At 43.3% G+C, this 103,977-nt stretch overlaps 1 protein-coding gene across 2 annotated transcripts; it reads left to right on the plus strand.

Moving 5' to 3' along the window:
* Nucleotides 1-5,555: 5,555 nt before the first annotated feature.
* CD276 (CD276 molecule) lies at nucleotides 5,556-52,976 on the plus strand. 2 transcript variants are annotated; one of them, XM_056798461.1, is made up of 8 exons: nucleotides 5,556-5,676; nucleotides 31,376-31,497; nucleotides 33,817-34,167; nucleotides 34,796-35,092; nucleotides 37,931-38,065; nucleotides 43,312-43,353; nucleotides 48,744-48,779; nucleotides 50,750-52,976. In XM_056798461.1, exons 2-8 carry the CDS (start codon nucleotides 31,437-31,439, stop codon nucleotides 50,770-50,772), a joined length of 945 nt encoding a protein of 314 aa, XP_056654439.1. In that variant the 5' UTR covers nucleotides 5,556-5,676; nucleotides 31,376-31,436; the 3' UTR covers nucleotides 50,773-52,976. The 2 variants fall into 2 exon arrangements, with proteins under 2 accessions (XP_056654439.1, XP_056654437.1); XM_056798459.1 differs by lacking the exon at nucleotides 5,556-5,676 and adding an exon at nucleotides 6,135-6,611.
* The last annotated feature ends 51,001 nt before the right edge of the window (nucleotides 52,977-103,977 follow it).

Consider the following 103,977-nt stretch of genomic DNA (forward strand, 5'->3'; position numbering starts at 1 on the left):
AAGAGGCAACAACTTCTGACAGGGCAGGGATCAATCAGGTAAGAGTCAGGGTTTGAGCTGGGCTTTGAAGGAAAAGAGACTCTAAAAGCTGGAGTCAAGGATAATATGGAAAAAGGAAAAGACGGCTTTTGTCCTATAATTTGCTGATGATTTTCTATAGTCTTTCACATCTTCGTGGTCACACAGATGACTAAAAGAACAGAAGAATAATATGGAGAGGGGCAGTAGTAGATAGAGAGCCAGGCTTAGAGATAAGAGGTCTTGGATTCAGATCTAATCTCTGATACTTCCTTTGTGACTTTGAATAAGTCACTTCCCTTCCATTTGGGACCATTTCCTTATCTTTAAAATGAGCGCTGTTGGACCAGATGGCCTTTGAGAACCCTTCCATCTCTAGATCTGTAGAAGGACTAAGTTCTCCTGACATGTTAATGACTTATCTGGTCTAAGGGGGAGGGTCAGTGTGGCTGGTGGTTAGACCGCTGGCCTTGGAGTCCTAATGGAGTGAGAAGATGTGGATTCTTATTGTGGCTTAGACATTTACTTGCTTTGTGATCAAATCACAAACATAAAATATAGATAAATAATGAGATAATACTCCTTGAGGTGTGGTGAGCAAAGTGATACATACTTGGGGTTATTATTTGAGCGTTGTCTTTTGCAGTAGGGGTTGCATTTTGAAAATTTTATTTAATTAGTCAGTTTAGAACATTTTTCCTTGGTTACAAGAATCATATTCTTTCCCTCCCCTCCCACCACCCCTCCCCATAGTCAATGCACAATTCCACTGGGTTTTACATGTATCCTTGATCAGAACCTATTTCCATTTTGTTGGTGTTTGCACTAGGATGTTCATTTAGAGTCTACATCCCCAGCCATATCTCTATCAACCCATGTAATCAAGCAGTTGTTGTTCTTCTGTGTTTCTACTCCCACAGTTTTTCCTCTGAATGTGGATACTGTTCTTTCTCATGAATCCCTCCCAGTTGTTCTGGACCATTGCATTGCTACTCATGGAGAAGTCTGTTACATTCGATTGTACCACAGTGTATCCATCTCTGTGTACATTGTTCTCCTGGTTCTGCTCCTTTCATTCTACATCAGTTTCTAGAGGTTGTTCCAGTCTCCATGGAATTCCTCCACTTAATTATTCCTTTGAGCACAATAGTATTCCATCACCAACATATACCACAATTTGTTCAGCCATTCCCCAATTGAAGGGCATCCCCTCATTTTCCAGTTTTTTGCCACCACAAAGAGCACAGCTATGAATATTCATGTACAAGTCTTTTTCCGCATTATCTCTTTGGGGTATAAACCCAGCAATGGTATAGCTGGGACAAAGGGGCAGGCATTTTTTTAAAGCCCTCTAGGCATATTTTGTCCTCCAAATTTGTCCAAATTGTCCTTCAGAATTGTCGGACCAATTCACAACTCCACCAGGAGTATATTAGTGTTCCAATTTTGCCACATCCCCTCCAATATTCATCACTTTCCTTTGCTGTCATATTGGCCACTCTGTTGGGTGTAAGGTGGTAACTCAGGGTTGTTTTAATTTGCATTTCTCTAATCAGAAGGGATTTATAACAATTTTTCATGTGATTATTAATAGTTCTGACTTCATCATGTGAAAACTGCCTATTCATGCCCTTAAATGAGTTGTTGATTGGGGAATGGCTTGAATTTTTGTAAATATAACTTAGTTCCTTATATATTTGGGAAATTAAAGCTTTGTCAGAGAGTTTTGTAATAAAAATGTTCTCCCAATTTGTTGCTTTCCTTCTAATTTTGTTTGCATTGGTTTTGTTTGTACAAACCCTTTTTAATTTGATATGTCATTCATTTTACATTTTGCAATGCCATTCCATCTCTCTTGAGACTGACTGTCTTCATATGTAAGATGGGTTTAACAATATCCAAGCCACATACTGGACAGGGTTGTTGTGAGGAAAGCCAAGCTTTTGCTATCAAAATGGCAGTGTTATTAAAATATCTGTAACCCTGTGGCCTGATACCTAAGAGGAATTATGCTGAAGGGAATCAGAGGGTTTAGTGAACTTAACAGTTCACCTATAATGTAAGCTCTCTTTTTATAGATGAGTTATTGGCTCTGGCCTGGCCTCTTTCCTTTTCTTTCTCTATAACAGGAGTTCTTAAGTTGGGGTCAGTGACCTTTGTTTTTTAAAAAATAGATCAATAAATATATTGAAATATAATTGGTTTTCTTTGTAATCATATGTTTTATACATTTAAAAATGTTATTTTGACAAAGGGCCTATAGATTTCACTAGACACTGATAAAGGGATCTTTGACACAAACAACATAAGAACCTTTGCTCTATACCAACTTTCTTATTGTTTTTATCAGCTTCCATGGTTTCAACTATCCTCTCTCTACTGGTGAATCCCAGACCTGTTTTTCTAGTTCCAGACTCTCTCCTGAACTACTTTCTGCATTACCAACTGATTAATGGACATATGCAACTGGATGTCTTTCCAGTATATCAAACTCAATATGGCCCAAATAGAACTTATTATCTTCCCAACTAAACCCTTTCTTCTTCCTAACTCTTTTTTTTTTTAAACCCTTACCTTCCATCTTGGAGTCAATACTGCATATTGGCTCCAAGGCAGAAGAGTGGTAAGGGCTAGGCAACAGGGGTGAAGTGACTTGCGTAGGGTCACACAGCTAGGAAGTGTCTGAGGTCAGATTTGAACCTACAACCTCCAGTCTCTAGGCCTGGCTCTCAATCCACTGAGTCACCTTTTCTTAAATTTCTGATGTCTATTAAAGACACCAGATATTCTTCTACTCATCCAGGTTTACCACCTTAGAGTCATCCCAATTCTTTCCTCTCCTTCATCTTTCATATTTAATCAGTTGTTAAATCTTATCAAACTTATCTCCATAATATCTCCAATACCTACCACTTCTCCATTCATACAACTACCACCTTGGTTCAGTCCCTCCTCATCTTTCATTTGGACTTTTACTTAGCCTCCCTGAATTAAAGTGCTCTCTACATAGGTACCAATTAATATTCCTAAAGCAGAGGGGTCACTCTCCTGCCTGAGAAGTTCTAATAACTCCCTTTTTTATTTAGGAACAAAATTCAAATTCTTCTGAGTTTAAAAGGTCTATACCAACTAACAACATGGCAATGGGTTCGAATCAAGAACACATGTGATACCCAGTGGAATCACGTGTCAGCTATGGGGGGTGGGGGGAGGAAAAGAAAATGATCTTTGTCTTTAATGAATAATGCTTGGAAATGATCAAATAAAATATTATTTAAAGAAAAGAAAAGAAAAGAAAAAATATTTAAAAAAATCTCTCTGATCCTCAGTTTCTCTAAAATGAGAAAGTTGAATTGGGGAATGGCTGAATGAATTGTGGTATATGATGGTGATGGAATACTATTATAGTATAAGCAATGATAAGCAGGATGACTTCAGAAAAAGCTGGAAAGACCTATGAACTGATGCAGAGTGAAATAAGCAGAACCAGGAGAACATTGTATACAGGAACATACAATGATCAACTGTGATAGACTCAGTTACTCTCAGCAATAAAATGATCCAGGACAATTCAGAGGACTTATGGTAGAGAATGCTATCCACCTCCAGAGAAAGAACTGTTGGAGTGGAATGCAAATCAAAGCATACAATTTTTCACTTTAGTTTATGTTGGTTTTTTGGGGGGTGGGGGTGGTTTTATGTGAGTATTCTCTTACAATAAAGAACAATATGGAAATAAGTTTTGTATGATACTACATGTATAACCCAGATCAAATTGCTACCATCTCTGGGAAGGGGGAGGGAAGGGAGGGAGACATTTTGGATCTTATAACTTCAGAAAACATGTAGAAAATTTTTATTACATGTAACTGGTAAAATAAAATATCTTAAAAAAAAAGGTCTATACCACCTGGCATCAACATTCCTATCCAGACTCAGTACCCATTATTCTCCTTCAAGTATATCTGGACAGTGTCTACCAGTGTTATGTCAGGAAACCAATTTGCTTCCATTTGAATTGTCTAAGAAAGATTCTGAAGATCACCTGGCAAGATAAGATATTGGACACTGAGGTCCATTTCTGTTCTTTATCTGAACTGTCAAGCATTCAGACTCTATTGCAGAGAACACAACTCCCAGTGGACTTGCCACATTGTTCAAAGGCCAAACACACATTTGCCTAAAAGACCATTTTATGGAGAACTCCAACAAGGCAAGTACTCATGCCGAGGTCCAAATTAGTGGTACAAAAGACACTTCAGGGTCTCTGAAGAACTTTGATATTGATTTTGAGACATGAAAGACCCTGTCACAGAACCATCCAGCAGGGCATGCCCAAATCAAAGAAGGTGCAGAATTGTAGTAGCTCAAAAAACCAAAACCAAAACCATGAGATGGAGTCTGGAGGACCTGGGTTTAAATCTGACCTCAGACATTTCCTAGCTGTGCGACTCTGAGTAAGTGACTTAACTCATTTGCCTAGCCTTGCCCTTTTGACTTAGAGGTAAGGATTTTTTAAAAATGAAAAAACAAAGAAAGTGAAATGTTCAAATTCAGATATCTCCAGCCTAAGTGTTCACATGAGCTATTTGTGTCCCAACTATGGTAGAACTTTCCAAGTTTGTATTGGTCTGATCATCCCTAGATGGACACATTGTACATTGACCCCAACATAGTGATGTGATTTTGGTCCTCTTTGAGTATGAAGAACACCAACCAGTCAACCTTCAAGTATGCACTTTGCTTCCTAGCCAAAATGGTCTACTTTGCCACACAGACACTTTACCCTATCTCTGTGTTTTTGGATAGCATTCCCTATTCCCCTTCCACTCTCTCCCATCCTTCAAGGCTCAGTTCAGCACCATCTTCTGTAAGCCAATACTGATATCACCCAGAAGTTATTTCATATCTATGTGTTTCTATCCATCCATCCATCCATCCATCCATCCATCCATCCATCCATCCATCCATCCATCCATCCATCTATCTATCTATCTATCTATCTATCTATCTATCTATCTATCTATCTATCTATCTATCTATCTATCTATCTATCTATCTATCTATCTATCTATCTATCTTCTTGTGTTTTTCCCTAATAGAATTCAAACTCCTTGAAGGAAGTCTGCTTCCTTTTTTGTCTTATGGGGTGCCTGGTGCAATGCCTGGTGCTTAATAAATGGTTATTGAATGAATGAGGAAACTGAGGACCAGGGCAAGGAAATGACTTTCCAAGTCACACAGGTTGTACTTGTCAGGGGTTGGGGTTCAAACCCAGGTTCTTTGCCTCCAAACCCTTAGTTCTTTCCATGGTGCCACTCCTAAATTATCTGGTACAAACTTTCATTTCACAGATGACAAAATTGAGACCTAGAGGGAGTAAAATTGCTCTGAATATAGACTGTCTCCTTCCCCTCACCCCCTCGAGATACTGAATGGGGGAAAATAGATTCGTGCTTAAAAATAACCTTGATTATAGGCTGGCCAGTCAGGTTTGATACAAACCAGATGGGGAAGGTGGGGTGGGGACGGGGTGTGTCAGATCTATTTCTGCTCCCCGGGAGGAGTACAAGAGTGGAGGGCTCTCCATGGGTAGGGGGAGGAAGATCAGCTGAGGTCGTGCCTGCTGGTGGGTTGAGATGAGCCCCATCCCTTCAGGTAGGCACTGTCTAATCTGGGGAAGGGGCTGAGGCTGAGACGGAGGGTGCCAGCCTTCACACTCCCATTCCAAGCACAGCGGAGATGCCTGTTTCAGGAGTCTGACTAGACCCTAAGGTTGGGGCGGCTGTGGTCAGGTTTTCAGGCTTTTCCCAAGGGACATCGCTCTTAGCCCATCTCCTCCCCCAGCCAGGGAGTGTCCAGGCGTGGGAGCTCCAGTCCGGGGCGAGAATCCAGCCTCCAAGGCACTAGGATTCTGGGCCTCCGGGGCCTGACGATGACATCATTCCCAGCTGGCTTTCCGAGTTGTGGATACAGTATTGATCCTACTAGAGGCCCCTCTGAAAAATAGGATTTCTTTGAAAGGAAAAAAAACCCACAACACCCCACATGATTTTATAATGAAAACCACGCCTGTTAGAGAAAGTGTTCAACTTTATACCAGGCGGCTTTGGGGGGGCCAGTGAAGTGAGGGCGAGGATGGGGGGAGAGAAAAGAGGGCCCCATACTCTGACTAATATGGTACTTCCCCCCTAGCCGAGGCTGCAGCCCCGGCCCCCCACCCCTTCCAGTCCCCCAGCTCTCCCCGCCCTCCCAGGGAGAGCCTGCCGGAGAGCTCCAGGCGCCCAGCTTCCTGGGTCAGCACTAGTCTGGCCCGGCCCAGCACTCTCCGCCTCGCTCCTTCCATTCATGTCCTGACCGCGGCTGGCCGGCAGCGGCCCTCCACTTCCAGGACTCGGCTGGGCAGCCGAAGATGCCGGCGGCTTTCCTAGCCCCAGCTCCCTTTTCCGACTCCCCATAGAGGAGGGAGTCGGCCCCAGTGGGGGCTGAGCGGAGCTGAGCTGGGCTGAGCCTGGCCCCCCTCGGGGATCTTTCGGGAAGCAGCTTGGGGCTGCTGCTGAGGAGCAGGGAGGAGGAGGAGGAAGAGAGGCTGGGTAAGTGCTCTCCGAGTTTTTGTTGGCTCTGGCCAGCTCTGAAGGGGAGGAGGCGGGAGCCCGGAGCGGGTCTAGTTCTGGGGGAAGGGGATGGCCCCGAAGGGAGCAGGTTCCGTGGAGGTGGGTGGGAGACGGCGGCTTTGTTCCCAGATGTGCCCTGGCTTGGGAGCCCGCCCTCTTGCCTGGCAAGGTACGGGAGTTGACCCCAGGCGAGAAGCTGGCAGCCGTCGCTTTTGTTCTAGGCTAGGAGAAGGGTGGAGAGTTGGCCTGGGGCTCCCATCTTACTCTACATTCCCACTTCCTTTCCCGACCCACATGCACTCAGACTGGCGGGGACCGAGGAACACAGATGGCCAGACAGATGGACACTGGCACACATAGGCACACACACACACACACACACACACACACACACACACACACACACACACACACACACACACGTCTACATGCTCACAGGTCCACGGTATACTGGCCCGAGTTTAAAGTCATGCACACTCCGTAAATACAGGTTCTTACTTCCAGTTAGAGGACTGTTGATTACATGGTAGGCAGATTATAAGGACATTCTGACTGAGTCATCGCTACTTTGCGACTTTCCCCTAATGAATGTGTCTCCGCAGTCAAATTCGGGCTCTGTTTAGCTCCCTCGCCTCTCGTTTCCATTCCCACTTTCTACCCCAACCCAAAGGGCCCTCAGCCCCCGGAGCCTAAATCTTAGCTTTTCTCCTAGACCCCTAAGCTCAGGAATTCCGTTTCAGATGTGTTGAGTAAATAGTTTATACGGTTCCGATTCTGGGTGCGCCAGGAGTTGGGAGGCAGGAGAAGTGATCCGTATGAACTCTGGGGACTGGAGCTCCCTTCGAAAGGATGGAAGGCATTTGACTAGGGGCCCCTTTCTGAGTCATTCTGGGCAACTGGATGTGTGGGCATGCCAGGCAACTTGAGCTGAGGCATAGAAAACGGAAATCAGCATCGTATGTCCAAGGAAACAATGAGAAGAATGGCCGTGGAGAAGGACTTGTATGGGGAGAAGCAGATAATTGTGGATGGAGAGGAAACAAAGACTATAGTCAGAAGCTAAATGCAGGGGGGAGGGGAAAGGGACAGAGATGGGCACAAACAATTGGCAGTTCTGGGTTTGAAAGTTGTAATGACTTTGAGTTTAGATGAGGAAGTAAGTGATGAGTTGGCTGGTGTTGGGGACAGGAGACACAATGGAAATGACCACAGTTTCCTGAATCACTCTAACTGGAACTTTAAACCACACTTAAATTTAAAGTTTATTAATTATTTGTTATTAAATCCTTACTTTATGTTGTAGTAACAACTCTAAGACCAAGGGGCAGGGTTTAGGCAAATGGAGTCAAGTGACTTGCCCAGGGTCAAACAGCTAGGAAGTATCTGAGCCCTCCTGACTCGAGCAGAGTTAATGAAAAAAAAAATCACTGCCTTCTGTCTTAGAATCAATGGATTCTAAGGTGAAAGAGCAGTAAGGAGTTGTGAGGCAATTGGAGTTAGAATTTAGAGCTGGGACAAGTCTTAGAAGTCATCTAGAGGGGGCAGCTGGGTAGTTCAGTGGATGAGAGCCAGGCTTAGAGATGGGAGATCCTAGGTTCAAATCTGGCCTCAGAGGCTTCCCAGCTGTGTGACCCTGGGCAAGTCACTTGACCCCCATTGCCCAGCCCTTACTGCTCTTCTGCCTTGGAGCCAATACACAGTATTGACCCCAAGATGGAAGGTAAGGGTTTAAAAAAAAAAGAAAAGAAGTCATCTAGACCAAATTCCCTTATATTCCAGGTATACAAATAGAAATTCAGGAAGATTTTAAGTCCAAGATCACACCAGAAATAAATGATAGATGGAGGACTTCACCTCTGGTCCTGTGACTCTCAAGTTCAGCACTCTTTACACCCCACTCCAGGGGCTCCTGGAAGCTCTGAGGGTTGGAAGAGATGTAAGTTGTCATCTAGAAAATCTAGACAGACTAGGTGACAGGCCAAAGTCACACAGGCAATAAGGTAAAGAACTGAGATTTGAATTGAAATCCTAGAACTTCCCAATCTGTCTTCAAGAGAGTAAGCTGTTCCAGGGTGAAAAGTCTAAACTCTTTCAGCTACCATTTGAGCTCTATTGGTACAGTGGATAGAATGCTAGGTTTGGAATCAGGAAGACCTGAGTTCAAATGTGGGCTCAGACACTTTACTAGCTGAGTGACCTTGGGAAAGTCATTTAACTGTTTGCCTTAGATTCCTCATATGTCAAATGAGCCAGAGAAAGAAATGACAAAACTACTCTGGTATCTTTGCCAAGAAAACCCTAAAAGGAGTCACATAGAATCAGACACAACTGCAAAATGACTAAACAACAACAGCTTTAGATACTTGGATAAAAGACCTTTCTTTCCCTCTCCTGTCAAGATTGCTGAGGAATTCACTTGATTTACCTGAATAGTTGAAAGACAGATGATTTAGTCAGTGTAAGTCTTCCCTCCAATTCAGGTTGTGAGCTTTTAAACACAATATAAAAGATTGAGGGGCAGCTAGGTAGTACAGTGGATAGAGTCAGGTCTGGAGACTTGCTGCACATTTTGACCTTTTTTATTGTGGTTTATACTCCTAGCTATCTGGTATTTTTTGGTACAATGATATCACCAGTATTGGCCTTCTTTAGAACTTTTAAAAAGTGACTTTGCTCTAAAACTCTATAGGGGATGCCTTTTACCAGACCCTCACCAGAAGTTTCTCTGTCCCCTTTACCCTAATGATCTTTGTTTGTTTTGTGAACAATAAAATTGCATTTGGTAATTCTTAAAAAATAAAAAAAGGTCCTGGGTTCAAATTTGGTCTCAGACACTTCCTAGCTGTGTGACCTTGGGCAAGTCACCTAATCCCAATTGCCTAGCCCTGACACACTATCCATTCTAAAACAAAAGATAAGAGTTTAAAAAAAAAAAAAGATTAGACTTGTTTCTGATGTTGGGAGGGAAAAAAAAAAGTCATCTTATTGCAGTCATTCTAATGCTAAACTTCCCTGAATTTAGCTAGGCTGGTTCTTGGATGAGAGAGGCCCTCACTGCTCTCCGGGGACCTGGCCCAGGCATGCACACCCCACACCCCATGAGAGTATTTATGATATGGGAAGCTAGCAGAGAAGGACTTGAATGGAGGTTGAAAAACCTACTTTTTGGAGACCTGGCTTATTAACTGGTTGAATTCAGACAGGTGCTGGTGAACGCCAATGAATTCCCTATTCTCATTCTATCAGGGTCCTGGGACTTCTTCTTGAACCCCTTCTTTAGCAGTTAGCTACTTCAAAGTAGTAAAACTGCATTTCTGTAAAGCAAGGCTTTACTTACATAATAAAGGCTTGTCAGTACTTCCTCATGCCATGGTCTGGCTCACTCTGGGAGGAGGTCTGTTGCCTGTGCCCAGGGATATGTAAAAAGATGATTCAATGGCTGTATGATTAATGTTGGCATTTAAACTTCCCTCTGGACTGGGCTAGGTTGATTTCTGAGTGATGGCCTGAGAAAAATGTCTATTTTCTGTAAAAATACATCCTTATATGAAATGCCTGCTTATTAATTTAAATACATATTTATGAATGTGTTTATATATATATTTAACTATCTTTATTCTCCCCACAAATACTTATATCTAACTAAAGAAGTGCTTCGCTTTCATCAAGGTCCAACTCTAATGTCAGGAAGTCTTTTTTGACTTTCTTGTAGAATTCTTTACCTTCAACTCCCTCTCCCCACCCCTCCCCAGTAAAAATGACCTCTTTTCCCTCCAATTTCTCATCACTCTGCCTGGACTTTTTCTTTGCTTATGCTATATCTGCTTTGTATTTTACTGATGTGTGTATGTGTCTTATCTCCCAGTTCGATTGTAAACTCCTTGAGAGAAACATTTATGTCACAGGATCATAGATTTAGAGCTAGAAGTGACTAGTCCATCAGTTCTATTTCCCTCATTTTGTAGGTGAGAACACTACAGTACAGAGAGGTTAAGCTATATAGTTATTGTCATTTAACTAAGAAGTATCTGAGGTGAGATTTGAACCCATCTTTCTGATCTGAGTCCAGTGTTCTACCCACTGAGGCTAGATTTGAACTCAGTATGACTCATCTTCCTGAGTGGATGGAGTGCTGGGCCTCGGGCAGGAAGACCCAGTACTCTATCCACTGAGCTACTTAGCTGTCCTAACAAGAATAGCAGAGAGGCCAAGTAGGGTAACTATTTGTATCATGCCAAGTTTCTCCTCAAAATAAAGTCCCACTTTTAAAACATTTTCTTCTTGTGTTGTTGAATGGCCTGAGACATAGCAGACCAAGAGTTGCTGAAAGATTGATATCAAGAGTCACCCAAAGGGCAATGGAGAAGAGCATGGTGGGCTGGAGTGGCCCAGAACACAATGTACATGAGGAGTTAGTCAGGAGAAGTGAAGTAAAGGATGTCATCAGAGAAATATATGATTAGAAAAAACATGGACCAGTTCATTGCTGGGATGTGGGATAACTGATGGAGAACACCCAATTTCTATTGGTCCACCAATATCAAGAGATCTAGAGGAAAACTTTTCTCTTGGTTTTCCCCCAAGGATCAATAAGATGTTAGAGATGGAAGGGTCCCTAGATATCATCTAGCTCAACCACCTCATTTTATATTGGAGGAACTAGAGGTTCCTCAAAAGTCAAGAGATGGGTCACATATGTACTGAGGGTTCTAGCTGGGATTTGAACCCAAGTTTTCTGATTTTAGCCTCCATGCCCATTCCACCACTCCAGTTGCCTCTTGGAGTAAAAGTTGCTGCAACTTCCCCTTCCCATTCCACACAACACCCCTTCCACTTCCATTTTCATCAATTGGTCTATTCTCTCTCCATCTCTTCCAGGTCCTTGTGGTTTAGGCTCTTGGCTAGTTCCCAGGTTGGTGCACAGAGGCCTTATTCATCATCCTTTTCTCAGGTGCTAATAACTTTTGCCTTTGGGGTCCCTTTAGCAAAGGGAAATAGCATGAAGAGGGAAAACTACTCATTTTCCTTTTGGAAGAGGCAATATGGAGTCATGCAAAAGCCCTTGCATTTTGGGTCAGAGCCCTTGCTTCAGATTCCATTTCTGCTATTTATTAGTTGTCTGACTTTGGGCAAATTCTACTCTCTGGGCATCACTTCCTACATCTGTAAAATAGAAATTGGATTAGGTGATCTCTAAAGTGTCTCCTTTCAGCTCCAAGTTCAGTGATCCTGGAACATCAAACTGTGGAGGGGAAGGGAAAGGGAGATATCACCTCACAAGGAAACTAGTATCTGGAATCGATCAGAATCCATTGAATGAGTTCATAATTTCTTGAGTTTGTCTATGTTTGGGAATAGGCATGGTACTCCCACTAGTTCCTTTGATGGGGAAGTGAGTGGCTGGGGCCCCTTGAGTTCTTGGACTTAGCCTAAAAGTCCAAGGGACAGATGGCCTGAGGATGTATCTGATTGCATTTGAGCACTGCCTTCAGGGTGGGGTGGGAAGGGAGGGACAAACAGGGAATTCTGGCCTGTGTCCAGTGGGGATTAGTCAGATCATATGATGGGAATGAAGTTTTCTCCAGTCAGACCATGTGATGGCCCTATGTCTTCCCCCAAGTTTGGGTTCATATCCAGGGAGAGCTACATCGCATCAGCTTTGGGTTCAGACCAGCCTAATGCTTCAGGTCTTTTACCTTACCTGCCTGAATTTTTTGCTATAGGGAGGTGAAGAGCCCATCTGGGGCTCTTTATTGGGAGTGGGGCACTTGGTATACACATGGCATGTCAATGGAGGACTTCTCTTAACCTTTAACAACAGGCACCCATCATGAAGATTTTAGGTACCTTCAGCTCCTTTTTCTGGGAAAAGGTCTCATGAGGGTAAAATCCCCTTAAGAAACATAACCAAAATTCCTTTTGGTGAGCATTTTAGGATAAAATTGACCAATATACCCTCTTCTGAAATGTAGTATGGTACAATGCAAAAGAACAATTGATTTGGAGCCAGAGAACCTGGGTTCAAATTCTGCCTTTTTAATTTACTACTTGTTTATCCTTGGGCAAATTCCTTAACTGTTCTGGGTATTGGTTTCCTCATCTGGAAAACAAGGTTGGATGAAATAGTCCTGGGCTTACATTCTGCCTCTTTTACTTACTACTTATATATCCTTGGATAACCCCTCCAGGTTTTGGTTTCCAGATGATCTGGAAAATAAGAAGGCGGTCCCTTTCAGATAGAAATCTATGTATCTATGATTGTCCTTCCTCTACTTTCCAGTATGACCCTACTCCATGCCATCTTACCTGCTGGGCACAGCATTTATTTGTGAAAGATCCACATCTATCCAACATAAACAATTCTTTCTCTGGAGGTGGGTGAGGCTCCAAATTCAAATCTAGGTTTTATTACTCTTTGATCTTGGGAGAGTTTCTTCTCCTCAATTTCCTCCTTTTAAAAAGTTGAGCAAAGGGCAGCTAGGTGGTACAGTGGGTACAGTATCTGATCTGAAGTGAGGAAAGACTGATTCATTTCATAAGTTCAAATCTGGTCTCGGACACTTCCTAGCTGTGTGACCCTGGGCAAGTCACTTAACCCTCATTGCCCAGCCCTTAGCACTTCTCTGCTTTGGAACTGTTGTTTATTATCAGTTATAAGATGAAAGGTAAGAAATTTAAAAAAAAAGTCTGGTGGGTAAGTAATTTCCAAGGTCCCTTTCAACTCTCATTTTCTGTGCATCATAGCTTATGCTCATAGCTTTAGAGCTGGGGAAGACTTTAGAGTCCATCTAATCCAATATTCTGATTTTTATAGATAAAGAACCCAGAGTTAGGACAAATGAACTGACATGATCACCCAGGTAGTAAGGGGGCAGAGGCAGGATTTGAATTCAAGTCTTTCAGAGATGTGACATGATGGATAGGTCTTCAGGAAGACCTGGGTTCAAATCCAGCCTCAAAGATTTACTATCTTTGAATCTCAGATAAACCATAACTTTTCTTTGCCTCAGTTTCCTTCTCTATAAAATGTGAGTTGGATTAGATACTCTGTAAGCTTCCTTTAAGCTTTAAGCCTATGATTCTATGGTCCTATGATCCCACAGGCAGCAAAGCCATAAAGGCAAGCCTGGTTAGCGTGTGTGTGTGTGTGTGTGTGTGTGTGTGTGTGTGTGTGTGTGTGTGTGTGTGTGTGTGTTCCCAAGTGTGTACGTGGAGGGGGATAAGAGCAACAGATCAGGTCTTTCTCTGTCTCCAGAGGGTGTTGTCATGTAGTCAAGATAACAATGGATGGACTAAAGAAGAACGTTAGCCCAAAATGGATCAAGGAAGTGCTAACCAATGGTTGGAAAGGATTCAGTGGCTTGTGTACTTAATTGGGCAGATGTGGTTAAGGAAAGTTATCATAGATTTTCTTTTAAAAACAAAAACTCCTACCTTGTATCTTAGAACCAATACTGTGCATTGGTTCCAAGGCAGAAAAGCAGTAAGGGCTAGGCAATGGGAGTGAAGAGACTTGTCCAGGGTCACGGATTTAGGAAGTATCTCAGGTCAAGTTTGAACCCCCAAACCGCTCATCTCTAGCCCTGGGACTCTATCCATTCAGCCATCTGGGCCGCCCCTATCATAGATTTTCAAGATTCTTTAGGCTTCAGAAGTCATCTGGTCAGCTCACTCATGAACAGGAATCCCTTTGACAACAAATGGCCAGCCAGCAAGACCTAAATGAGGTGGAACCTGTTACCTCTAAAGATATCTTCCTCTTTTTACAAATTAAATTTTATTTTTCAGCTAACAAAAATCTGTTGCACTCTCTTCTGCCATCCCGCCTCTGTTGGGAAAAACAAAGCCCTTCTGACAAATATATATATTCAAGCAAAGTAGATTCCCACATGGGCATGTATAAAAATACATGTCTCAGTTTGCACATTGCCTATCACCTTTATCTGGAGGGAGGGAGCATGTTTCATCATGTGTACCTTTGGAATTTTAGATGGGTCATTATGCTGATCAGAATTCTGAAATCTTTCCAAGTTGTTTGTCTTTATAGTGTTGCTGTTGTATAAATTGTTATTTTGGTTCTGTTCACTTTCTTCTTCATCATTTCTTATAGTAAAAAAATATTCCATGACATTTTTATATCCTATTTTGTTCCTTTTCCAATTGACAGACATCTTTTAGTTAGCTACTTGTACATGTGGGTCCCTTTCCTTTTAAAAAAAAATCTTTGGGGCACAGACTTTATAGTGATCTTGCTGGATCAAAGGGTTTACTAACTCTTAGTTTAATAACTCTTTGGGTATAGTTCCAAATTACTTTCCAGAATGGTTGGACCAATTGACATCTCTACTGACAATGCTTTCATGTACCTCTTTTCCCATGGCCCCTTCAGCATTTACTATTTTTGTTTTTTAGACAAAACAGGAACCTCAGGGCTTCTTTATTTGCATTATCTAATTATTAGTTTCTGAGCATCTTTCATATATATATATATATAATTTGAATATCTTCTTCTGAAAATTGTTTACATCCTTAGCCCATGTTACTTTTGCACTTTTATTTTAAACCCTTACCTTCTGACTTAGAATTGATACAGACCTGGTATTCTATCTACTGATCCATGTAGCTGTCCTACTGCCCTAATTATTAGAGAGATTTTCCTTCTATTGAATTGAAATCTCCCTTTCTAGAAGTTCTCCCATTGCCCCTAGATCTGCCTCATAGAGCCAAACAGAATGAATCAATTCCCTCTTTCATAGGATGCTTTTCACATACTTATAGACAGCTGTCATCTTTAAGTCATTTTCAGGCTAATGATCTCTAATTCTTCAGCTGACCCTTATATGGCATGAACTCTATTCTCTTCACCATCTTCTGGATATTTTCCTGTTTACCAATACCCTTCTAGCATTCTGTACAGGACACAACTCCAGACGTGATGGGAATATCTATCGAGCCTAGTAGAAGTCTAATCAGAAGTCTAAGCTTCAAAAAAGAACCCAATCCACCTCCAGAGAAAGAATTGTTGGAGTAGGAACGTAGATGAAAACATATGATTTATGACTGTTTATTTGGGTATATTTTAGGGGTTTCAGTTTTATAAGATTAATCACTTACAAAAAAATGAATAATATAGGAATATGTTATGTGTAAAATTACATGTATAACATGTATCAATAACAGATTGAATTGCCTGTCAGCTCTGGGAGACAATATGGATCATATAACTTTGGAAAGTTTATGGGTAAATTTGTTATTAAAGTAAAAATCCAATAAGTAAAGAGGAAAGATGACCAAAAAAAAGAAGTCTATTTCAGATACTGACTCACTGTGTGACCCTGGTGAAGTCACATACCCCAATATAAGTTTCCTCATCAGTAAAATGGGGGCAATAATAAGACCTACTTCCCAGGGTTATTGTGAGGATCAACATATGATATCATCATTGTAAAGCACATAGCACAGTGCTGGGCACAGAGTAAGTACTATATAAATTTAATGATATATTATATGTGTAATTATAAATTATAGAGCTAGCTATTACAATTATTTTTAATCCCTTTCATGTGGTTGAGCATATGGTAGTATAGTGGCCAGACCTGGAGTCAGGGAGATTTGAGTTCAAATGTGACCTCAGATACTTCCTAGTTCTGTGATCCTGGGTAAGTTACTTAACCCCATCTGTCTCAGTTTCCTCATCTGTAAAATGAGTTGGAGAGGAAAAATGGCAAACCACTCTAGTATCTTTGCCAAGAAAACTACAAATGAAGACTTGGCCACAAATGAAATGACTCAACAACAAAACTTACCACATCCCAGTAAGTCTTCCCTTCTCCCGGTTAAGCATCCTCAAGTCCTTCAATTGATTCTTGAATGGTACCATTTTGATTTCTCCCACCATCCTGATTGCCCTCATCTTGACTATTTCCCATTTTTCAATATTCTTCCTACAAAGTGTCAACCAACATTGGTCACAGTACCCAAGGGGTATTCTTATTAGGGAGAAGTACAACAGGTCTATCTTGGATTCTTCCAGACACGTTTTCTATGATGGCAGCCAAGGATCTCATTTGCTCCTGGGTCATTCTGTGGACTTGTTTTGGACTTAAAGTTCAGTAACATTATTTCTGCCACATCTGTCCCATTCAGTACTTGGGCAGTTGATTTTTGAAATACAAATACAGGACTTTTCATTTATCCCTATTAAATTTCAACTGACTAGTTTGGCCCTTGGTTCCAACCCACTGATTCTAGTAGATTCTATTATTCACTGTGTTAGCAATCCTCCACACCATCACTTAAGATTCTATAAACTTAATAAGTATGCAATCTAATCTTGCTAGTAGTTAATAAAAACGTTCAACAGAAAATGGCCTTGTTTTACTCTACCAGAGACATCCCTGCAGGTGGATATCCATCTATTAATCACCACTGTTTGGACATTGCTGCTCAACACATTTTAAATTCACCAAACTATACTCTTATCCAAGCCATAAAGATCTAGTGAAAAAGACTCATCAGATGAATTGCGGAAACCAGGCCCACAGTGTCGATGAAATTACCCTGATCAATTTAACAACCCTGTCAAGAAAGGAAATGAGATTAGTGTGGCATGGCTTGTTCTTGATGGATCCATGCTGGGTTCTATTGATCCCTGGCTCCCCTTCTAACCACTTACAAACCATCACTTGAAGAATGGCTCCTAGAGTTCTGCCAAGAATCAAGATTAAGTCCACTAGCCTATAGTTTGGAGAATTAACCTTCTGATTTTTGAAAATCAGGGCAAGATTTGCCTTTCTGTTGTCCTACGATCACTTGCCCATTCTCCCTGATTCTTCAAGGATCAAAGACATTGGCTCAGCAATTCCATATTCTAGTTGTTTCCTTCCCAATATCTGGATTCCATTCAAGTTGCCCTCAAGAAATTTAAAGTTTAATAATAACTTACAGTTATTATATATATATGTACATATGTGTGTGTATATATATATTTGTAACTTAATGTTTATTGGGAGCAAATATTCAGATGAGAAATAGCATATATAATGGAAAACATGCTGGACAAGGAGTCAGCTATGGGATCATAGCTAAGTTATTTCAACTTTCTGATCATCAGTTCCCTCATCTGTAAAATGGGAATGATGTTAGTCACCCCAAAGATTACTGTTAGACTATGCTAGATAAGGATCAGATGGGATTGTAACTTGTGGCTCAGTGCCCCCAATCTCTGGGGGCCCATTCTTGGAGGCCATCCCCAAATGAATATATTTTTGACTTGTTATGCCCTGTCCTATGGTTTAGTCTAGGATGGTTCAGTATATAGTTTGTTCTTAGATTTCTACAGATGTAGGAACCAGGGTCGCCAGTTCCTACAAAGGCAGCAAGATAATTTCATCTAATAATAGATGACACAAAGAGGACAAGAGTATAAACAACTACTGACAGCACATAAAAGGACTCAGGATGTCACCTAACAGTGACATGGCTCTTCTTCCTTGCTGATTAGTCTTCCTAATGTGCCCTAGACTCCACGCTACCCTTGGTCCTGGACTACCTAGAAAAGAAATGCACTTGGGGCTGCTAGATGGGCAACGCCCCAACATTCAAGTGAGTTCCTCTTTCAGCCAACACGTGTGCTTTCCCCTGGAGAATTCCATTGGGTCCACTTCCAGAGCCCTTCAGAGGCTAACAGACATTCAGTTTTTTGATACTGCTGAAGGCTTTCCTCCTTACCATTGGAGTCACAACCAACAATTCACTATAATAGAGTTCAAAGTCCAGACTCCTTGCTCTTCCACATGGATGATATATGTTAACATATTTGCCTTTGCTGAAAGGATCTTAGGGGTGGGGACCCTGGCCTTTTCTGCTTCCCACTGGCTGTACTCTTAGGGTATTTCCAGATGAAAGAGGAAAAGGGGGGAAAACCCAACTGGTTCCTCCCACGGTCATTCAAGCTTACTAGTATATCTTGAGGGCAGCTCCTATCAGAGAAACTATCCCCCAGGAGATACCAAGGGAGATTATCCATATTCTCTCTAGGAATATACAATGAGAAAGCACACATAAAACTCAGCAGGTAAGCTTATCAAATTAGTTTGGGAACTACTGATTAGTTCTCCAGAATGATACATAAATGTTACATAATGTCATAATAAAAATGATAAAATATTTTACATCAAAATAATAAAAGATTATTATTTTATTTCATAAAAGCTGTATAAATGTCAGCTATTTCATTTTGCCTCCAGTATAGTCAAATCCCCATTATCTGAGTATGAATTAGATCCCTTGTAGAATTCTCCATCCTGTCCAACATGCCAGTTATTATTATGTTTTCACAAATTACAAACTTGTTTCTCAGTCTTTCATTGAAACATAATTGGAGAGAAAGATCAGCTTCTGCAGCAAAAATGAGCTAATCCATCCCAGAGCCAGCTAGCTATGACCTTGACATTTTCCACTGTTTTGTTACATCTATCACGCTGGGCTGCATCACTTGGGTGTGGGTAATTGAGGATTGCTTATAGATGGATGTGAGGAGGTGGGTGGAGTGAGTGAGCCACCATCTTTCCCTCCTCTCCACCCAGCTTGGCTTTTCCAAGGATTAAGGAGGGAAGCCTGCCCTAGATGCCGGGAAAATCTTGGCTTCACTCTGGCCTTTTTAGAGTCTTAGGGGAAGATAATGCTCTCAGCCTGACTCATCCGGAAAGCATTTGGGGAAGAGAGAATGGGCTTCTTTTATGAGGTGGGACCCCAGAGCTTGAAATCACATTTGGGAATATGGCCCTGGAAACCCAAGGGTCAAAGCTGATTCATCCTTGGAGAAGACAGGCAACAAGAGTGGTTCCCCCAGGAGATCCCAGTGGGCCTACAGCCAGAATTTCTAGAATGGAATTCCCCTAAGAAATGGAAACTTGGAATTTGATCCTGACTTGGCAACCAAAAGACCATTTCATTTTATTATTATTTTTATTAGTGATAATAATACCTAGATTTTTACATAGTGCTGTAAGATTTGTAAGGCAAGTTATAGTCATCTCTTTTGATCCTTACAACAAGCCTGTGAGATTGATGCTATCATTATCTCTTTTATGCAGTTGAGAAAATTGAGGCAAACAAGTTGCGACTTTCCCAGGGTCAAATAGCTAGTGTCTGAGGAAGAATTTAAACTTAGATCTTCCTAACTTCAGGTCTAGAACACTATCCAAAAAACATTCTTCCCCTCTGCCTTGGAATTAATACTCGGGGCCACACAGGTAGGAAGGAAAAATCCATTTTCTTTGGAAGTATGTCTCCCCCCTGTTGCACAAAACTCTTGATCCCCTGAGACCTTGGAGGAGACAGCGATCCCCAAGAAGTCTCCCCAGCTTGTGCCAATGGATCACAGAACTTCCCAGTTGGAAGAGAGCTCAGAGGCCATCTCCTTCAACATGTAGCTAAACAAGAACACTCTCTTCATCATACCCAGTGAATGATCATTCAGACTTACTGTGGAGACCTCCAGGGACGCAGAACCTATTATTTCCCATTTCATTTTAGTCTGGCTGTACCCAGAAATATGTTGGTAAATGTTTAACAACCGGCTCTCCAGGAAACATTGTACTCATGACACACTTTTAAGTTCAATCTGAATGAATATTTTCTTCATCTCTTTATTAAATCTAGATAATCAACAAAGCAACTAAGCCCTGATTTGTGGCATTTAATGATTTCTGGGGTGGAAATACAATGAAAATTGAACAGTTGGTTCTGAGCTAGTGAGAGCTGCCTATTATTATCAGGCAGCTTTGTGTCATTCAGTCATGTCTGATTCTATAGGATGGGTCTATGGAATTTTCTTGGCAAAACTGGAGTGATTTGCCATTCCTTTTTCCATTTTGTCCCCATTTTACAGATGAGAAACTGAGGAAAATAGGGGCTAAATGACTTCCCCAGGATTACACAGCCAGTAAGTGTCCGAGGCTGGATTTTAACTCAGACAAGCCCAATGCTTTAACCACTGCACACACACCTAGCTGCCCTTATACCAGGCTTAAATCTTCCTTTGTGCAAGCCTCCTAGCACCAAAGACAGCAACCACAATCCCTCTCTACATGATGGCTTTACCACCTTTCTAGCTTCCTGGGAGTTCCCTAGTACCTATGTAAGAGTCACATCATTGACACCAGCCTACAGTGGCCAGGGATGTGGGGCTGGGATATGGAGAGGGGATACTGGTGAGTGAAAATGGAAGGAAAATGCCCAGGGGAGAGAATTTCCTCTAGTTCCCAGATTGCAGCAGCTGTGGGAAGCCTGGCTCTGTGGGAGACAGACACAGCTCCCTTCTCAGAAGCCCTAGTTTGATAGAGGAGGCTAAGTCCTTGATCTCAGATACATTTAAATGGAAGAGAAAGGACATATATAGGTACATGGAGAGCATAGCCAGTAAGTGTAATTTGTATTCTTTTTGCCCAAGCTTGGGGCACCCCAGGATATATGCTGCACCTCTAAAATGAGATTCTTTTGAAAGAAAAAAAATACATGCAAGCACACACTGAAAGATAATTCCAAAAATAGGCTGCACTTGGGTTTTATATAAGCCATATTTGGGGAGAAAAAGCATGGCCTATTTTCAGACCATTAGAGAACTAATTTCAGCTCTGTGGAACGAGCTACATTCTAGCAGAGAGGGAATAGAAGTGGAGATGCTGAAAGGACCAGAGTGGCCAGAGCTAGGTGGGATTAAGCTGGGAAGCCTTCCTGTCCGGTGTTTGGGGTCAGGGGCTTTGAGGATTTTATTTTCATTATCTCTGACTTGATTTTGCTAATCATCAGGCAATTCTAGGTCCAGATGGTCTCTGAACCCTTGGAGGAAGTTAACTAATGGGGAGAGCACTGCTGGTCAGCAAGGTCTGTTGCCTCTGACAAAGGCCCAAGTCAGATGAGAGGGGATTTCCAAGAGAATGGATGCCCCCTTCCTCTATCCATTATGTGTAAAGCACTTTGCACAGTGCCCGGACCCCTCTGGAGATTGCGTGCTCCATGTTGCTCTTGGTAGCCTAATTGGCATTTGGGGGCTACCTGGGGCCCATTCCGGCTGTTGATTTAGGATCCCTCTCTTCTCCACGATTGAATCTTTCCCTTCTCTATGTCTATATCTTTCTCTAGTGATCCATGGCCTCTGCCAAAACTTTTACACTCCTGGTTTACATGCCATTGGCAGAAGTATGCTATAATTTAATTATGCCAACCAGGCTTCTTTCTAGGGACCTTGAGGTCAACTGGGCAATGGATTGCAATGGTCAGTTATTCTGAGACTCTGCTGCCCTGGGATTCAGAGCTATATGACCTCACCAGGAGAATATGAGTAATTTTTTTTAAACACATGGTTTTGTATTAAAGAGCGCCTTGGAATTTCTGCAAGTTCTGCTCAGTTTTCTAAATGCAATGCTGTTCTCTTTCTGCTTAATTCTGGATCTAGCTCACTTACCATCTGCCTGTCTGTCCAATATGTATCCTGATGGCCGAATTCAATGGGCTTCCTGTCTAATTACAAGTCATATTTCTAAACAACGTACATTCTTCATCTATTTGTCTTTTTTTCCCCCCAATATGAAATGGCAGGCCAGATCTCTTCTGAGTAACTGTAGATGTCAATGATGAGGCTCTGTAGTGTCCTGAGGCTTGATGGGGAAAGCAAAATGCCATCTGAAAACAGGGGCACTTAGAGAACAGAACTGTATGTTATTAGGAAGATTAATGTGACAGCATGTGTAGGATGACTCAGAGTTAGGGAGAATCTGGAGGCAGTAAGCCAGGCTGACATGATGCAGGAGGGCTTCTAGTAGGGGGATAACTGGGAATGGATGGATGGATGGATGAATGGAGAGATGGATGGGTGGATGGATGGATGATGATGATGATAATAATAATAATGATGATGATAATATTAATACAGAGGCACCATAGTATAGTGGATAGAGAACCAGTTTCAAAGTAAAAAAACCTGAGTTCAAGACCTGCCTCTGCCACGTGCTGTTTTTATTGATCAATTGCTTAATTTCTCAGTTCCCTCAGCAACCCGAAGGTTATAGGTGGCAGAGAAGGTCCTTTACTGTATTGAGAAAAGGAGCTTCTTCAATTGAGTCCTCCAGACCAATGAAATCACAGGTCTAGTGTCTATTCCTTAATAATAACAATAATAGAACTTGACATTTAGATAGCACTTTAAGATTTGAAAATTGCTTTGCTGACCAATATGAAAGTGTGTTATGCATGATAACACATGTGTGGCTCAGATCAAATTACTTACCATCTTGGAGTGGGGGGGAGGGAAGGAAAGGAAGGAGATGGTTTGGGTGTTATAATTTGGAAAATGTATGTTAAAAATTATCATTACATATAAATGGGGAAATGAAATATCTTTGAACTAAAAAAAATAATAAAATAGAAAATTGCTTTGCTGAATTATATATATTAGGGATTCTTAACTTTTTTGTGTTAAGAGCCTCTTTGATTGTTTGGTGAAACCATGGATCCTTTTTCAGAATAATGTTTTTAAATGAATAAAATAACATATAGGATTACAAAGGAAATATATTTTGTCAAAATAATGCTAATCAAAATATAAAAAGAAAAAGATTAAGTTCACAGACCACAAGTTAAGGACTCCCAATTTGTATGCATGTCTGGTACCTAGTAAATGTTTAATACATTATCCAATAAATCTGTCTATATTTCTCTCTGTTTCTATTTATAACCGATATCTGTCTGTGTCTATATCTCTGAATCTATATATCTTATCTATCTGTATCTATCTTTCTATTTGTTTCTATCTGTATCTGTCTATATCCATCTATTTTTCTGTTTCTATTTGTCTATCTGTCTCTTTTTTGCTTGTCTATCTCTCAGATCTTTCTCTTTCTTTCTTTCTTCCTTTCTTTCTTTCTTTCTTTCTTTCTTTCTTTCTTTCTTTCTTTCTTTCTTTCTTTCTTTCTTTCTTTCTTTCTTTCTTTCTTTCTTTCTTTCTTTCTTTCTTTCTTTCTTTCTTTCTTTCTTTCTTTCTTTCTTTCTTTCTTTCTTCCTTTCTTCCTTTCTTCCTTTCTTCCTTCCTTCCTTTCCTTCCTTCCTTCCTTCCTTCCTTCCTTCCTTCCTTCCTTCCTTCCTTCCTTCCTTCCTTCCTTCCTTCCTTCCTTCCTTCCTTCCTTCCTTCCTTCCTTCCTTCCTTCCTTCCTTCCTTCCTTCCTTCCTTCCTTCCTTCCTTCCTTCCTTCCTTCCTTCCTCTCTGTCTATCTCTCTATACATCTATCCATTTGTCTCTCTGTATCTCTGTCTATCTATCTATTTCTATTTGCCTGTCTGTATCTGTCCTTATTACTATCTGTCTCTGTCTGTCTATATCTGTGTGTCTGTGTGTCTGTATATCTTTCTGTCTCTGTATGTCTACATCTATCTGTATCTATCAGTCTGCCTGTCCTCTCAATCTTTACAACAATCGTGATGGGTGAAGGACAGTAAACATTATCTTTTCCATCTTATATCTGAGAAATGTGAGGCTGGGAAAGGTTGTGCCTGATCACACAGCCAATAAGTTATGGGGACCAGATTTCACTTGTGTCCCTCCTCGCCCCCAGCCTCCCCCACACTGCCCCTCTGGATCTGGGTGATGGGTGTGAAAGAAATTCTAGAGCAAGATGGGGCTAGGATTGGTGACTGGATGGAAGGCAGGAAGAAGTAGGAGAAGGTGGAAGGGAGAGAAGAACCAGAGAGATGTCTGAGACTCTTAATGTTGGTTGATCTGATAGAAACTAGGTTGTTCCCATGTCTAATCCTCAGGGCGGATCTAGGGAAGCCTGAGGGGAATCCTAGAGGAAACAGCATCTTTTCCTCTCCTCTGTGGTCCCTTGTGAGGCAGGATGTGGTGTCAGCCAGGGAAATATCCATGAATGGAGAGGGAGAAACTGCTGAGTTGAATGGTTCTGCAGCATCCGGCTTTTGAACAGGAGGTGTCTGGGGAGGAAGTGGGCTAGTGATTAGACCTTTCCTGCCTTGGACAGGGCAGAAAACCGGGCCCTCAAACCCCCAAGTTGATCACAGCTGACTCAGCCACTTGGGCTACCCTCCTGACTGCTGGGGCCTCGGGGTCCTTCCCTCTGTGATTCCTCTTGATGGGTATTGATCAGGATTGATCTCTGTTGGATTTGTACCATTCCCTAGTGGTTTGGTTTAATCAGCAAAGGGATATCTTCACCTAGCAGGAGAGCCCCTCCTGTCTGTTGTCATTTCATCTCTGATCTGGGGAATTGAGCGGTCCTCAGATCCAGGACATCTCTAGCTAGGAGGCAGCTAGACGGGTGCAGTGGCTTAAGAGCTGGACCAGGAGTTAGGCTCGATCAGAGTTCAAATCCAGCTTCTGACCCATATTAGCATGTATGACCCTAGGCAAGTTGCTTAACCTTGCCTCCGTTTTTTTATCTGTAAAATGAAGGTAGAACCTACCTCCCAAGGTTGTTGAGAAAATAAAACTAGGATAGTATTTGTAAAATGCTTCAAAAACCTTAAAGTGCTATATAAATGGTCCTTATTATTATTAATCATCTAAACACACAGGAAACAGAAATGAAGGGCTCAGAGCTAGGATGCTGTGTTCCTTTCCCAACTATATCCTTGCCATGAACAAATATACTTACTCAGACACTTTTTAGCCCGGTGACCCTGGGCAAGTCACTTAATCCCAATTGCCTCGCCTTTTCCACTCTTCTGCCTTGGAACCAGTACTTCGTGTTGATTTCAAGATAAGAAAGTAAGGATTAAAAAAAAAAAGATCTTTACTCCCTCCCTATCTCTATGCTCCTTGGGGCGGTGGGATGTGAAGGTAGTAGAAGAGAGGGTATAGTTTCCATCTTCAGCCCCTGGGCTGGAAGTTCAGGTCACAGCAGCTAGAGCCCAGAGCCTTCTGGAGGCAAATTCCATTGAGTCTTAGAATGGTTGGTCCCTGATCCCATTCATTCATCACAACTGATTCTGGACCAGGTTTCAGGGAAGTAGCCTTTGATATTCTTCTATTATTTCCCTTCTGGAGGGAGGGCCGGATGTCATTAAAGCAGGGGAAGTCCGTAGCTTCTTTTCCATCCTGCTCCATTGGATGGCTTTGGGGCTAAGGGATCCAGGCATTGGTCAGCTGGAATAGGAATCTTTTCCTTCCTCCTTCTTCCTCCACCCCTAAGGCTCTCCTCAAAGCTGCTCTGTGTGTGTCTGTATTTTATTTGCTTCTGTTTGAGACTTGTTTGGGGAGGGGGTGCTCTTGTCTTTTCCTTGTTAAATCATGCACAGTTCACTCTGAATATTTTAAATCTCAGGCTTATAAACCAGATTAAAAGCCCCACTTTGGGGTTTCTTCCAAGTCTACTAAGCTAACTGGAAAGATGCTAAACCCTGGAGCTCACAGGACCTTCTTCTCCTGCCCTGTGACTCAGATCCTCTAGAGGCTGCTTGGGAAGAAGCTACACCAAACTGGTTCAGCAAACCTTTGTTAAGCACTATCCTAGGGCAACTAAATAGTCCAGTGGAGAAATCACTGGGCCTGGAGTCAGGAAGACCTGAGTTCAAATCTGACCTCAGATACTTCTTAGCTGTGTTGGCCAGGGCAAGCCACTTAACCTGTTTGCTTCAGTTCCTTACCTGTAAAATGAACTGGAAAAGGAAATGTCGAACCATTCCAGGATCTTTTCCAAGAAAACTCCAAGTGGGGTCTGAAGAGTTGGACACGGACACAGCTCACCACCACCAACATGAAATGTGGTAGGGCTTAGCACAGAGTTAGAATTGGCTTTGGAGTTAAGAAGATTTGGGTGCCTATTGGCTATATGACCTTGGATTAGTCATTTAACTTCTCAGTGTTCTAGGCATCTCTAAGATGATATCATCGCAGATGGAGGACTGTAAGAGACCTCACAGATCAGTGAGTCTAATCTTGCAGTCGAGGAACCTGAGCCCAGGGAAATTGTTTAGTAAGGTCACTTGGTTAGAAGGAATCAGAGGCAGGAGCAGTTGCTGATCTGCACTAGAAGAAGGAATTTTCTTACTGGGAATTCCTTTGGATCAATAAAATCTCAAGTCAACTTCCCCCCCAAAATGTGCAAGTCACTATCTTGGCCCTGCGGATACAAAGATCAGAATGACCCAATCCTTGCCCTTTTGGAGTGCTATCTTCTACTCTGGGATGGGTTTGTGGAATTTACAGAGGGAAGATTAATTTTCCACAAGGATACAGGATAGGTTATGAGGGGGAAAGAGGAGAAATGCAGGCTTCTCTCTCTCTCTCTCTCCCTCCTCTCTCTCTCTCTCTCTCTCTCTCTCTCTCTCTCTCTCTCTCTCTCTCTCTCTCTCTCTCACACACACACACACACCTTTTCTCTCTCTCTGTCTCTCTCTCTTTCTCTGTCTCTCTCCCTTTCTCTCTCCCTCTCTCTGTCTCTGTCTCTCTCCCTCTCCCCTCTTTCCCTCCCTCCCTCCTTCTGTCTCTGTCTGTCTGTCTGTCTCTTCCTCCCTCCACCCCTCCCTATATCTTCCATGTTAGAATCAATAGCGTATTGATTCCAAGGCAGAAGAGTTAGAGTAAGGGCTAGGCAATTGGGGTGAAGTGACTTGCTTAAGATCATACAGCTAGGAAGTGTCCGAGGTCAGATTTGACCACAGGACTTCCTTTCTCCAGATCTGGCTCGATATCCACTTTGCTACCTAGCTGCCCCTGGAAAGGTTGAGTGATCTGTCTAAGGTCATGCAGCCTGAAAGCTCTGAGATTGAAATTGAACTCAGGGGCTTTTCTGACTCTGGTGCTCTGTCATCTCTACCATCTACCTGCCTCAGATAAGGTAGATCCCATAGCCAACCTTGGCAGGCAAGGCAACAATGTGCTAAGGATGCTGATGTTTCTAATTTCATAATATTTACACCCATTTCTGTAGCAATTTAAGGTTTGTGTCAGTACAAATATCATTATTATTCCCATTTTACAGATGAGAGATTTGAGGTAAAGTGATTTGCCTAAGATTACATAGCTAGGAAGTTTTAGTAGTGGGATTAGAAGCCAGGTCTACCAGCTCCGAGTTCCGCCATCTTGCTACTCTAGTGTCCTCTATCCAATCAGGGTGCTTGGAGACCCTTAGGGCAGAGATCACCAAGAAGGGAGATTGGACCCTTTCTGGGAAGGGGGAAGACATCCCCTAGATTCTGGCCCATCCAAGTGATGCTCCCTTGTTGTAGGATACACCTGTACTTTCCCTGCTATGGTTACCCCTCTGCAGAGGGCTAAATTCTGGTCAGGCAGCTCTGAGCAGGCTCCTCCATAGATGGGTCTAACCATCTCCTCTCTACTGCTGGGGTTGGGGATGAGGTGGCAAACCACTGATGAAGCAGGAAAAGAAAACTGGGGGCTTTCATGGGGAATGAGGGGGCAGGAGTGACATGACTTCATGGATGAAATAAAGCATGACTCGTCATCCAGGATGACATTGTTGAGCCTGCAATCATGGCTCCATCCTGGTAGATGGATGAATGAGTAACCCGGAGAAGGGAAGAGTCAAGGGAGATGTGAAAGCCGTATTTGAGTGACTAATGGACTGATGTGGACAGCAGTTAGATTTGCGTGGCCCCAGAGGGCAGCCTAGGAACCGGGGTGAGGAGTGGGAAGTAGAAGTTGCTAAGATACCAGTTTCAGACTCAAGGTTAGGCACAAGTTCCTAACGATCTCACCTTGTCCAAGGACAGAATGGGCTGCTCTGAGACTCCTCTTTTACTCACGCAGAGGCTGGATGACGACTTGATTTATTGTGGATGGTAGGGTGGCATGAGGGATTCCTTTTCCTAGTTGGCTTGGTCCAGATGACCTCATTTAGAATTGAAAGTGATTTGAGAAATGATCTAGTCCCATCCCCTCATCTAAACAATACTTTATAAATTTTTGAAGTAAAAAAAACACATTTTCTATTCACGAGCTTTTATTTTCTTCTTCATATGGAGTCTGTCATCTCTCTGACAGGAGGTATAAGTTATTCATTTTACAGATGAGGAAACTTTGGCCCTAGTTGAGCAGTGTCTTCCCTAAAGTGACACATTTAGTAAGTGGTAGATTTGGAGGCACTCTAACCCCAAACCTCTCCTCCTGTCCCCACATATTTGAAGCGTAATCCCTATAGTAGTTATTTTTTTTAACCCTTACTTTCCATCCTAGAATCAATACTGAGTATCAGTTCCAAGGCAGAAGAGTGGTAAATGACTTGCCTAGGGTCATACAACTAGGAAGGGTTTTAAGGTCTGATTTGAACCCAAGACCTTCTATCTCTAGGCTTGACTCTCAATCCACTGAGCTCTTATAGGCACTTGAACTATTTCTGCCTCTGTCTCTCTCTCCACCCTCTCACTGACTGTTTCTGTCTCTTTTTCTTTTTTTTGTCTCTGCCTTTCTCTTTCCTTCTCTTCTGCCTCTATTTCCCTGTATTCCTCTTTCCTCTTCTTCCTCCCTTCCCTCTCTATCTCTCCTCATCTCCCTTACTCTCTTTCTCCCCCTCCTCCTCTGTCTCTCCTCCTCCTCTCTCCTTCTCTCTGTTTCTCTGTCTCCGTCCCTCCCTTCCTCTTTTTCCTCCCTTCCCTCTCTATCTCTCCCCATCTCCCCTCCTCTCTTTCTCCCCCTCCTCCTCTGTCTCTCCTCCTCTCTCCTCCTCTCTGTTTCTCTGTCTCCGTCCCTCCCTTCCCCTTTTTCCTCCCTTCCCTCTCTATCTCTCCCCATCTCCCCTCCTCTCTTTCTCCCCCTCCTCCTCTGTCTCTCCTCCTCTCTCCTCCTCTCTGTTTCTCTGTCTCCGTCCCTCCCTTCCTCTTTTTCCTCCCTTTCCTCTCTATATCTCTCCCCATCTCCCCTCCTCTCTTTCTCCCCCTCCTCCTCTGTCTCTCCTCCTCTCTCCTTCTCTCTGTTTCTCTGTCTCCATCCCTCCCTTCCTCTTTTTCCTCCCTTCCCTTTCTATCTCTCCCCATCTCCCCTCCTCTCTTTCTCCCCCTCCTCCTCTGTCTCTCCTCCTCTCTCCTTCTCTCTGTTTCTCTTGTCTCCGTCCCTCCCTTCCTCTTTTTCCTCCCTTCCCTCTCTATCTCTCCCCATCTCCCCTCCTCTCTTTCTCCCCCTCCTCCTCTGTCTCTCCTCCTCCTCTCTGTTTCTCTGCCTCTGTCCCTCCCTTCCTCTTCTTCCTCACTTCCCTTTTTCCTTTCTATCTCTCTCTCTTCCCTCCCTCTTTCCCTCGAGCTCTCTCTCTTTCTTTCCTTCCTCCCTCCCCTCTTCCTGTGATTCTAAACGTTGCTTCTGGTCTGGGGGCCCTGGAGGGCTGGATGGAGAGCGAAGTTGGGGCAGCGGTAGAGGGGGCAGATCTTTGCCCTCACTCCAGACCCCCTTCCTGGGTTTGCTCAGATTAGTGCCCGTAAGGAAGCTTTCTTCCCTGTGGTGCCCCTGCCCTCGCACTGTCCTTAGGGTGGCCCATTGAAAGTGGGTCTCCATCCAAGTCAGACTGCTCCAAATGAGGCTTGCGTTACCTGGGTCCTTCTGTGTCACTCGAGCCGGCAACAGGAGGAGGTGGAGAGTGATGGCTCCTGGGGAGTGTGCCAGCAACATTCAGGCTGCCTGCCTCCCCAGCAGAAGGTGCCAAGGCCTGCATCCTCCTCCTCCTCCCTCCCTCCCTCCCACCCCTCTCTCCCAGGAGGAGAGATGCCTCCCTGTCAGAATTCTGCATCTGCTCTGGCTCCTGGACCTGGGGGATGGGCTTCTGACAGGCCCCACTTGGCATCTCTCCCAGGCTCAGGGCCAGGGCATCTAGGGACTCAGCACGCCTTGTTCCCAGGGGTGGCATGGCTTCGGGGAGGGAGCTACCTGCCTGCAAACGGAGAGGTTTCCCCCAGAGTTCAGCCGGGGATCCTTGCGTGTTTTAGACTCATGATTCCATTAATGTATGAAATACCCGGCGACGAAGCCCTTCTGCGGGGCAGAGTGGCACCCCCTTGGCAAGGCAGAGCCCTAAGATAATAGGAGCAGAGATTCGGCGCTGGGAGGGACTTCGAGCCCTCTCTTAGGATTTTACAGATGAGAAAAAGGAGGCCCAAAGCCATTGGCAGTTGCCTGGGGAACGGAGAGGTTAATACTAATAATAGCCAGCATTTTTACAGCACTTTCAACCTTGTAAAATGCTTTACATAGAGGATCTCATTTGATCCCCAAACGGGGAGGCAGGTGCTATTCTTGTCCCCCTTTCTGTGGATGAGCAAACTGATGCAGAGTCCCTTGTCTGGTTAGCCAATGAGCCGTCAGGACCCCATCCAACCCCAGACCCTGGGCAAGTGCCTTCACTCCTGTCAGCCTCAGTCTCCTCCTCTATCAAATGGGGATAATAGATCTTCAGTGCCTCCTACAGACTATCCTCGAGGACCAGCGGATCCCGGAGCACATTTCTGTCCCTTTAACCTGATGTCTGTTTCTTGGGTGCCGGAGGGGCCCCCCTAGATCTTGATCCATGACTTTGCGTAGCATCTTCTGGGGCTTCCCAGGTAGCGCGCCTGGAGGGGCCAGTGAAGCTGTGGGCCGGTCCTGGGAGGAACATTTGGGTCCTTGGCTCTGGGGAAGGTGGGAGTGTGGACAGTGACGGGGTGCCGGCGTGTGCTGGGGAGAGGGACTTCCATGGGGAAGTTCCAAGTCCCCCGAAGCCTCTCATTGCTCTTTTTCTTCTTCTCAGTCCCGGGTAGCCTGTAGGGCTGTGGATCCTGGCCCAGCCCAAGCCGCGCCTGGCCCAGAAGATGCTGTGGCCATCTGTGCCGGGCCCCGGATTTGGAGTCTTGCTGCTCCTTGGCATCACAGGTACGGCCCACGTGGGGAGTGAAGAGGGAGAGGAGCGCCCTGGAGCGTCGGAGGGACAGGGCGAGAGCAAGAGAGAATTCCTCTTGGGCCGGGGGCGGCGGCTTAGGTCCCCTCCAATCCCCAGATACTAATCTTGAACACAGCAGGTGAAGTGCTGACTTAGCGTGGTGGGAGTGTTGGACTTGGAGTCCAGGAGACCCGAGTTCAAATCCTTCCCTACTTATTAGGTGCATGGCATTTCGCTTCCCTTCTCTGTAGCTAAGACAGAGATAATTAAACCCAATAATCACCGACTAAGGTTTTTCTGAGGATTAAACAAGATGATACTTATAAAGGATTGTTGCAAATTTCATTGTTCTTATTGTAAATTGTCTTAGTGGTGTGAAGCTAGGTGGCAGAGTAGATAGAGCATCAAGCCTGGAGACAGGAAGACCTGAGTTCAAATCCAACCTAAGATACTCTCTGTGTGACCCTGGGCAAGCCACTTATCCCGGTTAGCCTCAGTTTCCTCACCTGTAAAATGAACTAGAGGAGGAAATGCCAAACCACTCCAGGATCTGGCTGTGTGACCTTGGGCAAGTCACTTCACCCTATTTGCCTCTGTTTCCTCATCTGTAAGAAGGAAATGGCAAACCCCTCCAGCATCTTTACCAAGAGAACCTCCAGTGGGGTCACGAAAAGGGAAGATTTGGACACAACTAAACAACAAAAGGGATAGAGAGAGGCCAGGGAGAGCTGCTCCGAGGCTCGTGGGGGATTGGGACCAGGCTCTGGCATCTCTCCCAGTACGAGACACAGTCCTGAACGGCGCTGGTAGAAGGCGTGTCCTCCCTGGGAAGATCCCTGCCCCTGACACCCATCATCAGTGCCCCCAGGGCGTGCACGGCTCCCCCAGCCCCTTCCCCAGCTCGGATGGCTTCATCGCACAGCTAGGCTCATGGGCTTCCCTAAGCCTTTGTCGCCCCCTGGCGGCCCGAGACAGAAATGGTCCCACGGTTTTCCCAGGCAAGGTCTAATGATGCTGCTGAGAGGTGGCAGGAGCTGCTGGGGAGCCTGTCTGCTTCCACACAGGACAGTCCTGAAGAGTGTTGGTTCAGTGTTCCTCTGTGTTGGGGGGAGGCTCTGCCACTCTTTCCCCCTGAAAAGGGCAAGTGCAGAAGAGCAGGGCATGGAGATGTGGGACACGGGAAAACCTTGAGCTGCCCACACTTCTTTCCCTATCTTCTGCTACCCTTCCTTCTCCCTCGATTCTCACCAGCCAGGCCCCAGGTAATAGAGCTCTTTCTCCATTTGTGGAACAGCAGAGAGGGCACCAAAGTGGTGGATCTGAGCTTCTTTCCCTTCCCTCCCTCCCTCCCTCCCTCCCTCCCTCCCTCCCTCCCTCCCTCCCTCCCTCCCCCCCCCCCTCCTCCTTCCTTCCTTCCTTCCTTCCTTCCTTCCTTCCTTCCTTCCTTCCTTCCTTCCTTCCTTCCTTCCTTCCTTCCTTCCTTCCTTCCTTCCTTCCTTCCTTCCTTCCTTCCTTCCTTCCTTCCTTCCTTCCTTCCTTCCTTCCTTCCTTCCTTCCTTCCTTCCTTCCTTCCTTCCTTCCTTCCTTCCTTCCTTCCTTCCTTCCTTCCTTCCTTCCTTCCTTCCTTCCTTCCTTCCTTCCTTCCTTCCTTCCTTCCTTCCTTCCTTCCTTCCTTCCTTCCTTCCTTCCTTCCTTCCTTCCTTCCTTCCTTCCTTCCTTCCTTCCTTCCTTCCTTCCTTCCTTCCTTCCTTCCTTCCTTCCTTCCTTCCTTCCTTCCTTCCTTCCTTCCTTCCTTCCTTCCTTCCTTCCTTCCTTCCTTCCTTCCTTCCGTTCTAGGGACAGGGCCTGGGCTAATGAGGTTCAGCTTCAGACTTAGGTAAGGATAGATCCCAAATATTGGAGATAAGATCATACAATTATAGATTTAAAGCTGGAAAAAACTTTAAAGATCATTTCACAGTTAAGGAAACTGAGTCTCAAAGAGGTCATGTGATTTCCCCAACTCATCAGTGACAATTTTCAGGCCATCTTTGAGTCTGTCTTCAAATCTGTTGCTTTTTCTATCACACTGTTGCCCATTAGGGAAATTCTAAGGAACTTGTGTCTGCTTTTAGAACAGCATGGAAAGGACAGAGGGAGGCAAGGAGTGACGAGCTAGCAGGAGAAGGGAGCAGTAGGAAAGGGCCATATGCAGGAAGAGACCACGTGTGGGTCCTTCCTCAGGCTCAGACGCTGGAGGAGTCCTGGGAAGGGTCTCTAGAGAGAGCTCCGGCTTCGCGGCCAGCCCTCCCACTTGCCCCTTTGCCTTGTAGGGGCGGTGGAGGTCGTGGTCCCTGATGAGCCTGTGGTGGCCCTGGTGGGCTTGGATGCCACCTTGCCTTGCTCCTTCCTTCCTGGCCCCAACTTCACCCTGGCCCAGCTCAGCCTCATCTGGCAGCTGACCGACACCAAGCGCTTGGTGCATAGCTTCACTCAGGGTCAGGACCAGCTGGCTGACCAGGGCAGCGCCTACGCCAACCGGACCACCCTCTTCTATGACCAGCTGGCTCGTGGCAACGTCTCCCTCTGGCTCCGCCGGGTGAACATCGCCGACGAGGGAAGCTTCACGTGCTTTGTGCAAATCCAGCAGTACGGCAGTGCGGCCGTCAGCCTGCAGGTGGCTGGTGAGACCAGGGGAAACACAGTAGGGGGTGGGCTCTGGGGGGGAATGGGGGGGTCCCAGTGGAAGGGACCCTCCCCCTCCCTCATCCTCGCTTCTCCACTGGGGATCTGGGAGAACCTGTAATGTTCTGACAACTCTTAATCCAATCGATGTCCTTCATAAGCACTTCAATGGATGTCCACCAGCGTTGTTAGACTGTGCAAGGAGGGTTCGGGATAAAGCATGCCGAGACTTCTCGTGTTAAAGGTTCTCCTCCCAGGCTGCACTGGGCCTTCTCGTGTTAAAGGTTCTCCTCCCAGGCTGCGCTGGGCCTTCTCGTGTTAAAGGTTCTCCTCCCAGGCTGCACTGGGCCTTCTCGTGTTAAAGGTTCTCCTCCCAGGCTGCACTGGGCCTTCTCGTGTTAAAGGTTCTCCTCCCAGGCTGCACTGGGCCTTCTCGTGTTAAAGGTTCTCCTCCCAGGCTGCACTGGGCCTTCTCGTGTTAAAGGTTCTCCTCCCAGGCTGCACTGGGCCTTCTCGTGTTAAAGGTTCTCCTCCCAGGCTGCACTGGGCTCTCCCAAGCTCCTGGCCGCGCAGCGTCAGTGTGGCCCCTTCTCTGACGCCTTCCCCATGTCCTCTGCCCTCCTCCAGCTCCCTACTCCAAGCCCAGCATGACCCTGGAGCCCAACAAAGACCTGAAGCCGGGGGATATGGTGACCATCACCTGCTCCAGTTATGGCGGCTACCCGGAGGCTGAAGTGATCTGGAAGGACGGTCTGGGGGGCGTCCTGACTGGCAACGCGACGACCTCCCATCTGGCCAACGCCGAGGGCCTTTTCGATGTGCTCAGCGTGCTGAGGGTCACGCTGGGGGCCAATGGCACTTATAACTGCCTGGTGAGGAACACGGTCCTGCAAGAAGAGGCCTCTGGCTTTGTCATCATCACAGGTCAGCGCACGGACCTTCAGGGCTTGGCCTGGGAGAGAAGGGGGGTGGGGACAGGCTCCCTCGTGCCCCTTCTGACTAGCTATCTCTAATCCTGACTCCGTGGGATGGGGGGAGAGCTAGTTTGAAGTAGTAACCCTTAAATGGGGTGGAATAGACAGAGTTCCAGTCTTGGAATCAGGAAGAATAGAGTTCAAGTCCTGCCTCAGGCCCTTAGCTGTGTGACCCTGGCTAATAATTCCCAGCCTTAGTTTCCTTTTCTTCAAAATGAGGAGAATGGACATGATGACTCCTAAAGTCAGCTCAAAATCTATGACACATTAAAAAAAAAAGACTTAAAAATAAAAAAAAATTAAATTAAAACTAAAAATATCAACAAAATGTCATTACTTCTATATGCCCAGAGCTTTGAACAGAGGCAGCCAAAGCCTGATCAGATAGAGGGATTTTTGAGGAAGACTTTAATGAGCCGATAAGATTATCTGTCCTAATAGGGCCAGGGATAGGGCGGGGGCCTGTCATTTCATTGGTAGAGGGAATTCCCAGGTGAGAAACTCCCTTTACCAATGTAGGTCACCATAGTCTCTGAACTTCCAGTCTTCTCTGAGACAAGGCAGCTCTCCTGGCATCCCTCAGCTAGAATGTGTCAGAGGCGGTCCTTGAGCTCAGATCTTCCTGGCATCGAGGTCAGTCCTGTAACCCTTAAAGTATAAAGGAATTCTAGTGGCTTTCAGGCTTGAGTCTGGGCTGGTATAGAATGTCTGCCTGCCTTTTTCGGACATTGGCAGGGCGCAGATTTGGTGAGGTGCATCGTCAGAGGGGTGATGGGAAATTCTGACTCCATCGACTAACCAAGTCATATCTGTATTCCCAGGTTCCTTTTGCATAATGCTCTTACTTTCCTGGCACTCTCACATCCATGATCTCATTTACAAATAGAACATGAAGTGCATTTAGAAATAGGTGCTTTAAAATAGGTACTTAAAAATGAATTGACCTGCAGAGTAGGTTAAACATTCCCCTGCCCCACCCTCAAAACAAATTTCATTGGCATTGTTTATTGACTGAGTGAACCCTTTTTTCTCAGAGAAAAAAAAAAAGGTAAATTTCAGCCTACTTTTCAGGTTAAAATTGTCTCAAATCCCAGACCAGTCATTTGGAACTCTAACCCTGCTTTTGTTTTCTGTTATCCCATTGTGATGAAACATTACATTCATGAGGACCTTTTTTGTTGTCATTTAAACATTTTTATAAGATAAATCTATTCCTCTACCACTTATCTGGGGTGGGGGTGGGGAGAGAGAGAAAGAGAGACAGAGACAGAGACAGAGAGAGACAGAGAGACAGAGAGAGAGACAGAGAGAGACAGAGAGACAGAGAGAGAGAGACAGAGAGAGACAGAGAGAGACAGAGAGACAGAGAGAGACAGAGACAGAGAGAGAGACTGAGAGAGAGAGAGATGAACAGAGACAAAGAGGGAGAGAGGAGGGAGAGAAAGGAGAGACAGAAAAAGAGAAAGAAAGACACACAGAGAGACAAAAAGACAGACTGAGAGAAGGAGAGCAGAGTGAAAGAAAGAACACAGAGAGAAAAAGACACACAGAAATAGTCACAAAGAGAGAAAGAGAGAAATGAGGCAGAAAAAAAGGGAAAAAGACAGACAGAGAGAGAGACTGAGAGAGACACAGAGAGACAGAGAGAGAGAGAGAGACAGAGACAGAGAGAGAGACTGAGAGAGAGAGAGATGAACAGAGACAAAGAGGGAGAGAGGAGGGAGAGAAAGGAGAGACAGAAAAAGAGAAAGAAAGACACACAGAGAGAAAAAGACACAGAAATAGTCACAAAGAGAGAAAGAGAGAAATGAGGCAGAAAAAAAGAGAAAAAGACAGACAGAGAGAGACTGAGAGAGAGAGAGAGAGAGAGAGAGAGAGAGAGAGAGACAGAGACAGAGACAGAGAGAGACAGAGTTTCCTTCGAGTTTTCTTCCTTTCTTCCATCAGCCCAGGTCAAAGATTCCCTTAAGCTCTTCTGGCCCCCAAGGAAGTGGGTGTAGGGGCCGGGTTTGTCTGTCTGGTGCTTAGCTTCCTGGCTGCCGAAGCCTGGCTTAGCCTGTCTCAGACTCTAAGCTCCAGTTTTATACTTGTCTCTTGACTTGTGCAGAAGTCTTAATGATGCTCTGATTTACTTGTGTCTTCTCCTTTTCTTTGTCGTTTTCATCTCTCTCCCATCTCGAGTGCCTGGATCCTACTTGGCCCCTCATCTCTTCTTCAGCTTGAATTAAGTGCCTTTCCTGCTCACCAGTTCAATGGTTCTCTTATGTGGAGTGGGTAGTGCCTCCTCCTTCCTCTTTGGGGCTATTCTGGTTTTAGTGCTCAGACTGATTTTTGTCTCCTTCCTGGAGGACAAGGTCTGGGAAAGGAGGGATGGTTTGAGACCCTCATCTGCAGTAGTTCTCTCTCCCTGCTCTGCCTTGAAATGCCAGCCTCAGCCAGTGCCCTGGGCTTTGCTGGTTGGGACACCCTGTACAATTAGCCCTGCACCCTTCATTTAAGCAATAGAGGGAGCCACCGAAGGCTCTTTGGTTCTTTTTAGCACATCAGATCTCCTATGTACCAGCTGTCCTCTGCAGGACCGTGCTTGGGTTTGAGGGTGGGAAGAGTCATTGTGGTGGGGATTGGACCTGGCTACTGTGAATTCCCTGCCCCAGAAGCGGCTTCAGTTCCCCTTCATCCCCTCGTGGAAGTGGGTGCTGTCTGCTCTTAAACAACCTCTGTGGGTGTGTGGGAGGGCTTGACTTCTGAAAGGTTCCCTTCTCTGTTCCATCCTTCAATTTCCCCACAGGCCAGGTGATGACGTTCCCGCCGGAGGCTCTTTGGGTGACCGTGGGGCTTTCGGTCTGTCTCCTGGGGCTGCTGGTGGCCCTTGCCTATGTGTGCCGGAAGAAAATCAAGCAGAGCTGTGAGGAGGAGAAAGCTGGTGAGAGTTTGGGGGTGAGGGAAAAGGAGAGTGGGGCTGAGTGGGAACCTGCAAGTGTGGGGAATGTAAGTGGGAATGAGCAGATGGCTGTGTTTGAGGGTGCAAGTGGAGGCCTGGGGGTCTCGGAAGAGGGGCAGGTAGGGAGAGAGGCAGGACATCAGAGTGATTGAGGGAGGGCTTGTCTTGGAGGTGACAAGATCTCTCGAATTCTCCGAGCCACCTTCCCTTACCTGTGAAATGAGGGAAATCGAGGGCTGGATGAGATAACTCCCAAGCTCTCTTGTGCCTCCAAAGATGCTTTCTGAAATCCTTGGTCCAGTTCAACAAGCAACACACACACACACACACACACACACACACACACACACACGATTGTGTATCACTTGAAGACTTTAAGTTACAGGTAAATTGTCTGCCTTCTTCAGTGGAAGGAGTTTCCACACCAGGAATTCCCATCCATGAGGTCACAACCTTAGATCAATCATGCTGGGCTGGGAGTGGGGAAACAGAGGATAAGCTCGGGGCTCTTGGGGGTCAGAGAGTTGGGGGTGGGGAGCAAGGTTAAAGCTCGTGCCAGAAGAATGATTCCCTCTGTATGGCTGCCCTTCACTTTCAGCATCTGTTTCCATTCGCAGAAATTGGACATATGTGCAGTTTGCGGGGAGTTTCATGTACATTGACAAGTACATACGAATGGTAGGGCTCCCTAACCCAGCCATATCTCTTCATCTTAGTGGGCAACCTTCAAAAATACACACCAATGGGGCAGCTAGTTTGTTCAGTGGATGAGAGCTAGGTTCAGTGACTGGAGGTCCTGGGTTCCAATGTGACCTCAGATACGTCCCAGCTGGGTGACCCTGGGCAAGTCACTTCCCCCCATTGCCTAGTCCTTACCACTCTTCTGTCTTGGGACCAATACTTCGTATTCATTCTAAGATGGAAGGTAAGGGTTTACTTAAAAATACACACCAATCATTTGACTGGCCTTTCTTGAGGGCCCCACTTCTAGGGTGCCCAGATCTCTGCTTGCCCCCCAAAAAAGGCAAATTGGGGAAGGTAAACACATGGCTTTTGCCATCAGAAACTTAGAGTGTCTAGTGAAATGGTGTAGGCACAAAGCAGAACCGTATAGTTCAATGGTAAATCCTTTAAAGAGTGGTGCAGGCAGCAAGGTCCAGTGCCCTGGGGAGCCCCTTGTCTGGTCCAGCAGATGAGTCACACAGGGATCAATTAGCAAACAATTAAGGGCTGTAGGGTGAGACTCAAGCTCTATGTTCTGTAGGAGGATTTCAGAGTGAGGACAGGTCAATGTAGGGAGTCATCAGGGAAGCCTTCCTAGAGGAGGGGGCCCTTGAGATGAGCCCCCAAAGGACAGAGAGGATTTGATCAGGAGGAGAGCAGGAAGCACAATATTCCAGGAGAGGGGAACAGGATGAATAAAGTTCTTAAGTTTAAAGAGGGAAGAGCCCTTGGACGTCACGTAGTTTACCCTCCTTGTTTTATAGAAGAGGAATTTTAGGTCCTGAGAGAATAAACAACTTATCTAAGGTCACGTAGGTCCTAAGTAGAAGAGGAAGGAATTGAACTCTGGTCCTCTGACTCTGAAAGCTGTACTCTTTCCCAATGGATAGCGCTAATGTGGAAGCCATAATGAACATGTTTGCTCAGGAACGGTGAGAGGGCCCAAGTGCTCATCATCAGTCCTGCTCCTTCCCCATCTATTGGGTGTTTTTGCCAGGGCTGGCTGGCCTCATAATCAGAAGAGGAGCCCTTAGGTGCATCCTGAATGGCATTAAATTGGAAGGTTGTTGGTCAACAGAGTCAGAATCTAGAAAGACCTCAGAATGCTGGCTAAAAACCAGTGAGATGAATTCTAACATGAATCAAAGGATCCCTGCCCTTGGGTTCAAAAGATCAATCATCCAAATACCCAATATGGGAAAGGCACGATTCGCCCATCATCCATGGAAAAGAGATCTGCTGGTTTTAATGGATCTTAAGCTCAACATGAGACAATAGTGTCATGAGCCTTTGGTGCTTCCTGAAGGCAAGGACTATTTCTTGTTAGTAGGCAGCTAGGTGGAAGACTTGAGTTCTGTTCCTGCCTCATTTTTAGTTTTGTGACCCTCAGCAAGTCATTTTAATTTGGCCTCAGTTTTCTCATCTGTCAAATGAGGATAATACTAGTGTCTCTACCTAACAGGGATCCAAAGAGCTAATATATATAAAGCTCTTTGTAAAACTTAAAAGGATTATTATAATAAGTGCTTGTTTACTGAACGTAAAATGAAATTTAACCCTCCCTGGTTCTCTGTGTTATTTACAAGTATCCAGACTTAGTGACAGCCTCTAAGTTAGATCTTGTAGCTACTCCTTTCTTTCTGCCTCTCTGGGAAGTGTCCTCTGCATTGTTTTTCAATTTGGCTTGTAGTTCTTGCCTCCTTAGGACTCCACAAGTGAGTATGGCTATTTTCAGTCTGTTCAGCAAGATGGCAGTCAGTGGGGTGGGAGGAATATTGGTCCTGCTCAACTTTGTCCTGTTTAGACGGAAATCTGGAGTGTCATGTCAAATTCCAGGCGCCACATGTTAGGAAAGATGTTGGCAGACTAGAGCATGGGCAGACAGTTGGGATGAGCGAGGGCAGTGAGGGAACTTGAAACCATGTCAGAGGAGGATTGGCCAAAGAAAAGGGGTGTTTAATCTGGAGAAGTGAAGACTTGGGTGGGAGGGGGAGTTGTGATGACTGTCCTCAAATATAAAGGTTTGTTCTGTGGAAGAGGGATCAGGCTTATTCTGCTTGGCCCCAGAAGGGAGAAGTAGAACCCACAAAAGATGTTGTTCTGCCCGTCTCCCTCCAACCTTCTGCTAAGGTGATGGAGGTTTGTTTTCTTTTCAGTTCTTGGAGACCAACCATTACGAGAATGGGGCTCCCTTTTGATCATAGTTTCGTTGCTCTTTTTATAGTCATATATGCTATTCTTTTGTTCTACTTTATTCAGTTCATTACCCGTGGATCCAAATTTTCCCATGCTTCTTGGAATTCTTCATACATGTCATTTCCTGCTGCACAGTTTTATTACATGACACACATACCACAGTGTCTTTTAGATACTCTTCAGGGTACAGACTGTTTCCTGTTTCTTTTGCTTCTATGTATGTTTTGGTATATGTTGGACCTTTATTTATGCCTTTGACCTTCTTGAGATCTTTGCCAATAGTGAGAACAAAATGGTTTCCTTTTGTTTTAAGATTAAAGCAAGCCCAGGACACAGAGGGTGAGATTAAATGTGGACAGGGTGAAGCCCAGCCTTAAAAAAAGTCCCAAGAAGTATGGTGTATGGTTCAGAATGAATCACACCTTGTGTCCCACTCTCATCCCCCTGATGTTTGTCTAATTATAATTATAACATGATTATAACATACTTATAATGAACATATCTGGTGAACAAGCCTTGAAGGTACAAAAGAATCACAGAGGGAGAGCCTTGGCTAAGTGTATATGTTTTGGGTGGGACGATGAGACAAATGGTGACAGTATGGTTAGACCAACACATTTGCTTGGTGTAAAGATCAAAATTAATATCCAATACTCTAAGTATTATATTTAATAATATTTATCAAATATTTAACTTGAAGCAAAAGGAAGAGTAAAGCTAGGAAAAACCAAGAGAGCTTCCCCCTGCCTCCATGTGGATCCAGAGAAAGCCTGGGCGACCCCAATGGAAACTAACAACCCCAACCACATCATCATGGCACGAAAGGGAAAAGGGAATTGTGGGAAATGTAGTCTGAGGCACACATTCTAATTAATACATTGGGTTGTTGGCAGGTGATGATAGAAGGTGGCTTATGGGCTCCTTGCATCCTCATCAACCAGCTGGTAGGATGAACCTTCATCTACTAGTCAGTCAATCCATAGATCACTCAGCAAGCCTTTACTAAATATTCACCCCATGCCAGACCTCGGCTGAAGTGCTGGGATTCTGGGAAAGGCAAAACCAGCCCCTGCCCTTGAGGAGTTCACATTCTAGTGGAGGAGACAAGGTGGAGGGACATAAGTATGCATGCACCACGTCCATTGAGAGTGGATGAAAGGCATGTTAGAATGGAAGGCTCTAGCAGCTGGGAGGAGGGGCAAGCCTAGGAGATGCCTCCTGTAGAAGCTGGGGTTTGAGCTGAGTCTTGAAGGAAGCCAAGGAGTCTAAGGCAGAGGTGAGATAGGTGGGAGAACCTTTTAGGCATGGGCACAGACAGTGCAAAAGCATGGAGATGGGAAATGCCTTTCAGTCACTGTCCAGGGCCAGTATCAGAGATTCTCAGTCTTAGGTCAGTTTGTTTTGACTTAAGTGTGGCTTAAAGACACTTTGGAACCCATCTAGTGCCCTCCGGTGCCTCGTTATATTCTGGCTTATAGCTCAGCCATCAGATTAGGAGCTCCCTGAGGGCAAGGAATGTGCTTTCCCAGCAGAATATGAGAGAAAGGGGACACACACACACACACACACACTCACTCCCGTGTGCATGTGTAATATGTATGTATATATTTCAGGAAATTTTACTTTTTCTTTAATAAATTTATTGTTTATTTTTTCTTCCCTCAATCAATTTTCCCCTCTAATAAATTTGTTACTTACCTACTGTTAACATTCATCTTTCTAAAACTTTGAGTTCCAAATTCTCATCGTCCCTCTGGCCCCTTCCCCACTCACTGAGAAGGCAAGCAATGTGATATCTATCCGTTATACATGTGAAATCGTGCAAAGCATATTCTTCTGTTAGAGGCTAAATATATATCGAAGGAATGAGTAATGGATGAATAAATGAAGGCTGGGTGGATAGATGAGCAGGCAAGTGAATTAATGAATGATAGAAAGGAAAGAGAAAAGAGTGGGTAGGGTAGCTGGGTAGATGGATAATTAAATAAGAGTTTCATGGGTGGGTGAATGAATGCATGAGTGGAGTTTGAATGGCTAGATGAATAAATGAAAAGGGTGGGTAGAGAGATGACTGGGCCCATCCATGGGTCTCTGGACACTGGTGCAAGGGATAGTAGAATCATTCAAAACTCCAGTCTCTGCCTTCAAAGCTGGTGAGATGACAGACTGAAAACATATAGACCAACTCTCATGACCCTCAGCTTCCCCCTTGCCCTCATAATCGGTTTCCTGCAAACCCTGGTGGGGAAGTTCAGTGGTCAGAGAGGAGCTGAGGATGAGGAAGATCTCTGACCATTTCTGTTTTTCAGGGGCCGAGGACCAGGATGGGGATGGAGAAGGATCCAAGACAGGTAGGTCTATCCAGGCACTGTCCTTCCTGAGATTCAGAGGGGAGGGACAATGGGTGAAACAAGAATTGAGGAAAAGGAAACTTTCCAGTGTTGGATCAAAGTAGAAACCCCAGTGTTCAGGAGGAAGTCTGATTGACCCAATACCCATTTCTATCCCCCTGTCAGATGTCTGATAAGCAGTAACTTCCAGACGTTATGTCTACTGGACCATTAGGTATATATATGCTTTGGGATGGCAAATTTGTCCTGAGTTGTTGTTGGCCCAAGTCTAACCATATTTGAACAGGAATGAAGCCATGGAGAGTAGCTTGATAGACAGAGCATTGGGTGGGACAGCTAGGTGTCTCTGGATAGTGCCAGGCCTGAAGATGGGAGGTTCTGGGTTAAAATATGGCCTCACATACTTCCTAAGTGTGTGACCCTGGGCAAGTCAATTAACCTCAGTTGTCTAGCCCTTATTGTTCTTTTGTCTTATAATTGGTACTGAGATAGAAGGTAAGGTTTTAGAAAGAAAGAGAGAAATAAGGAAGGAAGGAAGAGATAGAGAAAGAAAAAAGAAAGGAAGGAAAGAAAAGGAGGAAGAGAGAGAAAAAGAGGAGTGAGAGAGGAAGAAAGAAGGAAGAGGTAGCTATTTTGCTCAGTGGATAGAGTGCCAGACCTGGAGACAGGAGGTCCTGGGTTCAAATTTGATGAGAGAGAGAGAGACAGACAGACAGACAGAGAGAGAGACAGACAGAGAGACAGACAGAGAGAGAGAGAGAGGCAGAGAGAGAGAGAGAGAGAGAGAGAGAGAGAGAGAGAGAGAGAGGGAGAGAGGAAGAAGAAAGAGGAAGAGGAGGAGGAGGAGGAAGAAGTAAAAAAGAAAAAAGGAAGGAAGGAAGAAAAAAGGAAAGAAAGAAGAGACAGCTATATAGCTCAGTGAATAGAGAGCCAGACCTGGGGTCCAAATCTGACTAGACACTCCTAGCTTGTATCCCTGGGCAAGTCAGTTAACCTCCATTGCCTAGCTCTTACTACTCTTCTGCCTTAGAACCAGGACTTAGTGTTGATTCTAAGATGGAAGGTAAGGGTTTAAAAAAGACAGACAGAAAAAGCATTGGGTTTTGGAGATAAAAGACCTGGGTGTGAATCTTGCCTTTATAGCTATTACTTGTGTGATCTTGTCCCAGTCAGATGGACCTTAGTTTGCTTATATGTAAAACGAAGGGGTTGGACTTGATGGTCTCAAGGGATCTTTTTACCTCCCTATGAGCCACTTAATCTAGATTGAACTAGCAGCACAGTTGATAGAGTGCTAAGCCCGAAGTCAGGAAGAACTGAGTTCAAATCCAGCTCTAACACTTATTAGCTGCATGACCCTATCAGCTTCATTACTTCAACTGTAAAATAACAGGTTAGATAGGATAAGCCTCTGAGAAGGTCCCTTGTACCGCAGTGTAGTGCCTGCCTTAGCTAGCCTAATAAGTAGAAAACCAGCCTTTTGTCCTGTCTTCAGTGAATATTCTGAAAGACCTTGGGAAGGTCATTTGATGCTGATGCCCCAGTTTTTCCATTGTTTAAAAGGGACCTAAAATACTTCCCTGCATGCCTCCCAGAGCTACCTTGAGGATCAAATGAGACCTCTTCTTCTAAAAGGAACAAAATATGTGGTCATACGATGAAAATAGTCATCAGGATGAAAATTTCCCGACATTTATGTGATATTTTCAAGTTTGTTGGGCACATTACATACATGTGATATTTGATCCTCCCAGTTTCCTTGGGGGAGGGCAGTAGATTATTCTCATCCCCTTTTTGCAGAGAGATGAACGAAGGAGTCACAGAGGTGGGCTTTGCACGAACGTGAATCCCCTTGAGTCCAAGAATTACTTCTCTGAAGTTTTATACAAGCCAGGCTTGGGGAGTGGGAGGCAAAGGAGGATTAACATGGCACCAATTTTAGTTTTAGGAGAGTGAAGGGAAGGGTATCAAAGGTTAAAGAAATGGCTTGATGGGAGCCGAATGGGGTTAATTTGTTTTGGTTCCTGTGGAATGGGAAAGAATTGTGGGCCATTGACCCACCTGACACCTGAACCCCACCTAGCAAAAAATGCAAACTTTTCTTTTAAAAATAAAAATAAAAAATTTATTTTTCTTAATTACATATAAAAACAGTTTTTAACATTCATTAAATATTTTTTGAATCAAAATTCTCTTCTTCGCTTCTTCCCTACTCCCTTCCCCTCCCTGAGATGTTAAACAATCTACATATGTGATCATGCCACACAAAAAATGCAAACTTTTCAATCTGGCATTTAAAGTCTTCCTCAGGGTGGCTCCAGCCAGCCCAGTTTATGTTGCTTTCCATCCTGACCTCTGCATTCCAGCCAGACTCTCCTACTCTCTGCTCCCCAGACCACCTGCCCTCTCTGGGATTGGTGCATTTGCACAAACCATCTGTGCACCATTTTCTCCTTCCTAAATTCCAGTTCTCAGGGGAGACTGTGGGGTGTAATGGAGCAGGGGCTAGATCTAAAGACAGGAAAACCTGAGTTTACATCCTGCCCATGGCATTCACTAGCTGTATAACTCTGGACAAGTGACCTAACTGCATTGTTCCTCAGTTTCCCCATCTGCAAAGTGAGAGATCAGCCTCCTTGGTTCCTTCCAATTCTAAATCTATGGCCCTATGGTCCTTCTTCTTCAGGGCTCATCGCAGGGGCTGCCTTCTAGGGCAGCTGTGGCGTGGTATAAAGAACACTGGCCTGGCAGTCTGGGGACCAATGGTCAGAGCCTATCTTTGCTGCTTACTCCCTGTATGACCTTGGTCAAGCCCCTTTGCCTCTGTGGACCTCACGTGTCAAATAAAGAGAGTTAGACTGGATTTTGTGTTAGTTACTGTCCCTCTGTGATTCTTTCAATTGGTGCTCTCTCCCCAATTTTGTTTTTGTTCAGTTTTAATTGTGTCTAGCTCTTCGTTACCCTAGTTGGAGTTTTCTTGGCAGAAACACTGGAATCATGTGCCATTTCCTTCCCCAGACCATTTGACAGATGAGGAAACTGAGGCTGCAGTGACTTACCCAGCATCACACAGCTAGTTTACCTCCTTCCTTCTCCAGATCATTTCACAGATGAGAAAACTGAGGCAAACAGTATGAAGTGACTTGCCCAGGGTCATACAGGTAGGGAGTATCTGAGGCCAGATTTGAACTTAGAAAGATGAGTCTTCCTGATTCCAAGGCCAGTGCTCTATCCACTTCACCACCTCACTGCCCCTAATTTTTCTGAGTTCATGTTACATTTGAATTGTAGATTGCAAGCTCCTTGAGGCCGAGGACTGCCCTATTTTTGTCTCTGTCCCTAATAATATTAGCTAAAATTTATAGAGCGCCTCTTATATGTCAGGCACTGTGCTAAGCACTTTATAATTATCTCATTTGATCCTTGTAACAACCCTAGGAGTTGGTGCTATTTTCCCCCCTTTTTACAGATGAGAAACCAAAGGCAAAGAGATGCCAATTGACTTTCCCAGGCTGTATGATGTCATATTTGAACTCAGGTCTTCCTGATTCCAAGCCTGGTGCTCTCTGTACTGTACCATTTAGTCCACAGTGCAGGGCCTGGCACATAGGGTGAAGGACTGGACCTGTGATTTTATTGGTTTAGAGAACTTCCAGGGAAGAAACTCCCTTTCCTATGTTGGCACATCCTTTGCAGCTCTGTCTTAGACAGTTGCCTGGCTCCCCGAGAGGCTCTTACATAGTTGGCAGCCCCCTTTCTGGCTCCAAGGCCACTTCTTAATGCTTCATGCCCTGCCTTGGAACACAGTAGGTACTTTTTGTTGGATCGAATTGAATGAATGTGAAAATCCTTTAGAAAAAACAACTCTCATTCGCAGTGCAGAGATGGGTCATTCCTGGGCAAAAATTCCTTTTCTGACAGGTCGCCCTTCGTGGCTCCCCAGGTATCTCCTGCAATCTTGCCCTTGTCTCCTGCAAAAGGGTCTCTGGCTGGTATTTTTTGACTTATTTGAGGCAGGGGAACGGCAGCAGCCTTTGGATGGCGAATGTTCCCTCCCTCATCATTCCAAAGACAGGATGGGGGAAGATTGATTTCCCAGTTCTGCTGCAAATGAGACCCATTAATTTTCTCAGGCCCTTGGCACCGGGGTGTGGCAGCTGCCAAGACAGCCCCGTTCACGGGGGAGTAGTCCTCATTTTTCATGTTGTTCAGGCAGATGTCGTGGGAGGCTCCGAAGGGCGGGAGAGAGAAGGGATGCTGAAAAGAGGGGAGAGAAGGGGTTGGGGCAAGCCCAGCTTATCTTACAGAGCTAGCCAGTTCTCAGTCATCCGTGGTCCAGAGGGAGAGATCAGATCGTCGAAATCCATCGGTGACTCCAAACTCATTCATTTGACTCTTATGCTGTATCTGAACAACACCGTGTACTTTCCATGCCCCAGAAGGTACATCTTCCGAGATAGAGAGGACAGAGGTTATTATTCGGATCCTGTGGATGGTGAAACAGTCCCAGAGCAGTGAAGTACTGCATCCAAACTTATGCAGGCAGCTAGGGACAGAGGCAGGATGGAACTCCATCTCATGGTCCTATGGATGGTGAAACAGTCCCAGAGCAGTGAAGTACTGCATCCAAACTTATGCAGGCAGCTAGGGACAGAGGCAGGATGGAACTCCATCTCATGGTCCTATGGATGGTGAAACAGTCCCAGAGCAGTGAAGTACTGCATCCAAACTTATGCAGGCAGCTAGGGACAGAGGCAGGATGGAACTCCATCTCCTGGCTGTCTTCAGAAGACCTGAGATCAAATCTATGGACTTCCCCTGGCATACTTATTTGGTCTCAGTTTCCTTGCCTGTAAAATGAAGGGTTTAGCCTATATGACCTCTATTCTTTGATTCTCAATCAAGAGTTCTGCCAACTGTCCCAGGGCACTTATATATTCTCCCAATACCTCCTTGTTCCTTCTTGCTCCATTTCCCCCTACCCAATTTCTTTTCCTTATCCCAGCCCTTTAATCACATTCTCCCTTTCTCTTCAAGTCTTCTCCTCCAGGTCCCTCTCCTGAACCCCAGCTTCCCCATCTGCAAATAGTGTGATATTGGAGAGGCAGAATGTTACCGTGGTCAGGAGATCTTGTTTTAAACCCCGACTCATACCGATCGGCTCTATAGCTATGGGCAAAATCAGAGAGAGCCTCAGTGTCTTCATCTCTAAAATTGGGATAAAAACACTTGTGCTACCACCCTTCCAAGGTGGATGTGAAAAAAGGCCCTGGAGAATCCTCAAATGCTATAGAAATATGATTGTTATTAATAAAATGAGGAAATTAGGCTAGCTAATCTCTAAGGTCTCTTCCTGCTCTGACTTCCCATTTTGTGATTCTTTTTTGCAGCTCTCCAGCCTCTGAAAAATGTTGACAATCCAGAAGGTAAAGTCATCAGGGTATTGGGACTGGGGGAAGATTTCTTTCTGGCTCACACCATTTCCAATTTCTGGGGTGCCCCTGCAATGGCAACAATGTGGCTGACCGTTGGGCACTTTTGAAGAGTGTGAGTGGGTCTGGGCAGGGGTGGGGGGAGATATGACATGAACAGGAAGCATTGAACAGATTGTTCTTTCTAGGAGTTTGACAGGAGGGAAAATATAGAAAGAGCTTGAAGGGATAGCAGGGTTGAGTATGGTCTACTGGAAAGAATGGTAGGACCCAAGTTTGCATCTTGACGGCCACTCACTTCTTGTGTGACATTGGGCAAGTAAGGTCATCTCCTAAATACATGATCCTACGATCCTGCAAACTCTGTCTTGCCCTGGTCCATTGTTCTCTATTGCTGCCTCATTCTCAAATCCTGTTTACATCTCCTTCTTTCTTTTTTACATCTTCTTCTTTTTGGGTCTGAGGCAGCCTTGCAGTGTCAGAAAAATCCATGGTTGCTCTACCCCGACTTGTCACTCATGCATCCAAGTGCCGTTTCAACTGGCCTCTTGTATAGTGATTCCCAGTCAGCTAATTTGGGCTAGAGCAAGAAGCATGTGAGCTCTCGTGATAGCTCAGTAATTAGGCCAAGCTCTGGGGCAGCTAAGTGAAACAGGGGATAGAGAACAGGACTGGAGTCAGGAAGACCCAGGCAAGTCACTTTACTCTATTTGCCTCAGTTTCCTTATCTATAAAATGAACTAGAGAAGGAAATGGTCAACCACTCTGATATTTTTGCCAAGAAAACCCCAAATAGGGTCACAAAGAGTTGGACAGGATTGAAAAATCAAAAGGCTAAGCTCTGTTGGTGAGGGGGGTAGCTGGTGGTCCAGCTCTGAGCCCTTGGGGTCCCTTCTCCAATTTGGTCCTCTTCGGCCCTTTTATTTTGCTTCTTCTTTGCTGAGAGCAAACTGGCCCTTGATGGCATTCCTCTTGGTGTGATGGGGTGATGGTGTGATGGGGTTGCTATATGGGAAATATGATGCTTTCCCCATGGTGAGCTGGGAGCCCAGAAGCTTGTGGTATTCAGCCTGTGCCCAGGCTCGTTATACTGGTCTGTTACTTTGCTGGCTCTTTGGGCAAACATTTTCTCTAGTCCTTGGCTCAGAGTATCCCTCCTCCCATCTCTCTGTCATTTCCTGATGGGCTGCTTTGCCCTGAATATCAGACTATAGACCCCTCTTTTCTGTACTAGACCTGCCACTTTGAAGTTTTAAGGAGGAGAGAGTGCAAAGGGAAGAGAGTACCTTTACTTACAAAAAAAAAAAATCAAGTTTATAATGTCCACAAGGAAGAAGAAAACCAGAGCGTGGGAAAATTACCCCATGGCTGACTTTTGTGGAGCATTATATTTGACCTTGACCCTGATTGGAACTCTGTGAGACAGGTAGTGTAGGCATTATCGTCCCCATTTTACAGAAGAAAAAACTGAGGCCCCAAGAGGCTTAGTGACTTGTCCAAAATCACAGCCAGGATTTGAAGCCAGGGCTGGTGATTCCCAGTCCAGCATCTTTTCTGGCTAACCGCGAATCTGAATCAGTGGCTGGCTATAAACATTGTGGCATTAAATGGATTTCCAGGCTATCTTGCTCTGAAAGATATTTAGATGTTTCCTGGTACGTTTGCTTAAGGCATGGCCAGCGGCAGTGTAGATCTTTGTGTTGGCTGGCATGCAAGCAGCCTTCACCACTTACTGTCTCAGAATGAGATCCTTGTTCCGGCAGGTCTCCCTCTGGGTTTCGCCCCAAACAGGCTGGTCTCTAAAACTCTTCCTTCAATGCGTCAGGGGATCCTGAAACTCTTTCAAGGATGGCAAGACACAGACCCTAAAGAGTCCACACCATTTTCACCCCTAAAGTTCACCATGAAACCCTTTTTATGAATAATAAATCACCGTTTTGTTTGTTGTTCTCTTTCCTGAGCAGATGATGGGCAAGAAATAGCCTGACGGCAAAGGATGGAGTGGATGCAGGGGAGGCACGTTGGAAGCCAGTCCTGGGCTCCTCTGGAGACTTCCTCCTGTGGACACATGCGCCACCTCTTACACTGCAGGAAGCTGGAGGTGGGACCCAGAATTATCCTCTGCCTGTGGGCTTATCTACTTCAAATCCACTCGCTGCCTTATTTATCCAACGGGTACAATACATGGTCAACCCCACTGCCTCATTTCTCCAGTGGATACAATACACAATCAACCCCGCTGCCTTATCTTTGGTAGACCGGATAAACAGACCATCTTACTACCTTATTTCTTCAGCGGAAATAATCCATAGACCATCCTGCTGCCTTATTTCTCTGGTGGACATGATAATAATATCTCCTCCTCCTTGAAATGCTTTATGGTTTACAAAGTGCTTTCCTCCCCACAAGCCTAGGAGGTTGTGCAAACATCACCCCCATTTTAAGAGATGAGTAAACTGAGGTCCAGAGATGTCATGCTCTATATTCATGTCCAGGCTCACACGATTTGCAGACCGCCTGACTGTTATTTCTCCAAGGGATCGGATACACCGTCTACCCCGTTGCCTTGATTCTGTCACTTCAAGCCTTGTTTTTTACCTCACCCACCTTCCGGATGTGGACAGAGCTTTGACAGTTGCCCTGACACATGCATGTACATACTACACACATGCATGTAGTACCCACATGCAAACATGTAGTACCCACATGCAAATATGTAACATGTGAACCCCATATACAGGCATCACACATGCATGTTGCATAAAGCACAGGAGCTATAGCACATGTGTATACATGCCAAACAGGGCACACATGTGTGTACATGTATATAGTGTGGGGAACATACACATAGAGTATACACATGTGTGTGCAGGAAAATATGAGCACACACCACACATACACACTACATGTGCTTATCCCACCATCCATCCATGTGACTGGTGTGTGTAATGTAATACACCATGCAGATATACTCATCCCACAATATACACAGTACCCATGCACATACAACACAACACAAGGCTGCACATACATAAAACACATCAGACTACAAAAAAGAACTCCCCTTCCTCCTGGATGCATGTTTTGCACCCTCCCTAATCGAGAGCTCGCACCTGGATCTCCTCTGTCTGTTCTCATAATCCTTCCCCATCTAGGGAGCTGCGTGCTGGTCATGTGGTTTCTCTAGAAGTACTAGGGGCTGGACAGTGACCCTTAGAATGGGTACAGCCCATTGGGGTGGGGGTGGGGAGTACCTCTAATGAATCAGCACCTCCATCCTTCCAGCTTGGAATAGTTGTTTACCTCCCCAAGATGGCAACCTTGGGACTTCCTTACTCCTACCCTGAGTCCTACCTATAGCTTCCCAGACCGATCTTGTACATGCCACACTTCTGGGCCCAATGGGATGACATTTTCCTAGACTCTACACTCATTCATTCTACCTGCCCCCCATCCTTGCCCTCTTTCTGCCAGGGAGGGGACCCCCCGTTTTGGGGGCCACATTTAGGGGTGGATGGGGTATGGTATCAACCCAAACTCTCCCCAGTGCCTTGGGGAACCAACTGGTCAGGATCCAAAGCCTCTACCCAAGGTGGCAGTGCCAATCTTGGGCAGCAGATGTCAGTCATGGACCCTGCATAGGCTTAGAGCAGCAACTAGAAGCCATGATTTTGGTACAGATCTGTCAGAGATATCAGCTGTAGCTGATTCTAGCTTTCCTTGAAGCTGAAGGTTAGTCCCTTATGGCCCTTGCCAGTCAGGGGAGCCCAGGAAAGTCCATTTACAGAGACCCAAACCCTTGCAGCTCTGGCATCGAGAGAGTGTGGCGGGTCTGACTCTTCACTGTTTGCCTTATGTACAATGGGGATAGGGTGGGGGTAGACACTGTCTGCAATGGTGCTGGAGGTAGGCTGGCATGGGGCATTGGGGCATTTCCTGGAGAAAGAGCCATGAATAGAAGACATGCCCTCCAGCCTCAGCCTCCCATTCTTCCTCCAAGGTTTTCCCTCTCCTGCCCATGGGTGACTAGAGACAATGGTCTGATCTCCAGCTGGGCAGGATGAACCCCTGCTTAGGCCCACCCCAGACTAGGGGAGGCAGGAGTTTTTTTCTAATTTAAATGCTGGAATCTGGGACATTTTGTACCTTGGTCATTGTTTCAGGAAAAATAAATGCTTCATGTTTTGTTGACTCTGTCTAATGAGTGTTTGGGGCAGGGTTTGGCAGTGGGGAGTCAGATTTGCAGAGGGTTTCCTTATAATATGAGTTCTTAACCTTTTTTGTGCCAAGGATACCTGTGGCAGTCTGGTGAAGTTTATGGATCCCTTCTCAGAATCAGGGTTTTAAATGATTGAAGGAAATCCTCGATTTCAGTTAGAGGTGAGTGAAAATAAAGATGGAGGTTTTTTCCATCCAAAGTCACGGACCCTCTGAAGTCTGCCCATGGTGTGTGGGTCCCAGGTTAAGAATCCCTGCCTCATATTGAGACTTTGCTCTGGAAATCAAGATCTCTGAATCCCATTCCTGACCATGGATCAGGAGAGCAGGCTCAGGCATGGAAGTGATGGTGGTGATAGTTGTCTTGAAGGGACTCACTCCAGAGGTGTAAACTTCAAAGATATCTTTAATTATGAACTGTTTCCAGGCAAACTCGACCCATCCAATCTAATTGTTCAAGGTGGCATAGTAGGCACTGGGGATCCAAAGACAAAATAAAAAAAAGTTCCTGCTCTCGAGGAACTTACATTCTATTGGGAGTTATAATATGTACATGGATAAGTGTAGACATGATTATTTAAATAGGGAGAGGGCAGCAGTAATACTGAGAAGGATCTTCTTGTAGAAGATGGCCAGGCTGATTTTTGAAGGGAACTCAGAATTCTAAGAGGTTGGGAGTGAGAAGGAAGAATATTTTGGGTAAGAGAACTTTGAAGATGCCAAGGTGAGATGGAATACCGATTTGAGGGAACCCAAATTGGCCAAATTGGCCAGAACACCAAGTATAAGAAGGGAAATTGTGAGAAATAAGCCTGGAAAGCTGAACTTGAAGCCCGAAGCTGGACTGAAAATGACTTTAAATGTTAGTTGAAGGGACATCTAGATGGCTCAGTAGATAGAGAGCCAGGGCTCGAGTCAGGAAGACCTAGATTCAAATCTGGCCTCAGACACTTTCTTGCTGTGTGACCTTGGGCAAATTACTTAACCCCATTCCCCTAGCCTTTGCCCTTATGTCTTAGAGTCATAACTAGGACAAAGTAAGGGTTATTAGAAGAAGAAAAAAGGCCTCGCTGAGATCTTTGTATTTTTGCCTGAAGAGAATGGGAAGCCACTGAAGATTCTTGAGCTGAGTGAAATGATTAGGCTTGAACTTTAGGAAGAGAATTTTCAGTTTTTTGGAGGATGGAATGGGGAGAGGAGAGACTGAAAGCCAGGAGTTCAATGCATAGGTTTGTAATTGTATTGACACTGTATTTTTTGGCTCCTATTGTTCTCATTGCTGCCCCTCTCCCTACCACTCCACCCCCATTTCTGGAATTCCTTCTCTTCCCATCTCTCTCTTCCGAATTCCCAAACCTCATTCCAGTCCCAGCTAAAATCCCACTTTCTGCAAGGAGCTTTCCCTAATCCCTTGTATTTGTTAGTCCCTTCCATCTATTAATCATCTCCAATTTGTCCAATGTATTTCTTGTTTGGGCACAATTGTTTACATGCCTTTTCCTAATTAAACTGCGAGCTCCTTGAGTTAAGGAATTGTCCTTTGATTTGCTTGGGCTTAGCACAATGCCTGGAACATAGTAGGTGACTAGTAAATGTTTATTGACTTGACATTCCAGGAGAGAGGAGATGAGGGCTTGAAGAAGAGTGGTGGCCATGTGAATAAAGAGAAGGGGACAGATTCAGGGGAAGATGAAGTAGGAAGATGAAGCTGATTAGATAGAAAGGCAAAGGAAGAGGGAAGAGTCAAGGATGACTTCCATGTTATGAATCTGAGTGACTAGGAGGCAGCTAGGTGACTCAGTGACTAGAAAGCCAAGACTTGAGTCAGGAGGACTTGGGCTCAAAATCTGGCCATAGACACTTTGGACAAATCACTTAACCCCCATTTGTCTAGCCCTTGTCCTTCTGTCTTAGAGTTACTAAGATGAAAGATAAGGGTTTAAAGGAAAAAAATCTGGAAGGAAAATGGGATGGAGGAAGAGTGGGGTAAGGAGAGAGAATGAATTCTAACCTTCCATTGATGTCATTCTTCCCACTGGAAGATGAGTAATGTTGGGCATCAGGGGAACAGAGTTCAAGGGCAAGTTCAACAGAGTGATCTTGGGCAAATCAACTCTGTGGCCTCCATTTTGAATTTTTATTTGTTTATATGCATACTTGTTTCCTCCAACAGATTGTAAGGTCCTCTGAGAGCAGTGGCTGTTTAATTTTTGTCTTAATCCTCAGTGTGTAGCATAGCATTTGACAATAAGGGATTCATAAATGCTTGTGGTAGCTAGGTAGCACAGTGTATAAAGCTTTGTGACCCTGGGCAAGTCACTTAACCCCCATTGCCTAGCCCTTATTGCTCTTCTGCCTTGGAACTCATGCTTAGTATCAATTCTAAGACAGAAGATAAAATTTCATTTAAAAAATGCTCATTAAGTTAATCAAGAGAAGAAGAAGAAGTAATATTGTGGTTGGACATGAATGAGAGGATGCCCCATAAGAATGAAGAAATGGGTGACTTCTGGGAGGGAGTTACAGATTTGATACAAAGGCAAGGTATGGTAGTGATTAATGACTGCTCATCTGGAAAGTTGCTGGAATTTACTCTTTGCCATAAAAAAACAGCCATTGAGATATTCTTGACTTGGTTTCTGGAGAATTCCATTCTTCATCATTTAAAAGTGATGTGAGGATCTGATGTATTTGATTCAAGTCTAATCAGAAGGAAAAGAGTTGGTGGACCAAGTAGTTCTGATGAGAACCTCTGGACAAAGCATCGAAACTGGCTTCAATTCTGCAATAGATAAGGGGGCAGTGCTGGGCAGTGTTTGACATGAAGCCTAGGCTTGGGGAGAATGGATCTCAGAATTCAGAGAAAGGTAAGGTAGGATCCCATGATTAAATGTTCTACAGGGAAGCCAGTCCAAAGGGGACAGAGAGGAGGCTCTCAAGAATGAAATTCTGATGGCGCCAGCACATATCATTCTGACAAGAAAGAAAATGGGTAAATGATTGAGAGATCAATGTGGATAATGCAACTATTATTGTCACTCTTTTATGGAGGAAGAAACTCAAATAACTAACAAGGAATCCTAGTTCAATCTAAGTGAAAAGATGACAAGAAAATGCCAGGCAGTCTTTAATGAGCTCAAGTCAATGGGCTCCGATTGTTTAAGTGGTTGGCCCAGGGTTGGATCTGGGGTTTAAATCCAGTTCTCATTCCAAGGCCAGGAAGATTTCCACCATACCATGATGCCTTGATAGAGACAGCCACAAAGGCAAGGAACCAGCAGAGTGGCACAGTCCTGTAAGTATAATACCAGAGGTGCCAAGGCGCCACCATGAGCCATGGTTTGTTGTGAATGGTGAGAATGACGAAAGGGGCTTTTAAAGAGCTTGGTTGGGGGCCAGAGAAAGATCAGAGGAAGGATGGGGCCATTGATCAGGGCGGGCAGAGGAAGGAGGCAGCTACTTCTTATTTGCTTATTTTTTTCTGCCAAGGAGTATAGATCTCCAGATTAGAAAAGTGAGACCCAAAGTAGTTAGCAGGGAAATAAATTTCAAGACAGGTGAGCAGATGGTAAGAATACACTTTGCTGTCCTCGAGGAGTTAAAGTCAGCAAAGCTGGATGGGTGCTCTCCCAGAGGATTCAGAGAACTTATGGATGTGGTTGCCGAGATCCCGACTGGCAAGCCTGGAAATGGCCAATATGCTAATTTACGGAGAGGAGGAGAAGGTGGGATGTTTGGCAGTTGTGGGTGTTGGGAGAGGTTCCCAGGAGTCCTGTGTGTGTGGTGGGGGTGCCCAGAAATCAAGCATATATGTGATGGGTTTGTAATTATAATTACTGGCATTAGTGCTTTAGGTTAAGGCAACATGGCAGCTGCCTATGATCATGGGGTGCCCAGCTGTGGGTGGGGCATACATATATGGTTGGGCATGTATGCTTGTTAAGGGTATAATTAAATCATATGAGTGCTAGAGGTCCTCAGAAGTATCTCTAAGTGGATATTATGTAGGTGGCATGTGTATATTAAGTTGGATATAGGTGAGGGTGCATAGTAGGTACATATATGTGTGGGGATACAAAGACATTGCATGTGGGGGTTACACAATAGTCATATGCATCAATATATGCACAGGGATAGATAGCAGGGTGTGTGTGTGTGTGTGTGTGTGTGTGTGTGTGTGTTTATTTCTACAGAACACAGAAGCTGTATATATTTGTTAGAATACGTAGGATTTGTCTGGTTGCTTATATGTATTTGGGGGGTTCAGGAGGTGGATTGTGTTGGGAGTAAGCAGCAATGGCTTGTGTTGCTATCTGTGGTAAGTGTTGGGACCCCCAACACGTGTTGGGAGTATGCAAGCAGTTGGGTGTATATGGGTTTGGGGGGGTATGCAAGAATCGTTTATAAGTGTTGGGGGGCACATGGTAGCAGTTATACGTGTGTGTGCTGTGGGCTGCCCAATCTTCGAGAAGCCAGTCCCCAGGATGGAGTGGACACTGGTAACAGGATCGCCAGGAAATCATTATGTTTCCGTCTCCTTCCTGGGCAAGGTTCCAGCTCGTGCATTTTAATAGACAAATATTTCTCAGAGTGAGATAAGCTAAAGCCTGCAGGTATCAAATCCATATTAAAGAGAGGACACAGGGTTATTTCATTTGCAGAACTTGATCTATGATGGGCATTAGACTTGGGTGCCATTTGCAAAAAGGGCCATGAAACCTCATTAATGTAATTTACCACTCAGGTGTCTGGCCCAGGGGAAGAAGCAAGATAGAGGAACCCTTCCTACAAGCCCTCCTGGAATCTGGATTTGGGGGGGAGGGAAGAGAGAAAGGTGATTTATTGAGGATGGGAGGATGGGCTCAGATGTTCGGTATCATTGTCCATGCTGCCCCTCTCCCTCCAACAATTCTTTGCCATTTCTGGCTCCTGGGACCTAATGAGGAGGTCTCCAGTTGCCCAGAGAAACATATATTTGCTTCTTTTTTTTTAAGACCTATCTTCCTTAAATTTCCTCCACGTGAAATTAGGGCTCGATTTAAATAGACCGGCCCCAGCTCTAACTTGCAATCAAAGGCTAAAGTAAAGTGTTTGCCTGTGAGGGATGCTGTAAATTCTCCTATCCTATGCTGACCTTTATGTGTTTCATTTTGTTTTTTAAAGAGAGGGAGTAGAGCATTACCATTATCTGTTAGCCTAATCGAAGAGGCCAGGCACTTGAGCTGTGGGAGCGAGAAGGCAGAGGCTACTGCCAAGAAGCCAGAGGGGGCAACTGGCCCTCCTTCTTCTAGGCTGCTTGGAGGTGTATAAAGCAGAAGGACCTTGGAATTCTGGACTAACGTCCTTAAATCAGCCCTTCTACTGGGGCTGCAGAGCTCTTAAAAAAAATCCTTATTTTCGTTCTTTGAATCAATACTGTGCATTGGTTCCAAAGCAGGACAGTGGTAAGGGCTATGCAATAGGGGTTAAGTAACTTGCCCAGGATTAAACAGCTATGAAGTGTCTGATTTGAACCCAGCACCTCCCATCTCCAGGCCTGGTTCTCTATCTACTGAGCTACTTACCTGCCCCAAGGTCATAGGGTCTTGACACAGTCATCTTCCTGATTCCAACTTTGGCACTCAATCTACTGTGCCACCTGGCTGTCCCCCCCTACTCACCCCTCTAAAAAACTTTGTCCATGGGATTTTCTTGGCAAAGATACCGAAGGGTTTGAGGTTTCATTCTCCAAAATATCCTCATTTTAATTTCTTTGCAGATTAGGAACTGAGACAAATAGGGGTAAGTGACTTGCCCAGGGTCACCCAGCTCTGAAGTGAGGCTGGACTCAGATTTTCCTGACTCCAGTTCTTGTGCTCTATCCAGGATACCACCTAGCTTCTCCTTGGCCAGTATAATTACCTCCTTTTCCTACTCCTCTTCACTTTCCAGCCTTGCTACTTCACAGGAAGGAGAACACTCTGAGGACCCTGAGCGCCCCAGCATGGGCACAGAATGTTTCTCTGAATGAAGGCCTCCAGGCAGGAGGGCCATCATTCACAACTAGCCCCGTCTGGAGAGATGCTCTGTGATGCAGAGCTGGGAGGCTGCCTCTCTCTGCCCTAGGCAGGGTTTGAAAACCAGGTCTTCTGCCATGGTTGTTCACTGGAGACTTTGAACTCTCACTGCAACAAATCCACCTTGCCAATTAAATACCCACAGGCCACAGAGAACAGACTCTTCTACCATGAAAAATATGTACATCTATAAACAAATCATGTGAGAGAGAGTCCTTTGTTGCCCACTTCTGAATCCTTAGCTTAAGGCACCTGCCTCGTTGGCCTACTCTGAGAGAGGGGGTGGAAGATGGATGGTGGAAGGCAAACTTCATGGATGGGGGGGAAGAGGGGGGCTCTGAGTCAAGGGGACAGACATAACTGGCTGTGCCACTGCAGTACTGATCTCTGCCCACCAGATGGAGGCCACTCTCTGGAAGAGGAGCGTGAATGCTCCTGCCTTCAAATCCTTGACATCTTGCTTCCCAGTATCCTAGAAATCCAGAATCATAGAATCATAGCTTTAGAACTGGAATGGAATTGAAAGGTCATCTGATGCATCTAATGCAATCTTCTCCTTTCACAGATGAGAAAATGGGCCAGGGGAGAGGCAGTGACTCAGGATCCTAAGATTATTAATTTAGAACAGGAATGGAATTTAAGAGTCATCTAATGCAACCTCCTCATTTAATAGATGAAGAAACCGAGAGCCAGAGAAGTTAAGTGACTTGTCCAAAATAACACAAGTGGCAGAGCCCACAGTGTAGTTCCCTCCCTTCTTACTATATAGATAAGGAAATTCAGTCCGAGAGAGAGAGAAAAAATTGCTTTACCCAAGAGTCCATCAGGAGTAGATGCATCTTTCTTTCTTTCTTTCTTTCTTTCTTTCTTTCTTTCTTTCTTTCTTTCTTTCTTTCTTTCTTTCTTTCTTTCTTTCTTCCTTCCTTCCTTCCTTCCTTCCTTCCTTCCTTCCTTCCTTCCTTCCTTCCTTCCTTCCTTCCTTCCTTCCTTCCTTCCTTCCTTCCTTCCTTCCTTCCTTCCTTCCTTCCTTCCTTCCTTCCTTCCTTCCTTCCTTCCTTCCTTCCTTCCTTCCTTCCTTCCTTCCTTCCTTCCTTCCTTCCTTCCTTCCTTCCTTCCTTCCTTCCTTCCTTCCTTCCTTCCTTCCTTCCTTCCTTCCTTCCTCCCTTACCTTATGTCTTAGAATTAATACTGTGTATTGGTTTTAAGGTAGAAGAGAGATAAGGACTAGGAAACAGGGGTTAAGTGACTTGCCAAGGTCACACAGATAGAAAGTGTATGAGGTCAAATAAGAACTCAGGACATCTTGGCTCTGAACCTGGGTCTCAATCCACTCAGATATCCAGCTGCCCCCTCAGATCCATGTTTCCAGTTCAAGTTCTCTGGCATTCTTTCCCGCATGCCACTGTTGGTTTTGTAACAGTTACCTCCTACCTCCCACTATGTGTTTCTCAAAGAGGTGGTGGAGGCTAGGGGCTGAGGTAGTTGATTGTTTAGACAACTATGTGGCAAAGTGGAAGAAGTCTAGGATTTGGAATATGAGCTGCAGTGTTTATATCCCAACTCTGATGCTTTCTACTCTGGTCTTGTCACATTATCTCAGTTTCCTTATCTGTAAATTGGGGTTAGGTTTGCATCACTAACCTTACAGGGTTGGTATGAAGAAACTTCTTTGTGACCCTCTTAAAGTGCTATACAATAGGTGTGAGTCTGCCATTATTATCAGTGATATTGCCTCTGTTGTGCAGGTAATTAGGCAGAAGCATCAGAGCAGAAAAGAACATTGGGTTTACAATTCAAGGACCTGAAATTGAACCTCATCTCTGCCAATTACCACCTACCACCTGTGTGATCTTGGGAAATTCACTATCCTCTCTGGTCCTCAGTTTCTGCATCTGTAAAATGATGGGATTAGCCTAGTTAGACTTTTTGGACCCTTTGAACTCTCTCACTCCATGACCTTTGGATGAGGTGGTCAAAAAAGCCCTGGATTTGGATTATGGTCCAGAGAGAGAGAGAGAGAAAGAGAGAGAGAGAGAAGAGAGAGAGAGAAAGAGAGAGAGAGAGAGAGAGAGAGAGAGAGAGAGAGAGAGAGAGAGAGAGAGAGAGAGAGAGAGAGAGAGAGAGAGAGAGAGAGAGAGAGAGAGAGAGAGAGAGTTGCCCTCTGGGACACCAGAATGAAGGACGAGAATAGGGGATCAGTGGGAGCTAAACCTAAAGATGCAAAAGGTTCTCAAATCTAGAAAGCCTTAAAAGTCAGGCTAGGAAAGCAGCAATAAAATAAAAAAAATTGATTTACAGAATCAGAGAATTGGCAGTGATGTGTGGCCATTTTCAGGAATGAAGGGATAAATTAGATGTTTGCCAGGTTGGCTGATGACATGGAGTTCAGAAGGAGAACTAAGAAGAAGAGCAAGGTGACAGCTGAGGAAACTGAGGCCCAAAGGGAAAGAAATAAATTGTTTAGTTGCACAGTGAATTTTCATCTAGTGGATGCTGAGATGTAAAATTATGTCCACAGGCTACAGAGATGGACCCAAGCAATCAATAAACACTTATTAAACACTTACTATGTACATAAAGGACAGCTAAATGGCACAGTGGATAGAGTACTATACCTGAAGTCAGGAGGACTCATCTTCCTGAGTTCAAATCTGGCCTCAGGTATTTACTAGCTGTGTGATCCTGGGGAAATGACTTAGTCCCATTTGCCTCTGTTTCCCTATCTATAAAATGAACTGGAGAAAGAGATGGCAAACTACCTCAGTATCTTTGCCAAGAAAACCCCAACAGGGGTCATGAAGAGTAGGACACAAAAAATGATTGAACAACAACATATATTGCTTTCCCACCTTTGAGGGATGCAGCTTATATCTGTCATTGGGACATGTATAAATATAGCTATATACCAAGTGGATACAAGATAATTTTTGGGGAGGGAAAGCATTAGCATTTGGGTAAATAAGAAAGTCTTCATGTAGAAGATTGGGCTTCAGCTGAGTTTTGAAGGAAACTAGGGATTCTACGAGGTGGAAGTGAGGAGAGAGGGTGCTCCAGGCATGAGGAACAGCCAATACAAAGACATAGAGATGGGAGATAGAGCATCATGCATGAGGAACTGCAAGAAAGCCAGTTTGGTTGCACCAAAAAATGAATGAAGGGAGCAAAACAAATTAAAGCTAGAAAGGCAAGTTGTAGCCAGATTGTGAAGGGCTTTAAATGCCAAAGGAACTTAGGACCTTGCATTTGATCCTAGAGGTCTTGGGTAGCTATTGTGTTTATTGAACAAGGGACTAACATGATCAGATTTGTTCTTTATGATTAAATGGGCAGCGGGGCAGAGAAGAGGGAGACTCGAGTTAAATAAATCAATTGGGAGGCTATAGTAACAGTACCAGGACAGATAAGTGGTACAGTGAATAGAGTGCTGAGGTTGGAGTCAGGAAGACTCATCTTCCTAAGTTCAAATCCAGCCTTGGACACTTACTAGCTGTGTGACCTGGGCAAGTCACCTGACCCTGCTTGCCTCAGTTTCCTCATTTGTAAAATGGGCTGGAGAAAGAAATGGCAAACCATTCCAGTATCTTTGCCAAGAAAACTCCAACTGGGGTCACAAAGAGTCAGACGTGAGTGAACAATAATTGAACAATAACAAGAAGTAATAGTATGAATAAAGTACTGAACTAGAGTGATGATAGAATGAGAAGAAAGAAGGGGATGAATGTGAGAGCTGTTTTGGAGGTCCAGTACATGAGACATCTAGACCTGTTAGAAATATGGGGTAAGGGAGAGCAGAGTCAAGGAGAACTCTGAGTTTGTGAATCTGAGTAATTAAAAGGATAGTGGTGGTACCTATGACACAAACTGAGAAGACTGGAAGAGAAGTGCATTTCAAGGGAAAGGCAGTGAGTTCTGTGTGGGAAGTATTGAATTTGAGATGCTTCTAGGACACCTTGTTTAAAATGTCTGATAGCTAATTGGTGATACGGAATTGGTATCAGTTCTAAGACAGCAGAGCAGCAAGGGTTAGGTTAAGTAACTTGTTCAGCTAGGAAGTACCTGAGGTCAGATTTAAACCTAGGTCCCCCTGACTCCAGACCTGGTGCTCTATCCACTGTGCTACCCAGCTGCCCCCAAAATCTTTTTCCTCACTGTCAAGGACAGTACAGCTCTTAGACTTGGACTATATCATCACAAACCTATAGGGTATTTGTAGGGAAGGCAGACATTATACTAAAGAGAACAAAGGCTGGAAATAACCAACAACTACATGGACAAGATCCTCACAGGAGGCAGATAATTGTGAGGATGGTAAGGGAGTAATTCAGAAGGCATCTGAAGGAGAGAAAGAGAATCAAAGGCCAAGCAAAAGCACCTTGACCTTATTAAGCCTGGCAAAAGGGCAACATCAAAGAGAACAGCAACAACTTGCTATACACCTACTGTCACATTTATAGAAAATTTTGTGAGAATCATCTACTCATAGATTGAGGGCATTATGATAAGGGTATCAGGAGAGAACAGGGAAGCTACACAAACTGCATTGTATGGTAGATCACATCATTACCATCACACAACTGATTGAAAGGTGCAAAGAATATAAAATTCCACTGGGCTGATTATTCGTTGATCATTAAAATAAAGGATTCAATTTGACAGCAAAAATACCACTTTAAAGATTCCTGTAACAAGGTAACATATCACTTTATAATATAATATATAAATTATGTATATAAATAAATAGTACAATAATAATGAAAATTATGTGATTTCTTAGAGGGCATAACAATAGAGATAATCATGTTTAATGGTCATCTAATCACTGATAGCAGGAGAGGCATACAAATGGGGACATATACTTAGCATAGGTGCTCTCCACTGTGATGGAAAGGATATGGTGCAGAGTTAGTGGAAAAGGTATTTTCTATGGATGGGAAGGTCTTCCAGAGGTTTCTGTTTGTGGATGATATTGTACTGCTTGCACCAAGCCAAAACACCAGTTTCCTTGAAGAGATGCAAAAACCATTCAAAAGAGTCTGGTCTAACCATCCACGCATGAAAAACCAAGTGGATGAAGAATGTCTCCCCCTTCCCTTCCCTCAGGTAATGGAATACAGTTAGATAGACAACAGAGACTATCCATTAGTACATATATCCTGGATAGATACTGGAAAGAGATAATGAAAGAGTGATTTAGGCAGCTCTTGTGAACTAGCACAGCAACGTTAATGATCCCCTAAATATCCTAGGAAACAAGGAACATCTTTTCAAAAATAGATTTTTATTATTATCTTATGTTTTTTTTATCCCGTGTTCCCTTCACCCTTTCTTCTACATCCTCCCATAGTCTGTATAATAAAGAATTAAAAAAAAGAGAAATAATAGAAAAAATTCAGCAAAAGTAATGAACACAATGAAAACACTCTGACATTATTTGAACTATCTTAGATAGCAATATTCTACTGTGTTCTTATATGGTTACCAGTGATGGAATATGATTGCTTCTGAGGAAAGAAAAATGAGTATGACTGAGAGGGCAATGAGGAGGAATATGGTAGGCTTGAGTAGGTTTCAACACATAATAAATAAGAACCAGTCTAAAGGATGTCAGCAGAGAAATGCATGGTCAAAAAAAGATGATAGAATGGTCACATGGAGAGAATTAGAAGAAACTGGTGGATGGCCTGTGTACTCTGTTGATATCCTTCTAGTGTGATGAGGAAGTGAGGGAGACACCAGAGGTAACCTAATGGGAGGATTTGGATTAGAGTTGTATAGGGTGGATGAGGGGTAATTTATCTTGTTGGAAGGAATATCCACTTTGATGAACTCATAGATCCATTTAGTATTTAATTAGAGCTTCCTTTTATGTTTAAAAAATTTTTTTTCTGATAGCTTCTTTTTTTAATATCAGAGTTATTCCAAGTATCCCTCCCTTCCCCCTTCAAGAAAACCATTCCATATAATGAATGGTATTTTTTCAAAGAGAAATAAATATAATTGATTGATACATCCTCCCCCAATCCAAACATATATACAAGACCTAACACCTATCTTTCTCCTGACTGTAAAGGTTAGTGGTATCTTCTTATCTCCTCTTGAATACTGCTTGATCTTTATCATTTTGTAACAATCACTCTGGATTTTTTTGGTGTGTGGTGGTTCTTTTCATTTACATTGTTGTAGTTATTGTATATATTGTTTTCTTGGTTCTGCTGATGCTGCTTTGTATCAGCTTACATCTTTCCACGCTTCTCTGAATTCACCATAGACATTATTTTTTTTTACAGCACAGTAATATTCTGTTACACTTATATAATCGTGTGTCTCATTTTATGTTAATCATTTCCCCATCCATCACCTACATCAAACTCTCTTGTAAAAAGAAAAAAAATAATTCAATGTAAATAACCCATCAAACCACTAAGACTGGCAGCATATGCTGCATTTTGTATTTCTAATCTCCTACCCAGGAGGAGAAGGATATATGTAAAATCTGTTCTCTGGAACTAAGCTTGTATGTTGTAGTTCATCTGGGTTCAGGGGTCTTTGGGGCTATTTTTATTTATACTACTGTAGTCATTCTGTAGATTGGTTCTCCTTTCTTCATTCTGCATCCTTTCATATGTCTTCCCACATTTTTCTGAATTCTTCACAGTATATCCTAGAGTGCCATAATATTACACCATATTTACATATCACAGTTTATTCAGGTTTTCCCTAAATGATAAACATTTTTACTTTGTTCCAGTTTTTTGTTACCAAAAAAGTGCTACTAGTATTATTTTGGTATAGGTTGTTATTCTGTTGTTTTAGTCAAGTCCTACTCTTTGTGACCCCATTTGGGATTTCCTTGGTAAAGATATTGGACTGGTTTGCCATTTCCTTCTCTAGCTATTTTACAGACAAGGAAATTGAGACAAAAAGGGTCAAGTGACTTGTCTAGGGTCACATGGGCATTAAGTCTCTACAGTCAGATTTGAACTCAGTTCTTAGGTGGCACAGGGGTTAGAGTGCTGGGCTTGCAGTCAGGAAGATTTGTATGGCAAATCACTCCAGTATCTCTGTCAAGAAAACCCTAAATAGGGTCATGAAGAGTCAGAAAGAATTGAAAAATAACTGAATAATGATTTCCTGATTCCCGACCAGGTGCTCTATCCACTATGCCACCTAGTGGCCCCATTTTTGGGTATAAATAGAACCTATTTTTTCCTATTTTTCCTATTTTTAATACCCCTGGAGTCTGTGACAAATGGGGGAATCATTGAATTAGCCTATCTACTGCTTGGTGATTCTTTTCTCAGTTTCCCATTGCTTTTTGGAAGCGTTGGATTGATTCAAAGGTACTCCAATAGTGTATTTGTGCATTTATCTTCTCATATCCCCTCTGTAAGTGATCACACAGCACCCTCATTTTTCTTGTTTTTGTTCATTTCTTTACCTAAGTGGAAAGTAAGTTCCTTGAGGGCAGGAATGAATCTTTTATTTATTTTACTTATTTCTTCCCAGTACTTACCACAGTCCCCAATTCCTACTAGTTACTTTAATGAATTGAAATATAAATAATAAATGGGCACATTACTTCCTTTTTTTTCCAGTGGACACAGTGCACACACAGCCTTTCCTGTTTCCTCTTCAACACTGTGTTCAGTGAATGCAATACACAGACCTAACTTCTTCCTTGTTTCTCCATTAAAAACAACATACAGACCATTCCAGTAGAATGTAACTGCCTTGAGGGTGGGGAATATTATATCTTTTTTTTTTAACCCTTCCTTACCTTCTGTCTTGGAATCAATACTGTGTATTGGCTCCAAGGCATAAGAGTGGTAAGGGCTAGGCAATGGGGGTCAAGTGACTTGCTCAGAGTCACACAGCTAGGAAGTGTCTGAGGCCAGATTTGAACCTAGGACCTCCCGTCTCTAGGCCTGGCTCTCAATCCACTGAGCCACCCAGCTGTCCCCATTATATCTTTTTTGATCCCTCTATCCCCAGTGCCTACAACACAGGTGCTTAATAAGTATTTATGGTTATTTCTCTTAGCTGTAGCCCTTTGAAAATAAAAAGCACTGGCAAAGAAGTCAGAAGACCTAGGTTCAAATCTTGCCTCTGATACTAAATACATGTGACCTTGGGAAAATCACTTTATCTCTTTTTAGGGGTGAGGACCTATTTCCACACCAAATGGGGAAGAGTTAGAGCACATAGTCTTTGAGTTCCCTCTCAGCTCTAGATTGATGATTCTATGATATTACTCTGCCTTCATTTCCTTTCTGCTGCCTACACCCTCCCCACCCTGCAATCCTTGTCATGTCTCCTAGAAAAATCACTGCAGAGCTCAATGGATGCTTCTGTGGGGATGCCAGAGGGGAAGGATTTCTGAAAACCTGATGAGTGAATTGAAGTTTGGTCTTATTTGCCAAGATAATTTAGTGTAATTTGCTGCTAATGAATTAATGCACCACTTCTTGTTCATTATAGCTTTCTTAATCGGATTGAATTTTAAGTTCTTACCAACTTCATCACCAGGAAATATTAATGAAATGAAGCTGGTCTGAGTGGGGGCCTCCCTCTTACTACAGAAATAATTGCATGACAGTAACTTTGTGACCTGAGAAATGGACCTGAATTACTCTCTTACTTGGTACCCAATTGCACTATTCTAGAGAGTGGTCTTTTATGGACTGCAGATAGGAGAATTGAAGGCAAACTCAAATATAGCTTCATGGAAAGACAGAAATGCTAGACACCTTGGGAAGCTGCAAAACCGCTTCTTTTTTTAAGACTTAAGGGGGAAAATCTCTTCTGGTTAGAATGGTTTATTAGAGAATCGGTATAAAAATGGAAAGAAGATATTGGAAATATGAAAGGGGGAATGGTAATGGTGGGAAGAGAGACAGAGTGACTAAAGGGGGAAAGAAAGAGATGGAAATAGACAGAGGGACACAGACAGTGAGAGCCACAGAGAGATCAGGATGGCTGATAATATCATAGGATCAAAAATTAAGAGAGAATTTAGAGGGCAGCTAGGTGGCTTGGCGGACTGAGATCAGGGGCTAGAGTTCCTGGGTTCAAATTTGGTCTCAGATACTTCTCTGTGTGACCCTGGCCAAGTCATTTAATCCCCATTGCCTAGCCCTTACCACTCTTCTGCCTTGGAACTGACACTTAGTTTTGATTCTAGGATAGAAGGTAAGGGAGGAGGAGGAGGAAAAGAAGAAGAGGGAGGAATAAGGAAAAGAAGGCATGAGATCAAGTTAATTTAGAAATGTGAATAAAAGTAAAGTACTGAGGTAGCATCTGAGCTTCCTGAACTCTAGGAGTTCTATTTAGCTTCATTTCTTTTTATCTTTATATCAGTTTATGTCACCCTTGGTCCATAAGCCTTTCTGGATTGGAAAATTCATGCCATGTTTCTAGCTCACTCACATCACTGGAAGAAAATGGCCCTTTTAGCATAAGACGATTGGCTGATCTAATAAAGAGAGAGATAATTAATGGATAGTTCACATGATCCATTGGTATTCTCATCATGTCATAAGAAATTGAGGAATAACTCCAGCATATTTAATAAACCCCTACTATGATGAATGTGGGCAGTCAGGTGATGCAAAGGCTAGAGCTCTAGTTCTCGGAGTCAGGAAGACTCATCTTCCCAAGTTCAAATCTGACCTCAGAAACATACTAGCTGTGTGACCCTGGGCAAGTCATTTAATGCTGTTTGTCTCATTTTCCTCATCTGTAAAATGAACTGAAGAAGGAAATGGCAAACCACTCTATTATCTTGGCTAACAAACCCCCAGATGTCACAAAGAGCCAGGCAGGACTGAAGTGACTGAACAACAACAAATGATGAAATGTGGAGAAGAGAGTTGATCAGGATGAGTAGGCATGGAGAGACCTTAAGCTGCATCTGCAGGGAATGCCCATGTCAGTGAGGTCACAGACTCATTGGACTCCAAGGTTACTTCTTACTGTCTTGGGACTGGACCACCTGAATCTCTAGTTCCAACTTAGTGCTATGACAGACAAACCACCGTGACTTCCAATGACTTCTAACAACAAATTCCTATTCCTGACATTAAAGCCCTTCACACTCCAACTTCAACCTACCTTTTCATGTTTATTACATTGTATTCTTCCCACACTAAATGGTATAGACTACAATAACAGTAAAATCTGTTGCCTTAATAAGATAGTTTGTCAGTTCAGTATTTTGTTGTTCAGTCATTTCAGTTGTGTTGATTCTTCATGGTCCCATTTGTTTTTGTTTTTGTTTTTGTTTTCAGCAGAGGGACTGGACTGGTTTGCCATTTTCTTTTCTAGTTCATTAAAAAAAAACCAACCAAAACCAAAACTCTTACCTTTCATCTTAGAATCAATACCACGCATTTTTCAGATTTGAACCCAGGACATCCCATCTCTAGGTCTGGTTCTCAATCCATTAAGCCACCTAGCTGCCCCCTCCCACTCATTTTACAGATGAGGAAATGGAGGCAAATGAGATTAACTGACTACCCCAGGGACATATAGCTAGTAAGTGTCCGAGTCTGATTTTGAACTCAGGAAGATGGATATTTCTGACTCCTGGACTGGCATTCTATCCACTGTGCCACCTTGCTGCTCACCAATTCAGTATCACTGATAATAGAGTAAGAATAGGTTTTGCTATCCAAATAAAATCGTTTCTTCACTTGGCATAACTGATTCCATTTTGCTTTAAATCTCTACTTTGTGGCTGAGCTGTGCTGAGGAAGTTGTTTTTGAACAATAAGATAAACACCTGGGGCCGGGGGGGGGGGGCAATAATGTTGTAAACAACATTTGGGTATCCTTAAAATCATCCGAAGAATATGTGTAGACCCTCCGATAAGACAAACCACCAATGAGAAAGTCTTATAAACAATTTTATCAGTGATCTGTGAAGTAAACTACCAGGCAAATTATGTGGTAAATAACTTAGGTAAAAATATAAAAACCCACCTGAGATGCCAGTCAGCAGCCTGTTTCTAAGGAGCTCCTACATTTCCCATTTTTTTTGCATTTGAGACTGGAGTAGCAAGCTGTGTCCCTTCAGGGCAATGCTGATTGGTTGACCGGAGATTTGTAGACCTGCCAGAAGACCACCCAGAGGGAGACTCATGACTGGCTGGGCAGAGAGGGGACATTGTCTAGTTTGGTAAGAAAGAAACCTTTGGGAACCTCTATCACACCAGGGTACTGGGGAGGGGTGCAGATTCTGTTTTTACTGTTGGCACTCTGATTAATAAAGTTTGATTGAATGAATTGAGAAGTAGAGTCTAATGAATGTTTAAAACATCAGGGTGATGGGAGGAATCTCTTTTTAGAAGACATTGTTTACTTTCTTTGATTAATAAAGTTTGATTGTATGAATGAAGAAGTATAAGTCTTGCAAATGTTTCCATTCAGTAGTTAACATAGTAGTGGTAATTTGAGAGATGGGCCTACATAAGTGGTATGTGACACAAACACAGATAATCTCATCTGCTTGCTGATATTCACACATGGCATTCTTCTTTTCTCTCTGTATCTTTGCCTTAGTGGTTCCCCTACTTCTTCTTACTGGCAACTCTGAGAATTTTTTCAGAATTCAACTTAAATGCTTCTTCCTGTATTAGGTTTAAAAAATAAAACAAAACAAAACAAAACAAAACTCTGCTTCCATCTTAGAATCAATAGTAAATATCAGTTCCAAGGCAGAATTGTGCTAAGGGCTAGGTATTTGATGTTAAGTGACTTGGCTACGGTCACACAGCTAGGAAGTGTCTGAGGCCAGATTCAAACCTTGGACCTCTGATCTTCAGACCTGGCTTTGTATTCACTGAGCCACCTGACTGTTGTCGTCATCGTCATCATCATCATCATCATCGTCTCCTCTTCCTCCTCCTCCTCTTCCTCCTCTTCCTCCTCCTCCTCCTCCTCCTCCTCCTTCTCCTTCTCCTCCTTCTCCTCCTTCTCCTTTTCCTTCTCCTTTTCCTTCTCCTCCTCCTCCTCCTCCTTCTCCTCCTCCTCCTTTTCCTTCTCCTCCTCCTCCTCCTCCTCCTCCTCCTCCTCTTCCTCCTCCTCTTCCTCCTCCTCCTCCTCCTCCTCCTCCTCCTCCTTCTTCTTCTTCTTCTTCTTCTTCTTCTTCTTCTTCTTCTTCTTCTTCTTCTTCTTCTTCTTCTTCTTCTTCTTCTTCTTCTTCTTCTTCTTCTTCTTCTTCTTCTTCTTCTTCTTCTTCTTCTTCTTCTTCTTCTTCTTCTTCTTCTTCTTCTTCTTCTTCTTCTTCTTCTTCTTCTTCTTCTTCTTCTTCTTCTTCTTCTTCTTCTTCTTCTTCTTCTTCTTCTTCTTCTTCTTCTTCTTCTTCTTCTTCTTCTTCTTCTTCTTCTTCTCCTTCTTCTTCTTCTCCTTCTCCTCCTTCTCCTTCTCCCCCTTCTCCTTCTCCTTCTCCCCCTTCTTCTTCCCATTAGTGCTTTCCCCACTCTGAAATGACTTTGTATTTATTTTGTATAAAAGTACATATGTACATGCTGTCTAACACACTTTATGGCACAGATTAGCTGCTTAATGAAGACTTGTTGATTGATTCTACAATCTAAGCCTTCCTCTCATATAATTTAGAAGCTACCTGATTAAGCTTTTGAGGCAATGCCACTCCTAGCACTGTGGTTGGTACTTAATAAATGCTTATTGACTGATTGATATGTACATTATTTCTAGGTGATCTCTCTTTCTGACCAAAGGGTGGGTTTTTTTTTTTTTGGCAGAGGATGGAGTTTAAGAAACCATGATACACAATGGCTTCAAGAACAGAATCCAACCCTTGAAAGTACCAAAGAGTTAGCTTTTCCATACCACCCTGCCCACTCCCATACATCTGTCCAGGTCCTCTCTTCCCTTCCGAGCCCAGCTCAAATCCCTTCAGGATGCCTTTTCTGATCCCTTTGGCCCATGGTGACCTCTCTACTCTCTGACTTGTAGGTTGTTTTTAGTCCCTTGTTTTTGAAGAGGACCAGTGACATCATGGGTGATATCTTGATTTGCCCCTGTGTTGGATTTAATAGAGTCAGAGTTGCACATTCCTCAGCCTCACTCTTTCTTCCAGAGTCATCCAAATCCGGTGACAAAACTGAAGTCTAGACAATGTATGACCAAGCTCTATGTGCTCCCCAGCTCATGCTTCAGGTACCTTTATGGCCATTGAAACGAATTGTTCTCATCCAACCATTCCATCAGAGAAAGTCTTCACATCTTCAAGGCTGGTCTGACTTCTGGGACACCATTTATATATCCCCTAGTAGGCACGTGATCATTCCATTCAATTGAACTAGACTTATATTTATTTAGCACTTTCTAGGTCCCAGACCTTGAGATAGGCACCAGGAATACAGTGACCAAAACCAAACTGTCCTTTCCCCTCAAGGAGCTTACATTCTACAGGAGGTTGAAGTGGGAAGGGGGAGAGAGATACAACCATGTAAAAGTATAGCTACAATAATCTAAGGATACTCGAATCCTTTCCATTTGGTAGGATTTGTTAAGAGCTTAGGAATGGGGACAGCTAGATGGCTCAGTAGTTAGAAAGCCAGACCTAGAAACAAGAGGTCTTGGAGTAAACTTTGTCCTTGGACTCTTCCTAGGTGTGTGATCCTGGCCAAGTCACTTAACTCCAATTGCCTAGTCCTTACCGCCCTTACCATTCTTCTGCCTTAGAAGTATTCAGAAGGTAAGAGTTTATAAAAATAAGGAGTTTAGGAATGTTGGCATAACCCAGTGCTACCTCAGGTGCCATGACTGGGCATGAAAACAGAAATTCAGTGACATCAGAAATCAGTGAAATACTAAAAAAATGTTTCTTCCCTTCCTCATCTGTCAGAATGAGAGAGGTTTGATTGTAGATAAGAGATAGGATTTAGACCTCTAAAGGACCTTAGATGCCATCAAGTCTGACCCTTGGGTTTTTTTTTTTAATCCCTGTCTCCTGTCTTAGTATGAATTCTAAGATAGAAGCATGGCAAGTGCTAGGCAAATGGGGGTTAAGTGACTTGCTCAGAGTCACACAGCTAAGATGTGTCTGAGTTAAGATTTGAACTCGCATCTCTCCAACTTCAGACCTAGTGCCCTTTCCACTGGTGCTACCTAACTGTGCCCCAGGCTCCCTCATTTTTACAGATAAGAAAACTGAGGCCAAAGAATTTTAGGTGACTTTTTTAGGTGGAATAATGAATAGATTGATGGACCAGCAGACAGATCTAGAAGACACTTGGCTGAATGTGTATGCCCTGCAGACGATGGAGCAATACTGTTTGGACAGGATTAATGATGATTTGGGGGAAGTGGAGAAGACATTGTGGAGGGCATTGCTATGCTTGGTGCCAGTCCCATGGATTTATGTAGCTACTCTTCCAGGAAGCCCTCAACTGGCAGATCAATTCCATTTTCTAAAAGAGAGTTTAATAGTGTTGTTGGATTTTTATTGGCAAACAAAAAAGAAAAAGGAAAAAAAAAACCTGACCTGCAAGGATAGGAGCTAGACAAAAAGCCCAAATATCTCCTGTTTCTTTTAGCTCCACCCCACCCCTGAGCAGAGGGGGAGCTGAACCCAAGCTTTTTGGAGCCTCAACAGGGACTAGAGGAGGAGAAGATGCTTCCCAGAGCACTGTTAGCATTTCAAAAGGAGGAGACAAGGAGTGGCTATTCCTAACAGCCTTAGGTTTTGGCTGCCTATTTTTCCTAATAAATAACCTTTAAAAATAATTTTAAAATACTTCCATGGAGAAAATGGAACCTTGATTTGTATCCATTTTAGTCTCCAAAAAATAATGTTTATATTTTAATATTGTTACCAGAGTGAAAGTAAGAGAATGCTATGCTGGGAGGCATTCTGTAGATCAGAAAAGGTGTGGTGGGAAGGATGGGGGAACATCCTTTGAATGTTCCCTTTGATCCTTTCAGTCAGGCTGGTTCCCTGGTAGGTTTTAAAGGAAAGGCAAGCATTTGACTGCCATTGACGGGTAGAAAGGGAAGCAAGGCAAGAACAGAATTATGAATGAAGAGATCATCTGTTGACAAGAAGGGTGAACTGATCCCAGCATGGGACCACCTTCTCCATAGGTGGAAGAGATGGAGGGTGGGAGGGCAGAGAGCTGAGCTGAAACTTAATAATTTTTGTAGCCAGGGCAAACAACAAAAAGCCTACCTGAGAGGTGACAAGAATAGTTCTCATCTAATGCTGCAGAGGTAGGGGCAGGGACCATCTGGTTGCTTCCTATTTTAATTAGTTATTCTTGTTAACCAGGAACTAAACTCAGTTGTTTCTGTGCTCCTGGGAAGACTGAAAATGTCAATGCCTTCTAAATTCCGGAGGAAAAGCCCCAGTGGTCCTGCCCTGTTTGATGTTCTAACAAGGACGGAAGGTGGAGGTAGTGCTGACAGGTGAGTGTGTGCTTGTGTGTTAACAGCTGACAAAAATAAACTCTAGTAAATGAATAGTTTTAGCCAAGATCCAGCCCTGACAGGAATAAAGCAGGCCTTTAAGTTATTCTTGCTTTGATTCTACCACCAGCAAAGTGGGCAAATCATGTGCCATTGGAGAGCATGCTCTGGTATAAACTACTCGGGCTTGGAGCTCCTGCCCTAGAGTAGAGCTCTTCCAATTGGTGGGTGAATGAGTAGAAACTCATGCAACTCATTAGATCTAGCTTGCTTCAGACCAGCTCAAGCCTCCAGATCCAACCACCAGCCTTGCCGTCTGCCTGCCACATGCCCTCACCCCACTTTTGGAAACAATAATCAAATAAAATGACTGCTCCTTCTGGAAAGGGCATTATTCAGTTGTCCTATGGTTTCAGTCCCCATTTCTGATGTTCCAAACCAAAGCAACATCCCCCTCTATGGGTTCTCTCTTAATAGAATGTAAACTTCCCCATGGCAAGGACTTGCTAGTTTTTGTGCTTGCATCCCAAATACTTAGCACAGTTCTTGGTACATATAGTACACAGTTAACATGCTTTTCATTCATTCACTGGAAGACTTAAGGGAATTGCTGCTAGATGAAGACAGAGTTGATGACTTGAGTTAATATAATCCATTTGGGTCCTGGGCTGATTTTGAGCATGTGACACTGGTTCTTCTCCCCTGTGGCTTTCCCTGGGGAAAACTTCTGTATGTAGATAGCATCCTAGATGGGGTCATGTATGGATTTTCCTCTTATTTTCATATCCCTACCTTGGACACATTCTCAGCTCAAATGTCAGTGAAGCTGTTCACTCTGTCTCAACATTGAGACTGTGGAGCACATCCTGTCTCTCACTCCCTTCCCTTGGCATTAGCAATATTTCAGAGAATGTTCCCTTCAAGGTCTTGGCCTCGAGCCTCCTGCTTAGCATCTCACTTTGTCTAAGGATCTCCCGATTCTAAATCATCACTGTGACAGGGTCCACATATTCTCGGCAAATTATTTCTCCCAGCCTTCAGGAAAGCTCTGTTTCCGTGGGTCATGATGCCCAATACCTTTACTCTTGGTAGTCGTCACCTGGTCAGTAGCCTTGTGGAGTGGAAATAGTAATAATGGATGGTTTCTTTCTTTCTTTTTTAATTTGGAAATTTTCATTTAATTAATTAATTTAGAATATTTTTCCATGGTTACAAGATTCATGTTCTTTCCCTCTCCTCCTCCCACCCCCTTCACATAGCCAATTCCACTGGGTTTTACATGTGTCATTGATCAAGACCTATTTCCATATTATTGATATTTGCTCTAGGGTGATTGTTTAGAGTCTCCATCTGCAATCATATCCCCATCAACCCATGTGATCAAGCAGTTGTTTTTCTTAATAATGAATGTTTTCAAAGTGCTTTATGGATGTGATCTCACTTGAGCCTTACAAAAACCTTGTGAGGTAGATACCACGAGACTTCTCTCCATTCCACAACTCCTGGCTCTACCCATATTATACTACAAAGCGCTAATGCCTCGTGCTCCCAGGTGGTATGAGACAGTCTATGTACACATTTTTCCTCTGCTAAGTACAGTCCTGTAATCTTGATCAAGTCCTCCCTTCCTCTCTGGACTTCAGTTCCCTCATCTTTAAAATGAGGGGGTTGTCAGTAGATGTCATTATCATTACTCTCCCCCCCCCCCAAGCTCTAACCAAGCTTTAACGGTCCGTGAGTCTATATGGATTCTTAGCAGTTTTGTTTATCATCCCACTCTGCCTAATATTAGAGGATACAGGTGAACTATACCCTGAATTACACATTTATTTATTATAATACACAGGCAATATGTGTAGTGTAATATGTAATGTGAATTGCACATTCATTTTCCCTTCCCTTTTTAAAGCTAACTGTTTAAGGACCAGTGAAAATGTGTCCTGATACAGCGACTCACACAAATTTGTACTTTTGTATCCCAGCTTCTGTGGGGTAACCAGGAGTTCCTGGTGCCACTCGCTCAATTACATGGGGAAAGGGAACCATATTTGATAGTCCCAGGGGCCACTCTGTCTGGGGCTACAGGGTGCTCAAGCTCTAAGGAGGGGTTTGATGAGATCTGTTCCACTCTGGTTTAGTTCGGGTTTGCAGATCCTTTCCTTAGATTCTCCAAGTCCTTGGAAGCTGTTTGAATTGTGGATTCTTCACTCTTCTTAGAAAAGCTTCCTTTTCTTTCCTCCCAACCCTTTAGCCCCTTTCTTTACAATGGCTTATTATAACACAACAGATTTTATAAGGCCTCTTCTAAGAGACTCTAGAGATCATCTCTTCTGGAAATTACATGACATATCCAAGGTCACATGGCTAATTAATAGCAGTGTCAGGATTTGAACCAGGTCCTCTCACTTCAAACTCAGGATCCTGTCCACTGGTGATAATTTCCTCTCTCTTCTGAGCTTCACCATCACAAAATTCTTGCCTGGGCCATAGAATGTTAAAGCTGAAAGGGTCTTCAGAGATCACCAGTTAAACTTAGTTTTATGCCAGAGTGAATGGAGACCCAGGAAACAGAAATACCATATCTAGAGTCACATAAAGCAAGTATGGGACAAAGTTGAAGCTGTAACCCTGGTCCTCTGACTTGCAGTCCAGAGTGCTTTCCATTAAGCTCCATCTGGCTCTTTTATATCCCTCCTCATAGGATTAAAATATAAATAGCTCTGGAAAGGGGAATGCTTGAAACTGTTATCCATCATTAATGCTCAATGAAAACGAGCCTGTTGGGATTTTTGGAGGCACAGAAGTTTATTTGAAAAAGATCTGGGGGTTTTAGTTGACTTCAGGCTCAATATGAATCAAAAGTGGGATGTGGCAACCATGAAAGCTAATGCAATCTTGGGCTGAATTAAGAGAGGCATAGGACTCAGGAAGACATGGTTTCCCTTTATTTACTTCCTCTATACTCCACCAACAGCTGAAGAGACATGTTCAGTTTTGGATGCTCCATTTGCTGAGGAACTTTAAAAAAAGCCCTTGTCATTCCCCTTAGAATCAGTACTGTGTATTTTGTACAAGGCAGAAGAACAGTAAAGGCAAGACGGTTTGGGTTAACTGACTTTTCCAGGGTCACACAGCTAGGAAGTGTCTGAGGCAGGACTTAGAACCCAGGCCCTCTAAGGTCTCTAGGTCTGGTTCTCTATCCACCTTACCACCTAGTTGCCCTTCTACAAAGGACTTTTGACAAGCTGGTGAGTATCCAGAGAAGGGCAACCAAGATGGTGAAGGGTCTTGAATTCATTCCCTGTAAGACTGAGTTGAAGGAACTGGGAAGGAATTTAAGAGTCATTCTTCCTGGCCCTGGAGGGCAGAACTGGGAACAATGGGAAGAAGCTGCAAGGAGGTAAAGTTAGTCTTCTTGTCAGGAAGAGCTTCATAACAATTAAAACTACCAGAACATGGAATGGACCTCTAGAAGTGGGAGGATCTCCTAGTTGGAAGTCTTTAAGCAGAAGCTGAATGGCCACATGTCAGAGATGTGGAAGGAAGTTGGGTTTCCCACCCTGCAAGAATGTGTTGGAACAGATGGACAGAGAGATCCTTCCCAATTTTCTGGTTCCTGAAGGAGACCAACAACAGTTGGGTTTTCACCGGGAAGGAAGAACAAAACATGAGTCTAGGACAAGGAGCATGAAGGCACTGGGTGATAGAACTGACTCTCCAAGAGAGGAGAACCCTTAAAGTCAATTTTACTGGCATTATAGCTTTGTAGGGTTCTACAATAATGATAGAGACGTAGATGGATAGTATTTTAATTTCTTCACAGTGCTTTCCATATATTAGCTTATTTAAGATTCTTAACAACCTTTATGAGAGGGAGCTATGGTTCAGTGATTAAGAGCGCCAGGCCTGAGAGTCAAGAAGACCTGAGTTGACATTTGGCCTCAGACACTTCCCAGCTGTGTGACCCTGAGTAAGTCACTTAACCTCTGTTTGCCTTAATCTAGTTGAGAAAGAAATAGCAAACCACTCAAGGATCCTTGCCCAGAAAACCCCATGGATAACTATGGTCCATGGGGTCATGAAGAGTTGGACATGACTGAACAACAACTACCCTGAGGTTGATACTGCAGGCATAATTATGCCCACTTATATCTTAAATACTTTGGAGAAGTTAGGTGGAACAGGGGGTAGAGCACCATGCTTGGAGTCAGGAAGACTTGAATTCCTTTGTGAAGTGGAATGACCTCCAGGAATTGATGCAGAGTGAGAGGAACAGAACCAGGAGAACATTGTACACAGAGACTGATACACTGTGGTACAATCGAATGTAATGGACTTCTCCATTAAAGACAATGCAGTGATCCTGAACAACTTGGAGGGATCTATGAGAAAGAACACTATCCAAATTCAGAGGAAGAACTGTGGGAGTAGAAACACAGAAGAAAAACAACTGCTTCATCACATGGTTGATGGGGATATGATCGGGGATGCAGACTCTAAATGATCACCCTAGTGCAAATATCAACAATATGGAAATAGGTCTTGATCAATAACACTTGTAAAACCCAGTGGAATTGTGTGTCAGCTCCAGGAGAGGGGTGGGAGGAGGGGAGAGAAAGAACATGAATCTTGTAACCATGGAAAAATATTCTAAATTAATCAATTAAATAAAAATTTTCCAAATTAAAAAAAAAGACCTGTATTTGAATCCTGCCTGAAACACTTACTAACTGGGTAGCCTTGGGCAAGTGATTTAGTTATTTCTTGCCTAATTTCCTTATCTTTAAAATAGGGATAATAATAGCACCCATCTCTCACAGTTAATGAGAAGATCAATGAGATAATATTTGAAAAGGTCTTAGCACAGTTTCTGGCACTTAATAAGCTTTCTATAAATATTAGCTCTTATTATTATTACTTCCCCGAGGTCCATCTGATCCAACAATAGACTCTTTATTGTTCCTTCAGATCAGCATTTCCAGCTTTTTCTAGTATAAATAGATCATCCTGTCATTTGAAGGACAGAAAAACACAAGGAATGATGGTTTTCAATAATATCTCAGCCATGTACAGAGCTTTTTCAATAACATCTCAGCAATGTATAGTGTTTCCTATTCATGAAATCCCAGAATCTCAGAGCTGGAAGGGACCTCAAAGGTCATCTTTTCTAACCTAGAAGACCTAAGCAGACATGTCCTTGAGAGCCTGCCCCATACATGACTATCCAGTTCCCACTTAACGACAGACTTCCAGTGATGCGGAACTAACTATTCCCTCCTTAGGTTCCTGCTCGCATGGATGAAATCCCAGATATTTGGATGTATAGAAAGACGTCGCTCTATTCGGAGGCATTTGACGATGTCGATTTCTGTCTCCTTGAGATGATCTCTACTCTCTTGTGACACTCCTCTCATGGGTATGTACCCCATGACTGTGTCCTGGGCCCTCTTCACTGTTTTATACACTATCTTTTGGCTACCCCAAGAACTCCCATGGGTTCAATTATTATCTCTATGCAGATGATTTTCAGATATATTTATCCAGCTCTAGTCTCCTGAGCTCTAGTCCTGCTTCATCAACTGCCTTTTGGACACTTCAGACTGGATGCCCTAAAGGCATCTCAAACTCAGTGCATCAAAACACACCTCATTATCTTCCTCAATACCTCCTTCCCCCAAACCATCTCTCTTTCAAACTTCCTTATTACTATGAAAGGAACCACCTTTCTTTCCATTACTAATGTTTGTAAGCTGCCAGTTCTCCTCACCTCCTCATATCTCTTCACCATCCTGCATATCCAATAAATGACTATGAATCTTGCTAATTCAAGCTTGGAAACATCTCTCACATCCTTCTTCCTCACCCTAGCTGCCAATGCAATAGTCCTAAAGCACAGGCAGGATCAATTCATTCCTTTGCTCAGTAAACTCCAGTGGCTCCCAATTATTTGAGGATCAAAAAGAAACTTCCATTTGATATTTAAAGCCTTCACAGATTAACTCCAGAGGTTCTTTCCAGCCTTATTAGATTTAACTTCTAGGAAAACTGGCCTTCTTACTATTCTTCACACATGTCACTCCATGTCCTGCCTTCATGCCTTTGCACAGACTCTCCCATTGCCTGTTATGCACTCCATCTTCACTCTGTCCTCTTGGGAGCTTTAGTTTTCTTGAACATAAGGCTTGCCTTTTTGCCTTTCTTTGTATCTTCAGTAATTAGCACAGTGCCTGATATGTAGTTGGCACTTAGTCAATTTTACTTGATGGACAGGAAGACTAACTTCTGCATGGAACCTAATTTCTATCCTTTTGATTCTAGCATTTCTCCTCCAAAATGTTTGTTGTACAATCACGTCTGACTCTTTGTGATTCCATTTGGGGTTTTCTTGGTGAAGAGACTAGAATGGTTTGCCATTTCCTTCTCAAGTTCATTTTATGAATGAGGAAACTGAAGCAAACTAGATGAAGTGATAGCTAGTAAGGGTCTGAATTTGAATTTGAATTCTGGATTTGAATTCTGGTCTTCCAGACTCTAAGTCTGGCACTTTATCCACTGTGCCACCTAGCTGCCCTTCCTTCAAAATTACTTTGTACTTATTTGGTTCATATTTTGAATACAAACACACATACACACATAATTAAACCCTTACCTTTTACCTTAGTATCAATTCTAAGAGAAGAGTGGAAGGGCTAGGCAATTGGGATCAAATGACTTGCCCAGGATCACACAGCTAGGAAATGTTTGAGGTCAGATTTGAACCCACTCCTCCCCACTCCAGGTCTAGTACTCTATCTGCTGTGCTACCTAGTTGGTCCTGCATATACTTTTATTTTTAGTTAATTAGTTCATTTGTTTGTTACATTTAAATACCCAGTTAAGTTCCTGCCTACCTCCCTTCTCCCCATTAGAGAAGACAGCATTTGACAAACAGATATAAATACATATAAAACTATGTCTTACTTATTTCTTTTTATCAATTCTTTCTCTGGAGGTGGACATATGTAAGTCATTCTTTAAACCATATTTCTGTTGCTGCCACATATAATGTTCTCTCAGGTCTGCTCATTTCACTATTCACTATTTCATATAGTTCTTTCCATGTTTTTCCCAGATTAGCCTGCTTGTCATTTCTTATAGCACAACAGTATTCATCAGAATCATATACCACAACTTGTTTAGCCATTCCCCAAATGATGGGCAGCCCCTCAATGTCCAGTTCTCTGCCACCACAAAGAGGGTTGCTAGAAATATTTTAGAATATTGTAGTTTCTTTCTCCTTTTCCTTGACCATCTTAGGAAACAAACCTAAGAGTGGCATTGCTGGGTACAAAGGCATAAACAATTTTATAATTCCTTAAACAGAATTCCAGATTGCTCTCCAAAATGGTTGGACCAGTTCACAGTTCCACCAACAGCGTATTAGTGTCTGTGCCCATTTTTTTTCACATCCCCTCCAACTTTGTTATTTTGTTCTTTTATCATTTTAGCCAATCATATAGGTATAAGATGATATCTCTTGCATTTCTTTAATCAATGCCTTTTTTCAATATAGATGTTATCTCCACTAGTCAAATACAAACTCTTTAAGGGTAGGAACAATTTCTTTTTTTTTTTTGTCCTCAGATCCCCATGGTCTCTCTCAGTGCCCCATTCCACAACAGACACCTAAATATATATATATATATATATATATATATATATATATCATGTGATATAAATATGACCTATTATACATTGCATGGTGGAAAGACCTGAACTGGGAGTCAAAGGATGTGGCTTTGATTTCTGGTTTCCTCTTAACAACTTCGGTAGGTAATTGCTATTATTATCCCCATTTTACAGAGAAGGAAACTGAAGCATGGAGAAGTTTCACAGTTAGTAAGTGAATGAAGCTAGACCTGAACTCAGGTCTTCCTCATTCCAGGTCCAGCACTATATTGTCTATATCATCTATCAAGGCAATTTGGGTTCAGAGATACAATAGTAGGTGATGGAATTGAGAAAAACCTTGTGTAGGACTGGCTGAACTTTGAAGGAAGCTCAGGGTTATAAGAGGTGATGTGGAGCTAGCTAGGTGGTTCAGTTATTTAGTCAAGAAGACTCTTCTTCCTAAGTTCAAATCTGGCCTTACACATTGTATGACCTTAGGCAAGTCACTCGATCCTATTTGCCTCAGTTTCCTCATCTGCAAAATGAGCTGGAGAGGAAAATGAAAAACTACTCCAGTATCTTCACTAAGAAAAGCTCAACTAGGAAGCTCAACATGAAGAGTCAGACACAGTTGAACAACAAAACATACCAGACATGTGGAATTAGTGATTTCTAGATAAAGGCATTTCTATAACTTACCAAGGATTCTCCCGGGTCTTCCTGAGTAGGAGAGTGATATGGTCAGCCCAAGGCTTTAGGAAAATCACTCCAGCCATTTGGTAGAAGATGGACTGAGATAGGGAGAGCCTTGAGGCAAGGAGGTGAGGTTGGAGGTTATAGTAGTGGTGCAATGAGAGGCTCTGAGGGCCCAAACTAGTTTCATAGTTGTGTAAGAGATGGGGAAAGGGGCAGCTGGAAGACTCAGTGATAGAGAGTCAGGCCTGGAGATGGGAGGCACTGGGTGCAAATCTGGCTCAGGTACTTCCTAGCTGTATGACCCTGGGCAAGTCACTTAACTCCAATTACCTAGCCCTTACTGCTTTTCTGCCTTGGGGGCATCTCCTGAGGCCCTCAAGGTAAGGGTTACAAAAAGAGAGAGAGAGATAGGGAAGGATCCAGGAGATGTGGGCAGCCTCTAAACTAAGGTCTTCCTTTCCCTATCTAGGAATTGCTTCAGTGACCTTCCGAGAGTCCCTCCAGCTTTAAATCCTTTGATCCTAGAAAGAAGGGGCTAGGTAGAGATATCCATTCTTTGTTCAGAAAGGGCTAAATCTTCATTCGATTTCCCCCTCCCTTGTACTTTGGCACCCTCCCTCTTTCCATCCAACCTTCTTTGGAGTCAGTGTAGCATCTGGAGGAAACCTTCCTGACTGCAGAGGAGGCCTGAAGGAGCTACAGGGTTTCTGTCCATGGTACTGGCTGGCCTGGCTTCTGCCTCCCTCCTCCTACATCCCTCCCTGCACCCCCCAGCAGAACATGAACAGCCAGCCAACTCAGCCTTTCACCATGGAAACCCTGGGCTCCATAAGCTCCCACCTCCCAGGACAGAGATCCTCTCTGCTCCTTTGGATTCTGAGCAGGGAAGCCTAAAAATAAGAAGGGTCCCCCCTTCTTCATCTCTGGCTCTCTCCCACTTGGAGCAGTCATCCTGCCCAGCAAGAGGGCCCGATATTTTGGGAGGCTCTTTCCCCGCCAATTATAAACATGAAGGGAGAAATCTCTATCTAGCAGCAGGACTAGAGTTTTGCTAATTAACTACCAGGGCTGAGTCTGAAAAGAAATTTTTTAATTATTTATTTGAAGTGTGATTAATGCTGGTTCGGAAGTCAGTTGGCTATAGGAGCTCCATTACTGTCTTGTATATCAGATCTTATTAGAGACTGCCACGAAGCATGTAATTCGTAGCACTGGGGACCTGGACGTCTCCGGCATAGGGCTCCTCGCTCCTCTTGCCTTCCACCTCGTTGAAGCAGATGTTTCTTTCCTGCCTCTCTCTCCTCTGCCTTCCTCCCTGTCTTTTTGAGTCTCCTTCTTAATTCTTTAATTTGATCAGTTTTTGATGCTTTTCAGTCTTTTCCCATCCTTTTAGATCCTTGAAATATTCCTGTAAGTTAGGGTGGAGGGAGATAAAGACCAGATCTGTGAATTCATTGGCATTGGGAATTATGATCCCCATTTTATAACTAGGAAGACCAAGGCCCAGAGAATTGACTCATTAAAGGCCTATCTATGCTATTTTGTAAGGAAACAAACATTTATTTATGTGCCAGGCACTGTTCTAAGGACTTTGCAAATATTAACTCATTTGATCTTTATAACAACCTTGGAAGGTAGGTACTATTATTATCCTTATTATACAGATGAGGAAACTGAAGCAAACAGGGTTAAGTGACTTGCTTAGGGTCACACAGCTAGGAAATGTCTGAGGCTAAGTTTGAACTCAACTCTTCCTGACTATTTACTTTAGAAGCAGCTGCCCTTGAGAGGTAGTATAGTGGAAAGGACATTGGATCTGGAGTCAGAGGTCCTGGATTTGAATTCCAGTTTTATCTATGTGATCACCTTCAGTGAATCTCTTCATGGCTCTGGACCTGACCTCTGAGATCATCTATGACTCTGAGATCCTTTTCCTCTGTAGAGAGCAGGACTAGGCAGGGTTAGGACTGGGATAGCTTCTGGTCCAATGGAAGTTGGTGGATCCTTCCCACAGCTTTTGTGTGTATCTTCCCATCACAGCTCCCTCTTCCTTGGCCTTGTTCCCAGTTTGATGTCAGGAAGAAAAAACCTGATAAGCTAATTCCCACTCAAATGGGAATCTCATTCATATGACTTATTGGTTACAGTTCAATGTTACCTATTCCAGGAATTTGCATTTGACAGGGGGACTTTGATGTTCTAAAGGAATGATGATCTAACAGGGGAAAATCCAGGTCGTATGGAGAGTAGACAAGGAAAATCTTTTTGGGTGACAACCTTGCAAGCACTCCTCAAAGCATGGCGTGTGGGCAGAGGCTTGGAAATACTTGAGAGAACAGCTGTGTTCTGAATACAGGGGTTAGAGCTAGGATTGAAGGGTTTGGGGTCTACCATTTTCTACAGGCTCAGAGATTCTCAGAAATAAGCATCTCTGGGGATGAGCTACTAGGAAATGCAATTAGTCTTGTGCTTTGAGATCTATACCCAAAGACACTTTATTCTTAGAGATAGACAGAAGTGAATGTGAGACAGTGTGGTTTAGTGGGTAGAGAGGTGGCCTTAGAGACAGGATAACCTGGGTTTCTGTCTTGTTTTTGACACTTACTGACTTTGTGACTTTGTGCAATTCACTTAACCTCTTGGTGTCCCTAAGTAATTCTCCAAGACTATATAGATTTCAGAGCAGGTACCAGTCTTCATTGATGGAGAGGGTTTCCTCACTGAGAGTCCCCTAAACAGTGGGATTATTTGATCCCAAGCAAAAAGGACAGGGGGTGGGGAGGGGGAGGGGATGAAGAGGGAATTCCAATGCTGAGATTTTAAGATTGCCCAAGTCTTCCATTTGGCCTTTTGTATTTCTTGACTGCCCTGGTTTTAACATTGTTGGGGTAAAAAGAGATTCAGGAGGACCTTCTAGGTAGCACAGTAGATAGAATGCTATTCCTGGAGCTGGGAGGACCTGAATTCAAATATGACCTCAGATACTTCTGAGCTGTGTGACCCTGGGCAATTCTATTTGCCTAGCCCTAGTCCTTCTGTCTTAGACTTGTCATTAAGACAGAAAGTAAGTATTTAAAATAGAATAAAAGGAAATATCCAATGCTTCTCTCTTTTGAATGTTACCTATTTATTTCTCTCTACTCCTTTCCATACTGTTTCATTTATCTCAGTGTGTTTCAATTGAAATCAATTTAAGCTCCTACTGTTTGCAAGGAAATGAGCAATGTTCTGGAGATTCAAAGATGACTTGAGACTTTGTCTCACTCTAAGAGCTTCTAATTCAATGGTGGGATATGCCATTTATTAATATAGGATATAAGGGGGCTCATGACACAAGGGAAGGAATGACCCAGATCTAGTACTACGAAAACTTTGAGAGGAAAAAGGACACATTCACCTGGGATGAAGAGGAAGGTTTCACAGAGGAAGTGGGAACTGAACTGGGCCACAAAGGAAGAAAAAAAAATGTCATAGAGCTAGAAGTTCAATCCCATTATTTTACAGATGAGGAAACTAAGGCCAAGAGAGGGCATTTGGGACAACGAAGGGACAGGCAATTTGAGCACAATTAGAACTCAGGTCTGCTAACTCCAAACTTTATCCAGTATACCATAGAGTTCCTTTCAAAGATGGTGGATGCCCAGACTCCAAGATTAAGTGAATAGTGCAACACTCAGGGCATAAAATATCATTTAATTTGGTGAGATTTTGGGAAAACAACAGAGTGTGATGGAAAGAGCACAGGATTTAGAGGCAAAAGACCTGGGTCTGAACCCCTGCTCCGTTATTTACTAACTAGATGACTAGTTATGTGACAGTGGGTGAGTCACTGAACCTTTCTGAGCCTTGGTTTCCTTATCTGTAAAGTAGAGATACTAATGCCTACTTTTGCAGGTCATTTGTGAGAATGATGCTTTGTAAATATTAAAGTCAAACATAAATATGTTAGTTTATTGGAGGGTAGGACAGAGAATACTATAAAATAGGAATGGAAAATCAGCTGAGAACCAGACAGTGGAAAGCCTAGAGTTCCAGGTAAGGAATGTGTATTTTATGCCATTAGTAATAGGGATCCACCAAAGACTTTTGAGCAGTAGTGTAACATGGTAAGACCTTGGTCTTAGGAAGATTATTTTGGCAGTAGCATGAAGAGTGGATTAGAGGGGCAGCTAGGTAGCTCAGTGAATTGAGAGCCAGACCTGAAGATGGGAAGTCCTGGGTCCAAATTTGGCCTCAAACATTTCCTAGCTATGTGATCCTGGCAAGTCACTTCATACCAATTGCCTATCCTTTACTACTCTTCTGCCTTGGAAGCAATACTTTGTATTGTTTCCAAGATGGAAGATAAAGGTTGAAAAAAAAGGAAAGAAAAAAGAGTGGATTAGAGACAGGGAGATATGGGAAGGGAGGTCAGTTAGGAGGTTTTTTTTTAATAATTGTCTAGGTAATGGAAGATGGATGCCTGGACTGGGGTAGGGTCAATGTGAATGGAGAAAAGATGATATACATATACACATCCATCCATCCATCCATCCATTTGCCCATATATATATGTGTGTGTGTGTATATATATATATATATGTATATATATTATATACACACATATACAGGAGGAGGGAGAGAGAGATGAGAGAGAAAGAGAGAGAGAGAGAGAGAGAGAGAGAGAGAGAGAGAGAGAGAGAGAGAGAGAGAGAGAGAGAGAGAGAGAGAGAACACTCATTTGGATATTGAGGGGTTGGAAGAAAGAAGAGGGATGAGGCAAAGAAGATTCTGAAATTTCAACTTTGAGTTATGGGGAGAATGGTCGTTGTACTGACCAAATTGGAGAAGATAGGAAGAGGGGTGGATTTATGAGGAAAGATGATGAGTTCACATTTGGACCTGTTAAGTCTGAAGCTCCAGGATATCATCTAGGTGACCCAATAATCAGCAAAGTAGGATTCAGGGCAAGTTGTTTAGTATCCTAAGCTCCCTGAATTAAAGGGGACACTAATATAACAACAGGCAGCTAGATGGCACAGTGGATAGAATGTCTGGTCTGCACTCAGGAAGATCTGAGTTCAAATCCAGCCTTAGACACGTACTAGCTGTATGATCCTGGGCAAGTCACTTAACCTTGTTTGCTTCAGTTTCCTCCTCTGAAAAATGAGCTGGAGAAGAAAATAGCAAATCATTCCAGTATCTTTGCCAAGAAAACCCCAAATGGGATCACAAAGAGTTGAACTTGACTGAACAACAATAACAATATAACAACAACACTAATAGCTAACATTTATATGATGGTTTAAGGTTTATAAACTGCTTTTGATCTAATTTAATCCTCACAACAGCCCTGGGAAATAGGCACTATTATTATCCCCATTTTCTATATGAAGAAACTGAGGCTGAGGTAAATTAAGTGAATTGCCCAGGATCATTCAGCCAGTAAGTATCTGAGGCAAGAAGCAAACTAAGGTCTAAATCTAACAAACTCCATAGTGCATCCTAGCTGCCTCCTGAAAGTTTATGCTTATAATCATTCTTGATTCATTTGAGGACTGTTGCTTGCTCTCTTTTTTATCCCTCTCTCTTTTTTTGGGGGGGATTTTATTTAATTAGTTAATTTAGAGTATTTTTCCATGGTTACAAGAATCATGTTCTTTCCCTCTCTTCCCCCCATCCCCTCCCATAGCCAACTCACAATCCCACTGGGTTTTACATGTGTCATTGATCAAGACCTATTTCCATATTATTGATATTTGCACTAGGGTGATTGTTTAGAGTCTACATCCCCAATCATATCCCCATTGACTCATATGATCAAGCAGTTGTTTTTCTTCTGTGTTTCTGCTCCCACAGTTCTTTCTCTGGCTGTGGATAGTGTTCTTTCTCATAAGTCCCTCAGAATTGTCCTGGATCATTGCATTGCTGCTACTAGAGAAGTCTATTACTTTCAATTGCGCCACAGTGTATCAGTCACTGTGTATAATGTTCTCCTGGTTCTGCTCCTTTCGCTCTGCATCAATTCCTGTAGGTTGTTTCAATTCACATGAAATTCCTTCAGTTCATTATTCCTTTGGGCACAATAGTATTCCATCACTAACATATACCACAATTTGTTCAGCCATTCCCCAATCAGAGGGCATCCCCTCATTTTCCAATTTTTTGACACCACAAAGAGCTTGCTCTCTTTTGAGGAGGATTTTATTTTGTTTCAAACTTGGCTTTCTAGTTTTTCACTTTGTAGATTCTGACTGTGTCTTGGCACCTTCTGGCTGACTTTGTAACTTGTTCTAGTTGATTTGGGGCCATAAGTCTCAGGACTGGGGCAATCTTGTTTAGGCTACTTAATGCAACAGATCTTTTCTGGTGCTGCTCTGCTTTTTGTTCTTAAAATATCATTTGCTGGGTTCAGAGCAAGGACACATGTGATACCCAGAGGAATCATGTGTCGGCTAGGGGAGGGGTGGCGGGGGTGGGGGGGAGGAAAAGAAAATGATCTCTGTTTCCAAAGAATAATGTATAAAAATGACCAAATAAAATAATGCTTAAAAAATAAAAATATATCATTTGCTTTGCCTTAAATTTTTTTTTCTTAAGAGTGAGATATGAGCAAGGTAGAGATTATTACCCAGATCACCTTGTCTATCTTGTACTTCCTTAGTTTGGTTTGTCATAGCATCCCTGACTTACCTGTACTCACCCCACCCATCCATGCCAACCCCATCCCTAACTTCATGGCATCTCAAGAGACCTACCTCCAATTTCCACCCTTAGTCCAATTTGGGAAGTCATTTTTAGGTTTATGAGGGTCCGGTTCTCCATAGTAACCAGACATAGTAACCACCTCATCAGAGGTCAGTTCTGGGGACTGAAGAGCCTCCAAAGACCCTGTTCAAGAAAAGGTCTCTTTGCCACTGAGACTTCATGATCCAGTGGGAAGGACCTTTATCTTGGAAGGAGAGAACCTGGACTATGCTCCCAGTTCTGACAATTTATTAGCCCTGGAACTTTGGTAAAAATAAAAGAATCTTCTATGACAAAAGACCCAAGTTTGATATTTTATTTGCTGCATGATATTAAGTGAATCACTCAGTTTCTGAGAGCTTTGACTTCCTTGTTTATGAAATGGGGTAGATACCATGCTCACAATCTCCCTGAGTCATTGGGAGGAAGGCACTGAGTAAGCCGAAAACTCTTCCCAACTTTGTGTCATCTGATAACTTGATAAGCATGGCATCGAATGCCTTGAATGTGAGCAATTACTAGTATATGACTGAACTATTGCCAATTAAACTCAGAATTTCATTATCTTTTGGGATAGTCATTGCATTCAAAAATCTTAGATCTTTTTCAGCTGAACAGTTCTCTAGGCATTCTTCCCTCTCTTATGCAGGTGAGATTGGCTTTTCTTTACTCAAGTTTAAAACTCAACTTTCATCTCAATTGAATTTTATCCATTTTCAGCCTGGTGTTCTAGCCTGTCAAGACAGTTTTGAAGCTCGACTCTGTCATCCAACATGTTTGTTATACTTCCAACTATGTGTCATCAGCAAATTGGATGGGCATGCCTGCCATCTATGCCTTTCTCCAAGACGCTGATAAAAATAGTGAGCAAAATTGGGCCATGCTTAGATCCCTGGGACATTCCACTGGAGATCCCCTTCCAAATGAACAATGAATGCCCCATCAGTGATGCTTTTTTTTGGTACTGTTATCAAACCACTTTTGTTTAACTCTTCAATCATGTAGTGCCACAGATTTCCATTTTGTCCATAAGGATGGTGTAAATACAGTTACCGGATATATACTCCAAAAAGAGCAAAGAAAGAGGAAAGCGATCCATATATATTAAAATATTTACAGCAGCCCTATTTTGTAGTGGCCCCAAATTGGAAAATATAGGGGGTACCCATTAATTTAGGAACGACTCAACAAATGATGGTTTGTGAATGGAATGGAATATTGTTTCATAAAAAATGACAAAATAGGCAGCTTCAGAGGAAGCTGGGAAGAGCTCTTTGAAGTGATTCTGAGTAAAGTGAGCAGAGCTAGGAGAACAATTTATACAATGAAACAACACTGGAGAGAAAGTACATAATATTGATACAGTGACTTGTAAACAAAAAGACTGAAAATTGAAGCTGTGATGAACTTAAAATATAGATTCTCTCTGTCTATCCATTTGCCTTTCTCTATATATGTACCTATTTTATCTATCCATTTGTTTCTTTCTATCCATTTGCTTCTGTCTTTCTGTCTCTCCCTCCCTTTCTCCTTCCCTCCCTCCCTCTCTTTCTTCCCCTCCTTCCCTTCCTGCTTCCCTCCCTCCCTCCTCTCTTCCCCCTCTCTCCCCCCTTCTCTTTCCTTTTACTTATCTCTCCTGTCACCAGTCTATCGATCTCTATCTCTTTTCCAGGCACAATCATTATGGGAATTTGCTTTGCTGGACTATGTATGTTTATAATGAAGGTTTTGTTTTTTCTTTTCTTTTTAGTTCATTTTGGAGAGACATTATAAATGCATGTAAAATAAATTGCTTTTCAAAAACCGATAGTATAAAAGATTTTGCTAAAAGCTTAGTTGAAATCTAGGTAAACTTCATCTCTGACATTCTCCTAATTTGCCAGTCTAATGATACTGTCAGAAAGGAAAATGAGGTTAGTTTGGTACTTACATAATTGAGAGAAAGATGAGGTTGAATGAGGAGCCTGGAGCTTTAGGGGCCAGATCCTGTTAACTCTGCTTCCTTTCTTCGAGGCTTTCAAATTCATTCCCTGATCACTTCATAAAGTCCTGTTTTTCCTGTCACTTTTCAGCTCAAAGACTTTCTGCTGGACTTGGCATCAGGAAGACCCGAGTTCAATTCTTACCTCTTAAAGTTTTCAGTTGCATAAACCTAGACAAATTATTTCTCCTCCCTGAGCTTTGGTTTTATCATCTTTAAAATAAATATAATAATAATAGTGGCTATTTCTTAATTCCCATTTGCAACTTGGTGGGTACAGTGAAGATAGACTGCTGGGCCTGAGATCAGGAAGACCTGAGTTCAAATCCAGCTTAGTTGTATGACCCTGAGTAAATCACTTAATCTCTGCTTACTCTCAGGGTTGCTTTGACAATTAAATAAGATAATATGTGCAAAGATAATTAAAATATTTTTAATTAAATTTAATTTATTTTTAAACCCTCACCTTCCATATTAGAATCAATACTGTGTATTGGTTCCAAGGCAGGAGAAGAGCAAGGGCTAGGCAATGGGTGTTAAGTGACTTGCCCGAGGTCACAAAGCTAGGAAGTATCTGAGGATAAATTTGAACTCAGGACCTCCTATCACCAAGCCTGGCTCTTGGTCCATAGAGCCACCTCATTCCCCTTGGTAATTTTAAATTACTATGTAAACCTTGGCTGCTATTATGATTTACAGCTAAGGAAACAGAAACTATTAGGTGGAAGGAGTGGACCAAAGTCAAACTTTAGTAAGGAGCAAAGCCAGTATTCAAATCCAGAACCTTTACCTTTAAAGTCAGTGCCCTTCCTATTATACCATACTTCCTCCTTGTCCTGCTTTCTTTGCTCAAATAATTCTCCAATTAAATGGGAGAAAGAAAAGAGAACTTAGCTGCTTACCAGGGCTGGTTGTAGCGGGATTTATAGATGACCAGGGACTTCTAATTCAGTGGTGGAGGAGGATGACCTCTTGGGCTTCCAGAAGCATCAAAGGCTTGTTTCAGCATATTCTTGGAGCAGGGTAATTAGCAAAGGCAACACACAGAGCCCCTTGTTTCTACTCACAGACACTCACTTATACCACTTCTCCACTTACACAACTCTCTTCATTTGTGCAGGACACTCACCCATGCCCTGGAGTGCTTGTCTCTTTACTTAAATGTTCAAGTTGGCACATACTCTCTTTTATTATACCTATCCACACGCCGACAATCTGATCATTTGCAGCCTCGTTAATTTAGAGCTGGAAGAGACATCAACTAGTTAACTGCCCCATTTTACAGATTTGAAAGTTAAGGATCAGAGAAGTTTCATTGATTTGCCAAAGGGAATAAGTATAGGAAACAGGATTCAAACTCTGATTCTGTGATTCCCAGATTGCTCTTTCAATTCAGCAAATATTAAGGGACTACACTGTGCTAAGCATACACACACATGCAAAATACCTGTCCTCTAAGAACTTATAATCTACTGGGGGATACAATCAGTATACAGATAAGTAAATGCAAAATATATCAATCTAAAAATGTTTATGTAGTATTTATTAGGTGCCAGGCACTGGGCTGGTGTTAAGGAAACAGATGTATGACTTTCTCTGGGGCTATTTCCTAATTCCATTTGCACCTTGGTGATAGAGTGGATAGATTGCTGGACCTGAGATCAGAAAGACCTGAGTTCAAATCCAACTTTAGACACACTAGTTGTATGACCCTGAGAAAGTCACTTAATCTGTTTGCCTCAGTTTCCTTATCTGTTTAAAGGGGATAATAATAGCACCTACCTCCTAAGGTTGTCATGAGGACAAATGAGATAATAATTGTAATTGTAAAGGTCTTAGACATAGATTAAGTGCTATATAAATTCTTAGCACCCAAAGTATAATGCCTGCTGGACCCCTTGGGGCTTCATGGGTAAACCTGAGGGACTGGGTTTGGTCTTTAATACTACTGCTCAGGAATGTGCTCCAAAATCAATTAACCAGTAAATATTTTCCCAATATTAATTAATCACATGGTATCAATTAGCTTTTATAAAGGGATATATACTGAGAAGTTATAGTGAGGACCTTCTTCCAAAAGCCTAGGGCATACTTTCTCGCCAATAAATAAAGAATAAAGGGGAGAAATGGGCTCAAACCTAGACAGCTCATGTGGTCAAAGGATAAATTCATGGCTGCTGATTATTGGAAATCTTGTCTCCCTTTGGTGGAATCCTCAAGAGGTTCTCCTTTGGCGTGTGCAGCTCTCTGTGAGGCTCCCAGGGTCAAGCCCCTTGTAGAACCCTGAAACTACCTTTCCTTGATGTATCTAATTTATCTGCAGGCTACCGCTCCTACTGGGACACTGTTGCTGTCACACCAGTGGCAGAATGAAAAGTCCAAATCTTCTGATCCTTTGAAGGTCACATGGTTTTCCTTTGGTCAAAGTGGGGAGAGAGGCTGAGGAGGAAACAGAGATTCTCCCCTTCTTCTCCCTCCCTGCCAAGTAATTTCCTCTCAAAGGCTTGGAAGGTATTTCTCTTCCACTAGGCTAGTCTGCTATTAGCACGGAATTGAACTAGGGTGCTCTCCGATTGATTCTCTCCAGATAATTTCAATAGACTTCCTGCGTAGTCATCTCATTTTATCCCAATGGCTTGAAACATTTCCCTCCTTCCAGACCGATTAAGGATTTCTCTTTAGCTTTGCTTGCTTGATTCAAAGAGGTATCTTAGAATCATTTAAGTTTTTACATTTTATCAGCATATAAAAATATATCTGCTTCCTATCTTTTTTGTTTTAGTCTGTAGACTGGAGTCCTCTTAGTCTGGTAAAGGTATCGGGCCCTATAGCATCTCGTTAGTTATATTAATTGGCGTCTCTGTGTGTGTGTGTGTGTCTTCTTACACAGAAATGAAACAAATTTTTAATTAGCTTATGTTCTATCAGAGGAAATAACCTTAAATACAAAGTAATTTTGGGAAGGAAAAGAATGCTAAGAAGTAGAAGTGATCATATCCTCATGGTGGAGGTGGCAACTGAGCAAAGCCTAGAAAGGGGACTAGAGATCCCAAGAGAGCAATTTCATCGTGGAAAGCCCCAGGGCAATTGTGGGGGGGGCGGGAAATGGGATGTCAGGGAGGGGGACTAGCAAGGAAGTCAGTTTAGTTGGATTAGAGATGATTGGCATGATAAAGAAGAAGGTGAAATCAGTCTAAGAAGAGAGGTCAGAGATAGATTGTGATGGGTTTCAAATTCCAAATGGAGTGTTCTAGAGGTAATAGGGAGCCATTGTAACTCCTTGAGCTGGGGAATGGTGTAGTTAGATCCAGGCTTTAGGAATATTAATATGGCAGCCATCTGAAGAATGGATTGGAGAGGGGAGAGCCTAGATGCATAGGAGGAGACCAGTGAAGAGGTTAGTATAATAGTTTGGACAAGAGGTAATGAAGATCTAAACGAAGGTGATGACCACAAGAAGGGATCCACAGTAACACTCACCTGTACTAGCAAATGCTGACATGTGCACCTTGAGAGTGCTCTGCTTATCTGCACTGCTCCACCCTTATCATCCTTAGAATGAATATCTTAGGAGCAGTTCCTGATAGGGAACTGAGAGACAACATGATTCTCCTCCCTATTTTCAGGGTCTAACAATCTAATTGGGGAGGCAAGATATGCACATATAGAATAATTAGACCAGTTAGACCTTGGTTCTGGCAGATAGTGGTGGAAGAGATCAGAGAAGGGAGATAGTCTCCAGGATGGCTTCCTGGAAGAGGTGGATCTTGAGCTTGGCCTTGAAGGAGCCTTAGGATCTGCCTAAGGGGGAGGGCAAAGCACCCAGGTGATGCCTCTCTCTTCTCCATGAATTCGGCTGATATTTTCAAGACCATGTGTAACTGTTTTCTCTAGCTCTGTGAGGTACACACAAAAAATGTTAAGTAAATGAAGGAAATCTTTCTCTTACATTCAGTAATAGTAACTGATATTTACTTAGCACTTTAGAATTTGCAAAACTCTTTTGCAAAATGATCTGTCACTTGAGCTACACAACAACCTTATGAGCTGCTAGTAATAATAATGATAATAAGAATTAGAATTTATGTGATACTTTAAGGTTCATAAAGTGATATATAGGTATTGACTTTGTGAGAGGTAGGTATTATTATTATCCTCATTTTGCATATGAAGAAATTGAGGCACAGAAAAATTAAATGACTTGCCTAGGCTTAAATAGCTAGCAAGTATCCAAGGTAGGATTTGAACTCACCTTTCCTGAATTTGCATCATGTGCTCTAACCACTGTATCACCTAAATGCTAAAGGTATTGTTGTTATCCTTCATTTTTGAAGAGGACCAATGACATCATGGGCTGATATCTTGACTTGTGAGTGAATTAGATTTAAGTGAAGCAGAGCTGAGCAAAGTTACTCCCTCTTCCAGAGTCATTGAAGTACAGTGGCAAGATAAAAACCAGGATGACTCATGATGGCCTGGGATGCAATGGATGAACTTGGATGATGATAATTCTTCTTCTTCTTTCTCCTCCTTCCTTCCTTCCTTCCTTCCTTCCTTCCTTCCTTCCTTCCTTCCTTCCTTCCTTCCTTCCTTCCTTCCTTCCTTCCTTCCTTCCTTCCTTCCTTCCTTCCTTCCTTCCTTCCTTCCTTCCTTCCTTCCTTCCTTCCTTCCTTCCTTCCTTCCCTCCTTCCTTCCCTCCTTCCCTCCTTCCTTCCTTCCTTCCTTCCTTCCTTCCTTCCTTCCTTCCTTCCTTCCTTCCTTCCTTCCTTCCTTCCTTCCTTCCTTCCTTCCTTCCTTCCTTCCTTCCTTCCTTCCTTCCTTCCTTCCTTCCCTGCTTCCCTCCTTCCCTCCTTCCCTCCTTCCCTCCTTCCTTCCTTCCTTCCTTCCTTCCTTCCTTCCTTCCTTCCTTCCTTCCTTCCTTCCTTCCTTCCTTCCTTCTTTCCTTCATGATCATACAGAAAGTGTCAGATGTGGGATTTGAACCCAGGTTTTCTTGACTTCGTGTCTAATACATAATCTGTTCTTCCAAGCTATCTCTCTGAAACAATGTCCTTTGTACTCTCTGCCAAACCTTCTTCCTGATTCCCCCTCAGAGTCCTCTTCCTCTAGGATGAGCTCAATGGATATCTTCAACCAGGCTGTTTCTCCTGAAATAATGGTAGCAATAACAGATAGTATTTTAAATAGCACTTAAAGTTTACAAAGTGCTTTATACTGACAACTCTGTGAGGCAAGTGTTATTATGATCTCCATTTTACAGTTGAGGAAACTGAGGCAGACAGGTCAAGTGATTTGCCCAGGGTAACTCAGCCAGTAAGTGCCTGAAGCTATATTTGAATTCAGTTCTAACACTCATCTCACTGCTCCAAAACAGTTGGAAAAAAAGAAAATTTTCATAATGTGAGAGTTTGATCTCTAAACATAGCCCCCCCTTGTCTGTGAGTGGAGGGAGTTTTTAGAAATCAAAATTTTAGTTCTTGCAGTTTCTTTATAGCTCCCAGTACACTGCAGACTCTCAATAAATATGTATAATTAATGGAACTGGTGAACTCAATGACCAATGGATGGTGCTAATGGGGTCGTGGTCATGGGTTAGAACACAACTCACCAAATGACCAGTCTAGTCTTTTATATTGTTCAGGAAACCAAATAAAACAAAACTGTTTTCTGGTCCTAGACTGACCTCAACCATAGGCTTGTTCTAATTCTGGATCTGTTATTAGCTAATGACCTAGGGCAGGTCACTTGGCTTTTTTAGGACTTCAGTTTTCTTACCTATTATGTGCTTGTCAAGTCAAATTGACAAGAATTAAAAAAAAAATCTTACCTTCCATCTTAGAATCAATACTGTGTATTGGTTCCAAGGCAAAAGAATGGTAAGGGCTAGGCAATGGGGGTTAAGTGACTTACCCAGGATCACACAGCTAGAAAATGTACGAGGCCAAATTTGAACCCAGGACCTCCTACCTATGGGCCTGACTCTCAATCCACTGAGCCACCTAGCTGCCCCCAAGTTGACAAGCATTTTAAAAATGCCCACTAAATGCCAGGCAATGTGCTAAGTGTTGGGAATGCAAAGAAATTCCAAAGACAATCCTTGCTTTGGAGTTCATAACTAAATGGTGGAGACAACATGCAAACAACTATGTAAAAACAAGATATCTACAGAATAAAATGGAGATAATTAAAGAGGGAAGGTATTAGCAATGGGGGACACTGAGAAATGCTTCTTATAGAAGGTGTGATTTTAACTGGGACTTGAAGGAAGCAACTGAGGCCAGAGCCTACAAATGAGAATGGAGCCAGGGAAAATTCATGGAGTCAGAAGGTAGAAAGTCTTGTTTGAGGAATGGCCAGTGTCATTGGATCATGGAACATGTGGAGGGACATAAGGCAGGGAAGACTGGAAGGGCAAGAAGGGATAAGTTATAAAGGGTTTTGAGTATCCAACCAGAGGGTTTTGTATTTGATCCTGGAGGTGATAAGGAACTACCAGAGTTTGTTGAATAGCAGGGTGACATGGACAGATCTGTACTTTGTGAAGATTGATTTAACAGTTGAGTGGAGGATTTACTGGAGTGGGAAGATGCTTATGGCAGGGAGACCATTGAAATAATCCAGGTGTGAGGTGATAAGGGCCTGTTCCAATGTAATGACGGTGTCAGAGGAGAGAAGGGAGAGTTTAGGAGGGATGTTATGAAGTTAAAATTGACAGGACTTAGGAACTTATTGGATTGGGGGGTGGGGGTGATGAGTCAAGGATGACATTTTGCCTATGAGCCTGAGTGACTCAGGATGATGGTGCCCTCCACAGTAATAGGAAAGATAAGAAAGGAAGAAGGCTTGGGGAGCGAAGAAGGATAATGAGTTCAGTTTTCATCTATGAAACAAGTTAGAAATGTCCAATACACAGTTGGAGATAGGAGTCTGGAGGTTAGGAAAGAGATTAAGGATGTAGATCTGAGGAATCATTGGCATAGCGATGGTAATTGTATCCTTGGGAGCTGATGAGATCACCAAACAAAATGGGATAGAGGGAAAAAGGAAGTAGCCCTAGGACAGAGCTTTAAGGAAAAACACCATTATCCAGCCCACAGTAACTTTGTCTTAGCTGAAGATTCAGCAAAGGAGACTGAGGAGTGACTAGATAAGTAGTTAGGACTGAGTAGTGTTATGGAAATATAGCAAAAAGAGTTTCAAGGAGGTTGATTGACAGTGTTTAAGACTGCAGAGAGGTCAAGAGGGTTAAAGACTGAGAAAAGGCCTTTGGATTTGGCAATTTAGAGATCACTGGTAACTTTGGACATAGTATTTTTGGTTAAATGATGAAGTTGGAATCCAGATTACAGAAAGTTAAGAGGGAATGAAACATAAGGAAAAGGAGGACTCATTTGTAGAGAGCCTTCCCATAGGGTTTTGTCATGAAAGGGAGGAGAGATATAGTATGATAGCTGGCAGGGATAAATAGATCAAATGAGGTGTTTTTTTTTTTTAATGGGAGAAACATAGATATGTAGGCAGTGGGGCATAGGTGGTACACAGGGAGAAATTGAAAAGAAGTGAGAAAATGCGGATGGTAAAGGAGGAAATCTGCTGGAGAAAGTGGGATAGAATGGGATACCTCATGTGTGAAGGAAGAGATAGTAGTGGAAGGCTTCTGGGTGATAGGAGATGAGGAGGAGGGGAGAAGAGGGATCCCTTGGTGATTAACTTCAATTTTTTTAGTGAAATACAAGGCAAAGCTCTCATTTGAGAGGGTAGGGTCAGGGAGCCATGGAAATTTTGAGGGGGAATGAAAAAAGTTTGGAAAAGCTGTTGTGGTGAACATGTTAGCAAATCAATTAGGAAGGTGTAAAAGGATTGCCTTTCAGCAGTGAGAGCCCAACAAAATGACATAACACTGTAATCCCTGATATGGCGAAAGACCAAGGCTAGTAGATAGAGTTTAGGAATTCTGAGTTACAACAGAGTCAAAACTGACTAAATCTGGCACCAATATGGTGAGAACCCAAGAGTAGGGTGGAGGAAAAGTCACCAGGTTGCCTAAGAATGAACAAACCAGCTCTAACTGGAAACAACAGATCAAAGAATCCATGATGATTAGCAGTAGAATGAGGCTGTGAATGGCCATTGGATATCCAACCTAGGTAAGATGGGGAAATCTAGTCTCAAAAAAACAAGCAAACCAGTGGGTCTGGATACATGGGATAGGGGATTAGATATTGGATTATGTCAACCAACAACCATTTATTAAGCCCCTACTCAAACCAGGTGCTGGAGACCCCCAAATAAAAACCAAATAGCCCTGGTTTTTAGGAATCTTACATTTTATTAGCGAGACATTGTACATATGTGCACAATAAATACCAGAAAATAAAGGAAGCAGTCTCTGAGATCCTAGGGAACATTTCCATGCTGATAGAAAGAGTCAATGTATAAAGCTGCCCCTGGAAATTCCTCAGACAGGCAAGGAGGGAGTACCAGGTTTGAGCTGGAAGAGGAGACCAAAACTGAGTACGAGCCAGACTGTGGGAAGACATGGCCTTAGCCACACTAAATTTTAAGCTCTGTGAAGTTAGGGATCATAATGATTTAACCCTCCTATCTTGTCTGCCATCTCCATGACATGCAGTATCCATTGAGGGTAGGATCTCCATCGTCAGAACCTTGGACTTTGTGGCTGGGTTCACATCAGGTAGTTTTGGTAAGCTTTAGTTACCTGTCTTCTCCTTTTAGACTATAAGCTTCTTGAAAGCAAGGGGCTGTCTTGCTTGTATTTGTTATTCCCAGCTCTGCCTCCCAGTCTATCGCTCAACCTTGTTTCTGCCTGTCCAGATCTCAAGCTTCCTTCAAAACTCAGTCCAGATGCTACGTCTGACACAAGCTTTTCAGTTTCTCCATACTGGTTAGTCCCCTTCCCTATCACTTCCTCCTGAATCCCATCCCCAATTACATTGCATTTACTGGTATATATTTCATTTGTATTTAACATAAGCCTCCCAAGGCATGGAGTATTTCATTTTTGTTTCTGTATCCCAGAGCCTGGCACCTCTGCAGAAGGAGTTTCATAAATGCTTGTTAAATTGATTTGAATGCAACCTGACTGATCTCCAGCCTGTCAAGGCTTCCATTTCCTTGCAGAATAGGAGGGCAGATGCTGAGCTTTTTCTCTAACCCCCGAGATTGAGGAAGAGTTCAGGTGGGACTGCCCCACACTGGCAGCATTCAGTTAGAGTTCAGAGAAGGGAAGAAACTTTCCATGAGGCCAATTTATTACTCACCGCGATTCAGCTGTGGAGCAACAACAGGACCTGGATGACAAGATGCTGCACATTAGCGGAAGCAACAGCCAGAACGGGCCTTTGGAAAACAACCCATTTGTCTTCTGACAGTGGGCACGATGAGCCCTGAACATTAAGGAGTGGCTCAAGAGACTCTGAGACATAAAACATTTCCAAGTGCAGCCCAACTTCTTCCTGCCCCACACACCACTGGCTTCATCTTTCCCAAACTCCTGCAGTGTCTCCATTTTATTTCCCTTTATTCTCCTCTTCCCTCTTTCCCATCTCCTTCCCTTCTGCCTCCCATTCTGTTTTCCACTCTTTCCTTCTTTCTAAGACCTCATCACAGAACTGGGAGACTCGGAGGTTATCTGGTGAACTCATCTATGACCAGGGATTCTCTCTACATGCATCCCTACAGTAATAATAATATACGGTACCTACTATATGCCAAACTGCACTCACAACAACTATGCAAGATAAGTACTATTATGATTCCCATTATACAGTTGAAGAAACTGAAGCAAACAAAGGTTAAGTGACTTGCCCAGGGTTACACAGTCTTTTGGACTCCAGGTATAGTGCCCTTTATGCTATGGTGCCCCCTCGGTGCAGTGATGGACAACTCACTATCTTTTAAGACTTTCCCCTCCATTCCAGACTTTGAATTGTTTGGAAAGTTCCTCCTTGTACTGAAATCTGCCTTCTGCCCGCTACTCTTTCTTCTGTTCTCTGGGTCTAAGCAGAAGAGGTCCAATTCTTTTTCCACATGACAACCCTTCACATACCGTCTTGCCTCCTAGAGAAGGCTGTGAGAATCAGATGATGTCACGTGTGTCAAATGCAAACCCAGAGAGACATGAGCTACAGAGGTGAAGGCTTTCTCTCTCAGTGAGAGGACCCAGGAGATCAAGTGAGGGCAGCCTATTGGGCTGTTTGCTTGGGAGCACAAATAACTTCTCAGGAACATGTGAGGCAAGACCTGGCTCAAAGGATTGGTGGAGAAACCTGAGCTCAGAGAGTCTGTCCGTAAACATCAATCTTCATTGGTAAATGTAATATACACTCAAAACCTTACTCATAATAGCATGGCTTCATCTACCTTTTCTTGGTTCTTCTTTGTCTATTGAAATAGTCATGATGATCATCTTCACAGTAGGGATGCACATAGGACTGTAATTTCATGACCAAAGTGAATTCCAAGGTGAGAAAACTACCTACCTGTCTGCAGGTCCTCACCACTGCATTGCCTTAAGGACTTAGTTGCCTGATGCTAAGAGATCAAGTGAATTACCCAAGGTCCCACAACCAGTATAGGTCAGAGGGAGAACCTGAATTTAGATCTTTCTGGCATTGAGAGGGATTCTCCCATCGCTATCACCTGCCATAGCAAATCAGTGAAACTTGTCTGCTAAACCAGGGCTTACATCTATCCCACACTCTTATGATAATAAAAGTATGAACTCCCATTTCTACAGCATGCTAAGGCTGATGAAAAGACTCTCACAGCCCTGTGAGGCAGCGGTGTGGGCATTATTATTATTCTCTCCACCTCTGTTTTGTTTTTTTGTTCTTAAACAGATAAGGAAGAAAACTGAGGCTGAGACTTTAAGAACTAGATCAGGGACATAGAGCTAGTAAGTATCATATCCTAGACAAGAAGGCTGGTCTCTGACTCTAAGCCCAGATTTATAGCCAGACTGAGATAGACCCTAAATCCAGAGCCTTTTGCATTCTTCTCTGCTGTCTAACCTGTAAATAGCTCTCCCCCATTTTGTCCTCATTGCCATAGTGAAGCCATTCTGTTGGCCCTCAAGCTTCTTGGTTTGACAGGGTGCTGGATATGTTTGACAACTCACCAGGGGACGGGCGGTATGTTTCTTCATATTGGGACATGATTGCTGTCTTCAAATATTTGAAGGGCTGTCATGTGGAAAAAGAATGAAACTTGTTTCTCTTGGGCCCCAGAGGGTAGAGCTAGAAGCAGTGGGAAGAAGAACAGAGAGACAGATTTAGACTCAATATAAGGGGAAACTAACCAACATTTAGACCTGCTCTAAAGTAGATTTCACCACTTTGGGAAATAACACATTCTCCATTAAGGAGGATCTTTAAGCAGACTCTGATTGATTGCTAGTCAGGGATGTTGAAGGGTATACTTTTGAATGGAAGACTCCTCTTCCTGAGTTCAAATCTATTAGCTGTGTGACCCTGAACAATTCACTTAACCCTGCTTGCCTCAGTTTCCTCATCTGTAAAATGAGCTGAAGAAGGAAATGGTAGACCAGTCCAATATCTTTGCCAAGAAAATCCCAATGAAGAGTCGGACATGGCTGAAACAACAAAAAACGAACAACAATAGATTGTACAAAATGACTTTGGAGATTCTGTGAAGTTCTGTTCAAAGGTAGGCTCTTTTTCCCCTTCCCACCGTCCTTGAGCATTCCAAGCATCCCACTGCCTTTGAGGAAGCAGATGTACCCTTAGAGGGACAGCCTCCAAGTTTGAATTTCCTTAAGAGGAAAGCTTATATTTAGCCTTTGGACTTTCCTGCCTCATCAAATATTGGAAAGGTCACTGAACTTAGTCCAGAGTCATGGGTCTTCTGTCCCCAAATGTAGACCCTTCTTAGTCAGAAGACCCTTCTTTTATTATGAGCTTTACTCTCCAAGCAGGCGGTAGAGGGAGATTGAAGCAGATAACCAAGATCATAAGTGTTTGAGTCTGGAGGGCATCTTAGAAGTCAGCTAGTCTCCTCTTCCCTTCACTCCACCCCCATTTTACAGTTAAGAAAACATTCCTAGGGAGCTAAGCAATTGCTTGATATTATCCAGGTAATTAGTAGCAAAAACTAGAATTTGAGCCCAGGTTCTTTTAGCCCAGAATGGTTGTTCTTTTTTTCACTCTACCTGCCTTGCCTCTTCAAATATGTGCTGAGTGGGGCATTGAGGTCCTCGGAGGTCTGAGACTACTCAAGGAACCACTTGGTTATATTCTTGCTCTGGTTTCTTACAACTCCCAGTCCTTTCAGGCTCAAACTGCTAAAAGCTTAGAAGCTCTCTGCAATGTTCTTGTTTGACAAGGCTGTGTGTGTGTGTGTGTGTGTGTGTGTGTGTGTTAGAGGTTGCAGTGGGGGCAAAAAGAGGAATCAG

The sequence above is a fragment of the Monodelphis domestica genome, chromosome 1, assembly GCF_027887165.1.
Source record: "Monodelphis domestica isolate mMonDom1 chromosome 1, mMonDom1.pri, whole genome shotgun sequence".
Lineage (NCBI taxonomy): Eukaryota > Metazoa > Chordata > Mammalia > Didelphimorphia > Didelphidae > Monodelphis > Monodelphis domestica.

Coding starts and splice junctions, on each gene's coding strand:
- CD276 (XM_056798461.1), top strand. CDS start 31,437: ATGCTGTGGCCATCTGTGCCGGGCCCCGGATTTGGAGTCTTGCTGCTC. Junction 35,093..37,930: donor TGGCTTTGTCATCATCACAG/GTCAGCGCACGG, acceptor ATTTCCCCACAG/GCCAGGTGATGACGTTCCCG. Junction 48,780..50,749: donor AAATGTTGACAATCCAGAAG/GTAAAGTCATCA, acceptor TTTCCTGAGCAG/ATGATGGGCAAGAAATAGCC.